This window comes from Lissotriton helveticus, chromosome 11 (genome assembly GCF_964261635.1).
Source record: "Lissotriton helveticus chromosome 11, aLisHel1.1, whole genome shotgun sequence".
Taxonomy (NCBI): domain Eukaryota; kingdom Metazoa; phylum Chordata; class Amphibia; order Caudata; family Salamandridae; genus Lissotriton; species Lissotriton helveticus.
Window position 1 is genome coordinate 508,737,612 of NC_136072.1, and position 144,179 is coordinate 508,881,790.

Sequence of the window (144,179 nt, forward strand, 5' to 3'; positions counted from 1 at the left end):
TAGGACTCTGGGCACTTTACCACTGCTGAACAGTGCTGAAGTGCAAGGGCTCCCTGTGTAAATTGGGTTGGTGATTGGTTTATCCCTGATTGGCATATTTGATTTACTAGTAAGTTCCTAATAAAGTGCACAAGGTGTGCCCATGGCCTGTAAATCAAATGCCACTAGTAGGTCTGCAGCACTAATTGTGCCACCCACATGAGTAGCCCTGCAAACATGTCTCAGGCCTGCCACTGCAGTGTTTGTATGTTCAGTTTTAAACTGCCATTTCAAACCTGGCAGGTGCACCCACTTGTCAGGCCCAAACCTTCCCTTAAATGATGTGTAAGTCAACCCTAAGGTAGGCCCAAGGCTGCCCCACCCTACACAGTATTTAAAGGGTAGGACATGCACTGGTGTCTTTTACATGTGAACTAATGCTAATTTCATTTTTCACTATTGTAAGGACTATCTCTCCCATAGATATTCATTGTAACATGGGGATTGCCTTGAAAAATATTTTAAGTGTCATTTCCAATTAGGAGCTGATAAAGATGCGGAGTTTGGAGACTCTGAACTCACAATTTAAAAGAACATATTTCAGTGAAGTTGGTTTTTAAATTGAGTGTTTGAAAAGGCCACTTTTACAAAGTATGAATTTTCTGAGCATCTCCCTGTGTGTAGAATCCACGTCTGAGTTAGGATAACACCAGGCTGTTGGGCCTTCCTGAACTAGAGTGGTGGGATGAGTTGTCATTGACACCTGAATAGAGCTGTGCCTGTCCTCATACAAAGCTATCTCCACCCCCCAGTAGTGTGTCTGGGACCAGGTCAGGAAAAGGCAGGGTATTGTGCACTTCTAAGACTTTCCTTTGAAGTTGACCTACTTCAAAGGCAAAAACTGGTATGACACCATAACTTCAGAACACTTCTGGACTAAAGGACACTCTGACAGGAAAAATAACGGGATGCTGTAGAAAGAACTGGCACTCTGCCTATTGCTTTGCTGTTCTACCCTGCTGCTTGCTGCCCCTGTCCTGGGTGTGAAAGGACTGGGCATTGCTTTCTGTATCCTGCTTCCAAGGTTCTCCAAGGACTTGTGTGAGTTTGCCTTATGTTAAGAAGTCTGAGGGACATCAAAAATGTCACCTACCAGTGCCTGGGACCTACTGTTGAGAGTCCTGACTTGCCACGTGGTGCCAAATCCAGTCCCTGGACCCTTGGAAGTAGAATCTGGTAAACTGAAGGAGAAAATCCATGCATCAACTCCCAGCATTTGTTTTTATCAGTGCATCTGTAGGAAAGCAGGATCTGCTTCTTAAGGCTACCCCCACTTTTTGCTTTTGCACCCACTGTTTTGACAAGTCAGGCTGGGATCCTTCTATTCAGGACCCCAGCCTATCTGCTTTCTCCCTTAAATTGATATGTATGTTCCTTGGTACAACTCCAGATTGGATACTGTGGTACCCTTATCAGTCCCTAGTATATGGTACACATGTACCCAGGGCATAGGTACCCCAGAGGCTTCCCATGGGCTGAAGCATGTATTATTTATGCCACCCACGAGAGACCATGCAAAATGTAACCTTAGGTCAGCTACTGCAAACTGTGTAAGATGGTGCTTGCACCACTTACGAGAGATAGATAGGTTCACTATATCTATATTTATCACTACACTTAAAACTTTATAAGTCATCCCTATAGCAGGCCTCAACAATCCTGAAGGAGAGGAGGAGCTACACGTTGAGCATGATGGCCGACTAGGACCTCGGCTCCGCGTAGCTAACCCCCCAGCTTGATAATCCTGTTACAGATCCTTATGGTGAAGTACACCACCCGTTTCCTGTGGTGCCGCTGAGGTCCCGATGGCTACTCCGGTCCTGCTGCGGTGACAGGGACCAGAGTTCTGTCGATTGGGAGGTTGCGACCTGCACTGTGAGTCAGCCAGGGGACCCGAGTGACACTGGTGGCCGGGGAGCAGTTGAACAACGGCATTGCAAAGTTACGCAACAGAAATTGCCGCTTATTGGCTGCAGTATTGTTGATGCCCAGACTTTGCCTCCGGTCCCACTGCGAGATCGGGGACCAGAGCGGAACAAGTTGAGGTCGACATCAGGAGTGCACGGGGGGCCGAGGAGCGGCGGGGCTTGTGACCGGAGGACAGCGACCCTGTCGTGGGACTCAGTGTTGGATGTCGCCGACCCGCGGGGGTGACAGACTCTTTGGTACAGTCGGGGGCACAAGAGCAGCTCGTCCCTCCCCTGCTGAGAGATAGGGGCGGTCCGCCGATTTTGGAACTCTGGGCTCCGGTCATGGCATCAGCCTCCGGGGCGGAACCGGCTGATCCCCGCGGTTTTTGGCAAGCTGAGAGCCTGATTGTCTTGGCCGCCCCATGCTGGCCTATTGTGATCTCCGGAAAGCTGGAAGGTGCCCTGGTATAATCTGCAGTTTGGTGAGGACCCTGTGTGGCTGTGGTGGTGGCCCACCCGGGCAATGTTGGTGCTCCGGTCCCAGTGTTCTCCGCCTGGATTGTTCCCGGCTGTCTCCCACAAAGGGACTCATCTGGCCCGGTTGGACCTAAACTGCGGCCTCATCGCGCTGTGGGAGAGGATACGATTTAGGGACCAGACCTGCCCTGGGACTTACGGACCTCAGCGAAACCAGATTGACGGATCCTAGCGGGAAGTCACTGTCATGGCGGCCAGGGGAGATCCTGATAAACCCGTGCCCAGATCCTCCAGAGGTGGTAAGCAAGTCCAATCCAACAAATTGGACCGATACACTATGCCTAAAGGCTCAACGGCGGAGGCTAAGAGGTCCCAGGTGGCGGGTAGGGACTCCCCGGACACGCCAATGGAACTGACACTATTAGACGTGATGGCAGCTATTGAAGGAGTCCAGGCGTCATTGGGGCAGAAGATGGAGTCGCAGGATAGTAAACTAGACACGGTGAAAATAGAAGTCAATCTTATCCGGGCGGACCTCACAAAAGTAAACGAGAAGGTTAAATCCTAGGATATCAAGACCGCCAGCCTGATGGATGATGTAACACAGCTTCAACAGGAGGTAAGTGATCTTAAGGCCTCCCGGGCCCTGACAGACAAGAAGTTGGACGATTTTGAGGGGAGATTCAGACGGAACAATGTACGCATGCTTGGGGTCCCTGAAAAAGCGGAGGCGCCGGCCCCGGATCTGTTTGTTGAAGACATTATCCTCAACTATCTGAAGCCCAAGTGCCTGGGAACATTTTTCACGGTCGAACAAGTGCATAGAGTGCCCGGGGGCAGGCCTAGGCCCGGTGTTCTCCGTCCGATGATCGCGAGGATCCTACATTTTAGAGACCGAGATGTAATACTACGGCCCCATCCAATATGAAAATGCCTCGCTCTCCTCCTTTCTGGACTTCACACAACTCATGCAGGAGCAGCGCCAAAGCTTCCTATCAGTGAAGAAGAAACTGAGAGATAAGGGCTTGCGATATGGAATGATGTTCCCGGCGATGTTGATGGTGGAGGCGAGAGGGAAAACCTGGTTCTTCGATAATCCTGAGGTAGCAGCAGATTGGATAGACTGCTTCCATTCCACTGAATCAGAGAGACATGATCAGGAGGAAGTGGAGGAATGGCCGGAGGCCGAGTGAAGGCAGACGGTGGGATTGAGACACTGAGACAATGATTGACTGGGGGACTGTCCCCGCTGTAGTGTTGGAATGAGGATGCGGGGCTGTGGGGAGCGGGGGGGTGACTCCGGAATGCTAGATTATGGTTTGAAACAGAGCTGGGGGGGGCCTATAACATTGATTCTCCTCTTCGTTACTATATTTAGTTACAGTGTTGGGTTTGAGTGCTGGGCGACAGGCACACTGCCAGTTGGGGATGGGCGTATGCCATAAGCAGGGGTGCAGGAAGGGAGGGGGGATCCAGGGTTTACAAATCTCTTTTGGTTAAAGGATGCATGGTTTGGGGGTTTGCTCTGTTTTAGTTTCTCGCATCAGGTGTCAGTATCGCAATTTGAGACAAGTGGAGTGGGGTAGATATCACGTACTAGACAGGGATCCGGGATAAGGGAGCTGAGCTGGAATGTTAATGGTTTGGGAGACAACATAAAGAGAGGGATGGTAAGCCAACTAATCAGAAGACACTCCCCAGAAGTCGTGTTGCTGCAGGAGACACATCTTATTGGGAATCGGTGTATGGCCCTCCATAAAGGTGGATACAAACTTGTGGCGCACGCTGGGTTCACATCGGGGTCTAGGGGGGTCGGTATACTAACCAAAAATTCATTTCCACTGGATATTCAGGCTACTTGGTTGGACCAAAGAGGTAGATATGTGGTTATCTCGGGTGGCTGGGAGGTAAGACAGTGGCCTTCTTGTCAATATATGTACCGCCAGGTTGTCAGACTGATACTTCTAAAGATTTGAGTGCTGTTTTTCTGCCCCTGCCCCTGGGCCTTCTAGTGTTGGGAGGAGATTTCAACGCAGTACTAGATGAGGGCATAGATAGATATCCGGCAAAAATGCATACCCCATCGCAGAGGTGGCTTCCTGACTTCATTGAAACGCTGGGGTTGGTTGATAGTTGGAGGGTACGTAATCCGGTACAGAGACACTTTACTCATGTGTCTGCTGCACACAATAGTATGTCCAGGTTAGACTATATACTGATACCGGCTGCCATGGCGAGCACAATCAGAGAAACATGCTACCTAGGCTGGGGCATTTCAGACCATTCCCCAATGTGGTTACAGGTGGAGTTCGGGCAACCAGCGGTTGGCAGGGTGGCCCCGATTAATGCATGGCATCTGAGAGACCCGGCCATTAAAAAGGAGATACGCCGGGTTTCGGACTGGTATTTTCATGAAAATGTGGGCACTGTTGACTCAACGCAGTCACTGTGGGAGGCCTATAAAGTGGTGCTGAGGGGTGAGGTGCTATCCTTGATTGCAGGCAAGAAGAAGACACATCAGGCAGAAGTGACTATGGTGGAGGCGGAAGTGATAAGCTTAGAGGAACAGGCTGCTGAGTCTCATTCATTCATTCATTCAAGAGTTTTATATAGCGCTGGCTAGACCCGGAGGTATCAGAGCGCTTTACATGAGGTTCCACAAAAAGTACATTACAAGATTAAATCAGTTCCAATTTACATTAGTTGCTAGACAAACAATAACAAGAGCATAGGAGATGAGATATTTGAGGTGTAGCGGGGAAGTGGTAAGGGTAAAGGGGTGGGAGGGAGAAGCGGCAGAGAGATGAAAGGAAAGTCTGTCCAAGGTCCGGCTGGGTAGGTGACGGTTGAGGGGAAATCCCAAAACCCATCTCCTCTATAGCTATCAGGTGGCTCCACCGGGCATTGGCCAAATAGCTCGGTCTCAGTGGGAAAAATATTTAAAGAAACGTGGAGGGCAAAATAGATGGAGGGTAGAGGGGAGGGGGCATGGAAGTAGAGAAAGGGGGGATAGGGGAAGAGACAACAAGGAGAGACGAAATGAAGTCTGTCTAACGGCCGGCTGAGTAGGTGACGACCAAGGAGGGATTCCACGGCCCATCTCCCCTATAGCTACACCAGGTAGCTCCATCGGGCATTAGACAACACATTTCAGTCTCAGTCCATTGAGAGAGGAGAGAATGAGAGACAAAAATAGGGGGAGGGTGTGGGAAGGGGCAACAGGAGAGACGAAAGGAAGTCTGGCTAAAGACCGACTGGGTAGGTGACGTCCAAGGAGCGGATCCCCGACCTGTCTCCCCTATAGCTAAGCCAGGTAGCTCCATCGGACTTCAGGCAGAATAGCTAGATCTCAGATGGCGAGGGAAAATTCTCAGGTAAACAGGGTGGGGGCTAAGGGCCAGGACAGGTGAAGGCAGAGGTCGTTAGCATTAAAGCGGAGAGGAGTAGAGCGAGGAGGTGTAGGGGGAGGGTAGTCTGGTGAAAAGTTCCCATGGATCTGGTGGGCTATAGTTGCCAGCTTAGCCAATGTGCGGGTACTCTGCTGATTCTCCGGTGCCGTCTCATGTACAGTCAGGTTCTGCATGATTTTTTGATTTCCCCATTGTGCAGGCTGGAGTGGTTCTTTACGTGCGGGGTGTTGCCGGTGTCCGGGACATGCATAAGTTATCCGTGATGAAGCGAAATGGGTGCCATTTTGTCTACTGCTCAGGGTGACCTTCACCGGCTGAAGCTAAAGCAGGATAAATATAGGAACCTCTCCAGGGAAAAAGCGATTCTTCATAATCATGCCGTACAAAGCCGTGTCTACGAACACGGGGACAAGGCCGGTAAACTAATTGCTTAGTTGGAGCATGGGGAGTGGGCCTCTAGACTAGTGTCAGAGCTGGAAGGGTCGAGATCCGACAGAATCACAGATCCGCAGACAGTGGCAGATACATTTGCTGAGTACTTCGGAGAGGTGTACGCTTCAGTTGGCGGTTTTTTCGGAGGTTGAAAACGGTGCCATGATCAAAGATATTTGCATGCCAAGTCTCTCTGAAGATAATGTGAGATATCTAGACTCCTCTTTCACAGATGATGAAGTCGCACAGGCAATTAGAGGTATAAACTCTGGGAAGGCGACGGGACCCAATAGGATTCCAATTGAAACATACAAATGAAATGCCCAAAAAATCGCTCTGCATATTCGGGCCATGTTTCTAGAAAGTAAGGAATTGGGTCAGCTCCCATATGACCAGTGGGTGGCAAATATCATTGTCATTCACAAGACAGGCAAGACTAAGACATCACCGTCCTCGCACAGGCCCTTCTCGCTTTTAAATGCCGAGCCTAAGATTTTGGTGAAAATGCTCGCCACCAGATTGGTCAAGGTCATTAAAACCCTGATACACCCTGACCAATCCGGCTTCATGTCGCGTCGTAACACGGCGCTGAATTTGCGGAGACTCCACGGGATACTGGGTGGCTCCCCCAAGATACTGGAGCCGGCAGTTCTGGTGTCCTTGGATGCCACTATGGCGTTTGATAGGGTTGAATGGGCCTATTTGTTTGCAATTTTGGCCAAGTTGGGCTTTGGCACGGAGTTCATCGGGTGGATTCGACTGCTTTATACCACTCCCTTGGCCAGAATAATTGTGAATAATTGTGAATAATTGTAAATCAGCTGATTTTTTCCTGGGGAGTTGTACTAGACAGGGATGCTCTCTGTCCCCCCTTCTTTTCGCACTGGCCTTGGAGCCACTGGCGGCGTGGGTCAGGTGGAACCAGTCGATACATGGCCTGCGATGGCCGCCAGACTGGGAGGATAACATTTCGCTTTATGCGGACGATATTCTATTATATCTTACCAACCCCAGGGCGTCCCTGAGTAATTTTTTGGATTTCCTGGCCATATTTGGCAGATACTCCGGGTTTGCTATAAACTGGTTGAAGTCAGTATTATTCTTCCTATGCGGGGCTCCGCCTGTGATTTTGCAGTAATTCCCTATAAAGATTGAGCTGGAGGGATTTAAGTATTTGGGTACATATATAGCTTCGGACATGAAAATGAGATATACTAATAATCTAATACCCTCCTTGAATCGGTTTAAGAAAGATATGGAGCGTTGGAGAGCTCTCCCCCTATCATTGCTTGGGAGAGCAGTGTTATTTAGGATGATGGCTTTGCCTCGGTTCCTATATATACTCCAAAACACAATGGACCCGGTGCCACTATCCTTTTTTAAGGAGATAGCAGCGGCGGCTGCTTTGGGACCGTAGACCCCGCATAGCTTTTGCTAAGTTAACCCTCCCGTGGTATGACGGGGGCATTGGCCTCCCAGATTTGAGGAAGTATTACTGGGCCTCACACCTTGCGGCTGTGAATCATATGGTTTACAGGCCCCCCGGGGACCCTGGCTATGCCATGGATCATGGACAGGCTCCGGGTGGAGATATTCTTAAAGCCCTGTATGCCAGTCCCGGGAAGTTCACGCTGGCGGGACAGACGGCACATGCTGTACAATTTGGCACGTGGCTACCAGAAGTCTGGGATGGGAGGGAAGATTGACCTTGGCTACCCCCCTGATTTGCTCAGAGAAACTAGGGAGCTTGTGGAGGTCTAAAGGGTTTGATAAATGGGTCCTCATTGGAATCAATCAGATTAAGGATGTGTGGGGGAAGAGCAGTGTGCAGACATTTGAAACCTTAAAACAACAATACAGTTTAAATTATTGCGAACACTTTCGATACCGAGAGATTAGGCACGCTCTTCTCGCTCACATACCCAGAGACATGGAGCTTCCAGAGGCTTCTCCTCTCGAGGACCGGGTGCTTGATGGTCACATCCCCGAAAAGACTATCTCCTTGATATACAGGAAGTTGCAAAATAATATTGTGGACCCGTTGGGAAGTCTTAGAAGAGCGTGGGAGGCGGATGGTCAGGAAAAATGACGAGGCCTGGGTGGAGGCAGTCTCCTCCCCTAAGGTAGTTGCAATTCAGATGAGACTCCGATTGGTGCAACTTAAGATCCTTCATAGGTCTTATATCACAGGGCCTAGATTGGGACATATGGGGCGAGTGGCGAATGGAGAATGCAGACGAGGTTGTGGAGAACATGGCACTTTCATGCATATCCTATTGCACTGTGAGGAGATACAAACCTTTTGGGTTAAGATACATGATGAAATTAAAGAAGTGCTGGGGGAGGGGATACACCCGGAGGCCCGGAGATGTATACTTAACATATGGGAACCCACGGATTTGAATGCATACCTGAAACAGTGGGTGACGTTGGCGAATATGGTGGCTAAACAAAATATCGCTCAGTTGTGGGCAGCTAGCCGACCGCCCCGGGTTACTAAGTGGATTGAGGATTTAGATTGGTGTATGTTCAGGGAAAAGGCAGTATATGTGGCCAGGGGTTGTCCAGAGAAGTTGGGGATGATTTGGGGGGCATGGATTACTTACCGAGGCGAATTGTGCACACCCCCGATGTGTCAAAGAGAAGCAGAAGCACAGATATCCCCATGATCCCAAATTGTATGCATACGATAATTTATGATTCTGTACATAAGACACACTAAAATCTCACAATGATGTCAATTGTTGTTCACCTGATGCGATTGTTTCATTTATTTTTTCTGTTTTTCTTCAATAAAAAGAATTAAAAAAAACAAAAATCCTGAAGGCTGGATGCCGGGTTTTACATGAGAGGGTGCTCCTGCATGAGCAGGGCCCCTCTGCAGTCTTCAGAGACCAATCTCCCGGGCTGTACGTGATACTGACAGACATGTAGGTAGAGGTGCATTATTAACCTCGCGGTAAATGCTATCTCAAAAACTACTGCAACAAAGTATGTCATGTTTGGTGTCAAATACCATGGAATCATACCAGCAACTGGTGTGGGAGGTTGTTAAAGATTGCAGAGATCGCTGTTAGCATGAGCTAAAAGCCATTTTGTACTTGGCAGCCATCTTAGTTAGCTATGTGCTTGCCATGTGCTTTCTCCCTCTTCCAGAGCCTTGCACATGGTCAGAAAGGCCTAGCTATTAGAATGCACCTGCTCCTAGTATAGAACTGTCAGGCTATTCTTGCTGATGTAAGGAGAAATGTCTCCCCTCCCACTTTGTTGAGCAAGCACTTTTTGTATAGCCATATTAGTCAGTAAGCATGCTGGTATGTGCCACGAGCTCCCCTTGATTTTATGCTGACTAATGTAACCTATGCATATATAAGGCCCCTGTTCTCTGCACTCCCTAGAATGCCTCCCGCTGTGGCCTGAGGGTACTGTGTGACGTAGTCTCCCTCATCTGAGGTTAATATGTTTTCTTTATATTACAGCTTCTGTGCCAATCTCTTCTTTGTTGGTTTAAAGAACCAGGTGTATCAGTGATCCCCTTAGGAGGTTTATATTTCTTCAAGGTATGCTTCCTCTCCTCAGAACTGAGGTTCTGGGGGTACCTAAGTCTACTGGTACCAACTTTCTCGAGCCTTACAGCACAAAATGAATGCTGCCAGCCACAGACACGAGTCTGCCCTCCTGCCGCTGAGCCAAGCTCGAGCAGGAGAAGGCAGCACAATAGGTATCTTGTCACAGGGAGGTGTGGCCACCTCCCAGACAGGATTTAGTATATTGGGGCTGGGTGGGTGAACTGTCTCAGTGCCAGAAAGTCTGCACGAGGGGCACATTTGGTCTCCCTGTGCATAGTCCAGCTCAAAACAGTTCTGGGAGCCATTTCCTCCTGCTCTGGTGCTAAACTGGACAAAGGACATGGGTGTAGCCACCCCTCTGTCCTGTCTCTCCCCTAGGAAGGTCCCTAGAATCTGTCCAACCCTTTCACGTGGGTATAAAATGGGTTACCTGGCTACAGGACATTAGATTTTATGTGGACAAGATTCTGCAAGAAGATTCCACTACACTTCCACCGTCTAGACACCCTGGAATCCGCTGGACCTCCCTTGGGCTTGACTTCATCTTCCCTTGCTGTCCCCAGTCTTGCCACTGTCTGTGTTCCATACAGGCTCCGTGCTAGACCCTGTGGACCTCCAAGACAACAGAAGAATCTCCCTTGGGGTGAAGGAGTCACACCACTGCAAATGCAGGCACTGTAACGCATCTGACAAGTTTGCTGATCCTGAGCTCCTGCAGACACTGAAGGCTCTAGCAACATAGGAGGTGGGTTTCTCAAGGTCTCAAATGTTGAGCTACCCCTCTCACTGAGTTTGAGGCAGATATCCCTCGTGGGGACCGAATATCTATACCCCTGTGCACTGCGTTAATTTGCAGATGCACATGCTTGTTGTTGTTGTGTAACCCAAACCCCAGAGCATATTCTCTGAGAAGGACTCCATCATCCTCACACTTTGTGCCCTGCTAGCAGGTATCCTGTGAAAGCACCTGAGGTCCCCTCGCGACTCCTGGGCCTTCAGCCTGTGGGTCCACTTGAGGGTCAACTTTGCTTTATTTGGGCTCCCCTGATTGCTCCAGGCCTGCCCTGACTCCCCTTGCTGTGGTGAGTCCCCTGGTCCTTGCTGGGCCAGATCGACACCGAATTTGACCATCTCCGTTGTTTGCCACTGCCAAGGCTTATTGGTGCTCCTGCCGGACACCGACCCCTCAGCACTCAACATCCTTTGTGGGACAGCTCATCTCCGGCTCCTGGTCATCCTAGACCTCTTCGGGTCCTCACAGCTGAGGAGTCAAGATCACCGTCAACCCACCTGAAGCACCCGACATCAGTGGGCATTCGTCTACCGAGCCCCTGGTCACTCCAAAGTGACTCAGGCTCTGTCCTCTCTGATCTTAGGTTCTTCTCATCTAGATTCCACATTTGGATTCCACAGGACTCTTTTCGTATCTCCAGCAGCAGCATTTCTTTGGCAACATTCATAGAGAACGAAGAGGGTTAACGACGTCACTTTGTGCCTATGTACCCGGCTCCTCTGGGATAGGTAACTCTGGTAAAAAGTTATCCACGGGTGGGGTGGGTCTTCAAACTCTTAAGTTCAAAGGGTTGTCTTTGTAATCTGCTGGGTAGGGTCCTTAATCTCTAATTTTCCAACCGCAACTTTCCCATTGAATTGTACAAGTCCCTACAGATCCGTTTTTTAGCATACGTTTTTTAGCTTTGTGCCGTACTAGCCAAACCCTTGGATTTATTCCCTATTATTTGCAAGCACACTGCGCTGCAATTTCTACTGCCGTGAGAGCCCGCATAGGCCCTTCTTCTGATTGACCGACAGAGGATACTCGTCGACCGTCAACATTGTGCTCTTTTCAGTCCTGAAGAAGACCCCGCCGCAATGGCCACACTCAGTCCTGCCCTCTAGCGGTCGGAACGTCGACAACACCCTCAGAACACAGACTCCAGTGACATTGCTTGAAATATTACTTGTCCATTCGAGTTATGTGTTTCGTTTGGAACTCTTGACCTATCAAAGGCGGAAAAGTCTATTTAATGAAATATTGATATACATATGTCACGACTACCTTTTCCCTGTCCCTGTTCCTACACGTTATCGCTCTACACTTACCTCGATCCTACCTTCCCCTTTTGCACCCAGAGCACTGTAATATTTTGCACAGAGAATCACATTGAGAAACAGTATTGCCTTTATTGTCACTAATGCTTTGAATTTAATCGCATTGGTGACATATATATTTTTTATCTTTCTGTTCAACTTGAATAAATTGCATTTATGCTCTGATGTATTAGTTGTATGTCATGCTACCACCATTCGTTCTTTTCTCTTAACGAAGTTCACTACCAAGACCACCCCCATTTTTTTGTACTGTTTAAAGCATTTAAAGCAATTGTTTCTATGCGGATTTCAGTGATTCGCACACTAAGCTGGCAATGTTTTTATGTGGATCTCAGTGATTCGCACACTGCTTAAGATCCAGTGCTTTGAGCAACTCATTTAATTAACTTAGTTTAAAAACTATTTTGTCTATGCGGATCTCAGTGATTCGCACACTATTCTGGGTTAGTCTCTATTCAATGTGTGATTCACACACTGTTATCGTTCCAGTCTTTGAAAAATGTTGTTTAGTTTTATTTTTTCTACAAACTATTGTGTCCACGTCTATTTCTGTGATCCATACACTAGATTTTCTATTGTAGTTGTCTATATTTCTATCTTGTACCATGTCAATAATGCAAGCCATTTCGCCTCCTCCATCTTTTCTAGACACCCCAGGAGAACAACTTGTAAAATGAGACGTCTGGTTTGACGCTTTGGAAACATATCTAGGAGCTATTGGGTCTTTAAGATATCGTACTGAAAGGAATAAATGCATATTACTTCATTCTCTTGGTTTTGAAGGGAGGGCAATATTTAAACATTTACCTAATTTGGCTGATAATGGTGAAGAATTGGATGAATATCAAGTTACCGTCTGCAAACTAAAGATAAGTTTCGACAAGCAACCTAGCTTAATAGTGCTCAGGCACAAATTTTTTAAGAGGAAGCAAGTTGAGGGCGAAGATGTTGATGCATATGTTTCCATTCTCAGAAGGTTAGCCTCAGTGTGCATCTTTGAGAACTTCACTGAACAACTTATTCGTGACCAATTTGTTTGTCACTGTAAAGATAAATAAATTAGACAGAAATTACTTTCTATGGATAATCGGTATTAAAGTTGCAAAGAACATTGAAACCTCACAAGTCTCCCTGAAAGAACTTGAAGACAGACCCATTGAATATGTCAATGTTGTTGGTGCTACGAACAAACCTAAAAATGATCTTTTAAGAAGATTGTTAACAATTCAATTAAATCCAAGTCTGATCTCACTATACCTAACAATGTTTGTTTTACGTTGTGGTAGTCCTCCTCATGCCAGGGGGCTTAGATGTCCTGCTATGAATTCTTTGTGCAATTTTTGTATTCAAAAGTATGTCTCAAAAACAAATTCAAAAGATAACTGTAGGATGCGTAATGAATCTGACGATGATTCAGAACCTGAAATTGTTCCTGTTGTTCTTGATGACACTTTTTCCAATGATTCATGTTTGATACCTCTTATTGGTGATCCCTCCTTATGTGTTGACCCTATTGTTGAGATTCTTGTTGGAGATAAGAAACTTCAATTACTAGTAGATTCTGGTGCCAGGATTACCATGATAACCCAAAAATTATTTTATGAAACTTGGAGTGAGGGTAAATTGTTTCCTCCTGATCGCTCACCTGTCTCGTACGAGGATTCGTAAAATTGAACCCTTGGGTTTCATTGACGATTTTCCTATGTTCAAAGGGAGAAGAATCAGAGGCAAAATCTATGTAGCTGTGAAAGGACTCAAAATTCTAGGGTGGTTACACCAGGGCCTTTTTGGCATGATATTAAAACCAGACACGATGGAGCAAGTCATGCAAGTTACATGGAAAGATGAGTGTACAAAATGGAAAGTGGAGTTCCCTTCAGTGTTTGGTGGTGTTCTTGGAAAGATTACAGGATTTAGGCACAACATCATTGTAAGGGATGGTGCCACCCCTGTTAAGCACAAACTCAGAGGGGTCCCATTCAGCATCAGGGAGGATCTCAATAAGGAGCTCTTAAGCTTATGCGACAAAGGTATAATCGAACCAACTGAATCATCTCTTTGGTTGTCACCTCTTGTCGTTGCTCGTAAGCGTGATGGTCAATTGCACGTGTGTGTGGAATTCAGGTCTCTTAACAAAGAGATCTGGGTAGATTCTCACCCTTTGCCTAAGTTCACTGATCTCTTCACCAGTATAAAAGGTGCACATGTGTTTTCCAAGCTAGACTTGGCTAGCACATATCATCAGATAGAATTACATCCCGACTCTTGCTCTCATAACAGCGTTTGTGTCCCCTCTAGGAACATTTTGTTATCGGAGGATGCCTTTTGGGTTAGCCTCCGCTGCGTCGATGTTCCAAAGGGTTATGCAGAACATGTTGAGAGGAGTAGAAGGGGTCCTTGTCTTTCAGGATGATGTCCTTATCTATGCCAAAGACAATGATTCACATAATGTTATTATCAGAAATGTACTCGAAGTTTTCAAGAAAATGGTGCAGTACTCAAATCTGAGAAGTGTAAGTTTTTGTGTAAAGAAATTTAGTACCTTGGTCATCTACTATCACATGAGGGAATCAAGCCCAGACAAGGTCTTGTTGATGCCATTTTAAATGCTCATGTGCCCAAGGACAAGATGGGTGCTAAATCTCTATTAGGTCTATTGGAATATTATTCGAGATTTATTCCCAATTACGCCTCAATGGTTAGGCCTATTAGTAATTTACTCAAGGGAGGTTCCAAATTTGTTTGGTCTGTAGAGTGTGATTATGCCTTTTATGAAATTAAGAGTTCTTTAAAAGAAAGTGATGCTCTTACCCCTTTTGACCCTGATTTTTCCTGCTCTATAGCTGTTGATGCAAGTCAAGTTGGCCTATGAGCCATTCCCACACAACAGAGTGGGAGTCGGGAGAACGCGGTTGCTTTTGTCTCCAGAGTACTGAGGAGTGCAGAAGTCCAATATTCAGTAATTGAGAAGGAATTACTTGCGTGTTTATGGGCCATTGAAAAATATAGTCCTTATGTATGGGGAAGACGTTTCAATGTAATCACTGACCATAAGCCACTTGTCTCAGTATTAACTTTTTGTCCCTGTAAATGCTGCACACCAAGAATTACCAGAATGGTTAGCAAACTGCTTCAATATCAGTTCGATGTATCATACATTGCTGGGGGAAAAATACCAGAGCATATTTTCTGTCACGTTTCCCTCAGAGCAATGGATTTAGCGAAGGCACCAGTTTCCAAGATTTAAATGAAGAAGATGATGAAGACTGTTTTGTTGCTGCTTTAGATATTTCTGTTCTTGCGGTTGGAAATGATGCAGTTTGGAGGGCAGCTCTTTTAGAAGACAGTCTTCTTCAATAAGTGTGTGTGTTAGTCAGGAAAGGATGGCCAAGAGAGAAAATGCTGTCGGCATGTTACAGCCATATTGGAAAGTTGAATCGGAAATATCATTGGAAGATGGTTTACTCATGAGATGTGATAAACTCATTCCACCTCACTCCCTTAGACCTACTATTATCAAAGAAGGTCATGAGGGACATTTGGGCATTACTCTCACCAAACGGAATGTCCGTCAAGATTTCTGGTGGCCCAATATGGATGATGAGATTACCACGTTAGTTGAAAATTGTCCTGTGTGCTGGTCGTCAGAGACAATATTCAAGCTTGTCACTCCTCCTTTATCTCCCATTGAATGTTCATCCAGTCCATGGGTCAAGATAGGAATTGACATCATGGGGCCCCATGAAGTTTTACCTTTAGGAATGAAATACGTTTTCGTTTTGATGGATTATACATCAAAATGGTTGGAGATTAAAGCCGTCAAGGAGGCCAGTTCTTCTAGAGTTGTCAAGTTTCTTAAAGATTTATTTTTTAGGGAAGGTTTTCCACAGTTTCTAGTTTTCCACAGTTTCTAGTTTCAGACAATGGAATTCAATTTATTAGTGAAGAAGTTGAGTCTTTTCTTATTTCCAGTGGAATCAAACATCTTGGGAGCTCTTTATATCATCCACAGACCCATGGTTTTGTGGAGAGAATGAACAGAGTTGTGGGGGAGTGTGTCAAGTGGGCTTTGAATGGTAAGCATGATGTATTGAATTCACTTGAAAGTATGCTTTGCTTTTTTAGGACCACACCTCATTCGTCCACTAAGGTTTCTCCTTTTGATCTTTTAAGGGGAAGGAAGGCGAATACGAGTTTTAGACCATGATGGATGGGGAAATGGATAGATTCTGTGACCAATGCTGAATCTCTTATGGAAAAAGTAAAAGTTAATTCAGATATTGTACAAAGGAAACAAAAAACATGGTATGACAAAAAGAAAGGTGTCAAGATTGTTCCTCTTAATGTGGGGGATCATGTTCGTATTAAGAGTCCTGTACACACCAAGAAAGGTAAATGTAAATTTGGTGAACCTGTCAAGGTTATCAACATTGGTAACAATGCACTTCAAGTGGAAGGTGGTCATTGGTGGAACCTGTCCCAGTTGGACAAGACAAGACCTTGTCCAATATTGAATGAACAAAACGCTTCTATGTCCTCTCCTCCTCTTGAACGTAGAATGAGCTCTAGAGTGTATATTACTCCTCATAGGTTTCATGAATAGTTCTTCTTTTGTCCTACTCAGAATACAAAGACGAGCACCGCCGAGACAGGATACCATAAGGTCTTGGCCACACAGAAATACCCTTCTGTGTTTGTACCTTCATCCAATTGTACCGTACCTAGGGCTCCTTTTATACCCGTCGACCAGGTTGGAACTATCACCGGTAAATAGATTTGCGCATCACGCCTATGCAGCCCTGAAGAGTCACAGGTAAGGGGAGGTATGTTGTATTTAATTAATCTTTGTTGTATTTAATGATCCTTTTCTCTATAGCTGTCATCGAGTTTGTAATGGCATTACATCTTGTGACACTTGGAATGTTTGGATTTAATTCTGAGCGCTGTAACTGACTTGTGACTTGGATGTACTTGGCATATGATCAGCTGTGTAGTTTTCTGATGAATAAACCACTCTTTAAAATGACTACTGTTGAGTGGCTTACTACAGACACTTAGGCCAAAGCAAGACTTGGGACAGGCTTGTCCCTCATATTTCAGAAGACACAAAGGAGTTTTGTCACTCCTGTATCACTTGCCAAGCCAGTGGTAAGGCAGGTGGTACTACGAAGGCCCCCCTGATACTACTACCTGTGATGGGGTTTCCCTTTGTGAGGGTTGGGATTGGCATATTTGGACCCAAGAACCCTCCAGCAGCCTCTGGACATTCTTACATCCTGGTGGTGGTGGACCATGCTACCAGGTATCCAGAATCCATTCCCCTTAGGACCACCACAGCACCTGTGGTGGCGAGGGCCTGCCTGGGGATTTTCTCCAGGCTGGGGTTTCCTTAAGAAGGTCTTAACAGACAGAGGTACAAACTTTATGTCTAGTTACATAACTGCAATGTGGAAAGAGTGTGGAGTGAACTACAAGTTTACCACACCCTATCATCCTCAATGCAATGGGTTGGTTTAAAAGTTCAACAAAACCATAAAGGGCATGATAATGGGACTCTCAGAAAAGCTCAGACGTAAATGGGATGTTCTGTTGCCCTGCCTTCTCTTTGCCTACAGAAAGGTGCCACAGAAGGGGGTTGGCTACAGCCCTTTAGAACTTCTGTTTGGTCACCCAGTTAGGGGTCCACTGTGTTTGGTGAAGGATGGATGGAAGTTACTTCTCAAACCTCCCAAACAAGATATTATGGACTATGTACTTGGTCTCCGCTCTGGGATGGCTGAGTTTATGAAGAAGGCATCCAAAAACCTTGAGGCTATCCAGGAATTGCAAAAGGCCTGGCATGACAAAAAGGTTGTCTTGACTGTTTACCAGCCAGGACAGAAAGTGAGGGTGTTGGAGCCGGTGGCCCCAGCAGCTCTACAAGACAGATGGAGTGGGCCACACACCATTCTTGAGCAAAAGGGAGAAGTCACCTACTTGGTGGATCTTGGAAATCCCAAGAGCCCCCACAGGGCGCTCCATGTCAACAGGCTCAAGCCTTATGTTGACAGGGCAGACATGGGCTTACTCATGGCTACTGATGAGGGACAGGAGGAAGAGAGTGACCGACTCCCTGACCTCCTCTCACAAAACGCTGATGATGGCTCAGTACATAGTGTAGCTTTGGCAATCAGCCTCACTGAGCAGCAACAGTCTGATTGCAGGAAGGTCCTCAATCAGTTTAGGCAAATATTCTCACTGACTCCAAGTCAGACCACCAGGTGTACCCATGAGGTGGACACAGGTGAAAACCTACCTGTGAAGAACAACATTTACAGGAAACCTGACAATGTCAGGGACTAAATCAGGACTGAGGTCCAGAATATGTTGGAATTGGGAGTCATTGAGCCCTCAACTAGTCCTTGGGCTAGTCCAGTGGTCTTGGTACCTAAACCTCACACCAAAGATGGTAGGAGAGAAATTAGGTTTTGTGTTGACTACAGCTGACTAAATGCAGTCACTAGGACTGATACCCATCCTATTCCAAGGGCAGATGAACTCATAGATACTTTGACCTCAGCCAAGTTTCTGAGTACTTTTAACCTTACTGCTGGCTATTGGCAAATCAGACTAGGTGAGGATGCCAAACCAAAAACAGCATTTCCAACCCCTAGTGGGCATTTCCAATTTGTGGTGATGCCTTTTGGCTTGAAAAATGCACCTGTCACATTTCAAAGGTTGGTGAACAAAGTTCTCACAGGCATGGAAGAATAAAGTGCAGCTTATCTAGATGATACTGCTGTCTTTAGTTCTACTTGGGAGGATCACTTGGTCCACCTGAGGAATGTTTTGGAGGCCTTGCAAAAGGCAGGACTCACAATCAAGGCTACTAAGTGTCAGATAGGGCAGAGTCAGGTTGTTTACCTGGGCCACCTTGTGGGTGGAGGCCAGGTTCAACCAATACAGAGCAAAATCTAGACCATCATGGAATGGGTTGCTCCAACTACACAGACTCGAGACAGAGCTTTCTTGGACCTGACTGGGTCCTACAGGAGATTTGTAAAGGAGTATGGGTCCCTAGTGACTCACTTGAATGATCAAAGCGGTACAAAAGGGGGGGTGATGGACGGAACATCTGAACCAATCAAACACTCACACCCAGTCAAAAGATCTTTCGTAGCGCTTTGTTCGCCATAAGTTGGCAGGGTATGCTCAGACGTGAGTCCCTTGCTCACTTTGCCACTGGATTCAATCAAGCGTGGCTGAAGACGGCTGCAATGCCAGAAACCATTCCTAGGAAGCTTGTTTCCGGTCCAGGGAAAGCATTGCTTGGCAGTTCGGGCTGGACTGTTCCCATGAGGCACAGGGTCAGACTGATTTGCCTATGGCCATGTCTGAACTGGGGTGACAGAGTGGGCTAAAGAACAGTGATGGATTAAACCCAGATCTTTTGACTGGGTGTGAGTGTTTGATTGGTTCAGATGCTCCGTCCATCACCACCCACTTTTGTACCGCTTTGTTCGCCATAAGTTGGCAGGGTATGCTCAGACGCGAGTCCCTTGCTCACTTTGCCACTGGATCCAAGCAAGCCTGGCTGAAGACAGCTGCAATGCCAGAAACTGGTCGTAGGAAACTTGGTTCCGGTCCAGGGAAGGCATGGCTTGGCAGTTCGGGCTGGACTGTTCCCATGAGGCACAGGGTCAGACTGATTTGCATATGGCCATGTCTGAACTGGGGTGGCAGAGTGGGCTAAAGAACGGTGATGGATTAAACCCAGATCTTTTGACTGAGTGTGAGTGTTTGATTGGTTCAGATGCTCCGTCCATCAACACCCCCTTTTGTACCGCTTTGTTCGCCATAAGTTGGCAGGGTATGTTCAGATGTGAGTCCCTTTCTCACTTTGCCATTGGATTCAAGCAAGCCTGGCTGAAGATGGCTGCAATGCCAGAAACCTGTTGTTGGACAGGCCCCGCGAAGGGCTCGCTCCCTCCCCGCATGACAGGGCCCAGACACCGGCTCTCCGGGGGCTACCCGCAGAAGCAACCCGCAACCCGTCCCCTCCGGGACGCCTGCTCCCGGATGTCTCTGTGTCACGGGCCCGGGCCCCCGTCAGCCCCATTGCCCGGCCCAGCCGCCATCTTGGACACTGCACCACGCGGCCGCGTGGCCTCAGCTCGACCCCAACCCTGGACCTGGCCAGGCCCCGCCATCCCGGCACCACCATCCACCCAGGAGGTGAACGGACCACTTGGCAGGCTAATGGGAGAAAGAAGTGTCGATGGCTCTCCCCCCGCCAGGTGCCGATCGCCCCCAGCCTCCCCGGGTGCTGGCTCCACCCCCCTGCTGGGTGTCTGGACTCCCTCATCCCGGACCTCCCGACCTCCCAGTGCGAGGGTCCGGACATCAAAGGGCGCCAGACCTATAACTGAGGCAGCCCCAGAGCAGGAGGGCAGTTGTATCCTGGAGTCGAGAGACACCGAGAAGAACTCATCCTTGACGGACTGCTGGCGCTGCCGCAGCCCTGCCTTGTGAACTATCGCCCTGCCTGCTGGCGCTGCCGCGGCCTTCTGCAACCTTCATCCTCGTGGGACCTGCTGGCGCTGCCGCGGCCCGTTGTAACCGTCATCCTCGTTGGGACCTGCTGGCGCTGCCGCGGCCCGTTGCCATCTACGACCTCTTCGGGACCTGCTGGCGCTGCCGCGGTCCGACCCGTCCGAACACCGAGCTCGAGGATTGTGAGCTACCGCCGTTTCACCTCAGTACCAGTCGGTACCAAGACTGTCCCGCTACCCCCTTTCCCTACTAGAGACTAGAATTGAGAGGATCATCGTGTCCTGACCTCCTTGTATCGTACTACCTTACTTCCAGAACTGCCTATAAAAGGTGTTAATCTGATCTTCGTGTGGTGTCCATCTGTGGGGGGGGAAGTTACTTGTCTGTACGATCGCTGGAGACGGCCCTCACCGGAGGCCTCTCCCCTTGTGCTCGGCCGACCCTCCAGGTCCCCGTCTAACATTGGTGGCCAGCGGCGCGATCCGAACCAACGCGTAACCGTACAGAGAGTAACTCACCCTACGACTAATCCACAATGACGACCAGAGAGAGCGGATCTGCAGAGAAATTCCAGATGGAAAAACAGGAAGAGTACAACCACCGAGAGCTAAAACAATTTTGCATAGAACTAGGCATTGCCACCACCGGTCTGAGCACGAAAGAGGACTTCAAACACGCCCTAGAATCCTGGGCAGAGACAAATATCGCCGGACCCCGGGACCCCGAAGCCCCGGAGACAAACACCACTCTGACGGAAGAAAGGAGAACGGATCTCTCCCGGGAAGAGATCCGAGAACGAGAGAAAAATAGACTACACGAGTTAGAGTTGGCACGGCTCAAATTAGACGGAGAATTGAAACTGGCAGAACAAAAGATGAACTTAGAACACTTACGGCTCCAAGAAGAGCGAGAGGAAAAGCAGAGACAGAGAGAACTCTAAGAAAAAAGACTGGCATACGAACACGAGTGCAAGCTGGCGGAAATAGAAATGCGCAAACAGAACAAAGACCTAGGGGTGCCCGAGCAACCGCGCCCCCCAGGGACTACCGAACAGAAGGTCCACATCCCCAATGATGTGGTCCGTGAATATTATCGGAACGACGACATACAGCAGTGGTTCAAGGCCTACGAGATCGCCATGACTGCCCACCGGATCGCTCGAAGTGACTGGGGAGCCGGTCTATGGGGGAGATTCGTCAATGAAGGCCGGGATGCCCTGCTGCAGCTTCCGGACCATCAAATGACGTCCTATGACCACATGAAGGCCGCCCTCCTCAGTTGATATGGGCTAACGCCCGAGATGTACCGCCAGAGGTTCCGCAACTGCACCCGGATCCCGGGTACAACCTGGATAGAATATGTGAACTATTTCAGCCGAGCCTTCGAGGGATGGATCAAAGGTAGCAATGTAACAACCTACGAGCAGCTCTTCAACCTCATTGTGTTGGAGCACCTCTCCAACAACTGCTTCGTCGAGCTCAGGCAGCACCTCCTCGACAGCAAATTGACTGACCCACGGCAGCTCGCCGCCGAGGCTGACCGATGGGAGAGCACCCGAGTGACCCGGAGTGGGCCAAACGAGCAGAACAGAACCAACCAAGGTCATCATCGTCCCCGAGGAGGAGGAGGAGGACAGGGCCGGGGCAGAGACGCCGTCCCGGCCGCTCCCGCAAACAACGCCCCGCCCCCGGCCGGCCGGGGCAACCCCCCGATGCGCCCGGGGTTCCGAGCCAACGTTACGTGTCACCGATGCCAACGAGTCGGCCACTATGCCAGTGACCCGACCTGCCCAAAGAACCAGACCCCCGGGCCCCGCCAGATGGCTGCCGCCGCCCTAGGGCAAGAGCAAGTCTCCGAAGAGCCTGACGAGTACGAGCAGGAGCAGCCCGAGTGGGAACCCGCCGCCATGACCCTGGCCTGCCTAGGGGGAAGAGACCTGATCCCGCGGGCTCCCCTACCAGCCAACACCAGGAAATACAGTCAGTGGGTGAACATAAATGGGCGTAAGGCCGAAGCCCTGCGTGACACCGGGGCCAGTGTGACGGCCGTCCGTTGTCACCTGGTGACCCCAGAACAAATCCTGCCGAACGTTCTTTGCCCCGTCCAATCGGCCGACAATTCGGAGAGCCTGTGTCGGATGGCCTGCGTCCCCTTCGAATGGGGAGGAGTGTCCGGTATGCTAAGAGTGACTGTCCGCGACGATGCCCCCGTGGACTGCCTCCTGGGGAACGATCTCGAGAGTTCCCCGTGGGCAGCCGTTGAAAGAAGAGAGCACCTGGGGATGTTGGGCCTCCCGGGCTGGGCGTGTGTAACAACCCGGTCCATGGCCGTCGACACCATCCCTGGATCTGAAGAACCCGAATGGCCAGCACCGCCTCCCCCGATCGCTCCAGAGGGAAGCTCCATCCCTACCAACCCCCCGGAACAAACCCAAGGAGAAGCCGCTCAGCCCCAAGACCTTCCCGACCTGGCTCAGTGGCGTCAGGAAGGGGGGCCCACTCAAGAACAATTCCGGCAAGAGCAAAAGACATGTTCCTCCCTCGAGGGACTGCGACAGCAAGCGCTCGCCCAGAGCGCAGGAGACACCGCAGGAGCCCACTGGATCTATTGGGACAATGACTTACTGTACAGCGAACAAAGAATAGCGGAGCTGGGGGCCAGTCGAGTGCTGGTGGTGCCCCTCTGCTTCAGAGACTTCCTTTTGAACTTGGCCCATGATGTCCCCCTGGCTGGACACTTGGGGCAAGACAAAACATACAACCGCCTGGTGACTCACTTTTACTGGCCGAAAATGAGAAATGACGTCTCCAACCACTGCCGGTCCTGCCCGACCTGCCAGGCCAGCGGGAAGAGCGGCCGCAAACTCAAGGCACCCCTGCAACCATTCCCCGTTGTGACCACCCCGTTCAAAAGGGTGGGAATAGACATTGTGGGGCCCCTGGACCCCCGAACAGCACAAGGGCATCGATTCATCCTGGTCCTGGTGGACCACGCCACCCGCTATCCGGAGGCGGTTCCCCTTCGAACTGTAACCGCACCAGTGGTGGGTCGAGCCTTAATGGGAATCTTCTCTCGGGTGGGCTTCCCCAGGGAAGTCGTCAGCGACAGGGGCACGAACTTTATTTCAAAATATATGAAATCCTTATGGCAACAGTGCGGAGTCACCTACCGATTCACAACCCCCTATCACCCGCAAGGAAACGGACTGGTCGAGCGATTCAACCGCACTCTCAAGGGGATGATCATGGGGCTGGAAGAACCCCTACGCCGCCAGTGGGACGTGCTACTACCGTGCCTCCTCTTCGCCTACCGAGAAGTCCCCCAGAAGTCCCTCGGCTTCAGCCCGTTCGAACTCATGTACGGACACCCTGTTCGCGGGCCTCTCAGCCTAGTTAAAGAGGAGTGGGAAATGGCCCCCCTGAAGACCCCTCCAGACGTCTACAAGTACCTCCTGACCCTCCGTAATCAGACCCGGAGATTCAGAGAGATCGCCAAAGCCAATCTTGAAGCCAGTCAGGAGGACATGAAGACGTGGTACGATCAACATGCCTCCTCCATCGAATTCGAGCCTGGCCAGCAGGTATGGGTGATGTCCCCCATCGAACCTTGTGCCTTACAGGACAAGTGGACGGGGCCCTTCAAGGTGATTGAGCGTAGAGCCCCGTCACCTACCTCATCGACATGGAATCCCCCCGGAACCCCCTCCGGGTCCTCCACGCCAACAGACTCAAACCCCACTTCGTGCGCTCGGAGCTCAGCCTGCTGATGGCTACAGACAGTGGGGCGGAAGAGGACTCCGAGCCCCTCCCTGACCTACTGGGGACCGGGGAAAAAGATGGTTCGGTGGACGGGGTCCAACTCTCCGAGGCTCTGACCCCGGAGCAGCGCCAAGACTGTCGGGCCCTCCTGCTGCCATTTGCAAACCTATTCTCCCTCACACCCGGGGTCACCCCCTGGTGCCTGCACGACGTGGACACTGGCGACAGTCCTCCTATCCGACACCAGCCGTACCGAGTACCAGATCGGGTACGCACCTGCATCCAAGAAGAAGTCTCCAAGATGCTCGCACTCGGAGTCATCGAACCCTCGGACAGCCCCTGGGCCAGCCCGGTTGTACTGGTCCCCAAAGCTGCGGCCCCGGGCACCACACCCGAGCTCCGGTTCTGCGTCGACTATCGGGGTCTGAACGCTGTCACCCGCACCGACGCTCACCCCATCCCCCGAGCCGACGAACTAGTTGACCGCATGGGGGCGGCCCGCTACCTAAGCATCTTCGACCTGACGGCGGGCTACTGGCAGATCGGCCTCACCCCCAGGGCACAAGAACGATCTGCTTTCTCCACCCCGGATGGACACTACCATTTCAGAGTGATGCCATTCGGCATGAAAAGCGCTCCAGCCACGTTTCAACGACTTGTGAACCAGGTATTGGCGGGCCTCGAAGAGTTCAGCGCCGCATACCTGGACGACATCGCGGTGTATAGCCGCCACTGGTCAGACCACCTCCGCCACCTCCGAGGGGTCCTGCAGGCCCTCCAACGGGCCGGCCTCACCATCAAGGCCAGCAAGTGCCAAATCGGCCAGGGGTCCGTGACCTACCTCGGACACCAAGTGGGGAGCGGTCTGGTGGCCCCCCTCCAGCTCAAGATCGCTGCCATCCAATCCTGGCGCCCCCCCGTAACCCAAACCGAGGTCCGTGCCTTCCTGGGGCTCACCGGGTACTATCGGCGGTTCGTAAAGGACTATGGCAGCATTGTGAGGCCCCTCACGGAACTCACATCCAAGACCAACCCAAGAACCGTCAACTGGACTCCCGACTGTCAAGCGGCCTTCGAGAGGCTGAAGGCCACCATGTGCACCGCTCCTGTGCTCCAGGCCCCCGACTACAGCCGTGAGTTCATCGTCCAGACTGATGCATCAGACCATGGCATCGGGGCCGTCCTCTCCCAACTGAACCCCGAGGGAGTCGACCAACCAGTGGCCTTCATCAGCAGACGCCTACTGCCCCGAGAACAGCGCTGGAGCACCATTGAGCGAGAGGCCTTCGCGGTAGTATGGGCCCTCAAGAAGCTCCGGCCTTACCTCTTCGGAACCCACTTCCGGGTACAAACAGATCATCGGCCCCTGCAATGGCTAATGCAAATGCGGGGGGAGAACCCCAAACTATTGCGATGGTCCATCTCCCTGCAGGGGATGGACTTCACTGTGGAGCATCGCCCTGGCCAAGACCACGCCAACGCGGATGGCCTGTCCCGCTTTTTCCGCCTTGACGAGGAGAGTCCCCAAGAGGATGGGTGACTCTCCCCGCCTTCAGCTGGGGGGGACGCATGTTGGACAGGCCCCACGAAGGGCTCGCTCCCTCCCCGCATGACAGGGCCCAGACACCGGCTCTCCGGGGGCTACCCGCAGAAGCAACCCGCAACCCGTCCCCTCCGGGACGCCTGCTCCCGGATGTCTCTGTGTCACGGGCCCGGGCCCCCGTCAGCCCCATTGCCTGGCCCAGCCGCCATCTTGGACACTGCACCACGCGGCCGCGTGGCCTCAGCTTGACCCCAACCCTGGACCTGGCCAGGCCCCGCCATCCCGGCACCACCATCCACCCAGGAGGTGAACGGACCACTTGGCAGGCTAATGGGAGAAAGAAGTGTCGATGGCTCTCCCCCCGCCAGGTGCCGATCGCCCCCAGCCTCCCCGGGTGCTGGCTCCACCCCCCTGCTGGGTGTCTGGACTCCCTCATCCCGGACCTCCCGACCTCCCAGTGCGAGGGTCCGGACATCAAAGGGCGCCAGACCTATAACTGAGGCAGCCCCAGAGCAGGAGGGCAGTTGTATCCTGGAGTCGAGAGACACCGAGAAGAACTCATCCTTGACGGACTGCTGGCGCTGCCGCAGCCCTGCCTTGTGAACTATCGCCCTGCCTGCTGGCGCTGCCGCGGCCTTCTGCAACCTTCATCCTCGTGGGACCTGCTGGCGCTGCCACGGCCCGTTGTAACCGTCATCCTCGTTGGGACCTGCTGGCGCTGCCGCGGCCCGTTGCCATCTACGACCTCTTCGGGACCTGCTGGCGCTGCCGCGGTCCGACCCGTCCGAACACCGAGCTCGAGGATTGTGAGCTACCGCCGTTTCACCTCAGTACCAGTCGGTACCAAGACTGTCCCGCTACCCCCTTTCCCTACTAGAGACTAGAATTGAGAGGATCATCGTGTCCTGACCTCCTTGTATCGTACTACCTTACTTCCAGAACTGCCTATAAAAGGTGTTAATCTGATCTTCGTGTGGTGTCCATCTGTGGGGGGGGAAGTTACTTGTCTGTACGATCGCTGGAGACGGCCCTCACCGGAGGCCTCTCCCCTTGTGCTCGGCCGACCCTCCAGGTCCCCGTCTAACACCTGTCATAGGAAGATTGTTTCCGATCCAGGAAAGGCATGGCTTGGCAGTTCAGGCTGGACTGTTCCCATGGGGCACAGGGTCAGACTGATTTGCATATGGCCATATCTGAACTGGGGTGGCAGAGTGGGCTAAAGAACGGTGATGGAATAAACCCAGATCTTTTGACTGGGTGTGAGTGTTTGATTGGTTCAGATGCTCCGTCCATCACCACCCCCTTTTGTATCCCTTGAATGATCATACATCAAAGAGAATGCCCAAGAAATGTCAGTGGACAGTTAGCTGTCAAAAGGCATTTGAAGACCTCAAGCAGGCCATGTGCACTACTCCCATTCTGCAAAGTCCTTACTTGCTATTCCAAACAACTCATTGTTCAAACAGATGCATCTGAGTTGGGAGTAGGAGCTGTGGTATCACAATTGAATGCAGAGGGTCAGAATCAGCCAGTAGCTTTTATTAGCAGAAGGCTGACCCCCAGAGGGAAACGTTGGTCAGCTATTGAGAGGGAAGCCTTTGCTGTGGTTTGGGCTCTATAGCAGTTGATGCCATACTTGTTTGGAACTCATTTCATTGTTCAGACTGACCACAAACCCCTCTTGTGGCTAAAGCAGATGAAGGGTGAAAACCCCAAACTTTTGAGGTGATCCATTTCCCTACAGGGGATGGACTATACAGTGGAACATAGACCTGGGAGTAACCATGCCAATGCAGATGGTCTCTCTAGATATTTCCACTCAGAACATGAAGACTCAACTTGGCAAGGTTAGTCTCATCTCCTTTCGTTTGGGGGGGGAGGGTGTGTAGGAAAGTATGGTCTGCTTCTTATGGTTATCCCCACTTTTTCCTTTTTGCACCCACTGTTTTAACTAGTCCTCCTGGGATCCTGCTATTCAGGACCCCAGCCTATCATCTTTCTCCCTTAAAGTGATATGTATGTACTTTGGTACAATTCCAGATTGGATATTGGGGTACCCTTATCAGTCCCTAGTAAATGGTACACATGTACCCAGGACATAGGTACCCCCGAGGCCTCCCATGGACTGAAGCATGTATTATGCAAACCATGAGAGACCATGCAAAATGGAACCTCAGGACTGCTACTGCAGACTGTGTAAGCATGTGCTTGCACCACTTACGAGAGATATAGGTTCACTATATTAATATATATATCACTACACTTAAAACTTTATAAATCACCCCATAGCAGGCCTTAAAATCCTGAAGACAGGGTGGGTTTTACGTGAGAGTGTGCTCCTGCATGAGCAGGGCCCCTCTGCAGTCTTCGGAGACCAATCTCTCGGGCTGTACGTGATACTGACAGACATATAGGTAGAGGTGCATTATAACCTTGCGGTAAATGCTATCTTCAAAGGACTGCAAGGAAGTATGTCGCGTTTGGTGTCAAACATCTTGAAATCATACCTCCACACCAGTAACTGCTGTGGAAGGTATGATTCCTCCTCTCAGAACCAAGGTTCTGGGGGTACCTAAGTCTACAGATACCAACTTTCTCGAGTCTTAGAGCACACAATGGATTCTGCCAGTCACAGACACAAGTCTGCCCTCCTGCTGCTGAGCCAAGCTAGAGCAGGGAAAGACAGTACAATAGGTATCCTGTCACAGGGAGGTGTGACCACCTCCCAGACAGGATTTAGTGTATTGGGGCTGGGTGGGTGCACTGTCTCAGTGCCAGAAACTCTGCACAAGGGGCACATTTGGCGTCCCTGTGCATAGTCCAGTTCAAACCAGTTCTGGGAGCCATTTGCTCCTGCTCTAGCGTGAAACTGGAAAAAGGACGTAGGTGTAGCCAACCCTCTGTCCTGTCCATCCCCTAGCAGGGTCCCTAAATCTGTCCAACCCTTTCCCGTGGGTATAAAATAGGTTACCTAGCTACAGGACATTAGATTTTATGTGGACAAGATTCAGCAAGAAGATACCACTACACTTCGACCGTCTGGACATGCTGAACTCCGCTGGACCTCCCTTGGGCTCGACTTCATCTTCCCTTGCGTCCCCAGTCTCGCTACTGTCTGTGATCCATAAAGGCTCTGTGCTGGACCCTGTGGACCTCCAAGACAACAGAAGAATCTCCCTTAGGGTGAAGGAGTCACTACCCTGCAAACACAAGCACCATCATGCATCTGACTGGTTTGCTGCTCCCGAGCTCCTGTGGACTCTGAAAGCTCCAGCAACACAGGAAATGGGTTTCTAAGCATCTCCAAGGTTGAGCTGCCCTCTCGCTGAGTTTGAGGCGCATATCCCTTGTGGGGACCAAATACCCGTAACCCTGTGCACTGCGTTCATTTGCATCTGCACGTGCTTGTTTTCATGCAACAATTTTATGCATTGAGCTATTTGTAGCCCTGACCCCAGCATTTCTTTTCTGAGAAGGACTCTGGCATCCTCACACTCTGTGCCCTGCTAGCTGATATCCTGTGAAACTGCCTGAGGTCCCCTTGTGGCTCCTGTGCCTTTGGCCAGTGAGTCCACTTGAGGGTCAACTTTGCTTTATATGGGCTCCCATGTTTGCACCTTGCCTGCCCTGACTTCCTTTGCTGTGGTGAGTCCCCTGTTCCTTTCTGGGCCAGACCGAAACGGAATTTGACCATCTCTGTTGTTTGCCACTGCCAAGGCTTGTTGGTGCTCTCGCCAGACACCGACCCCTCAGCACTCAACATCCTTTGTGGCACAGCTTGCTTCCAGCTTCTGGTTGTCCTAGACATCTCCGGGTCCTCGCAGCTGAAGAGTCAAGATCACCGTCAACACACCTGTAGCACCCGACATCTTTGGGCATTCGTCTACCGAGCCCCTGGTCACTCCAAAGTGACCCAGACTCTGTCCACTCTGCTTTCAGGTACTTCTCATCTAGAATCCACATTTGGATTCCACCGGACACTTTTGGTACTTCCAGCAGCAGCATTTCTTTGTCGACATCCAGAAAGAACAACATTGGTTTCCGACGTCACTTCATGCATATGTACCCGGCTCCTCTGGGATAGTTAACTCTGGTACCAAGGTATCCACGGGTGGGGTGGCTCTTCAAACTCTTAAGCTCCAAGGGTCGTCTTCGTAATCTGCTGGAAAGGGTCCTTAATCTCCAATTTTCCAACCGTGACTTTCCCATTGAATTGTACAGAGCACACAGTTGTGCTCTCACACTGCACCATTCCTCCGTGGGGTCCCTACTCACTCACATTGGGGTCCCAGCGATTCTACACCTTCTAGACCAGATCTAGACCCGAGTCGTGGTTCTTATACCACTTGTTTAGTATATGGTCTCCCACAGGAAGCCCACTGAGTATTGTGCTACTTACGTTTGATTCTTTGCAATTGTATGATTCTATCTTCTTGCAGAGGATATCAGAGAGTGTTATAGATAATAAATACATATTTGTATAACTACTGTGTGGTTTCTCTTTCATTTAACCAATACTATACGGTTGCATTCTGGTAAAACAAGGTGCTTAACATTCCTTCCAGACTTAGCCTGAAGGCTGCTCTCCATAGCTATCACTAGGATAACTTTCAATAAAGGTTATCTTTGACCTAATCACCATAAGGGTTGATTGGACTGGTACAAGGTGCCCACTTTAACTAGTGGACAGCATATACCAGACAACTTCTCACAGTATCGCTGCAAACTTCGATGCATTGCCGTCGCCAACACCGGAACGTGATTCCTTATTGGCACATTAACCATGGCTTTCGCAGCAGGTGGAGTTTACTGAGTTGTTGCAACTCCGTGCTCCGGCGGAGCTTGGCGTTTGGTAAGAAGCCCCACCTACGCTGCAGAGCGGAGTTACGTGAGCTCACCACTCACACCGCTCAACCTATGTGTTGTTGAGAAGCAAAGACATATGTAACTGCCACCCACTTGTGTTGTTGTGTTGGCTGGTGTAGTTTTGGCTTTCTTTTCCCTGAGACTTGTGCATATGAGCCTATTTTGAAGGGCCGTTATGCTTTTTTTTTAGTACATCGCATGCGGCCTGTGAGTGGGATTGAACAAGGAGTGCCGTCGGACACGCATCCTCTCATGTAAAGCACCCCTGAGAGTGAAATATTAACTTTGTGATAACCGCTATTTAAGTGCTACAAATACGCGCTTAGCACATGGCGAAGAAGGTGATAATGAACAAAATAATTGTTTGTGCACATCCAATACTTTAAGGATCTTTCAATTAGAATGTGAATAACTGCATGAGGGGCTCCACGTGCACACTGTAAGTCGGAGGGGTGTATGTGTGTGTAAAGAGGGCGGGGCACGCACAGATGTTTTGGTGCTGTCTGTTTAATGCATACTGCAGAAGGTGCTGCAATGAATGTGTAAATAATGACGTTTTTCCCAAAGAGAACATTCATCTCATTAACCAGCTTCTTCCCCCCTTTCACAGCGCCAGATCTCATAACTCACATGTCTGATCATTTTTGGGGCCCTGGATGGAGTGTTACCACCAAGGGCTGCAGCTTAGACCTCATACTTATCCTTCTATCTGCTGAATGTAATTAAGGCACCTAGTGACATGCTACAGTGGAAAGGACAGGTTCACACGAACAGCACACACGTTCTCATACACACATACTCTTTAATATTACTGATTACTGAAGGTGTTGCAGCTCCCTGTAGTGCTTTCGTGCACATGCTTTCCAAACAGGTGCGCAAACGAGAGGAGACTAGTCAGTCAGTCAGTCAAGTTCACTTTATTCGATTTGTTAAAAATCATAAAAGACTTTAAAACATTTATATACAAATTTACAGATTTACAGGTTACATCGATTTTCATAGATTTACAAGGGCCAAGCAAGAGCATTATATGCAACACTAGGGCACAAAGGCAATACAGAAAAATAATAATTGAGGTGCGGCTCAAGGAGCTAGGTAAGGTTCCTCAATGCCACCAAATTTGTTTTCGTTCTGTGAGCCGCCACCAAAAAACTGGCTACCCCAAAAATGATGGTAGTACTGCCCAAGGACTGTAAGTAAACTAGAGCCGGCCTGACTTGAACTAAACCGGCCTCTCTTAAAATTGGAACCAGATATTTTTTCCTAGCATTCGAATATAAACTGCAAAACATGGTAAAATGCATAGTGTCCTGGTGGGAAAAATCATCACATTTACACGGAGGGCCCTCTTCTGGTTTACTCCAGGACGGGTAACTGCCTAGGAAATAATGAATTTTGTTAAATCTAAATTTAATTAACAAATGTCTATGGAAGGGCTTGGTTACAATTTTGAGACAGGGCTCAAGGGAAGGGGAAATCAACAGCAAGTAATGTGATCTGACGGTAGGTTTAATCAATGCTTGATCCTCCCGAGCCAATCTGGCCCTATCCATAAAATACAATTAGGTCCATTTGATGTCCTGCCTCTTAATACAGGAAGGGGAATTAAAAAGTTTCGGACGTCCTAGCTGTAAGAAAGTGTGTCTCACATACTCCAGCCAGGCTATTCTCTTTACATAGTCCAGGGTCATAACATCGTGCAAAATAGCATGGTTGAGGGTTAATTCAACATTTAGCCAGGTCTTTAACCAAAAAAATAAAGGAGCCAGTCTAAGTTTATCAGTAACGTAATCTAGGCCCACCTCCCCATGAATAGAAAAGGTAGGGGTAGACTGGGGGACGGAGAGAAGGCGTCTCAGGAACTTGTTTTCCACTGTTTGTATTGCGTCCTGAGAAACGTACCCCCATAGTGGAGACTCATACATAACTACAGATATACACTTAGAATTATACATTTTTAAAAGTGCCTCCATGGGCCTGGCCCCTAACCTGTTTGCAAATCCTAAGAGGGCTGAGGAGGCTCTCGCCAAAGATAAGCTCTTGATCTTAATTTGAGGTCCCCATGAGCCCTTATCATCGAAACTAACCCCGAGATAGGGAAAAACTTTCACCCTGGACACTGCCTCACCCTTACAGAAGAAGGATATAGGCTTACCCCTATTTCTGTGGTGGCCCACCACCATCGTGTGGGATTTCTTCGCGTTAATTTTTAAGGCAAGATGGTCCATAAAGGCGCCAAATGATGCCAGTAAACGCCGAAGACCCAGCCCAGTGCGAGCTATCAGGACTGCATCGTCCGCGTATAGGAGAGCCGGGATGTTAACTTCTCCTACACGCGGAACGTCCCCCTCCAGTGCCTCGAGATGTTTGCCCAGACCGTTTATATAGATGGTAAAGAGGAGGGGTGCCAGGATGCAGCCCTAACGGACTCCTCTCTCTGATTTAAAAACGGTCGGTGCACCTGCCTTCCTTCGTAACCCGCACTGTGGCAAACAGGTCCTGGTGAAGTGATGCCATGAAATTCACAAGTGATTTGTCAATCCCAGACACCAATAAGATTTCCCATAATTTTGACCTGTTCACGAAGTCGAATGCCGAGGAGAGGTCCATAAAGGCCAGGAACAAGGACCCCTCCTTGGCAACCGTATACTTGGATATTAACAGGCGAAGGTTGGAGCACTGGTCCAGGTTACCTCTTTTTGCCCTAAAACCGTACTGGATATTTGATAAGCCCCCACACCCCTCGATGTTACCTCTAAGTTTGAATAACAAGACTCTGCCTAAGATCTTAATTTCAGAGTCTAGGAGGGAAATGAACCTATAACACCCTGGGTCGTTACGGTGGCCCTTTTTGAAAATGGGCACGATTATTGAGGTGGACTACTACTAGGGAAAACATTTTCGTTTGCAGCTGTGAAAACGTGGGTTAAGTCCCCTGCCCAGAATTTTGGGGAGTACCTGTAAAAGTCAGCCGGGACCCCATCCGGCCCCAGAGCTTTCTTCTTAGAGGTCTCCAGGATAGCTCTCTCCACCTCGGCTGAGTTAAAGGTTAGGGGAGCGCACTCCAAGGCCGTCCACGGCTTCTTGGGGGCGCCAAGCTCATTGTCACCATATACCTCTCTAACGTGGCTAATCCTCTTTTCGTCTGGAAAAACACAATCCAGCACCGTGTTGTCCACATCTGAGAAGAGGGGTTGGTTAACTATGGGCCAAAACTGAGAGCTATCGCGAAGTATATCATCATCATCATCATCATCATCATCAAAAATCTTTATTTCGGTAATTTTGTCACCATAAAAGATACACACAATGAATACATAATATTAAAAGAATAAAACGTTAAAACATCAAAATCGACCCGGTTATATAAAAGTTTCCAAAAAATACAGAATATCAAATTTTATAGTACAGACATCAATGATCAATGTCCAGCCTTAAGGCACTGTCTCCTCAGAGACCACATTGCTCCTAAGTATTTAGTCACAGCAAAGACAATGTGATCAGACAAATCTGTTTTCAATACTCTGAACGCGGCCAAGCACTCCACAAACCCCAGACTCCTATAAATGGGCACAATCCATTTCCTGCGGGAAGCATTATAGGCCGGACAGAAAAAGATTATGTGGAGCTCTGATTCATTGGCCGCTCCGCAAGCCGGGCATGAACTGGTTGCTGAATAACTCCACTTACTAGTTAGTGCTCGCAGTGGCAGAGTCCCATGTCTCCACTGTAGATAGAATTTCCTAAGTAGAGCAGGATATATTTTGTCCAGGACTGGTTCAAAACTGTATTTATCCTTAATACATAAAAATGACTCCGTGAGTGTTCCCAGAGTAGCCTGACGAGAGAGTGCCGCTAGTTTACTGTCACGGTAGACCTTTGCCAGTGTCTTTTTAGAAATTAGTGGGCATGTGATTAAGGGATCAGACCAGAGTGTCGATAGGCCTAGGCCCTCCAGCTCAGTTTTAATAAATTTAAACCATTTGACTTTCCCAGCGTTAGGCATGGCTAGGACCTCTTGTAGACCCTGCCTGTAGCTGATCAATTCCGGGACTGCCCACACCCTCCGCCAATAAACCAAGGGATGCAGTGCCAGTTCTTCGCTTAAAGGTCGCAGCCCTAGGTCTAGCCTTAGTGGAACAAGGGGCGTACTGGACGGAAGTCGGACCACCTGCCTAATGAACTTGTTCTCCTCTCTCACCAACTCTGGGGAGGCTACGTGACCCCATAGCTCACAACCATACATGGCAGCCCCCCTTGCCTGTGCCTTATAAATCTGGAGTGGTGGGCCGACGGGTTTGATGGATGACCTATTATTTCCCATGAGCCTCAAAACCCCTCCCGCATACTGGGCCAATTTAAGGTGTGCTTTCTGTTGGTGTGTGGACCAGGTCATATTATCATTTATCATGACACCAAGATACTCAAAGGTGTGCACCCTTTCAAGTCTGCTCTGGCCAATAGTAGGTGTGAATCGTAACTTTTGTGGGGGATTAAAGACCATAAATTTGGTTTTGTAAGGTGTTAATTTCTAGACCCTGTTCCCCACAAAAATCCACAAAACCGTTTAAAACGCGCTGTATCCCCATTGGGGACTTTGAGAGCAGCAGGGTGTCGTCGGCGAACATAATCGCCGGCACCCTGCTGCCTGCCAACTTGGGAAGGTCTGAGTTGACAACCCCGTTGAGGTGAGCGATTACCCCGTTGACATAGAGGCAGAACAGGGTCGGTGCAAGCACACAACCCTGCCTTACCCCCCTGTCAACGGGGAATCGGTTTGACAGCGCCCCCTCCTTACCACACCGCACCTGGGCAAAGTTGGCAGTATGGAGGCGAATAATCATCTCCAACAGGCCCGCCGGGACCCCCAGTTTGGCCAACACCTCCCAAAGTTTTCTGCGCGGGACCAGGTCGAAGGCTGCCCTCAGGTCCACGAATACAGTGTAGAGGCTGCCACCCTCCAACTGTACCGTTTTCCAATGGATGAGGGCAAGCCGAAAGACCTGGTCTGTGGTGGAGATCTTCTTCCTGAATCCCGCCTGGAAGGGGCTCAGAATATCGTACTCCGACATCCATTCCGACAGACGATCCAAGAGTAGCCTAGTGAAGAGCTTCTGAGAAACATCTATCAGGCTTATTGGCCTATAGTTGGCTGGGAGCAGAGGCGAGCCCCTCATAAAATATGGGGACTATCTCTGCCCCCAGCCAAGTTGGGGGGATCTTCATGCCGTTCAGGATTGCATTGAACAGCACCAAGAAATACGGGGCCCAGATCTTAACTTCATGCCTATAAAGGTCGCCTGGGATCTTGTCCAGGCCCGGCGCCTTTTCAGCCGCCAGGCCCAAAATTGCCATATTAAGTTCTCCCAGGGTGAACCCATCCATCTGGGATAGGCTTTCGAGGGGTTGAACCATTACAGGTTCAGATGGATTCCCCGATTGACCCTGGTCAGGCACACTGTACAGGGATTTAAAGTGGTCCTCCCACACAGTTGCAGCAATATTTGCATTTACTGCCGCTATTGGTTCGGCTGAACCGTGCTTGACGATCTGCCAAAATTTACAGGCGTCTTGCAATGCTAAGGCAGCCGTCATTTCCGACCAATTCTCCCGGTCCCATTCTATTTTGGCATTGGAGATGATAGACTTATAGGCCATCCGCTTTGCCCTGATCTTACTGGGAGTTTCCCGGATTTTGAGAGACTCCAAGAGATCAGCCTTTGCTCTTCTGCAAGAAGCATTGAACCAGGTCGCTCTTCTCCCCTTGGCCTTTTTCGTCCTGGCCACTGGGTTCAATACTTCTGCTAGGTTGGTACAGAGCTCGGAATGAATATCCCCGAGCAAACTGAACTTATCAGAAGTGGGTGTCTGTGGGAAAAAATCCCCAACTTTATCAAGGACAGGGACTACTGCCTCATATAGCTTCTGAATATTTTGTGGGTTTTGCACTAGTAATGGCCATCTGATTCTACGACTGTTGCTGGTGGTAACTAGACCCTCCAGAGATGCTAAATTTTTATCTGTGCTTGCTATTGGCACACCCTGGACAGCGAATCTCAATGACAATACATTATGGTCACTGTCAGTCCTTCTTATTATTGTAAAGTCCCTAACTTTGGGCCAATCCTTAGTCCGCACCAGGATATAGTATATCCGTGATTCATACCCTGGTCTGTTAAAGGTGGGCCGGGGTGGGATATCTCCCTCGGCCCGCCCGTTACAGGCCCTCAAGGAGTGGGATAAAGTGAAAGAAATTATTTGAGTGGCTAAAGGTGACCATGATTTTACAGGTGGACCCGACAAAATAGGTATCTCCCAAAGATCATCCTCTTCGTTGGTTACCCCTTCCAAATGATCCGGGAGGGGCTCATACTGAGTGTTAAAGTCCCCCCCGATCACAAGTAATGGACAGAGGGTGGTGCAATCAATGAACACAGACAAATCCTCGATAGTTCCCGAAGTACCCGTAATGCCAACCGGTCTAGAGTATAGGTTTATTAGTGCTACTTTCACCCCCGATACCCACTCTAAGACAACACACTGAAAATCCGGTGAGTTGGTCTCGAGGTTTCTCACCCTACATCCTAGGTGAGAAGCTACCCAAATTGACAGACCGCCCGACGGTCGGCCCTTCCCGCCCCATTTTGCCATCTAAGTTTCTTATTCACCATCTGAGATGGCTTGGACATCAAGGCTCCCGAGATATTGACACAAATACGCTCGAATGCCCCCATGATCTCTTGGGCAGAAGCACATAGGTCCTGGCAAGTTGTTATATACCCCTCAATGGTGGGAAATAAGTCATCCATAAAGTTCCCCGGTACTACGTTGGCCCATTTAAGTCTTCTCCCTTGATCTACGGGGCGTAGGGCAGGCCCCGGAATGTCAGGACGGGGTTTAAATCCCATATGGTCTTCCCAGAGTAACTTAAGCAAGACCGGGTTATGGTCACTGTAGGTTGAAGCTATAGTATTGTAAAACGCAGCCCTATGTAATATACCCGGGGTCATAAAGACATAATCCAGTATGGTACATGGGTCAGATCCTTAATACGTGACGGTTCTTATCCCTGCCTCTGAGATGCAGGCTTCGTACAAGTTATGATTGGCAAGCAACTCCTCAAGGGCCTCCCCGCCTTAGTGTGCTCAAAATGGGGGCTTCCTGTGCCCAACAGGCCCACCTGTTCGCCTAAAGAACACAGATCAATACATGGGTGAACGTTAAAATCACCTAATAAAATAAATTCGAAATTAGTGTAACTTTTGTTTTGACTGAGCATAGTAAGAGCGTGATCCAGAGCACCTATGTGGTCATTTCCCTTGACCCTATCCCAAGAATTATAAAAGTTTAATAATACAATTTTGCAGCTATGTGAGACTACCCACTCTACAATTAGTAAGTTTGGTGATCCACTTGGGATCATCTTAAAGGTGCCCTTGAGATTCAGTGAGAATAAGAGGAATAAGCCTCCCTTTGCTATTCCAGCTGAGCTCGGAACAGCTGGGATTGCAAATGTAGTAAAGCCATCCAGCCAGAAGTTTGGGGAGGTATCCCAGGTTTCTTGGCAAGCTATGATGTCATGGCTGCTAATATACCCAATCCAGGCAGCATCAACCCTCTTTGATCTGGAGCCAGCTATGTTCCAACTGATCAATTTGCAAAGCCTGTGGTCAACAGGGGAGATGGTACTATCACTGCCAGACAGTGGAGTGGTTGACTGTCAATCAATTTCCTCGATGTCAGATAGGGGAGAAAAACGATTTCTCAGGGGTAGCCCATCAGTTTCCTTACGTTGGTGCATAGATTGTATAATTGGGGCTGTCTGGATACTAGGGTCCCGCCTTAGTTTGGAATGTGTGTAATGTGTGTAACCCATTAGCCCTGTCCCACCAACTTCGCTGTTTGGGCTCCTTCTTGCTCGCACTGGGTAGTTAAGCCCAGTTTGAGTCATTGGTGGTGGATAGAAGAACCCCAGGGGGATTGGTCTCATCTGATCTCCTCCCCTGATGTCAGAGGCGTCCCAGAATAGTCTATCGGCCATGTCAGAGCTGTCGGAATTGATTACAACACAGTCCCCCTGTACTAACTTCGGTCATTTCCCAATCCAGCCCACCCTGTTAGCGAAAATGATCCTGTCAGCCACTCGAGTCCCACCACTACTGGCTTCTGCACACCATGACTTTGCCTTAATTATTAAGTCAGCCGCTGATTCTGTCGTTCCCTATTCTAATGGGGGTACGCCAACGAAGATGGCCACCAGTAGTGCAGCCCCCGAGGGTAAATCAAGATTCAATTTACTTCCCCTGGCCCTCTTTTTTTTGTCAAATCTATTTTATTAGCATTTTATATCAGTCGAAAGACAGTGCAATATTCAGATAGTGTAACAGGACAATCCAGGCGCACCAATGCATTATTAACAATTCTCAGATCGACTTGTTGCACTGTCCTGAGGCCATGTTTACACTAACACATTCGGGCAGTGTGTGCGCTGTGTCCCGGTACATACACGCAGGATTTTGCCCCGGAGTCCTCTGGAGTGTTGCACGGCTTCCTGCCAGTCCAATTGTGCACAATAACATAATCACAGAATCATGAGGTGAATCCCACTACTGTGTGCTTACACATAGAGATGACAGTAATCAAACCGTTAATGCAAACATTCAAACTTTCAAACTATTGCGGCACAACCACATCATGTTAATCATATCCTTCCACCCCCGCCCCCCCACCCTCCGACGTCCCACCCCATGGGTGTCATTATGTGCGAGCATGTACGCATCTCAGTCTTGTGCGCCCAGATGCGGACAGGCCCAGTGCAGCAACACTCCCTGACAGCAGAAGAGCTTGTGGCATGTGTGAGCATCCGGGGCAGCAGATTAGGCCGCTCCAGTATCCTGTGCGTCCGCCTCCTCCGGTGGCCGCAGGGCACTAAGCATGCGCTCTCCCCTTTCTGCCATGGGTTCTTTCCGAAGCCCGGTTGTCTCCTCCCGCCGTATGGCTATCCATTCCGCCCGTGCCCATGCCTTAAGGGAGGCTACCCACGCTTGCACTGCAGGCGGCTCGCGTGCCTTCCATCGCCGCGTTAGCAGTCGCTTAGCTACCACCAGACCCAGGTCTAGGAAACGGGACGAAGCCTTATCTTGCTGTCTCCTCCTGAATTGGTGCAGAAGGTACTCAGGCCAGTTGAAAGGAATGGCGCGGCCTGTGCACGCCCCGAGCACCTCGCCTATCACACGCCAGTAGATGACCAGTCTGGGGCAGCTCCACAGAAGGTGAACCAGCCCCACATCTAGCTCTTCGCATCTAGGGCAGGACGCGTCAGAGCGGTGAAAATACCTATTAATTAGCCCAGGCGTAAGGTAGGCTCTATGGACAATGAAAAGTTGTATCTAACGCATGCGCATGTTTCGGGGGATACGTACCGGGCTCCTAAGGAGCCACTCCCACTCCTTATCGGTAAGCACCCTGCCCATGTCCCGCTCCCACTTGCCTCTGAGCGGGGCCAGGCTAACCTCTGTGTGTGCTCGCAGCGATGCAGCGAACCAGTGGACCAAGTGCCTACCCCTCCCCATAACGTGTAGGTATTGCATTGTAAGATGTTGTGCAGGCTCCGCCGCCATATCACCCCATCGGGCCGCCATCCTTGCCACCAGCGAGCGGTGCATCAGAAACCCCCCTGGTGGCAATCCGTCTTCAGCTATCAACGTGTCGTATTTCACCAGCTTTCCATCCCTGTACAGGTCCCCCAGCGTCCGAACATCGGCCGCTCCCCACTGTTCCAGCAGAGGGTGTGTGTTCGCCCCCCCCGCTCCCAGGGGAACCGTCTTTGGGTATAGCGGGCGCATATGGGGACACCTTTCAGGTGAGGAATAGGGTTCTGCGGAAGCATTTGTATGGTACCGCCAACAACGGCGGCTTGGGCTTCGCGGGCAGCGCCAGTGGGTGAAAGAGAGCAACGACATGGCTTAAAGAGTATGGGGGTTCGGTCGAGGCAGTGTCTTCCCTACACCTGTCTGCCAGCCAGCGGGCAATCCATTGTAGCTGTGCAGCCAGGTAGTAGTGCTCAAAGCAGGGGACAGCTAACCCTCCTCTGTCTGTCAGTAAGAACAGCTTCGGCAGCCCCAACCGATGCCTAGACGTGCCCCAGATGAAGTCACGAAGGACCATGTTAAGTTTAGAAAAGAAGGAGGCCGGGACGAACGAAGGCAAATTAACAAAGTAGTAGAGGATCCGGGGAAGCATGACCATTTTGGTCAGAGCCACTCTACCCGAGATTGTCAGTGGGAGTGTGGACCAAAAGCTCATTTGGGACTTGAGCGCTGTCACCGCTCGCCCCAGGTTCCCATCAAACAGGTCAGTCGGTTGGCGGTAGATCTGGATCCCCAGGTATTTGAAGGTGTCAGCTCTCCATTGGACCCTTGTGTCTCCGAGGCGGAACTCTGGGTCTTCCACCTCACTGTTGAACGCATACAAACAGGACTTAGCTACATTTACCCGAAGTCCGGAGACTTCAGCAAACCTGTCCAGGAGTTGGGCCAGTTGCACCGGTATATTGTGCACGTCTTTAATGAACACCAGCAGGTCATCAGCATATAATGAGACCTGGTGCACGGCATCTCCTAGGCAAATGCCCGCATTAAGGGTCTGTCGCAGTGCCGCCGCCAGAGGCTCTATGGCCAGCGCGAACAGTAGGGGTGACAGGGGGCAGCCTTGTTTGGTGCCGCTGCCCACCACCACTTCCTCCGAGATGTATGGGCCCAATCTCACGTGCACCACCTGTCTTTTGTAGAGGAGGTCAACCAACTGCAGGAAGTCCACACCGAACCCGAAGCGCACCAGTACCTCAGCTAAGTATCCCCACTCCAGGCTGTCAAATGCCTTCTGTAGGTCAATCATTAGGCAACCTGCCCTCGGCCACCTCCCCGCCGCCTCAGCTGCTACTCTGAAGAACCGTCTGAGGTTCAGGGACGTGGTCCGCGCCGGTACAAATCCGTTCTGGTCAGCGTGCACCAGATGCGGGACCACTGGCGCCAGCCGTTCGGCCAGCAGCTTTGCCAAGATCTTGTAGTCCACATTAAGCATTACCAGCGGCCTGTACGAGCCCAGGTTCACTGGATCCCTATCAGGCTTGGGCAGGGAGACCAGGAACCTCTCTCGCATAGAAGCGGGGAGCGAGCTCTCATCTATTGCCGCTTTATATGTGCGCAAGAGTAAGGGAGCTAGGGTGTCTCTGTAAGCCTTATAGTATTCGGCTGGCAGGCCAGCAGGTCCCGGTGTCTTCCCTGGGGCTAGGGACTGGATCGCATCACCCACCTCCTCCAGTGCGAGGGGCGCGTCCAGGGTGTCTTGATGATCCTTGGGAACCAACGGCAAGGTGACCAGGTCTAGAAAACCTCCCAGCGCGCCTACTGGACCAGTGCCTCGAGCCCGGTACAGCTGCGTGTAGTGCCCAACCAGGGCACGGTGTAATTCGCGCTGCGTGTACACCATCCGCCCCTCCAGCGTGCACAAAGCTCCGATTGGGGTTCCCCGGCCCTCCTTTTGGATCAACCAGGCTAGCAGTCGTCCGGCTCTATCTGCCTTGGCATGCGTTCTAGCTGTGTGCGCCGCGTAGTTGTGACACCTCAGCTGTTCCATAAGGGTTGTGTGCGAAGCTCGCAGGTCTCCCAAGGTTTGTGATTGCAGCCCGCTCCCCTCGCCCTCCCTTTCATGCTGCAGTAGCTCGTTTTTTAAGTGTGTGAGGGAAGTGGACAGCTGCTTGCGAATATTCCAGGAGGTCCCCATACAGTGCCCCCTTATGACCGATTTGTGTGTGTCCCATTCCACCGTCCCACTGCTTGCAGTCCCCTCGTTAGTGTCAAAGTAGTTCAAAACCGCTGTGCCTTGTGAGGAGCGAAACTCAGGATCCTCCAGCGCAGCCGGCTGGAGCCTCCAAGTAGGCACAGGTGGGCGGTCCGCCTCCCATGTAAGCTGGAGATGTAGGGGGTTGTGGTCGGAGTGTGTCCTTCCTAAATATTCCGACTCAGCATGCAAGGGGAGCAGTGACTGTGAGCCAACTAGCCGGTCTAGCCTGACATGGAGGTCGTGTACAGGGGAGTAGTACGAGTATACTTTGTCTCCGGGGTGCTGCGTCCGCCACAGGTCCTGTATCCCCCAGTGTGCGAGCCAGCTTCTGAACGCCTGAGCAGTGGACATCACGGTCGTAGCGCGGAGTGGGGGAAAGAGAGGTCCAGTCCTATGTCTAACACCATGTTGAAATCCCCACCTATCAGCCAAGGGATGCTAGCATATGGGTGAAGGACCTGGTTTTGGGACTCTAAAAAGGAGGGCTGGTTTGTGTTAGGGGCGTACAGGGAGCCCAGCAAGAGCTCCTGACCATTCAGCCTTCCCCGCACCAGGCAGTATCTACCCTCAGGGTCTACGTGCACGTCTTGGCTCTTGAATGGGACACCTGCTCTCACCCACATCAACGTGCTCCGCGCATGTGCTGAAAAGGTAGTGCCGTGTATTTTCCCACGCCAGCGTCTACGTAATTTGCCTAGCTCAGTCTGTGTCATGTGTGTCTCCTGAAGGAGGGCAATCCCCACCCCGTGCCTTTGCAAATAGGAGAAAACTGAATAGCGCCGCGCCGGTGTGTGCATACCCCGGATGTTCCATGCCAAGATATTAGTACGTGTCATGTAGCTGCGTGAAACCTATCAGCACCGGGGGGGCAACGGGCAGCGTCTAGTGGGGAAGTCAGTGTGCCGCACGTTAAACGAACAATGAAAAAGAACCTTGTAACTAAAAGGGCAAATCCCCGGAGCGGCATGCGTCCAAACTTTAACAGGATCCACCCTCAGTAGAGGTGAGAGGTCAGCCTAATGGTTGCCCAGGTGGGTGTGCCGCCAGTGACCAGAAAGTTACAAGTGTCAAGTACTCTCATTATCCCCCTATCCGGGGCCCCTAGAACATCTTGAGACGTGTTCAGTACAATTGGCAAGCTGTGATGTGACGAGACGGTGCGTTCCGCCCCCTAATGTCGCTCTGCGCATCAGGTGCCCAACCGCCCCTCCTAGCCAGCGCAACACCCCGCAGTCTTGACGCCCCAGCACTTCCGCGCTCTAGCCTTGCGCAGACCACAAAGTATAGTAAGCAGCCCCCTTGGCATGCCCCAGCCAACACAGAAAGGATATATCAGACAGCCAGTGGATCACAGCATAACATTAGTACATCTCAAGGCTGTCCTTGGCTACGCAATGTAGTCCGCCGTCCGCGGGGTCATTGTAGGCAGGATAGTGTCTTCCGACATCACTGTGGATGGTGAGGACGACCCACTCGCAGCTAGGTCAATCTGCTGTCTGTAGTCTGTGTCTTCATTAGCGTCCCCTACTCCCAGTGTTGCCACCGCCTCAAGAACCTCCTGTCGCTCCTGGCTCATCTTCTCCGGGCTGGGCGCTGTCAGCCCCGATCCCCTGCTCCGTCTGGCTTCCCTCTTCTTCCTCCTTCTCATGGGACGCTGCTCCTGCCATCCCCCCTCTTCCAGGCCAGCCGGCCTCGCCCCTGACCATCGTCCCGTCTCTTCCAGCCAGTCCCAGACATCAGACGGAGCCTCAAAGAAGCGCGTGCCCTCCCTAGTGACAACCCGCAGGCGTGAGGGGAATAACAAGGAGTAGGGTATTTCCAATTCCCGGAGCTGCTTCTTCACTGCAAGGTAGGAGCCCCGCCTTTTCTGCACCGTCGCAGTGTAGTCCGGAAAAAGCATCACGCGGCTATTGCCCAATCTAAGGTCACTGAGCTTCCTGGTCTCGCGGAGCACCGCGTCCCAGTCGCGGTAGTTGAGTAGTTTGAAGATAAATGGGCGGGGCCGGGTTCCCGGTCGCTGGGCCTGCGCCGGCACCCAGTGCGCCCTCTCCACTACAAAGTTCGGGGATAGCGTTCCGTCGGGCATGAGCGACCGCAGCCAGTCCTCAATGTATCTCTCGGGGTCCTTCCCTTCTTCACCTTCCGGCAAGCCTACTACCCGGACGAGAGCGCCCTTCTGCATCGTCCGCGCGGTCTTCCAATGCGTGTACTCTGTTGACTAGGTCCTGCAGGGCCGAGGCATGGCTGTTCACCACAGGTTGCAGTTCTTGAACTGTTTGACGCTGCTCTGCAACGGAGTCCGACAGCTTGCGATGGTCCGCGTGAAGCAGCGTGAAGTCAGACGTGACTTTGTCCAAACGAGCTTCTAGGGAGGTCATGGTTTGTACCAATGTGGCGCCAATGTGCTCCACTGCCGCCAGCACAGTGTCCATCTTGGTCGCCAACGCGGCTACTGGCTCCGCGTCGGTTCGTCTCGGGTCCTGCACGTGATCTGCGCCTCTCACTTCTTGTTGCTTCGTTGTGGTCCTGTCCCTGAGCTTGCCCATCACTATCTGCTGCGCTGTAGGCATCAATACCCTCCGCCTCCGTGCCCAGCTTTGTCCTGAGAGGCAATCTGCCCCGTTCAAATGAGCAATGCTGCGTGTCAGTCAGAGGAGTGAGGAAAAGATGGCGGCCCTGCCCGCTCCTCACCGTCCAGCGCCGCGCCCTGAGCTGCTGGGTTCCAGTCGGCCGTCTGTGCTTGCCTTTTCTCCGTGGGTCAGACAGGACCACCCTCCGGAGCACCCCCGCTTCAGTCGCCCAGGGGGTTCCCCCTTGGTTTGTTTCCCGCTATTGGCTCAGCTCCGTTATCCAACCACAACAGTTCGTGTAGAGCGACCAACGTACGCCAGGGGCAGGGCCTCCGCACACCAGCGACAATCCAGATCACGTGGAGGGCAAGACAGGTCCTCTGTTTGCGGGATGCGCGGCCTGCCACTCCGCATCCGCCTACAGCGCTGGCCCTCCGCTTCTAGGCCTCAGCCCCTGGTCTTCGATCAAGCACCTGTTGCCCCCACGGGCAGCGAATTGGCCAGCAGTGTTCCCAATCTCTGTAGCTCACTCCTCAGTGGTAGTCCCGCCTGTCTCACCCCGCAGGAACACCAGTGCCATGTAGTCCGCGCTCACCAGGACAGGTCCCCAGGCCGCAGCTTACCACCAGTCCGCAAGAGCAACTGCGCGCACAGGCAGACGGGAAGGGAGTTGCCCCCTCAGTCTCCAGTCGGCAGGCGCCGCAAAGGAAGAAATTTAGGCCCAATGGCCACTCGGTCCAGGCGCCTGGCAAGCAGTCCCCACCTCGTCCCGGCGCAGCAGGCAATCATGGGTTATTGTCTCTCCAGGCGCTTTCACCGCATTACTGCACAGGGGCGGGGGGTGTGTGTCTCCCGCCCTGGTTGAGTCTCCAGGCCAGCGTCTGGCTGTGGCAGCGCTCGTGGATCAGACAGCCCAACTCAGCAGCAGGGGTTTCTTTGACTCAGTGCTGGGCGAAGATGGCGGCACCTTGGCTTTTAGGGCCAATCAATGTCTCAGTGCCGGAGCCCTTGTCCTCTGTTGCTCTGTGTGAGCTCCGCTGGTCATGTATGGCAGGTGACAACTTTCCCCCGGGTCTGCAGGGCACCACATGGGCAGGAGCAGCGCCCGCCGCAGACCCCACAGAGTGCCAGCACCGGACAGCTGACCCACACCAGGGCAGAGCTCAAGTCTGCAGCTTATGGCAGCGTACCGCAGGATTACTGCCGTCTCCTGTGCACCCCGGGTCCCGCACTCAACTGGGGAAGCCTTCCGCAGCCTGCCCTGCCGCCTTCGGCTACACCGCTTCGAGGGTCCGACCCGCCAGCCGCCGAACCACCGCGTCTCCCTCCGAAGCTCTTGCTTCACCTCTGCCTCCGCTCAGCGCCAGCCGATGTCGCTTCCTGGCTCGCGGCCGCAGATAGCTGTTGCAGGGGTCCTTTGTTCTCCCCCGAATGCACTCTCACCGGCCGTCTCACCTTGCAGGCATCGGTAGCGCTCGGCCAGGTTGGCGGCTCCACCAGCTCCTCTCCCTTCGCCGTCAGCAGCGGTTGGGTCCCGCTCACAGTTTCGCGCCTTTCCGTCGCGGAGATGTCTCCTCCCGTTCTTCGCTGCCCGCGGCTCGTTTCTCACCGCGGATCTCGCTCGAGGGTCCCGCAGGGGAGTCCGCAGCCTCACCGCTCCGCGTTCAGGAGTAAGGAACACAGTAATAGGTTAATGACAGGATAAGTTAGGGCCCGCCAGACGGAGCTCTAAAGAGTCGCGTCTGCCATGTTTGCCTGGCTGGCCACGCCCCCTACTTCCCCTGGCCCTCTTGCTCGGGCCTGGATTGGGTGGGTTGAGTGGGTGACAGACACTCCCTGGATGTCCTGCCCTAGGGCGCCCTGCGCCTGCGGCTGTATTAGCGCTATGAGGATTTCCTACCCCCCTCCATGATTACAGGCGACCCGGGGCTACAAAAAATCGGCTCTGGGATTGTGACCACCAAACCTCTACCAGTATCAAGCGGGGCGACCCCTGTAACAGAGTGAGAGACTGGGGTAAGATCTTTAACCAGTTTATCAATTAATGAGAATTTCTTCAATAAACCAGAAAGGCAAGTGTTCAATGTGTCCACTATATCCTTAGCGATCCCCACTAGCAAAGGCTCGATCCGAGCAAGGAACAATGTCTCTAACTGTTCTCCAAGATTGATATCTAGACCAGGGGAACAAATGGGATACCCTCAGTGTACTCCAGCCTCTCAGAGTCCCGTGTAACAACACTGCCAGTGGTTTGTTGACTCAATGTCAAATTCGGGACCACGGGATTCCCTTGTGGAGAGCAAACAGTTTGTGTCGACGGCAAGTTCACATTAGATATAACCACCTTCGGTTCGAGAGGGATAACAGGGACATGTTTGGCGACAGAAATTAGTGGGGACGTGGGAGGTTGGGTGGCCGATAAGCCCAGTACAAGTTCGGCATTTGCAATTTCCTTAGACAACACACCCACTGCAGATGACAGGTAAGAAATAATAGACTCAGAGTGTCTAGGTAACTTTGCCCTCTTTCCCCCCTCATCAGTCAATAAAGCTTTCTTGCGCTTACCCATTGGGTGATGTCAAGGGGGTGGCCCTGCCCTGCCTCCTCGTGCCCCGGACGGCCACAGACAGCCAGCCCTCTGCCCGGGCTCAGCCCGGCGCCGCCCACGTGCGTCCCACGATGCGGGAGGCGTTCCTTCCTCTTAAGGCGCCTCCGGGCGCGTCGTGGGCATCAGGAATGCACCAGTCCCCGGGGCAGCTGGGAGTTGTAGTGTCCCACTGCTGCCGGGACCGGCGTGTGCGTGCCTCTAGCCGTTGCCCTCACGGTGTGGTATGCTGAAAGGTGAGAGCACTGTTGCTGTTGCCCTCACGGCGTGCTCGCGCTGTTGCCTGAAACTAGGAGACTAGATGCTGGTGGATGTGATGTTTAGTTAGTTTACTAAAGTAAAAAAGAATGTGCGTCATGGCATACCAAGCAGCTCATCTCTGCCCCATCATTTTGTACTTCTGCTAGACAACTTTACTAACCTGAAGACGCTACAAATGTATTGCCCTTCTGGATGCCCAAGTTGTTAAAAAGAGGGAGAGAATACAGGCAAGAGTGAGAGTGTGCGCAAGCGAGTGTTAGTTTGTTAGTAATGTGGAAGGATGTTGGTAGCCACAGGAGAAATAAGGGCTGGTGTTATCCTAATTATGAATGAAATGCATGTGTGGAAGATGTCTCTGCTATCTTTTTTAATGTGTGTTTGTTTGTGATGGGTGAAGTGTGTCTCAGTAACAATTGGAAGAGATTTGGAGTCTCAGTTTATAAAGTATGTGGTGTAGGCAGAGGTGTAATGAACTCTGTAGTATTTCACTGAGTTTTTCGGTAACTCATGGAATTCCACGGAGTAAAACTCCGCAAGCTCTGCCATGCACTATTCAAAAGATGGGAGGACTGTTTTGCAAGATGAGATAGTATGGCTAGACCTTTTCATGGCAAATCATATATAGGGAGAGATGAATTGATGCACTTTTGGTTTAATTCCGTTTCCCTGTTATTGCTGAGAATTTGGGTCACAGATGTATCACTTGCCAACAGCTAAAAGTGGGTAAATATAGTGTAGTGACCATGTGTCATATAGGGAACTCAGGAAGTCCTTTCAATACACTACAACTTGATTTTGTTGAGATGCCCAAATGTAATGGACTCCCTTATAACCTAGTTGTAGTGTGTAGCTTTTTTTTTATACATTGGTTAGAGAGAAATGGCAATATCACTGTGGCCAAACTGTTGCTGAGAGAGTTGGTCCCTCGGTTCGGCCTTCTTGTTTCTTTGGAGTTAGATCGTGGGAGTCATTTCAATAATGAGATTATGTACATGCTGTGTGTGGCCCTGCAAATGGACCGGAGACTTCAGTGCAGTTACAGGCCCGAAGTGTCAGGAATTATAGAAAACAGATCAATTGGACCAGAAGTCCTGGCCTGCCAAAGTATGTGAATCCACATCTCTTAAATGGCTGGATGCTCTCCCTTGGTACTGATGAGTCTCCAAAGTGGAGGGAAAGACTGTAACCACATGAGATTCTTATGGAGAGATGCACACACAATAATGCTTGATCTCCAATGCATGTTACTGGACGTTATAACCAGTACCTATTACCAATGTACCTTAGGGGTGCAACAGATGTTTGTATGCATTTTTGCACACATTTTTGAACTCCTAGGCCTCCTGGATGTTACTGAAAGGGCAGCAAATACGTGTCGGTGCATGTATAAATTGGTTGCACCATCAAATATTTTGCACAAAGGCAGTCATGGTGGAATGTCCCAACATTTGCATATGATTGGGGCTGATGCAAATAAAAGAATGCCATATCCTTTCGGGCCCATACAGTATCACAGATGAAGGCGCAGGGGCAACCAACCATTGGGAGTCACAGTAACTGTGTCACATATGAGACGGCACAGTCAGTGGCCCCAAAGAGCACTCCTTGGGTTCTGAAGCAGAGAGGGTTAAAGACTCCAGGCATACCCCAGTCAGTGGGCGGATGGAGTTACACAATGCAGCTGCCACTGGGGGGCGGTTACTCCATATGTAAAACTTGGCCAGTTCTCCTGTATTGGAAACAAGACTTTCGATATCAGGGCTCCCGCAGCGCCCGTCCGAGGCCGGCGGAGGCTGGGCTGGCCCTCCTTCTTGGTTCTACACCCGGGATCCCTGTGCAAAACACTCCACGGCAATTACCCCGCTCAAATACCTGCCCTCCTTTGAGACATTTGCAGTGATGTAAGAGGCAGGATTGTCTCTTGATGTTAACTGGCCTTGGTTTTTGGCTGAAATTGACCTCCGTAACGCGCTGTTAATATTGAATGCGGTCAAGCCCGTGATTGCAGGGTTTGCAGTGTCTGTTCCTCTGTTGACCCGCAGGGCTGTACTTTTGACAATTTATCTCTGGGACTACAGTCTCAATTTTCTAGTGGGTGGTCGTGTCATGGTTAGGCGCAAGGCAGCATCGGCCTCAGTGAGGGCAAAGGCTGGTCCCACTGCCACAGTATCTACCATGGATTCTTTTCTGCAGCGGGCAGCAGCAGTGATAGACAAAGCGATCCAGCTGGTTAGCAGGTATCTCTCTAGGTCACCAACCAGTTTTCTCTCATCCATCACTTGTTGATACTCACGTGTCCCGGTTAGGAGGTGACGATGATCTCTTGAGCCTATCCAGTAGCTCAGGGATTCTAGATGGCTCACAGGCTTGTGATGGTGCAACTAGCTTGTAATACCCCCTTCTAAGCATATGCCAAAGCCTCTCTCACCTGTTATCACAATAAGCAATAAGGGTGGCAGTGATTCCAATCACTCACAAGGAAATGCTGTTATGACAACCAGTAATCCAATGGAACCATCTTTAACCACTAGAAGTGAAGTCATTCACCTGGTCCTTAAGGGGAATGTGCGGCAAGGTGTGGGCACTGAAAGGAAATTTCAATCTATTGGGGGTGAAGTGAAGAAATTGAAACCCACCTAGGTTCCTAAACCCCCGGCAACTACTTTTGCATCCCCCACCTCGAATTCTCAGGTAGATTTGGGAACCTTCCAGACAGTGATGTCTAGTCTGCTGGACCTAAACTGGGCCCGATCCTTGAGAGGTTGTCTCTGATTGAGAAAAACGTAACATCCCAGAATAATATTGATCCACCTCCCTTAATAGGAGGACAGAGGGCTAGTTTGGGCCGGAGTACTGCTAGGGACTCAAATTTGCTGACAAATTTGCCGAACATTAATACGGACCAGCTACAAAGTCAATTAAAGTTGCAGCCTCGAATAGGGGTGGGGCTTGTATCAACAAGTAATGGTCCAAAGAAGAGTTGGGTGCGGTGTTTCTGAAGCGGGCGTGAATCCCTGTCATCCTCGCTACCGGCGGCCATGGGAGATTAATTGCGACGGAGTCCGAGCCTGAGTCTGAGCCTGTCTTACGGGGGATGTGTGGTGCGGTGAGCTGCTCTTTACTTCCGAGACGAACTTTGGATGCATGGGATACTTTGTATCAGGCGGATCAAGGAAATATTTATTCATTCCTGGCAACAACGTTGAGAATAAAAGTATCTCCAGCTCCCGTTTCCACTGACTCTGTGCGACGGCGGCCGTTTTTGTGACGAGCAGCGAGTAATGAGCAGTGGGCAACGGACCAAGCACACACGTCTGAATCCTGGGGCGATATATTTCATTTCACATCGCATATTGCGTGCTTTTTTCGATCCAAGGGACTCAGGTTTCATTATTAAAATCACAGAGACGTCCCTGAGCAAAAAACTTTACTTTTTTTCAGAGATGCTGATTTCTCTAGCCGTTTGCCCAGGATTAAAAAAATCAGGCGATTGCGGGCGATTGCAGACTGGACTACATTACCCATCCTGCATTGCTGCATTGCTGTTTTGCCTCATTCTCCCTCTCTGTGGCTGAAGCGTGGGAAGAAAAGAAGCTTGCTGGTGAGTGGGCTTTAAAGCTTCATTGTACTGACTCGCACCAAACCATTCCAGCCGTGAGGGAAACGGTGTTGCACACCAGCTCCTCACCTTGTGGTTTCACCGTGAGGGGAACGGCACCAGCGCTTGCCGCCACTCGCCCGGTGCCTCACGCAGCTGGGGAACTACAACACCCAGCTGCCCCGGGGCTCGTGTGGAAGGAGTGACGCTGGTCACGCGCCAGGAGGCGCCTTATCTGCGGAAACGCCTCTCGCCCCGCCAGTCACGCATGGGAGCGTCCCTGGGCGGGGCAGTCTTTGGCAGTCCGAGGCAGAAGGAGGCGGGGCGGGGCCACCCCCTTAACAATACCTCAACCACGATCAATGGGTAAGCGCAAGAAAACAACAACTTCTGAGGATGAGGGGAAATATGCTAAAATGCCTAGACATTCGAAGTCTATCTTGTCATATCTTTCCTCAGCAGTGGGGGCCCTCACCAAAGAAATCGCTACTGCTGAACAAGAACTAGGTTTGACATTGCCTGAGGTAACGGAGTCCCCTACTCCCGAACTGTCCCTTGTCAGCCCAGCGGGTACAACGACAGTGGCCCCCCCTATACCTTTGGACCCCGTGGTAATAATTAACACCAATCCCGCCCCCATAGCCACTACAGCACCCAAGCCCGGTACCACTATGGACCTATTGCAGCTATGTCAACAGGCAGCCAATCCGCTAAAGGGGGCCAGAGGGAAAAAAAACAAAGCAGTGGCCCCAGCCCTCGAATTAACCGAGCCCCTTGGGGACCAACTGGAGGCGCTCTTTGTTGCTAGTGGGGATAGCTAAAGACATTGTTGATACATTAAATTCCTGCTTGTCCAATCTCCTCATGAAATGTGCCCAGCTGGATAAGATCCTTACCTCCTATCCGACGCCCTTGGAGCAGACCGCTTCAAGACTCTGGAGCGCTAGGAGGGCCAGATCCCCGCGCCATAGCCCCACCTCAGATGGGAGAGGGAACAGTTCCTGGAGGGCAGCTTTTCCATAATATTACACCCGCAAGCCAGGCGGCTCAAACATCTATAGCCCCCCTCGATTGTCACCACCCACGTCCCCGCATAGGAATTCAAAACCAAGCAAGTACAACCTGAATCTACCTCCGGCTGCTGCCCCTTTGGTGGCAGTGTTTATAGGAGTACCACCTCTTGAAGAGGGTGAATTTGAATCCACTAGGAAACTCTTATATAAAGCAAGAAATTGGTGTGTTGATTCCTCCAGTGGGGAGAACCCCGCAGACTTGATAATCTTTGCAAGAAGAGTGGGGTGGGTTGGGGAAAGACCTAAAATCACCAAGGGGGACGCCACAATCTCTTTTAGCGCTTGTACCTGGTGCTTGCTTGGGACGCTGTTTCCTGCTTTCTGCTGAATCTCGCCGCACCCGCTCCGCGGGTGCCGCTTCGTCGTCCTTGTTGGGGGCTGGACATTGGCTGCTGCACCTGGCGCTGCTGAGAAGAAGGGCTTGGGTGAGAGGCACAGCGGGGCTGCGAGCGTGTGCAGGGACTCCATTGTCCAGGAGTCCCTGCGTGACCCTGCCAGACCTTCCGGTCCGCTCTCCCCGTTGGCCCGCCCACCGCCCATTGGAGGGTATTTTATCTCTTTCTCCTGACTTCTCCCTGGGACGCCACAATCTCTTTTAGCGCTTGTACCTGGCGCTTGCTTGGGACGCTGTTTCCTGCTTTCTGCTGAAGCTCGCCGCACCCGCTCCGCGGGTGCCGCTTCGTCGTCCTTGTTGGGGGCTGGACATTGGCTGCTGCACCTGGCGCTGCTGAGGAGAAGGGCTTGGGTGAGAGGCACAGCGGGGCTGCGAGCGTGTGCAGGGACTCCATTGTCCAGGAGTCCCTGCGTGACCCTGCCAGACCTTCCGGTCCGCTCTCCCCGTTGGCCCGCCCACCGCCCATTACGGTTTCTATACCTAGGAACAGGTCTCCCGCAGCGCGGGACGCAGCTCGGGGCGAAGACCGGGCTAAGAGCGGGCCGTTTGAGGCCGTTCGAGGTCTGAGAGGTCTGGTCTGGGCCCCTTCTCTTACGCCCTAGCTTTGCCTTCTTCCAAATTGGTATCGTCCATTACCCCCGTCTAGGCTGGTAGTCTATTTTTGTAAATATGTGTACTCGTGCTACCCGCAGTAGGGCGGCTAAGGGGGGGTTGGTTCACAATGGTCCTATGGATGATTTTATTACACGCACAAATATTGCCATAGACCAGGAGATTACCAAACTTCAAACTAGAGTGTCCCTTGACTTGGCGGCTGCTAGGAAATTGTCGTTAGATTTTGCTAACTTCAAGAAATCTTCCCTAGGGCATATAGCATCAGCCATCACTCCGAAGCGTTTGCACAACCAACAGTGTGTAACAACGATGGCGGATGTTCATGACACTCCGGTTTTGCCTATCCCTTCGCCACCCTTGTGCCCACTACCTTTGTCCATAAGCCTGTCCACTCCTGTGGTTAGCCCTCACCACCGTCTTACCCCCATTTCTCATTCCCCAGATATTTCCGATGCGTCCACTTGCTACGGTAGATTTGATAGTATTAAGGACAATCTACACAAAAGAAAGCGCTCCCATAGATCGACTCCCTCATACAAGAAGGCTAAAATTATGGGGGCACACATATTTAACGTTGCTAACATCCCTGTTAATGGTAGTTTGGGAAGGCATGACACTCTCCCACAGGCTCCTCGGTGCACTGATAATGATGGCGTAGCACCGGCTGCCACCAAAGGCAATATACCCATAGAGAAAGTAGATCTCTACCTAAACGACCAGGAGGGGAGGGAAGGGGAATTCATAGGAGTAGTTTGGGAAACCCTAAAAAGTCTCTTATCTCCCCTGGATTTAAGACTCTCTCGAATCGAGAACCATCTCTTAGAGATGGAGAAAAGTATTATAGCCTTGGCTACACTTGGCTTAAGAGGTCTTGAACACCAAGGTTTGATAGAGAATAACATAGCTCCTCAGGTTTTAATCCCTTCCCCTACAGCCCCGCATAGTTTAACTTCCCACTCAACTGCGCCCTGTCCCACACAGCCAATCCCTAAACCCCGTACCAAGAGAGTCGCCACTACAAATCCTGCACCCCTGTCCGGGGCTAATATCCCAAATGCTTCCACCTCACAAACCCACACTCGCACCAATATGGCTGCTCCTAGGAGGCAGAATCCTAGTAGTTCCACCCACCGGCCTACTCAGGGCTCCCAGAACAAAACTTCCTTCCATCCTACCTTGGGCCCACACAACAAGAGTAATTTTCGAGGGGGGTACATTGATCTCCCTCCAGAAGCCAATGACTACGTGGTGGTGTTGACAGGTGTGCCGGAGGCAGCGAATGGCCACCACGAAAACCTCTGGTCTCTAAAGAACAAGGTCATGCACTGGCTCAATACGTACAGACCGATTCCTAATGGCAGGACGAGTAGAGTTAAAATGGTACGTAGAGTACCGTGGGTGGGTTCCACAAGGAAATCTATACCCGGCGATTGCATAGTCGTGACGTTTGAAGACTCACACACGGCTAATCATATTTGTTCCTGGGCTGCAGAGGATGGGGGTTCATCCATTGCCCCGAGGCCATTGTCCTTCTTTTATCCACCTCGAGATGTATACTCACATGGGGGCAATTGGTCCATGGTTCGTCATCAGCCAAGATGGGGGTATTACACTAAAGAGCACAATCCATCTAGAAGCTGGCTCGGGATAACAACCTCAAACAGGTACGACTGTCTTGTGGATGTTGATTGACTGTTTAAGCCCCCTGACCCGGCACCACCTGCTCAGCTTCCAGCACCCCTGGTGGAAGTTGGTTTTTTTCCCTTGTCGTCTACCCTTGTTGGGACTAGCCCTGTCCCCCCTATCCAATCCAGGGCACATGCCTTGTCTGTACAGGGTTCGCTGCATTCTCTTAATACCAATTGTACCAATAGTGCCATTGCAATTGTGTGCGAGACAGTTGCTGCTTCGACGTCCCTCACAATTCCTCTCCAGTTTTCCCGGCCTCTCGGTTCTAACACTGACCCCCCTGTCTTTGCTCCCTTGACTTGCAAGAGTTCCGTAGATAATCCCCAGCTGAAGATCTTAAGTTGGAATGTGGCAGGGCTTGCTCGTAACATCGATAAGCCAGATTGGAACTCCTTTTTGGACCCTTTTGGGATCTGCCTCCTTCAAGAAACCTGGTGTTTGGAGCCCTTCCACAGGGTAGGTTTCACGACCTACTCTGTGCCAGCATCCAAACCACAGGGCAGTAAAGGCCGCCCATCTGGTGGCCTTCTTATCTGGGTCAGTATCGCACTGGGCCTATCCATAAGACACATAAATATCCAATCTCCTGACCTCATGAGACTCACTATACAGTGCCCCGGGGGCAGGAAGTTAGAGGTGTTTAATCTGTATCTTAGGGGGGCCAGGGGGGGGAATTCATTGTTATCTTCAACTGGAGTTGAAGAGGAGCTCAGTGACTGCAACATCGACTCTCTTGTTGTCCTGGCTGGAGACCTTAACTGTTGTTTCGAACCGTTAGCCAGCGAGGACATCCTGGACATCTGGGAAGACGATGCTAAGAGAGGTATTCCTTTGCTCGCTCTTGATCCAATTAAAAAATGGACCCAGAATGTCATTGATCTTAACTCTCTTTGTTTAGAACATGACCTTAGGGCCACTAATGGTCGATCTAAATCAGATTCTAGGGGTGCGCACACCTATAATAGGGTGGGCCACACCTCTAGAATCGACTATATACTGCTAAACCATAACTTATGGCAGTACTTCCATGATATGGAAGTCCAACAAACAACTGATAGCGATCATAATCCCTTGGTCCTAACCCTTGCCCTTCCGTGGGAAGTAGGGAATCCATCATTGCCTCGATCCAATTGGAAATCTTCCCACGAAGTTGTACCATCTAATTGCGGTAGGCGATTAAAATGGGCGAAAGTTGTTGCGGACGAAGAAAGAATGGCCCAAGCTGGGAACATAATGTCAAAAGTTAAGCACCACCTAGGCGCGTCGGATTTTGATAACGATGTCCTTACGGCATTCACAGAGACTATCGCATCCCTCAGTAATTTGTTTATAGTTCCACAGGGTAGGGCTAGGGCCCTTCGGAGAACGGCAACTAAGGGTAGAGACCAATGGTACTCCTCTGCCTGTCGTGCAGCTAAAAGCGATCTTATCCGGGCGGTTGGAAATAAAGACTCTGTTCAGATCACACTCGCTAGGAAAAATTATAAAAAAGCTCAAGCAGTGGCAAGGGATACCCATGAAACAAATTTTTGGAGAGACCTAATGGACGCCAGCTCCAAAAAAGACACGAGGGGTTTCTGGGCTTTGCTCAGAGGCAGGGATAGGCCTGTCGACTCACTGCTGACATGTAACATCACAGGGGAGGCCTGGTTTGCACATTTTTCCATGCTCTACTCCATTCCATCAGGGGCTCCAGTACAGAATAGGGGTTCCAGGCACAGTATGCCGGTAGCTAATACAGACATTGACCACACCTTTGCAGCTAAGGAGGTTGAAGGAGCAATTAGGTGTCTTGTTTCTAACAAGGCGGCAGGTCCAGATGGTGTCCCTGGCGATTTGCTCCGGATCGACACGGAGGTGTGGAGCTCACTCATCGCCCTACTTCTGAATGAGGCCATGTCTGGTGGATGCCTCCCGGGTTCGTGGAGGGGTGCGGAAGTCGTCCCGATTTTTAAAAAAGGCTGTAGGGACGACCCTGCCAACTACCGTCCCATAAGCCTGCTTGATTCTACCCAGAAGGTAGCAGGGAAAGTAGTTTTAGGGAGGATTTTGCAGTGGGCCGAAGAAAAGCAGGTTTTGTCTGACTTCCAGGCCGGTTTTAGATCAGGAACTGGCACTATTGAGCAGACATTCCGATTTCTAATGCTTTATTGGAAAGTGGTCATACTGGGCAAAGGCAGTCTTTATCTCGCATTTATAGACCTGCGGATTGCCTTTGACCTAGTCCCACGTAACCAATTGTGGGTTGTGCTTGAGGGTTTGGGCATCCCCCCGTACTTGCTGGCTTTGCTCATCAAGTTCCACGAAAGCAACTTTGCACAAATCAGATGGGGCGCACAGGGCCAAAAAACATCTCGCATCTCTGTAGACAGGGGTGTCCGCCAGGGGTGTGTGCTAGCCCCCACTCTGTTCTCACTCTACCTAAACGGAGTGGTGGAGTACCTCCTTAAACTACCAGCAGACGCACCCTCCCTGGCGGGCAGGAAGATACCAACTCTCCTGTTTGCAGATGATACCCTGCTGATTTCGAAAACCCCGCTAGGCCTCCAAACGTTGCTTTCAAGGTTCCAGGATTTTTGTGACTCCAGGGGTTTGGTTATTAACATAAGCAAAACCAAGTTCCTGGTCCTGAATCCCCCTAGGAAGGCAGTACACCCTCCAACCCTTGATTCAGTCCCACTCGAAAGGGTAAGGGAATTCGATTATCTAGGCATCCGACTCTGCGACTCTATGAGTTGGAAGGCTCACCACCAAAAAATCATTCTGACTCATAGGAGGGTCACAGGCGCATTATTAAAAGAACATCGTGCCTCACCCCTTAAACCCATTGGGGTGATATTAGATATTTATAGGGCAAAGGCGGTGAGTGCGGCGTTGTATGGGGCAGAGCTTTGGGGTACGCAGAAATTTGATACCCTGACCCACCTTGAGAACAAATTTCATAAAGATCTAATGAGGTTACCTCACAGTACTCCCACTCTCCCTCTCCTATTTGATACAGGTACACGCCCCATATCCGAGCAAGCAAAGCTACGCCCTCTCTTACTGTGGGCTCGAATATGGAATGTACCAGAACTCTCAAACTACGCAGAGGTCCTGCGCGAACTCCTCTCAACCCCGGGCTGGCAGAAGGTCGGTTGGCTCACGGAAGTAAAACGCCTCCTTTGCGAACTGGGCTTGGGAGACGCCTGGGCCAACAGAACATCTCCACCTAAACAGCTGTTAAAGAGAATATTCTGGGCTTGGGTGGCAAATGAGAGAGCGAGTCACTACAAACTATGTAGATCTGCTGTTGAGTTTTTGCTTATTAAAGATCTCCCCCTTAGAGAACCTTACCTGGACCTGATCTCCAACCCGATGGATAGGGCATTGTATTTTAAATTCAGGGTTGGAGTTCTGCCTCTAGGAAAGTGGACAGCGAGCTGGAAACCACCTTGGCAAACTATTTCGTCCTGTCCTTTTTGTGTTAATAGGGTTGAGTCCACTGCCCATCTAATGTTTGAGTGTTCAGCGTATGTTGCACCTCGCCGTAGATGGCTGAAATCTCTTTGCATGAGGCTGGGCACCCGGTCACATTCGGAGGCCTTACAGATTCTAAGATCGGATGCTCGCCCTCTGTTTGCATGTTGCCTGGCAAAATTTCTGGGCTGGGCATGGAGGATAAGATCTGTGAGGAAATCGCTCCTCCAGTAAGGTCATCCACCCTGATTCAACTGGTTTTAGCCATTTGATGCTGTGTTTCCCATCCTTTTTATTCTTTTAATGACTGTATATTGCTGGTTATTGTATAATGTGTCTTAGAGGGTTGAACTGCACAATTGTTGTATATTTTAATTTGTTTTTGTACTGTAATGCTTTTAAGAAATGATAAATATTTCGAAATAAAGCTATACAACCAAGGGGGACTGTGTGGTCATAAATTTCAACAGGCCCAACTTGGCAGACAAACTTTTCTGGGATGGCTCTGGTATAACTCCCAAAGACCATAGGAGACCCGTACCACTGGGGTTCTTCTATCCTCCCTTGAGGAGAACCTACGCTGGATACCGTCACGGCACCACAAGCTCAACTATGATCTCACACCCGAGGGCAGGTTCCGCCGCGGCTGCCACCACGGGTTCCCCTCAACGCCTTGTCCAAAGATCAGAACTTACATCACTGCCACTACCAGTTCAAGGGGCGTGTGACGCACCATCAGCCAGTGTGATATCCACCAGCACCCGCTTTGCGCCATTATCAGGCATGGAGGGTCTGGAGGGCATGGAGGGTTTAGAGGAGGTTGATTGACCATTAGCCCACGGGCGACCCCCCCAAATAGGACTTGGTGAGCGGGGATAGGACACGGTTTGCAAAATTGCTAGCTGGAATGTGGCAGGTATCAAAAGCAAGGTAACTAATGAGGATTGGGTGGGAGCGGTCCGCGGATATGAAGTTATCGCCATGCAGGAGACTTGGGACACAGCAGATAGTTTTTTCCTGGACGGCTTCACTAGTTTCGTTAAGGCCGCATCCCCAAGCAGTTCAGGTAGAGCCAGGGGTGGGCTTATAACCCTTTTTTCCCTGAAACTTAAAGGCTCGTTGAAATTGGTCAACAATCCCTGCCCGAACTTACTAATAGTTGAAAGGGTAGTTCCCCCTTCCATGAGCACCTTTTATATTAATTGTTACAATTCAATGAATAAGGCCACTAGTAACAATAGCATTACCAGCCTGGACACATTTTAGTTTCTGTCAGTCAAAACACATGTCGTACTTATGAAATTATCCTTTTAGGAGATTTTAATATTCACCCATGCAACGGCCCTTGCAACTTAACGATCAGGGAAGACCCTGCATGGCCAGTAGGGCCACATTTTGAGCACTCTACCATGGGGGCAGAGTTAGAAGACTTAGTGGCTTATCATAACCTGTACGAACCTAACTCACCCGAAGGCACCATTAGATCTCATACCTACAAAGGTACTATCCCTGGGTCCACCATCGACTACATATTCATGACCCCAGGGATCCTGAACAGGGTAACATCATATAACACACTGGTGTCGGTACATAGTGACCATAACCCGGTAGTAGTGGAGGTAGCTTGGGGACAGCATATGGGCCCTATACCCCACCCACAAGAGGCAGATATCTTAGTACGCCCAACCGACCAGGGGAGAAGGCTGAAGTGGGCTAACGTAGTGCCAAACACTTTTCACACTGAGCTTCTACCAAAAATCAAAGGTTATCTAGAGGTCTGCCAAAATACCGCATCTCCAGCCATTGAAATCAAGGGGGCCTTTGAAGCAATTTGTAACCAAATTGTGACAGATCTTACGGTCAGCACGAGACGGGGAACCAGCAAACCCCATCGCTGGTTCGATGCAAACTGCTCCAAGGCCCATAGTCTGTTGATGCTTGCCTTAAAGCAACCTATAAGGGACAAGAGAAATATAGCACACCTTAGGAAACAGTACAAGTTGGCCATTAAATCAAGGAAAGAAAAGATAAAGTCAACTGTCTGGGATAACCTTTTGAACGTAGACATTCTCAGGGACAGCAAAGAATTCTGGAACGTAATAAACCAGCCCTTTTTCGCGGACACACCCAGTTCAGTTTTGGATTGCGTGATTCCGGATGAAAAATGGATTAGTCACTTTAGCGCGGTATATGGCGGTGAGAGCATGGACAGTACCCCCAATCCATCACCCGCCCCGGAGTCTTATGCCCCGATCTTCAATATAGGTGAAGTGGAAAAGGCTATCCACGAAACCTCAAAGGACAAAGCACCAGGCTCTGACGGAGTGCCGGGCGATCTGTATAAATCTTCCCCTGGTACCTGGGCAGGCGTTCTGACCAACGTATTTAACACGGCCACCAGTAGCTTTTACCCATCTTCCTGGGCAACATCTATAATCGTCCCAATATTTAAGAAAGGCAACAGGGACGACCCAGCCTGTTACAGGCCCATATCCCTCCTGGACTCTGCCGTTAAAAAATCTTAGGCAGAGTCCTGTTAACCAAGCTGAGGGAAAGTATAGAGAAACATGGTGGGCTAGCCGAAATACAATATGGCTTCAGGGAAAAGAGGGGCACAGTGGAACAGTGCTCCAATCTCCATCTCCTGATCGCCAAGTATACGGTGGCCAAGGAGGGGTCCTTATCTCTAGCATTTATGGACCTCTCCTCGGCTTTCGATTTGGTGAACAGAACAAAGCTCTGGGCTATGTTATTGAAGATCGGCATAGACGAGGCCCTGGTTAGATTCATGGCCTCATTACATCAGGAGCTGTCCGCTAAGGTCAGGGTCACCAGGGAGGGAAGATGCAGCGCCAAATTCAACTCTAGGCGTGGGGTAAGGCAGGGATGTATACTAGCCCCCCTCCTGTTTACCATATACATCAATGGACTGGGGAAGTGCCTAGAGAAGACTGGGGGTGATGTTCCGCGTGTAGGAGTATCTAAGATTCCAGCACTCCTATACGTGCACGACGCAGTCCTAATTGCCCGTACTGGCAATGCCCTGCAGTGCCTGCTTGATGCATTTGGTACCTTCATGGACGATTTGGACATGAAGGTTAATGTGGGCAAATCGCACACAATGGTAGTAGGAGTACTCAGGCGCAAAAGCACGATTAAAACCTTTAGATGCAAGGGCCTGGAGGTTTCCAGAACAGCAGTTTTTCCCTACTTAGGGGTGCTCTTTGACGAGAGGGGGACATGGGGCCCACAGGTTAGAGCAAAAAGTCTATCGGTGTCCAGGTCATCGGCCGCCCTCATGGCCTTTTCCAAAAGACTGGGTATTAGGCCAATGGAGGCCCTGCTGAAGGTTTACTCCTCGAAATGCTTGTCAATAGACATGTATGGAGCGCCAATCTGGGGCTATGTACAGCTTGATCCGATCCAAAGAGCAGAGAACAGGTTTTTACGTTCATTACTATCAGTCCCCCGATCTACCCCAACCTATTCAATTCATTCGGAGGTGGGCTTGGATTATATAACTGACAGGATAAACCTGGCCCCATTGATTTATTGGCTGAAAACGTGGCTTAACAAAGAGGTAATCTTGAATCATTCTATTATGGAGGACGTTATGTCACTGGAACATCATAACAAAATCCCCTGGATGGACTATTTGAGGAGGTCATTCGATCGGTTAGGAAGATTGGAACTTTTTGAATCACCTAAAAGCATAACACACAAGGACGTAGTCTCGATTAAAAGGCAATTTTTGTCCCTGGCAAGATCTAACAGAGAGGAAATAGAACTGCTGAAGCCCTCTGTCAGGATTTATTATTTAACAAAATGTTCCCCCGCTATGGAACCTTAGCTCACAATAGTCACAAGACCGTTCCATAGGTACCTCCTGACTAAATTTAGATTAATTCTGATCCCTTATCTATTGGGAAATTATCCATCTTGGGCTAAGCCAGAGTCAGCTCCTCTGTGCACTTGTGACAATCATTCAATACAGGATACCACGCACTTTGCCCTGTTTTGCACACTGTTTTCAGCGCCTCGAAAGAAATACTTGCTCCCAATTTTAAGGGAAGCAGGCTTCAAACAAGTCAAACCGGCACTCCTATACTTACAATCGATGAGCACTATTCGTATAATTTTTTGTATGGGAAGTTTCTTGGCCGCAGCAGCGCGCATTAAAGGCAAACTTGTATCTATCGACAGCATATAATGACTTTCTTTTGTCTAGACTAAATCGCTTATTTGCACTGCACTTGCCGTTGCGGATACTTTTAGACTTTTAAATATGTAAACTGCTTTTTATAAGGTTGTATTGTAAAGCCTTGGCCATGCATTTTAATCTTTTTTAATATGATTGCACTTGATGTATTTGTAAACGTATTCATGAATTTTTGTATGAAATGTCTTTTTATGATTTTCATCAAAATCGAATAAAAGTACTTTGACTGACTGACTGAGTAGTGACACGCAAGTACAGGCGCGGGTTATGGATTTAAGTCATGCCATAGGGAGCCGGATGATGGGGAGCAGAGAGGTTCAGACACAGAGTTTACCAGTTATTGATTTACTGCCTGAATCTACCCCTTATGTAGTAGTTCTGGGGAATGTTCCACCTCTCCCCGGGGGAATAAAAGGACTTTGGTCAGTTAAAGAATAAAGTTCTTCACTGGCTATCAGCTAACACCGCATTTGGTTCTCAGGTGGCCAAAAATATCATCATGGTGCGTAGGGTTAGGTGGATAGGTAGCTCTTGTAAAATTGGCACGGAAGATTGTGTTATTAATAATTTTGATAGTCCACATCTTGCCAGTAGGATCTTGTTTAGGGACATATATCAGGCCCCGCCCAGTTCTGGATCATTTGTTAGGGCTTTACCATTGGGCTTTTTTTATAAATCTGAGACACCGGGGTATACCCACAGGAACGTTGTCACGGAAGCCCCCCTAGATGGGTGGCTACAAAGAAGGCTGCCTGTATATGCACAATTGCCTATTCCATCAGTTCATGCTACACAGATGCCAGGTAACCAGTATATCGCCCCTCCTTCCTTGGAGTTAAACAATAGATTTTCACCATTAGTAGGGTTGGAGGAGTGTGATTGACTCAAGAGCCCCACATTGTCTGTCCCTGTGTCTGTACCTACAAAGCAACTTTCTTCAGTGCAAGACAAGGGGGGCTCCTGTATATCTGCTAATAACATCTTATCGTGGACCATTGCAGGCCTGGCTAATAAGTTCCATGATCATATATTGTTGCAATTTGTGAATCAATTTAGTGTGATCTGTTTACAAGAAAGGTGGTTATTGGATTGCAAACTTATTTTCGGAGGGTTAAAAGGCTTTTTTTGTGCCAGCCTCTCCGTCAGTGGGTGGCAGGTCTAAGGGTGGTCTCGTTACTTATGTATCTCTGGTGGTTGACTGCCAGATCCAGGTGTTGTCGTCAGCAAGCCCTGGTATACAGGCGCTGGTACTAAAAAGGGGGTCTAACAAAATAGGTCTTATACATTTTTATAATTCCGTGGTATGCCCCCCAGCCTCTTGTAATATTACAATTTTGGCTTAATTTATAAGGCAGTCCTGTAGTACTAATCTACAAAACCTCATGGCCTTGGGTGACTTTAATATCCACCCATGTGGAGACCCAAGGACAATATGTATTGCTGATTTAGGCTGTCCTCGGATGAGGGGGATGCATTTTGAACACCTTACTCAGGGGGTTCTTTTGAAAAATCTATTAAACAAATTTGATTTAATGTCCCTGATGTCTTTATCTGACCCACTTAGTATAGCTCCTGTTCCCTCTTTTAAATGGAGAGGCAGTGGTTCTTTTATAGATTATATTTTAATTTGATCATCCTTACAAGTTTTATTTTGTGGTTTCACTATTCTGGAGAGTGTCTTTAGTGACCATAACCCACTCTGTGTCCAACTGTGTAGTCCTCTTTTATTGCAAAATAGAAGTGAGGTAAACAAGGGTATGATAAGACCAACAGGTGGTAAAAGATGGCTCAAATGGTCCCAGATCTCTCCACGTGAATTGTATTGTGTAGTAAGAGAATCCTGTGCTACTGAATTAACGCTGTGTACCTCTCCAGGTATTTCCCCGGGTGAGGTTATCAGTGATTATAACAGTATCTCTACTTGGCGAACTTTTAAGTGTGCCGGCTCGCAGAGTAGTCTTTTCTTCCCCCAGATGGTTTGATTCATCATGCTCCCAGGTGGCAGGAAAGCTCACGGAAGCCTTGAAAATTAATCCAAGAAATCAATCTTTGGTTAGAGCTTGACACAATGAGTACAAAACAACATTGGCCAAATGGAAGGGTGTACTGAAGGAGGAGGCCTGGAGGGAGTTGATTGAGTCAAGTACCCTTAGGAATAGCTCCAGGTTTTGGAGCATTGTCAATAGACCACTCTTCGAGCAAGAAGGTGGGGGTGAATTACGTTCGCACATTACTGAGGAGGAATGGGGTGCTCCATTTTAAATCTATATTTTAAAGCACAATGAAGCAAACCTGCCAGACAGGTTGTGACTCATGATATGGATGCCCCTGCAGTAATTTTTGAACAGGGTGGAGTTGAGGATGGCATTGACGGGCTAACCTGGAACAAAGCTCCAGGACCAGATGGCATCCCTCCGATCTTTTTAAGTCTGATCCATCTTTCTGGGCACAGGTCCATGTGGCTGTTTTTAATGCAGCAGCCTTGAATGGTTGTCCTGAATCCTGGGCCACCACAATTATAGTTCCCGTCTTCAAGAAGGGTGATCGTAAAGAACTCATTGCTATAGACCGATCTCACTTCTTGATTCAGTTGTCATGTTCGTGGGCCGCATATTTTTAGAAAGACTGTCCACTTGCGCGGAGAAGCATAAGATAATCTGTGATGTACAGTATGGATTTCGCCCTGGTCAGTCAACTGTGGCCCAATGCCTTAACTTAACTATGGTATTAAGCAAATATACGGTTGTGCATCCTGGTACTGTTTAATTAGCCTTCATGGACCTGGCTTCCGCATTTGATTGCATGAATAGGGTCAAACTGTGGCAGGCCATGAAGGGTATGGGGTAGAGAGTACCCTTGTCAACTTCCTCGAAGACCTTCATAGGTCAACTAAGGCTAAGGTCAGATTCTCCCAGGACCTCCGGGTTTCACGGGATTTTGATATAAAGAGAAGTGTACTGCAAGGCTGCATTTTTGCCCCTTTTTTATTTAATCATTATATCAACGACCTTGATAGAGCTTTAAGAGCTACGGGAGGAGTAGATTATCAGTATGCGGGGCAACGCGGTCTCCCCGTCCTACTATGTGCAGACGACACAGTTCTTGTGTCTAGGACAGCTAAAGGTCTGCAATCTTTGTTAGACGCCTTTTAATACTTAATGTCGGAACGCAACGTATCAATCAATCAATCAATCAAAGCATTTATATAGCGCACTACTCACCCAGAGGGTCTCAAGGCCCTGGGGGAGGGGGGTCCGCTACTGCTCGAACAGCCAGGTCTTGAGTCGCTACCTGAAGGCGAGGTGGTCCTGGGTCAGGCGGAGGTGGGTCGGGAGGGAGTTCCATGTCTTGGCGGCGAGGTAGGAGAAGGACCGTCCCCCTGTGGTGGCTCTTCGGATGCGGGGGACGGCGGCGAGGGGGTGGCCGGTCGATCGAAGCTGGCGTTTGGGAGCGTAGAAGTTGAGGCGGCTGTTGAGGTATCCTGGGCCTTGGTTGTGTAGGGCTTTGTGTGCGTGGGTGAGGAGTCGGAAGGTGATTCTCTTGTTGACCGGGAGCCAGTGCAGGTCTCTCAGGTGTCCGGAGATGTGGCTGCGACGGGGGATGTCCAGGATGAGGCGAGCTGAGGCGTTCTGGATCCGCTGGAGTCTCTTCTGGAGTTTGGCGGTGGTTCCGGCGTAGAGGGAGTTGCCGTAGTCCAGACGGCTGGTGACGAGGGCCTGGGTGACCGTCTTCCTGGCCTCGGTGGGGATCCACCGGAAGATCTTACGTAGCATGCGCAGGATGTTGAAGCACGACGAGGAGACGGCGTTGACCTGTCTGGTCATGGAGAGGGAGGAGTCCAGGATGAAGCCCAGGTTGCGTGCGTGGTCTGTTGGTTTGGGTGCGCTGCCTAGGGCGGGGGGCCACCAGGAGTCGTCCCAGGCGGAGGGTGAGGATCCCAGGATGAGGACTTCCGTCTTGTCCGAGTTCAGTTTCAGGCGGCTGTTCTTCATCCATTCGGATACCTCCTTCATCCCTTCGTGAAGGTTGGCTCTGGCGGTGGCGGGGTCGTTGGTGAGGGAGAGAATCAGCTGGGTGTCGTCGGCGTAGGAGATGATGTTGAGGTTGTGCTGGCGTGCGATGTCTGCGAGGGGCCTCATGTAGACGTTGAAGAGGGTTGGACTGAGCGAGGAGCCTTGAGGAACGCCGCAGATGACTTCGGTGGCTTCAGATCTGAACGGGGGGAGGCGGACTCTCTGTGTCCTTCCGGCGAGGAAGGAGATGATCCACTCCAGTGCCTTCTCCTGGATTCCGACGCTGCTGAGTCGCTGCACTAGTGTACGGTGGCAGACAGTGTCGAAGGCCGCGGAGAGGTCAAGGAGGATGAGGGCTGCTGTTTCTCCGTTGTCAAGCAGTGCTCGGATGTCATCGGTGGCTGCGATCAGGGCGGTCTCGGTGCTGTGGTTGGCCCGGAAGCCGGACTGCGAGAGGTCGAGGGATCCGTTTGTTTCGAGGAAGGCGGCCAGCTGCTTGTTGACGGTCTTCTCGATGACTTTAGCAGGAAACGGGAGCAGCGAGATGGGGCGGTAGTTCTTGAGGTCGGTGGGGTCGGCTGATGGTTTCTTTAGTAGAGCGCTGAGTTCGGCGTGCTTCCAGCTCTCCGGGAAGGTAGCGGTGTCGAAGGAGGTGTTGATGATGTCCCGCAGGTGGGGTGCGATGACAGCGTCGGCCTTGTTGAAGACATGGTGAGGGCAGGGGTCGGTAGGAGATCCGGAGTGGATGGAGTTCATCGTGTGGACGGTGTCTTCGGTGCTGATCGGGCTCCAGGCGCGGAGGGTGGTGGTGGGGGGCGGTGGTTCGGTCGTGGCGTGTGTCGGTTGCGTTATCAATTAATAACTCGAAATCTCACATAACGCAGGTGGGGACTCGCCCTAAAAGAAGTTTTCAATTCCGAATTGGCCCTGCCAAAGTCCCCCGCACTAACGTTTTTTCGTATCTTGGGGTCCTATTGGATGATCAAGTAAAATGGGGGCCATTAATCCATAGGAAAAAGGGGGATCTGGTATGGGTGAATGCTGCTATTTTTAACTTTGCCTCTAAACTAGGCAAGAGATCAATCACAGCTATGCTGAAAGTTTACCAAGCAAAAAGTGTCACTATAACGAGTTATGGAAGCGAAATTTGGGGGCACACGGCCGCAAATTTACTACAGGTGGCTGAGAACACTTTTTTGAAGTGCCTGCTGTGTGTTCCGCGAGGCTTGTCTAACTTGGTGGTCCATGAGGAATTGGGGGTGCCCTATATAAGCGACATTTTGGAATTGCGCCCACTCATGTTCTGACTGAAGTGTTGGATGAATAAATAATTAACTCCTAGCCGTATGATTTGAAAAAAGTGTATGTCCCTTGATAACGCGCTCCGAATACTGTGGCGTAAATACATCAAAAATAGTCTTAAAGAGGTAGGGAGTGCTGAATTATACTCAAATCCCGAAACTATTGTAAAAAAGGATGTGGAGATAATTAGGGAATCCTTCATTAGTTTAAGGAAACTGGAAAGGGATGAGAGGGAATTGATGAAACCAAGGGGCATTTTATCAAGAACTGCGATCAAATTATCGCCGCTTTAGTGGCAGGAAACTTCCGCTAAAACTGCGACAATGGGCTTGATAATATGCCCTTGTGAATTCCCATATCAGCCCAGGTTTACACCTGAACCTGGGCTGCAATGGGAATTCACAAGGACATATTATCAAGCCAATTATCGCCATTTAAGCAGCAGTTTCCTGCCGCTAAAACAGCGAAAATTTTATCACCGTTCTTGATAATATGCCCCCAGGTGTCCGCACATTTTTAATGCTTAAAACAACTCCATCCACTGAGCCTTATCTTCTGGGGTTTTTATCCACTTATGAACAGTTTTTATTGACCAGGTTTCGCCTGGAACTTTTTCACCTTCTGCTTGCTAGTCCAAGAAGATGAATTTTAATGAGGCTTGTACAGCTCTCCTGTATCTCCAAATGTCAAAGGGAGATTGTATATTTTGTATTCTTGGCTAACTAAAATCCACTGTGAAAACTAGGGCTTGTTTGGATAACTAGCTATCAGATTGAGGTAACAGTGAGGAAATAGTTGTCCACGAGGATCAGAATACCCTGGTAGGGCTGTATTAATCTAAGGGGGATACTGTTTGACTCTGCACTGTGCACTTTATTGCTAGAGACTAATATGGGAAGTGGTGCAAAGTGTACTTATCATATTTTAATGGGTTTGTTATTTCATGGAATTATGTTTTTAGCAAAATTCGGATCTTTTGCAACTTTTTTGGTTTTATCTACGTGAAACTGTTTATTGTTATTAATGTAATTTGGATATCTTGCAACTTTTATGGTTTTATTTATGTGAAACTGAATAAAGTGTATTTGATTTGATTTTATTTGACTGGTTTACTTCAATCAATAAATCCAGAGTTTAGACAAGGATTTGAAAGGGTTAAAATATTTCCTTAATTTCTTCTTCTAGATTACGCAGGTCCCATTCACAAACGCTTTTGTGCACTGTAACTTCTGCACACAAAAATGTCAATTGAGACTCAAAATTCTGCATCCTGTTCTTATTTTGTGTATTCCCATGGTGGAATAAGAAGGGAACATATTTCATGGGCTCATAAGCACACGCATTCCTCCATATAAAAATAACTAAATAAAATGTCTCTAATTTAGGGAAAAAAATTATTAAGCACACTGCAATGTTCCCACATTGCATTATAAACCCTATAAGAGTAGTCTTGAATGTTTAACAGAAAGTCTCAAATTCTTTGTAAAACACCAGTTGAAAACATATTCCAAAAATCCCTTGACCTTAGACTCTAGCTCCAGGTGGGGTAACGAGATACCCCATTATTGCCTTGGTCAGACAGCCCATTCACTTCACTGGACTTTTCCCTGCGGTCTGGAGCCATGGAGGTGGGTTTCAGAAGGATCACTGAAACAATATCGATGACACAAATATAGAACTACCTAAATATTGAGTAAAAAATATAGAATACAATAATATCGACTTCCTATCTCCAAACAGGTAAGTACAAAAATATCGAATCAAAAATATCGTTGTAAAAAATATAGATAGTCAAAATATCGATTTTTTTAAAATGCTTTAAAGTAATTAAAAGTTAATGAAATAATAAATATAAATAACTTTAACATACTTAAAATACTTAAATAACACGAACATTAATAAATAATTAATGTAAGTTAAAAAAAACATACAAATTGATTTTGTAATACATATATATATATATATATATATATATATATATATATATATATATATATATATATATATATATATATATATATATATATATATTACCTACTGGCGGTCGCCAGTAGGTAGTTATAGTTAGGATTGATTTCCATAGGGAAATCGCAACATTCTATTGGGAATAACTTTGGCGCCGGTTGAGGAATCTGCCTGAATTTTTCCTCAACTTTGCCTCACGGCTCTCCGCTCCTTCCCTGAAAGTTTGGGGGGGATTCGTCAAGCGAGGGCCGAGATAAAAGGGGGGTCCCAATACGTGTTTTCCCCATGTTAATTTCAATAGGGCGGTCGGTCGCACTTTTAGCTCGAACGGCTAAATGGATTTTCACCAAACCTGGCAAAATTGTAGGGACTGGTAGCCCGATGTGCCTTTGCTATGTCTCAAGATATGTGATCCAGAGGATTTTGAGTAATTTAGGTTCAAAAAAATTTATATATCTCTAGCCGCGCCCCGGTACGCGCACCGGGGAGCGCTCCGGGCGCGCCACGCGACTTGCGCACGGAAAGCTGATTGGCTCTCGGGTGTCTGTAAACATTCCAAACAGTCCGGAGCGGCCGCCATCTTGTGTCTCGGTAGGATCGAGACACAAGAGGTGGCAAAAAACAAAAGGGGAAATGACCAAAAGGGGGCAGGGTAGACCCCCCCTGACCCCCTAGGTTTGATGTGGGGGCCATAAAAGGGTCCCTCGGGCAAAACACATTTTTTACATTTTTTTCGGTTTTCGCGGGGGGAGCGCCCGGTACGCGCACCGGGGAGCGTACTGGGGAGCGTAGCATGTGGAAAACCCCGTTCATTCACTGCGTCACCTCTACGACCCTTTCTTGCGTCAATATACCCATTTTGCATACATTACACCTGACGTAGGTATAATGTGGCGCAGGGGTTTACAAAGTGGCGCATCTACCTAGATGCGTCACTTTGTAAATATGACTCAATGAGGTGCATTTTTAACAGCACTGGTGCGTCACAAAAAGTGACGCACCGGTGGCGTAAAAGTGACGCATGGCCTCATAAATGAGGCCTTCAGTCTTCTACTCATGCGTCATATTAAATATATGACGTATTATGTCGCAAGTACTTTTAGATACGTCAGTATTTCAGACGTATCTGTAAGCGCAAAAGTGATGCATTGCTGGAGTCTGTCACAAAAATGATGCAACTCCAGGAATGCATCCTTTCACATGGGGCCAGGCCCCATGTGAAAGGGCCGGCACCAGTCTTACGCCTGCTGTGAATCAGGCGCAAGATTTGGACGCAACAGCGTCATAAAAGTGACGTAGTGATATCTCATAGATTTTACTGCGTCACCTCTACGACCCTTTCTTGCGTCAATACGTCCCTTTTGCATACATTACACCTGACGTAGGTATAATGTGGCGCAGGGGTTTACAAAGTGATGCATCTACCTAGATGCGTCACTTTGTAAATACGACTGAATATGGTGCATTTTTAACAGCACTGGTGCGTCACAAAAAGTGACGCACCGGTGGCATAAAAGTGATGCATGGCCTCATAAATGAGGCCTTCAGATCTTCTACTCATCCGTCATATTAAATATATGACGTATTATGTCGCAAATACTTTTAGATACGTCAGTATTTCAGACGTATCTGTAAGCGCAAAAGTGATGCATTGCTGGAGAGTGTCACAAAAATGATGCAACTCCAGCAATGCATCTTTTCTTACCCTTCCACACCACCGTTCCTTTTCTACATTTTGTTTGAATAACCACATTCCCCATGTTCACTCTCCTTCTCCTTACTTTCGTTCCCAACACTCACCTTCTTTCAGTTCCCTTACTTCACTTCCTTTCTCCTCTCATACTTTTCTGTTCTTTCTTACTCATTTTCCTTTCATTTATCAATGCACTCCACTTCACTTACTCTTTTTCATTTTTTTAAGAATATAGCTCTTTGATGAGAATTGGAGGTAGTTCTGAAAATAACTTTTTTTTTTCTTCTTTTTTCTTTTTTTAGAACTACAACAAAAACAGGGAATGGAAACTGCTCAACAGGAGCAAAAACAAAAAAAAAATTAGGGCTGGTAACGGCAGTGATGGTTCTCCAATGCTCGAACCATGAGCAGAACACTTTGCTCCCCACAGGAAAGTAGCTGATCACAGTATCTGCATTTAAGGGCGCCTTTGTTAAATGCAGGCTGAATGTTCGGAACCTGCTCTTGTGATCTCCCCCTCACCGATGGTGTTCGTCCTCCGGTTGATGTAGAGGCCCCATCACTGGGAACCTTTTGTGCCAGAGCCCTGACACTTTCCCGAGCAAAATTCTGGGGGTGCCTTCTCTCCACATGGCGAATCATTGTGGAGTTCCCAAAAGAATATTTTTTATTGGGGTTACCCCGTGACAGGACTGTGTGACAGATCCTGCACTCCACTTTTGGAGCATTTACCTTCTTTTGGTGATCAGGTATGGAAACATTTTTCCAGGTGAAATGTTCTTTGTATTTTGGCTGAGGAGGCTCTTCATCGATGAATTCATTGGAGTCATCTTCACTGCTGGATGGTCTGGCAGCCATGATAATCCAAGATATCCAACAAAGAACCGACAGCAAAACAGGCAGGTCTTTCAGTCACAAAAGTGAAAGAAGAAGTGAAGAAAATGGGTGGGGATTTCATTCTTTATAAAAAAATGTTAGCAACCAATGAAAAGTGTTATTTTCAGGTCACATGACCCGACACGCTTACGCTACGCGCCCCGGGGCGCGTCCGTAGTCGCGCTCCGGGGCACGCGGCGTAAGCGCGTCGAGACATTGCGCGATTGTATGCGCACGCGTGCTTCCGGGTGCGCTTACGCTGTGCGTCATATGACGCATCACGCGTCTACGTGATACGTCATGATGTTGTTTTCGTTCGCGAGAATAGCGCTAACGGGACGCTCCCCGGTACGTGCCCCAGGGCGCGCCGCGATCGTATGCGCACGCGTGCTTCCGGGTACGCTTACACTGTGCGTCATAAGACGCATCACGCGTCTACGCGATGCGATATGAGTGATGTCACTGACCATGTCATGAGTGATGTAATATGTGACGTCATCAGCAGTGCATTGCACGCGCAAGTTATAGTGAGTCCAACTAACTATAACGTGGGAATTTCAATTGTTTATTGCGAGTAAAACTTCCAGCTAACTATAACTGGTGTAAAACCTATGGTTTTTTCAGTGAATATATATATATAAATGAACGTAATATTTTAAAAAAATAACAACATATTTTTACCGTAGGATAGCGGAAAGAGTGAAATTTACTATTACTAATCAAGTGAGTGCAACAATAGAGAAAGCGTTGGATAGCGTAGGGGTAAAAATTAAAATTCCCACTCCAGAGAGGGCCACAGTAGGGATAGCACTGGATAGCGTAGGGATACAAATTACTATTCCCACTCCAGAGAGTGCAACAGTAGGGAAAGCGTTGGATAGCGGGAGGGTAAAAATTACTATTCCCACTCCAAATAGTGCAACAGTAGGGAAAGCTTTGGATAGCGTAGGGGTAAAAATTACTATTCCCCCTCCAGAGAGTGCAACAGTAGGTAAAGCGATGGATAGCGGGAGGGTAAAAAGTTACTATTCCCACTCCAGTGAGTGCAACAGTAGGGAAAGCTTTGGATAGCGTAGGGGTAAAAATTACTCTTTCTACTCCAGAGAGTGCAATAGTAGGGAAAGAGTTGGATAGCGTAGGGGTAAAAATTACTATTTCCACTCCAGAGAGTGCAACAGTAGGGAAAGCGTTGGATAGCGTAGGGGTAAAAATTACTATTCCCACTCCAGTGAGTGCAACAGTAGGGAAAGCGTTGGATAGCGTAGGGGTCAAAATTACTATTCCCACTCCAGAGAATGCAACAGTAGGGAAAGCGTTGGATAGCGTAAGGGTAAAAATTACTATTCCCACTCCAGAGAGTGCAACAGTAGGGAAAGCATTGGATAGCGGGAGGATAAAAATTACTATTCCCACTCCAGAGAGTGCAACAGTAGGGAAAACGTTGGATAGCGTTGGGTTCAAAATTACTATTCCCACTCCAGAGAGTGCAACAGTAGGGAAAACGTTGGATAGCGTTAGGGTAAAAATTACTATTCCCACTCCATAGAGTGCAACAGTAGGGAAAGCATTGGATAGCGGGAGGATAAAAATGACTATTCCCACTCCAGAGAGTGCAACAGTCAGGAAAACGTTGGATAGCGTAGGGTTCAAAATTACTATTCCCACTCCAGAGAGTGCAACAGTAGGGAAAGCGTTGGATAGCAGGAGGGTTAAAACTACTATTCCCACTCCAGTTAGTGCAACAGTAGGGAAAACGTTGGATAGCGTAGGGGTAACCATTACTATTCTCACTCCAGATAGTGCAACAGTAGGGAAAGCGTTGGATAGTGTACGGGTAAAAATTACTATTCCCACTCCAGAGAGGGCAACAGTAGGGAAAGCGTTGGATAGCGTAGGGGTAAAAATTACTATTCCCACTCCAGAGAGTGCAACAGTAGGGTAAGCGTTGGATAGCGTAGGGATCAAAATTACTATTCCCACTCCAGACAGTGCAACAGTAGGGAAAGCGTTGGATAGTGTAGGGGTCAAAATTACTATTCCCACTCCAGAGAGTGCAACAGTAGGGAAGGCGTTGGATAGTGGGAGGGTAAAAATTACTATTCCCACTCCAGTGAGTGCAACAGTAGGGAAAGCGTTGGATAGCGTAGGGGTAAACATTACTATTCCCACTCGAGAGAGTGCAACAGTAGGGAAGGTGTTGGATAGTGGGAGGGTAAAAATTACTATTCCCATTCCAGTGAGTGCAACAGTAGGGAAAGCGTTGGGGTAAAAATTACTATTCCAACTCCAGAGAGTGCAACAATAGGGAAAGCGTTGGATAGCGTAGGGGAAAAAAGTACTATTCCCACTCCAGTGAGCGCAACAGTAGAGAAAGCGTAGGATAGCGTAGGGTTAAAAAATACTATTCCCACTCCAGTGAGTGCAACAGTAGGGAAAGTTAATACTTCATATATTAATAAAAAAATATTAATTATTAATACCAATGAAAAATTTATAAAAAATAAGTGAACTTTAATATAATATAATAATGAATAAAAATAAAAATTAAAATTAAAATTATGTATTAATGATCATTACCTAATTATACAAATTAATTACCAATTTACAATTGATTATTTAGCAAATGAAAAATAATTAACAATTATTTAAAAATAAATACCAATAAATGAATTAGTAAATTTAATTAATAACAATTAAGTTACTTCCCACCCTATTCCCCTATAAAACCTCAACCCGCTACAGTAAATAAATTAATAAAATTAACATAATTATCAATTAATCAATTAATACAAATTAATTACCAATTATAATTTAATCAATTACAATTAAATTACTTCCCACCCTATTACCCTTTAAACCCTCTATCCCGCTACAAAAAAAACAAGAAAAACGTATCATCAATTCATCAATTAATAAAAATTAATTACCAATTCTAATTTAATTAATTACCAATTAAAAAATATTTAACAATTAATTCAAGATAAATACCAATAAATTAAAACATTTAATCAATTATAATTAAATTACTTCCCACCCCATTCCCCTATAAACCCACAACCCGCTTCAGAAAATAAATTAATAAAATTAACATAATTATCAATTAATACAAAATAATTACCAATTATAATTTAATTAATTACCAATTAAAAATTAATTAACAATTAATTCTAGATAAATACCAATAAATAAATTCAAGTATAATTACATTAATTCACACCCTATTCCCCTATAAACCCACAACCCGCTACAGAATTAAATTACGCAAAAATAAATACCATAAAATTCATTACTTAAAATAAATGATAAAATAAATATACACTTTTCACACATATACTAACATAACAAACACTTTAAAAATTCGATATTATTAAAAATCGATATATTTTACATCTATATCAAATACTTCGATATTTTGACTTTCTATATTTATGTAAATTGATATTAACTTACTTACCTCAAATTCAATATTTTTGTTGTCTATATTCTGTCCATTCGATATTTTTTCCATTTCATTCGATATTTTTGTTGTCTATATTCTGTCCATTAGATATTTTGTCCATTTCATTCGATATTTTTGTTGTCTATATTCTGTCCATTCGATATTCTGTCCATTCTATATTTTTAACTCGATATTAAGGTAATTCTATAATATATATATTATGACTGTATACCATTTCAGAAGGCCTACGGCTGCCATGTGCAGTCGAGAGGAAGAGGGAAAGGGAGAGGGAGAGGGAGAGGGAGAGAGGGAGAGAGAGAGAGAGAGACAGAGAGAGAGAGAGAGAGAGAGAGAGAGAGAGAGAGAGAGAGAGAGAGAGAGACAAAGAGAGAGAGAGGTTGAATGGAAAAGACGATGAAGGGAGCAGGCTAGTTGAAATAATTTTGTCAACAGAGATACTGAAGCTCACCAGGAAAGGCGGGGCCGACATCGGCCCGCTGCAGTTATGGTGGGGCGCACCGGCCCCCACTCGCCCCGGGTCCCCTGGTGACCCGGAAGTGATTGAGTCACTTCCGGGTCACGAAGGGAACAAAGGCCAGGCCGGATCTAACCGAAGAAGGGTTAAAAGGCCGTGGAGCACAAGAGTCTGCCTCTTTGACTCCTGCGCGCCACGGCCTGCCCTTCCAGCCTCTAGGAGAAAGTCCCCACCAGACTCCTCTGCCTCGTTCTGCACAGCAGGGTGAATTTCTCTGTCCGGCTATTATATTAATGCCTTTTGCACTGTAAGTCTCGTTGGGTGAGAGATTTTGGCAAGAGGCCTGCGCCGAGATCACGCTGTTGCTGAGCGGTTCTGAGGGAGGGAGGGGTCAGGGGAGAATGTTATTTAAGATTAGCATTGAAATGTGAAACGGCGTTTCTTAAAGCAGATGTGATCTAGGAAGAGCAATGAAGGACCGGTCAAGAGAGAGGTCGGTGGCCAACGCAGATGGGAGAGTGACGTAATACGCGTGGGGACATTCCTGTGTTTGATACATTCCCAAATAAAGCATCCCTTAACAGAACATATTTCAAGTGCAACCCAGCAGAAACAAGATCTTTCACATTTAATGTAGAATTGGGCTCTACTATTCAATTTTCTGTAACTATATTTTCAGCGTGTGTATGCCGAACTACCCTTATCTTTTTAGCAGCTAAAACTGAACATTGGAGAACACGACCATTTACGCAGGGCCATTGTTTGCTAAGATAGCGTCCCGGGCGAAATTAAATTTGGTGCCCTTCAGGAAAAGCGGGGCCGACATCGGCCCCGCCGCAGTTATGGCGGGGCGCACTGGCCCCCACTCGCCCCAGGTCCCCTGGTGACCCGGAAGTGATTGAGTCACTTCCGGCTCATGAAGGTAACAAAGGCCAGGACGATTAGATCCGGCCTGGCCGAAGAAGTGTTAAAAGGCCGTGGAGCGCGAGAGTCTGCCTCTTTGACTCCTGCACACCATGGCCTGCCCTTCCAGCCTCCAGGAGGCTGTAATTATTTTCTGTTTTTCTCTTACTCCCAGGTGTGCCTTTTTGTGGCAGGATCAGCTTCCGGGAGGAGAATCGACTTCTAGGGGCTGACGCCGTCAGCAGGAGCAGTCCGACGAGGAATTCCTGTTGAGGAATCTGTTTTCTCTCCTCTGCAGGGCATTTGGCAGCGGGAGCCGTTTCAGCAAGAGGAGTGCCATGAACAACAAGGATCGCCAACCACCTCGGAAGCCAGTAGCTGCCGGGGGTTGCTGAGTCGATCTGCACATTTTTTAGGGCTCGCCTGCTGATGCGCATGCGCATAGCTGGCGAAGCTCTAAAGTGGCTTAACCATAGTTTAACTGAGCACGATTTCACTGGCGATTCCATGAAGTGCATGTGCTTTTTAGGTCATTGCGCAAGCGCAAGCCCTAAAAAGCGCGTGCACAATGCCACCAGCCGCCTGCCTGCCTGCCTCGCATTACCACATCAAAGGCAGCCCAGCCTCCCTCCCACAAGATTCTCAGCGTGTGCTTCTCCTCCCCTAATTTATTCACTTCACTTCCCGGTGCGACAGCTTGTTTAACATCGCAGCAGCCTCAGCACTAAAAATAGCTGCCATGCTATTCTTTTGTAACTTGTTAATTAATCTTGTTTATATTTCTGTATTACGACGCTTCAAACGTAGAGTAAAAACTCTGCCACAACTCAGTCTGTCATACTACAAACTTTCACCTCTAATTCACCTGCCTATGTACAAGCGTAAAGAACTTGCATGCACGAGGTCACAATGCGATGGTTTACACAGCATAAAATAATTAATTATTGTGTTTTCATTAACACTGTGTTTTCAATGGATATTGTTTTCCTAGAGAGCTTGCTGCGTTCTGCGCACTGATTTTGTTCCGTTTCTTGGATTATGTTGTTAAAAACTACATGGTTTCACATTGTTTTCGCGGGAAATACCGATAGGAATCAGAGTAATCGTGCGTCTTTTTGGTGTTTCTTCCCACCAGCCTCCCCTCCCACAGGCATCCCCCAGCGTGTGCTCTCCTCTCTGCCTCAGGCATTCCTCCTCCTCTAATTTATTCACTTCACTTCCACTAGCAGAAACAGCAGGCTGGTCACCCATGCCACAGCCCTTCCTGGCTTCTGTCGTATGTGTGTGAAACCTTTGTGTGTGTGCGTGTGCATGTTTTCTGCATATGTTTGAGCTTCTGGTGTGTGTTTGCGTGCATGTTACCTTATGTGTTTACGCACCCGCCTGTGTGTGCGTGTCTGTGTATATGTTTGTATGCATTTGCTTGTAGCTGCTGGCAGTAAAAGCTTGCGGGCAGGCAGCAGCAGTGACAGACATGATGAAGAGCAGAGCTCGTTGACAAGCCTGCGGTCCGCCAAGCCCTTTCTGGCTGCTTCAAACACGGTTTTGTAAATGCTATCTTTCGCACCATCTGGCAGCCTGTTCCTGCATTCATCTGATAGCTCTTGCTAGTTTTTGTTTTTTTATTACGGAATTTCTTGCCAATCAGTCTGGCGATGCGATGCCCGACTCATTCTGCTGCCCTCTGGAGGTGTTCAGTTTTTTTAAAACACGTTGTGAGAGATACTATTCTTTGCTACTTTATAGTTAATGCAGCAGGTCATCACAATTCTTAAGTCTTGTTTACATCAGCTGCTTCTCACAATTCTGTCAATAAACACCTCTCACCGCCATAGAAGGCAAGGGACTCTGGCAGCTTCTGTCTCATCTTGGAGGTGCACATACACACTTTCGTTTTATGCTATTACGTGCATTAGGGCACAGTTATTATGTCTTGGATCAGGTTTCCTTTCATCTGTTGACATGGTGGCCAAGCTTTTGTTCCACGGCTGTGTTGCAACTCGTTGTGCTCGGTCCACTCTCCCTGCTCTGGGTCCAATTACCTTCTAAACCTTCCCGCCTTCTGTCGTGTGTGTGTGAAACGTTTGTGTGCATGTGCATGTTTTCTGCATATGTTGGAGCTTCTGGTGTGTGTTTGCGTGCATGTTACCATATGTGTTTACGCACCCGCCTGTGATTTCAGCATGCATGATTTTGTAAACATTATAGGTTCAATGAGTTAATTTTAGTAACTTTATTTTATGCAGTGGCCTTGTGCAAGCAAATACTTTTTTCTTAAGTGTCTGCGATGCGGAAAACCGTGTTTTTTTTATTTGGCAGGATGTTTTTTTTTTGGCTGAATGCAACCACAGCATCACTCAGCGCAACCACAGCATCACTCAGCGCAACTACAGCATCACTCAGCGGAACCACAGCATCACTCAGCGCAACCACAGCATCACTTGTTCAAATATGTTCTGTCAATGTTTCAAGCTTTATTACAAATGACACAAAAAATATTAAATAATGCTATAGGTGTCACATTTGCAAATTCTATAAATATTGCCATTTACAATAACAAAATTAATACTTAAAAAATTATTAGATTTACAAGACTAAAGCATGTTTAAGGGATTTTTTTACTCTCGAAGAAATAAATAACTCAAAAACTTTCCAGCAAAGAATCTATGAAGATAGTCAGATGGTTGGGAAATTACTAGCCAACTCTGCAAAAAAAAAACAGGAATCTTCCCATATACTTAAAATCCAGGATCCTCTGAGTGGGATCGAAGTGGTGGAAAATGAGAAGATCTCTGGGATTTTCCTAGATCACTTTGAGAGAATCTATTCCACAAACTACCAGGTAGAGGAAGAAAAGATTCACGAATATTTTGCGAATGTAGAGATTCCTAAAATCTCGGAATCCCGGAAGATACAAATAGATAGGGAATTAACTGTATTAGAAATTCGTACAAGTATCAAGGCGACCTCTGGGGGAAAGGCTTGTGGTCAGGATGGGTACCCTATAGAGTTCTACAAAGTATTTCTTGCTGAATTAGAACAACCTCTATTAAAATTATTTAACCATATAAAATTAGGAGGTTCGGTTCCTGGGGCTTTCAAAGAATCGACAATTATATGCTTTTTAAAAAAAGATTAAAAAAAAGGATGATGTAAATTCATACAGGCCAATTAGCCTCTTGAACTCTGATTACAAAATACTTATGAAAATATGGGCAGAAAGATTTGTTCTGGCAGCTCAGGAAGTAATCCATCATGACCAGACCGGGTTTATTGCAGGACGTTATATGGCCACAAATACGGACTACCTAATTCAGGCCTTGGACTATCTGAACACCAATTCGCTGCCAGCTTGTATTTTAATGGTTGATGCCGAAAAGGCATTCGACTTGGTAAATTGGGACGCCCTATTTTATTCCCTTGGACAATTTGGATTCCCGGTTCAGATAATTAAGATGTTACATAATATATATTCTGGACCCTCTGCTCGGGTAATAATTAATGCACAACAGGCCGGCAGGATTAATGTAACCAGGGGCACTAGGCAAGGCTGCCCTTTATCTCCCCTGCTTTTAACTTTTTTCATTGAGCCCTTGGTGGCAAGGATTAGGGATAATGTAGCTATTACACCCCCCATCCTCGGCATGTCTAAACTAAAACTTTTTGCTGACGACATTATTCTTTATCTTGCTCCTGAAAAGGGAGTGGTTGAGAACTTATTGAAAGAGTTTAAAGCTTATGAAAAGATAGGGGGATATAAGATAAATGCTAAAAAAACTGAAGTTCTTGCTTTAAATACAGATACAGGATTTCTCCCTAATTTCTTGCAAGCTCAAGCTGCAAAAAGAGACCCAATAAGATATCTGGGTATTTTTGTAACTGCAGAGTATGATAAGCTTCTAGAACTAAACTACATAAGAATGAAAAATAAAATCAAGCATATGTTAGATAAATGGCTCTTGTTACCCCTGACAGTGATTGGTAGGGTGTCAATGGTTAAAATGTCAGTTCTGCCTCTACTTATATTTTTGTTTACTAATGTACCGTTAAAAATTAATGTGTCTTTCTTTAAAGAATTAGAAACAATGTTAAGAGGATTTATTTGGGGTAATAAAACTCCTAGAGTTAAACTCCCGGTGGTGCAACTCACAATAGATCAAGGAGGGCTAGCGCTACCCCACTTAAAAACATACTATGAAGCTGCATTCTTTGATATAGTGGCAGGTCTTTTAAGGATGTATCAGACAAGAGACAATTTCTTTTTGGAGAAGATGGTCCAAGAAGCAGGGTCTCAAATCCCTATTTTTTTAAAGACCGCAAAACTCCCCAAAAAATCGAGGTATAAGACGCTGAAAGAATATACTACGCGCTTATTGCTGCTTTTTAAAAAACATGGTTCGGATGGTTCCCAATATCTAAGTTTGTTTGAATGTAGTAAAATAGGACTTCCGTTAAGTTTCTCGAAGATTAAAAAATGGGAATTGTGTGGGTTTCGGGAATTGAGAGACTTGCTAGTCCAAAATAGGGTTATTAGTTGGCAAGAGGCGATAACTAGATCCAACATTTTAAGGCGACTGTCCTTTTTTGAATATCTTCAGATCACTCATTTTATTAAAAAGGAAGGAAGTGGCTTGTTGAATACCCCTGATAATTTACTAAACAACCTTTATGGTAGGAAGAGCAGCGGGATAGGGCAGGGGTATAAATTGCTCCATGGCTCTGGCCAATCCCCACTCATTGTTAAACATCTGAACAAAGTAAGTCTCTCGACCCAGTGCTTTTTTTCCTTCAAAGATTGGGAGGCTCTCTGTTTACTGGGAAACAAATCCTTGCGTGCTGCCAACTATAAGAGGATGGCCTTTCTGTCTCGTTGGCTAGCCTATTATACGCCAGAGGCTTTGGAAAAAATGTTTCCTGGAACAGAAAATAAGTGTTTTAGATGTTTAGCACATGGCCAGGGGGGATGGTATCATATTTTTTTTGCCTGCCCGATGTTGGAGCCATTCTGGAAAGAGATATTCGCGCAAATTGAATTGGCCATTGGAAAACCATTTCCGCCAACGGTAGAAGTAGTCTTGTTTGGAATAAGCAAGGATAGAAGCAATATCAACAAATCGGAGGAGGTATTTATATTTATATCATGTGCGATTGCCCGCTCTTTAATATTACAAAACTGGAAATCAAGGGAAATTCCATCACTTATAAAATGGTTCAATAAGATGAGGAGAACCTGTCTTTTTGAAAAAGCATATGCGGGCAGAGTAGGTTCTATTAAGAGATTTGAAAGGAATTGGAAATATTTTGGGGATTTGGTTCAACTGAAGGAGGGATGAGCAGCAAGGGAAGAATAAAGATAAAGAAAGGGTTAGTACAATTAAAAGCACTCGCACTTTTTCTGGATATCGCTGTATCATAGTTTTTTGCACATGCAGTAGCACTTTATTGTAGGCTTTTGCACTTTTTTACAACGTCACTTTATAAATTGCGGATTTTGCACCGTCCCTTCTAGATTAAATCGTTATCTGTATTCCCTTTTTGCTGTGCTCGATGAATCTCTTCCCCTTTTCCTAATTCTCATGTCTGATATATATCTGTATATAGATGTCTTTCTTCTTTATTTATTTATTTAAAACTGTAAAGATGCATTGTACCACTGATTAACCATTGCTATGTTCAATAAAAAAAAAAAAAAAAAAAAAAAAAAAAGATTTACAAGACCAATAGCTCCAACTCTTCTAATGCGAGCCCTATTGCATTTCCAATGCTTGTCTAATGGAGTAAGCAGTGTGCGGAGTGAGCCAAGCAGGGATGGCGAGCCATCAAAGTGTTGCAGAAACGGTGGTTCATTTGGCTCGGACTTCGGCAGGGCGCTGGTTTTTAAGGTGAGCCATGGGCTGTGGGGACCGTGTTATCCCAGGGCGGGTGTCTGCGCATGCTGGGCAGCTCGTTGTGGGCTCATTTGATTAGAGTGTGGTAGAAAAAATGTGATGGTCGCGGGTGGTATCCTCGTACTGGGCTGTAATTTTCACGCTGAATATTGAGAGTCCATTGTCTGGGGCTACGCTTTCCTGTGCCACATTATTATGGCGCGCAGTTTACGGGTTCGCGGAGTGGGTGCGAGCGCGGCATCTGGAGTGCAAATATGTAGCAACCGGAAGGGGTCCTAGAGATCGTTCTGGAAGCATGGCCTGTATACTTTGTAGAGAGGTGTGTAGCAGATCTGTAATAATCTGTATGTGTCAGGTTGGTGGACTGTTATATACGCTGCCAGAGCTGTGGACTTTGGAACTGGAACCGGGTTTGAGCCTTGGCTCAACATCATGCGATTCTTGGCAAAATTACCTAATGTCCCTGTCTCCTTCCAGACGTGCTGGCGGCTGCTTGATCCACAGATCTGTTTTTGATCCTACATTATACTCCTGATATCTGCTTCAGGAATTAGAGAAATTCTGTTTTTTAATGCAGCCAGTCGGATTGCCAGGGTCTTACCTAACTTAAATGAGTTTCCGTAGTTGTCCACAGTTCGCTTTTCACAGTCAAACGGACAATGCAATCTTACTAACTGAACAAGTACTCAATGCAGATTGCGCAGCAGTAGCATGCTTACGTTTTGTTGTTGTAACTTGTCAGCTCTTCGGAAGGACTTGTGTATTTCACGGCATGAGAGCATGTTTTTCCTAAAATACAAACATTCCCCGCTGCAGGGACTTCACATTCTGCCTCATCTGCCTAGTGCTTCATACTAACCTCAACCCACTAAGCGCTCTAGTTGGAAAATAAATTAACTAAACGCTAATTTTGTATTTAAATGCATATTCTGAAGTATACACGTACATGGATGCAAAGAAAAATACAGCATGGGACAAGTAAATTATTTCAGCAGTGGTATGAAATCAAGTGGCATTGTTCAAGAAATGTGGCACCACCCAACACTGTGGAGGCAGTGTTCAGACATGAGCTTTTGAATATGATATCACATAATTATCAGTTAGCTACCTGCCACCTTCGTACAGCAGTCATTTTATTCTCTGGTAGCAGGCTGTATGCACACGGTGCTCCCCGGTCGCTTTAAACTTTTGATTTAAACTGCTTACAAAAATATGGCGGAAAAAAATTTCCGAGGTGCAGAGTAGAGTGTTTCTTTCTTTTTAGTTACTTTACACATAAACGTTGATGTACGTGTAATACTGCAGTGTACTCACTTGGTGATGATGTTACCCTTGCACAACTTTACAAATGTTGCTAACTTGTAGTCTTGCCCCCCAGTGCTTCATATCTCACTTCTGGTGTTTGAAAGCATGTAAATAACAGGTGTTATTGTTGCCCATAATAATGAACAACTTATATACCTAGCAGAAGATAGGAAGGCTGAATTGAACTTCCTGCTATTTGAATTTGTGACCTGCACATCACTGCATATTTCAGTGGCGAACATTAAGTAGCTGAGTCCGTCTGGCAGCAATAACGTGTAGCTTATTGGCAGGTTCACACAAGGGCATGTTGTAGTACGAGTGTGTGCACGCAAAGTGCGAGGTATCACCACATAGAACTAGATATATATATTTGGATCGGTTAAATCAAGACGTGAGGCACATAATACCTTGGACAGTCTGTAGGGTGAATTGAGGGTACAGAGCAGACATAAGCTATGGGCGCACGGGTATTGATACTAAATTACATATTCTGTATGTGTTTCACTGGGGATAAGAATGCCCCCAATCTGTTTCACACACAAGGAAACCGGTCATGTATGAATTCTGCCTTTGTGGGATCAAGCAGTAGGAAGTATTGGATGGGTTAGAAGCATTTATTTTACCCAGGATGGGGCAATGACATTAGCCTAACCAAGAAAACAATATGGTATTCCACCGGATACTTCCATTCTTTCATTAGTGGGGCACTCACAGTGAGGCTATGGATACCTGAGCGCAAATCCTGGTGTGGTGTGAATTGTAATCAACAGATAGGATGCGGCCAATTTTCACTGCTGGCTTGGTTTCCAAGTCAAAGGTGCTATGCACGTCGCTCATACCTTCCTGCCTCTGTGCTGTGAATTGTAATCAACAGATAGAATGCAGCCATTTTCATGGCTAGCTTGCTTTACAGGTCAATGGTCCTATGCACTGTGTGCAGTGTGACTGCTATATTGCATGGAGGTGGCTGCAGTGATCATATCACATTGCCTTTGGGGGGTATTACCAGGTAGGTGTAACGTCTGGGCGTTAACACGTGGCACAACATGTGTGCTACCAAGGGGGGGTCTAACACAATTGATCATATCTGTCAGGAATGACTACATCACATGAGACGCAGAGTAAGGCAGGAGACCTCTTAATCTCCCCGTGCTTAAACACATTCAAATGCGTCTTCATGTTATGGGCTTAGGATATGTTATGGGCTCTCAACATCATGTCTTATTTCAACTAGGCTGGATTTAGAATGCTCCGAGTTCCTTAGCTTCAGGTCAACCAGCCCTGAAAAGAGCTGACGCATTGCTACACTAATTGCAAGCGCTATCATTTGAAAGTAAGACGGCAATGTTACTCATGTAAGAAAATGGGTCTGGGCTTGGCGGGGGTATCTTTAATAAGGCACTGAAAGAGCTCCAATTTATACCCGACACCTTCCTGAAGTAACCGTGAAGGCGCTATTGATTCGTTGTAGATACGGCATTGGAAATTGTAACAGTAACTAGGTTTACTTTTTTTATGGAGCTGTAAGGGGGGTGCCATAGCCTGTAAGCCGAATCCTGCTAGTGGGATTGCAAAACCGGTGGTGCGACCCGCAGGGGTGTCCTAAAAAGGTGTTTGCTGACCTATCACTGTAGGGGCAGCTCACAAAGTTAGTGAATTGCCAATAAATTGGCCCAAATCTTCTTTTCTTTACATATAGGTTACCTCTCGGGCGGGCCCCAGGTTTCAACAGGGGGTCATTACTTACGTAGGGAGGTGTGCTTAGCATATTACAGCGATTCCTTCGCATGGTGGGGAGGTCAGGCCTACTTGGCAAAGGCCTTGAGGAGGGTCACTCAGGTACACTCTCAACACTGATGACGTCAAAACAGTACACCCTGGGCCCTGTTGCCATATCTTCAAGGGTATCCCCGCGCACAGTTGCGGCGGTACATGGGAAGTTGGGGCTTGTGTCTAAAACCCTAGGCACCATGTGCAGGGACACGTAAACTTTTGGGGGGGGTGCCGTGTCACACAGATACGCTCATACACATATGTGTAACGGACTTCGGAATACCAATAGCATTCGCCTGGCAAGAAATGTGCTTGGAGGCAGCATACCTTTTGGTAACCAAGAATGCGCTATTTCAAGGCACTTCACACTTTGTACTGTCCTTAAGTGCTATTGCATTTACTGTAGACTCCAGGTCTGTTCTTTAATGAAGGTCACACTACCAGGCACCCTCTCTGTAACACTAATTTAAATGCTCCGCACGTGACACAAATTGATGCTATGCTAAAACACTCGCAGTTGCAAGTTTGATGGGAGTGCATTTGGGGCTAATCTTAGCTAATGCTTAGCATGTGACAGCAATGTAATACGGGCATGTGTACTGGATCTTTCGTCAGGAAACCAGAAGCGCTAATCATTTGTGTTTGTTTTTTCATTTATGTATGACCGGATCCATGGCGGATACCTGGAAATCGCAACAACTGCAGGAGGTGGACAGCCAAGGGGACCAGTACACCCGGAACAGGAGTGTTAAGCAACGGCATCAAGTGTGATGAGCGATCAATTCAACGGCTCAAGCGGTGCCAGCATGAAAAGGTGCTAACCATGCATTATAGTTAAAGTGTGTAATTGTCACCCATTTGTGTTGCTAGTTGTGGGAAATGGGCAGTGCATTGCATTACAGGTGTATACCGTCACAGCTTGACCAGGAGCACAAGTATTATGGGGGAGGCGTCACAACAACACCCTTGTTGTGGAACGGTTACTGCTATGACGGCGTCTGTGCTCGCGGGCGCCTTTCATAATTGACACTGCGTGGTGTTAGGAGGCCCCGTAGTAGGAAGGTAGGCTTAGCCTTACAATGGTATAGTGGCACAACAATGATTAGCTTGGACAGGGGAGGTGTGAATACCCGGTGCACCATGATGCTGATGACGGGGGCTAAGTAGTGGCTCCAAGGGGGGGGTGTCAAGTGCCTATGAGTAGGCCAGCCCCAGCTTTATGACCCTGCAACTTGAGCAGGATTGGGTGGTCAGGAACACTGAAGGAGGTTGGTTTTTACACGTCTAGGGCCAAGATACGCCCTGTCACAGCGACTCCAGGGATTCTAAAGAGGGTGTCTATCCGTCCAGAGTAAGGAATGGAACCTTTGGAGAATTCTTTAGGCCCGGTTAGTGGTGTATAGTGGGGTGACCTGTTGGTGCACTAGGGTACACCCAGACATTCCAGAGCCTCCAAGGGGAGGACGCGAGTCTGTGAGGCCATTGGGCCATTGGAAACTTACCTAGTAACAAACTGCTGAGGTTAGCTAGGGCTTGACACTTACAGACTATAGCACAGGGGTGGATATGGGGGAAACCGTGCTTCCTAAGAAGACGGTGTCCATTTATTCACATCAGGGGATGAAGCAGTCGCAGGGGGTCTTCTTGCCTGGTTAGGCGCCGATAAGGGCATGGCATGACCTTGCAGTGAGTTGGTAGGGCTTGATAGTTGGGCTGAAAAAATATAATGGCTTGGCTAGGGGAATTTTTGAGGCAGGGCATGACCTTTCAGTTTAGGAGGGTGGGGGGACAGATATCGGTCAACTACGCTGGCCTGTGCCGCTAAGGTCATGATTGGTGAGCAGTTAATTTAAGGTCCTTAGGGGGCGGCGCCATTCTCGAATGGGGTTGCCCAAAGGGAGGGACAAGTGGTCTCTCATAGAACTCCAGGGGCAGTTACAACCGGTTGGCTACATGGGTGCGGGGGAGGGGAGAGTCACACTTTCTCTAGGCTGGATGGCCACCCCGCACGTGCACAATGACGCCAGTCAACAGCGCAGAGATGCAAGGACCCCCTTTAATGGAGTTAATGGAGCGTACGGGGGTAACCGGGGGGCCAAAGTACCATCATGGTAAGCGGGCCCTCTGCGCATGCGCACTTCGACGGAAATGCGTGGTTAATAGGGCGTATGGGTGTAACCGGGGAGAGGGTGTGCCCCCACGGTAAATGGCCCTCTGCGCATACGCACTCCTTCAGGAGGGCGTGGTTTAGTGATAAGGATCTAACACCAGTTATTGACCTTGCCGTAGGCCCAATTAGCTACGCAGAAAAATAAATATTATTTAATGTGATTGATATGTTAGTTTCGGATAGGAAATACCTTGTACTTGAATTATGTTAAGGTTTTTATATCAATTGTAACATTTTCTGTGTAATTGTGTAAATATTGTTTATTTCAATTTTTTGATTTATTTTGTATGTTTTAATAAATACGGCCGGGGGGTTGAAAGATCCCCCGCTTTCCAAGGAAAGCCCTCTCACGTCCTGTTAATAATGTTGGTTAACGGAAGGGTGGGGTGGGGGTCCTCCGGCAGTCCCTGGCCATAATGGCAGCACTATCACTACTGGTGGGTGAGCAGCATATTTATTGAAGTTTTGTGTTGCCCTTGTGCCACGTAATTTAACACAAGGGCGACACAAACTCTAGATGAGATTCACCAAGCCACACAAAGTCACCTTGCATAACCCTGGATGGCTTGGTAAATCTGGAGTCACTCAAGACAGCGAGGCACAAGTCACTGCCTTGCGTTACTCTACCCTAGGGAGGCATTTCATGGGTGGAGCTTGGGTGTTCACATGCATCTAGTCCTAGATTTTTGGTGTATTCCCAGATTTACCATGAGTGGCAGACCTGGGAATGCATCAAAATTTCATGCCTACCCAGGGAAGGCGTAACAGGGAGAAACATCTTTATTTTTCCTCGTTTTTTCCTCAGTCTTTATGTGCTGCAGACACATAGAAAGAGAAAGAAACATTAGAGAATTGTTTTTGTGCCGAAAGGTGCCCCTTCCTGCACACAATAAAGCTATCTGCAATTGAGACATCATGGCACCATGGTGCAAGGGTGTCTGCTTTGGCGCCAGGCAGAACATTGTGCGCCAGAACACTGAAAGGACAGGAATGTGACATATAAAGTCAAATATGGAGCATTCCTGCTCTCTCCCTGTCATACAACAGGTCCCATTTTGATAAATGTGCCTCTGAGTTCTTATGGGTATAATTAGTAGCGATAATTAGAAGAGATGGAACTCATTGCAAGTATTAGTAACGTCAATTTTAGGACTTGTAGATCCACAAGGGTTGTATTGAATTTCAGCAATACTATGTTAGTATTGGCTTTATTCATTCCTGCTTCGATTGTAGCCTTGTTTGCTGTTTAGGACAGGAGACAGATGATTGCTATTTGTATTTGCATTCCATTTTTACTCACAAACACAAACATCCTGTTGGGCTCCCTTGATTTTACCATTGGTAAAGGTTACTTGTACAGCTTAGATTGAGGTAATGCAAGTGGTGTAGCAAGGGGGAGGGTGGGTGTGGACCGCCCCAGGAGGCACAAGTTTTCCGCCCGCTCCTTCCTGCGGCCACAAGAATCGCCAGTCCCCCCACCCCTTGGATTAGCCCAGGAGGGCTGAGGCCTAGCTACGCCACTGGGTAATGCGCCACTATTAAGTAACTCTTTACAGATTAGACATGGGTTCAAAGCAGCATTCCACCACCTAATGTATAGTACTGAAATTAACCAACATCCCCAAAAATGTTCATAACAAAATAATTAAGACAACTTCTTTATATGGTAAGCGTGTCAGAATGTGCAAGTGGTCAAAGTAGCTATTTAACCAAAATATATTTAATTTCTTCAGTAGCAGGAATACATTACAGTTTCTCCAGAGAGATTACATTTCTTTCATGCATTTCTGTGTCTGTTCTGTGAGATTGAAATGCAAGTCTAAATGAAATTACATTTCACATTACATCATTTGCCATATTTCCTGTTCCAGTTTCAAAATATTTAAAAAGATTCATCATAATAAAATGTGTCTTTCTTCAGTGCCAGACTTACCTTTCCTTAACAATACCTAAAAATTTTAAATTATGTGGGAAGTCCAAAAGCAGGAGGGCCCTCAAAAACCGGAGTCCTGTGCCAAGAGATAAAAAGATAATTAAGAACAAAACCAACAGATGCATACTTGGATAGATAGATGATAGACGTGGATGACAGAGTATAGATGGAATGAAAAAGAGAGAAAGCGATGAGGCAATGGGGCACAAAGGGGGGGGGGGGGGGGGCAATGGAACTGTGCAATAGAAGATTTGGAGATTAAATTAAAAATAAAATTATAATGCAGCCCAGAATGCACCTGGCTCTTTCTCGGTATTTGCCAAAGAAATCCGCACACACACGTAGGATCATTTGATTTTGATTTGATTTGTAATTTATAGGGTGCAATGAATAATCCCCAAGGGGATCTCTCGGCGCCTGGGTAGCAGCCAACATATGAAAAAGCGGTTCTTAGAACATCCAGGTTTACGAGCAAGATGGATTTGGGACTGGAAACTGCCCCCATTCACCCCACCGGTTCCGCGAAATTGTTACTTGGGTAATTGGTAATTCCTGGATGGAGGGATTACTGAAAGTAAAGGGTTAATGGCGGATAACATTGGCAATCAGTGTTTCCTAAACAATTAACCAAGTTTTCCTACAGATTTGCATACAGATTTTCAGCAAGACATGTTGCCTGTATTTAGCAGAAGCTGTGTCTGAGTGAAAAAGTGAGAGCGTGCTTTGTATTCCTGCATAAATGCTAATGCCGATGGGATAGGTAAACCCTGAACTAGCGGTCCACTGAGCCTTTTGTGTAATCACATGATAATAGTACCAGCTCAGCTAAGGTGCTAGTCGTACGGATTTAACACATACCATGCTGTAAATATCATTGCAATGCACATCAGTACAAGGTAACGAAATGTAGCGGTTTTGTCAAGACTGGACTGTCTGAGAGACATCACTCCACACCGAATGTGATATTGGCCATGCTGTCATATTTTTTCCTTTTCCTGTTCAGTTCTTTCTGCTGGTTTATTTTGTCGTCATGATTCTCATATATGTAACATCTTCTTATTGTTAAGTAAGGGGACTATGGAATAAAGTGCTGCAGAAGCACTTTAATGTAAAAGTAAATCACATTAAATGAAATAAGTACAATTACACTAAAGAAAATAAGTACTAAAGACATATGAACAACATTTATCCGAATAATTGCTACTATGTGTTCCTTTAGCCATTCATATATACCATAACGTTACCGGAACAGCGACCAGGGCAGTCTAAAACACTCACATGTCAGGGTTGTTGAATACCAAACTTCCTTGTCTTAATTCCATCTGATGCATATTTCATACATCACTCCCTCCTCCTTTATCTCTCCCTTGAAGATTATTTTTCATCCACGTTTTCTCCCTTTGACCCCGTTTCCTGTCTGTCGTAATAATTGTGTGAATGAGTGCTTATTAGCAGAGTTGTTCTCAATAATATCTGGTAAAAGACCACATTTATTTTCACTGCCATGACACACACACATAAATGCACAAACCCACACACACAAAAGCACCCCCACACACGCATACACACTACATATTTTGGTGATTTTATTGAACAAAATGCAATGGTATCATAATCTATATAACACAGGGAACCGTTACAGATGTAAACTATTTCAGGTTTCCTGTGAAATACAGATGTAATCAAAACAATGACAGCCTCCACAGCACTTTGTAGAGATTTTTTAACCTAAAGGTGTGGATAATGCAACATGTTCTCAGGAAGTATTGTTACCACCCATTTCAGCCAAAAAGAAATCTTTAAATGAAATGTGAAAATTCTACATAATATGTGGGAAATTATGTGATAAATGCAGTAAATCCATGATTGTACTTTAAAAGCTGCTGCCTAAAAACTTGATACATCTGCTTATCTCACCATTGCCCATCTTTTTATCAACAATTGTTCAAGAGATGTAAGCAAAACATAAGCATTCTAATTTCCATTAATAGCCATTGTTAACGGTGCTTTGAAGATATGTAAACATGTAATTTGTTATATTTTGTTATGTTATGTTACTAACACTTATATAGCACGCAAATATCACTGGACTCTTGGCACTTACCTGAGGGCTGTATGACATGTTACTGCTATGCTTTTTTAACCTGTTTACCGCGGCCGAAAATCCGCTGCAGTGCGGCGGCTTTGAAAAGTGGGCAGGGCCCGTCAACCAACAGACGTTTGCAGCACTACGGAGGCAGTGCTCGCGATGGCCGTTGGCCGGCAGAAGCACGAACGGGTTAAACAGAAGAGTTTTCAGACTTTTCCGAAAAGGAAGGAGGGTAGTCTGTTTCCTATGACTCTCAGGCAATCCATTCCAAATCTGAGGTATCAAGACTGGAAATGCCCATTTGCCCAAGGTTGCTTTAATAAAGCCTGGATCCGTCACCCTATTTGTCTCAGAGGAATTTAGGCAGCACCCGGGCACAGAGTGCCTCAGATGTTCCTTAATGTATACTGGCACAGTACCATAAAGTGTTTTGTGTGCAACACACAAACCCTTAAACATGGCCCTCTGCTTCACTGGCAATGAGTGCCATTGTTGCAACAACAGCGTGGCATGCATCCATCTCGGTAGTTTAAGCAAGAGTCTTACTAAATCATTAATTGTCACCTGGAGCTTGCCCAACGGCTTATTGGGAAGGCCAATATACAAGGCATTCCCATAATCCAACCATGACAATATCATTGCTGCCACCACTGTCCACATAGTTAAAAATAAAAGAATTAGAATCAGTTTCCGGAACTGGCTCAAGAGACCAGTGCAACTCCCACAATCTGCCTACACTTGCTTAGACATTGACAGACTACTGTCTACTACGAGGCCAGCACCCTCCACGCACTCAACACCGGACGATCACACACCTGCTTCCTGGCTGCCCGAAGCGCACCCACGGACCTTTCACCTGCCGGAGTTGCAGCTTTACCAGCATCAGCCCCGCCAAGCGGCCAACCAGGAAAGAACCCAACTACCTCAGATGCATCCTTCTCAACACCCGCTACGGCCGCAAACACGCCGTTGAACTCTGGGACCTACTCGACTCAACCTCCCCAGACGTCGCCTTCCTGACGGAGACCTGGCTAAACCCCGCCTCAGCAAGTGACATAGCCATAGCCGTCCTGGAAAGCTACAAGATCACCCGCAGGGACTGCACCAACGGAGTAGGAGGAGGAATCACCATCGTCCACAGGAACACCCTCAGAGTCTCAACCAACACCGACAACACCCTCAGCACCGCAGAACACCTGCACTTACAGATCCACACCGGCCCACAACACCACCCTCAAAGGAACCCTCATCTACAGACCCCCCGGACCCCGACCACAGTTCTGCGACTCCATCGCCGACTTCGTCAGCACACACGCCCTCGCCGCCACAGACTGCATCCTCCTCGGGGGCCTGAACTTCCACCTCGAGAACAACAACGACACCTACTCCACCACCCTGATCAACAACCTAGCCAACCTCGGACTTAGACTACTCGTCACAACACCCACCCACTCTGCTGGTCACACGCATGACCCCACCTTCTCTGCAAGCCCCCATGCCTCCTTCTACCACACCACCGAACTCCACTGGACCGACCATTGCTGCATCCACTTCACCTTCAAGAAGCCCACCATGCACCACCACACCCAACAGACCCCTCGCCACTGCTGGAGCAAAGTCACCGAAGACCAGCTAAGCACCACCCTCGCCCACAGACCAAACGCCGACCACACCAACCCCGACACCGCCGCACGCACCCTCAGACAATGGATCAACGACTGCGCCAACACCCTTGCCCCACTCAAGAAACCCTCCAACAGTCACACCAGCAAGAAAGCCAGCTGGTTCACTGAAGACCTCTAGGCCTCCAAGCACACCTGCCGAAAACTAGAGAAGAACTAGCTCTGTGAACGAACACCGGACAGCTATGCAGCCCACAAGAATGCCACCCGCAGACACCATCATTTCATCAGATCTGCCAAAAGGGCCTCCTTCAAAACCGCCTAGACAACAACACACACAACAACAAAGAACTCTTCAACATTGTGAAGGAACTCTCCAACCCCAGCTCCAACACCAACGACATCCCACCTTCGCAAGACCTTCCACTCCGAAGCCACCAAGATTATCTGCGGCGTACCCCACGGCTCATCCCTCAGCCCTACGCTGATTAACATCTACATGGCTCCTCTCGCCCGTGTTGCCTGACTGCACAACCTCAACATCACCTGCTATGCCGATGACACCCAGCTGATCCTCTCCCTCACCAAAGACCCCCACACCACCAAAACCGACCTCCACGAAGGAATGAAGGCCGTCGCCGAATGGATGAGCAACAGCTGACTGAAGCTGAACTCAGACATGACGGATGTCCTCATCCTCGGTTCCACCCTTCAGCCTGGGACGACTCCTGGTGGATGACCGCACTGGGAACAGCTCCAATACAACCGACCACGCACTCAACCTAGGGGTCATCCTCGACCCACCCTCTCCATGACTAAGAAGGTCAACGCCGTCTCATCCTCCTGCTTCAACAACCTCCGCATGCTCCGCAGGATCTACAAGTGGATCCCCACCGAAAAGAGAAGAATGGTCACCCAGGCCCTCGTCAGCAGCAGGTTGGTCTATGGAAACGCCCTCTATGCAGGAGCCTGAGCCAAACTCCTGAGACAGCTGCAACGCATCTAGAATACCTTGGCTTGCCTGATCCTTGACATCCCTCGCCGAAGCCCCATCACACCCCACCTGAGAGAACTGCACTGGCTCCCCGTCAACAAGAGGATAACCTTCAAGCTCCTCACCCACCCACACAAGGCACTCCACAACACTGGACCAGCGTACCCCAACAGACGACTCAGCTTCAACACCCCCACCCGCCAGCTCCGCTAAGCCGGCCTTATCCTCACCACAGCCCCTTGCATCCGAAGAGTGACCTCCGGTAGCAGATCTTTCCCCCACCACGCCGTCAAGACCTGAAACATCCTCCCCACCCACCTACGGCAGACCCAAGACCTGCTGACCTTCAGAAGACTCCTCAAGACCTCTGCTCTTTGAGCAGTTGCAGCATTCCGCACCTCAAGTGCCTTGAGACCCTCATGGGTAAGTAGTGCGCTTTACAAATGATATGATTGATTGATTGATTTATTGACTGTCCAGCTGAATGCCAATGTTTTTTTTACTGCTGGTACGGTGCACAGGGGAGAACCTAAATCCAGTGGGCAAAAACTATCCATCCAGGGGCTCCCTTTCATGGTGATTGCCAGCACTTCAGTCTTGTCTGGATTGATTTTCAGAGAGTTGGCTATCATCCAGTTCACAGTAAAATGCAAGATATTCTGCACGTTCACATGTGACTGCGTAGTGCTCTTAATCTACAAAACCAGCTGAGATCATCTGTATAGTTGAACAATTGACAGTACAACTGTGCCAGTGCTGTAATAACTGTATATAGATGTTAAACAGCAGTGGGAATATCGTGGATCCCTGAGGGACACCGCAGGTTAACACCCTTCCCCTGGAGACATGACTTCCCATCTACATCCTCTGTACGCAGTCATTCAAGAACTACGAATTCCAGAGAAGGGCAGACCCTGTAATTCTGCAAGACAGTAACCGGTGCAATAGCAATTGATGATCAACCGTATCAAACGCTGCCGCAAGATCTAACAAAATCAGTGCAGAAGATTTATTCTTATCTGCCGCCAACCTAAGTCCACCCAGTACAGAACGCATCACCATGTCTTTTCTATGATCGGTCTCAAAGGCTGATTGGCGAGAGTGAAGCAGTTGCTGATCATTCACCAATTTTGTAATGATCTTAGTTACCTGCCACTTCAGAATCTTAGCTGGAAATGGCAGCAGGGATACAGGGTGATAGTTGTTTAATTTTTTGGGGTCTGCCCATGTAGTCTTCAACAAAGGACTTAACCTAGCCCTCTTAAACGTCAATGGAACTTTACCGGTCTCCAAAGAGGCATTTAGAAGAGAGAGGTTTACCCCTACTGGAAAGGCTGCTTTAAGCAAATGTATGATGTTACTACGCATGCTATTACCACGCAGTAGGTTCAACGCGGTTGTTACAACAACTGCGTTGCTTCCGCGCGTGGCTTTACATCACAAGTCATTTCTACGACGTGTGCTAGATGCGCGTTGGACCTAGGAGAAGTATAAATTACTATTTCTACTCCAGTTAGCGCAACAGCAGAGAATGTGTTGGATTTGAAATCCAGCACATTCCCTGGTGTTGCACGCCACCTAGCAGCGCAAGTCGTAGAAATGACTTGCGGTGTAAAGCCACCAGTGGTAAAACGCAGTCATTGTAACGACCACGTTGTTACCTACCTGCATAGTAACAGCAGCATTGTAAATGCTGTTTCTCACTTCAAACACCTCTGGCGGACGAGGGTCCTCTGGCAAACCATAATTGACAACCGCCAGAAAATAGGTCAATGTCTCCAAATCCAAGAGTGGAAGTGCAGATAACTGCAAGCCCTGATACGAAGACACATAAATTGGCGCCAAAGAACAGGGGGCACAGCAGGGTATTCCTTATCTCATACTGAATATCTCCAATCTCATTCAAGAAAAAGTCCTACATCCGATTACAATCCTCTGGATCTACCTTATCTTTAGTCTGGCTTAGTTCTTTAAGCACCTTAATGCTTTAATTTTGTAGGTCATTGGCTTCAGAAATCCCTAAACCATAAAAGGCTGCTTTAGTAGCCACAATAGCTCTTTCATAGGTGCCCAGCTCAGCTTCGTAGTTTCTCAAACCATCCGGCTCATAGTGCTCAAGCCATCTTCTTTTAATTAAAATCTTGATTACATTTAAAAATTGCAAAAATATATAATGGGTACTTTTGGACTCGGCCCTTCTTGTAGGGTTATCCCAGAACTTTTTTCCTTCCTCTTGTATTTTTTCTGACCAGTTTTTGTTGGTTTTATGACTGTGGACACTTTGCCTCTGCTGATCAGTGCTAAAGTGCATATGCTTACTGTGGAAATTGTGGTTATGGATTAGTGATTCCATGATTGGCATGTTTGAATTACTTGTCAGGCCCGAGTATAGTGCACTGTGTGTGCCAAGGGCCTGTAAATCAAATGCTGCTAGTGGGCTGCAGCACTGAATGTGCCATCCACAGAAGCAGCAGGTAAAATGTACCTCTGGACTGCCATTGCAGAGCCTGTGTGGAGTCTGGGACTGCCATGTTGACATGGCAAGTGCACACACTTGCCAGTCCCTAAACCTTCCCATTTCTACAAGTTAGTCACCCCTCAGGTAGGCCCAAGGTACCCCTGTTGCAGGGTGCATTGTATTCGAAAGGTAGGACTTGCCCTGGTGTGTGCGGCATGTCCTGATAGTGAATTACTGCCAATTTCATTTTTAACAATTGCAAGGCTACCTGTTCCCATAGGACAGAATGGGGAGTTTGTTGATAACATCTTATATACATAACTGGCCCATGGAGCAAGGTAGAAAAATAAAGTCCTGAACTCAGAATGTTACAGTGCATCTTTTAGTAAGGGTGACTTTTTCATTCTGTCTTTGAAAATACCACTTTTAGAAAGTAGATATTTTCTTGCCTAACCATTCAGTGTGCCTCTGCTAGGTTTGTGCATTGCATGACTGGCTTTTGGATGACAGGGGCTGGAGAGGGTCTGTGGCTCAAGAAGTCTGATGAGTCAGGGCTGGGCTGAATAGACCTGGGCTGCATTTTGAGTAGGGGGAGGAAATTTCCTTTTCACCAGAATGGGCCTGGTCTGCCTTCAACAATGCTGTCTCTACCTTCTGCCAGGAAGCTGCACCAGTGAGGACATAACTGGTTTTGGCTGGATACAGACAGTCTCTGCCTTCAGAAAACAAAGGATTTTTGTGTCTAAATAGAGGGGCGCAGACCCCTGACTTTTAGATCAACTCTGGGAATCAAGAACAATCTTTGCCAAGGAGAAGAGCCAGAGAAGCTGAGGAGGAAAACTGCCCCTGTGCTGTTTGCTGTCTGGGATTGGCCTGCAGTGGCTGCTTGCTGCCCAGGAAAGGAGAAAAGGACTTTACTGTTTGCTTTGTCATCTTGAGGAAGATCTCCAAGGGCTTGAAACTGAGCTTGCCTCCTATTCTAAAATCTCAGGGACACAAAGACTTCACCACCAGCTCCTCTGAATTTCCTTGCAGGGAATTCCAACCTGCATAGAGGTTCCTGCTGCTGTTTAGGACCTCTAGGACTGTTTGTCGCTGGGAGCTGGAAAATCGACGCAAAAACAAAGAAGCATGTCGCATCTGCACCTGCTTTCCGATGCATCGCCGAAGAAACCGTCGCAGTGCCTGCCGCGGCTCGAGAAATCGCCACACAACGCATTGGGTGCAATGATCTCCAAAGTACGAGATCACCGCACCAATCCAGATGTAAGCCTGCTGTGCGGCTGCACGAAACCACTCATCATACCGGATCGACACATCGCATTGAGGTGCCAAGATTGTCGCATGGTTGGGGGCCGCAGTAAGAAACAGACGCATCAACTCCTCATGCAGTAAGGAATTGACGCATCACCTCCCCTGTGGCCATTTTGTTTGTTTTGCGTGATGCATCTAAGGTACTTTTGGGAAAAGGGTCGCATTTACAACTTGCATTGAACTGATTAATTTCTACCATTTGAAAGACTTATTTTTAACACTGCATTGTGGATTTTTGTTGTGTAGTCTTGTTTTGGTTTAGATAAAGATTACTTATTTTTCTAAACTGGTGTGGTGTCCATTTGTAGTGTTTTCACTGTATTACTGGGATCTATGACATAATATCGACAGACAGAATATAGACATACAAAAATATCGACACAAAAATATCGACATCAGAAATATCAGAGTTCTATCTACATAAAGGTAAGTACAAAAATATTGGGAAAAAATATCGTAGTACAAAAATATCGAAGTTAAAAAATATCGTTTTTTTAAATGTATTAATAATAATGTAAAAATAATTTAAAAACACATATAATTTAACAAATTATAGATATAAACATTAAAATATATTAAAAAAATAATAACTAATACATATACATTTAAAATAAATTAAAAACTCTACATATAAATTAATATATATACTTACTCCACATATTGCATCAGTAGGGAAAGCGTTGGATAGCGTAGGGGTAAAAATTACTATTCCCACTCCAGAGGGTGCAACAGTAGGGAAAGCGTTGGATAGCGTAGGGGAAAAAAAAACTATTCCCACTCCAGAGGGTGCAACAGTAGGGAAAGCGTTGTATAGCGTAGGGGTAAAAATTACTATTCCCACTCCAGAGGGTGCAACAGTAGGGAAAGCGTTGGAAAGCGTAGGGGTAAAAATTACTATTCACACTCCAAAGGGTGCAACAGTAGGGAAAGCGTTGGATAGCGTAAGGGTAAAAATTACTATTCCCACTCCAAAGGGTGCAACATTAGGGAAAGCATTGGATAGTGTAGGGGTAAAAATTACCATTCCCACTCCAGACGGTGCAACAGTAGGGAAAGCGTTGGATAGCGTAGGGAAAAAAATTACTATTCGCACGCCAGGGGGTGCAACAGTAGGGAAAGCGTTGGATAGCGTAGGGGTAAAAATTACTATTCCCACTCCAGAGGGTGCAACAGTAGGGAAAGCGTTGGATAGCGTAGGGGTAAAAATTACTATTCCCACTCCAAAGGGTGCAACAGTAGGGAACTCGTTGGATAGTGTAGGGGTAAAAATGACTATTTCCACTCCAAAGGGTGCAACAGTAGGGAAAGCGTTGGATAGCTTAGGGGTAAAAATTACTATTCTCACTCCAGAGGGTGCAACAGTAGGGAAAGCGTTGGATAGCATGGGGGTAAAAATTACTTCCCACACTACTCCTCCTTTAACACACAACACACTACACATACAAAAACACACAATTAATATAAATATCAATTAATAACAATTAATATTGTTTTTAAAAATACTGAAGTCATTAATTAATTTATTTTTTAACTGTATTGATTTTTTCGGAAAGGTTCCATATGCAATACATTTATCATAATTATCATTGATCAGGAGTTTTAGCTAACAAGCCTCCATATATAGTTAGTTCAGCAGAAAAGTAATTTAGATGAACAAGGCCCCTCCCTGCTTCCCCCATAATTTAAGAACATTCAGTGAATGTGCGTCCGTTAATACCTTTAACCCCAAAAACAATATTCCCCTCCCTAACTACACCCCTCCCTGCCCTCTCACCAGGCGTGTCACTTATAGTCAAATTGCTAATTTGCAGTACACGGTTGTTCCAAGTCGCTTTTCCTAAGTGCCCTAGGTAGTGCATTGGGATCCATTGTTCAGCAAAGACGATAGTGCGATTTTCCTTCCGCCTAACTCCTAGGTTTTACATTTTGTTCGGGGGTATGCAGTCTAACCTTCTCCTGCAGGGGCTTCCGCTATCGATTCCTCATCTCCGCTGTCGTCTGGAACCCGAAGTAGCGTCACTAGCATTTCCCACGCCCTCTCATTCCTCGTTGTTTTGGCTATTTGCATTCTGACCATTCCTCCACATTCTGCCCATTTAACAAATTCCTTCTTCCATCTAGCTACACTTCGGCCCCTCCTTGCTTTCCAATGCATGGTGATGTCCCTTTTAGCTGATAGTAAGCACAGATCCAAGAATTTGCTTGTTACTGTATTCTTGGTTGTGTGAGGAAACCAGGCTAGATCCCTGAGAAGTCTCAACTTCTCTGTTAGTGATGTTTTTTTAAAGTTTGTTTTTATTTATTTATTTATTTTTATTTTTTATTTTGTGTCCTCATTTTCGCCCTTGGTATATCGCATCGAGCACTAGGAGAGAGGAATATACTGTCACAGATATACTGGTAGTGCCTTTAAGCCAACAGTCGATGTAGACACTCAGTATTATCACAACTCTCCATGAAGCACCACAATATAACCATAGCAGGGTGATGTTGCTGCAGTTCGATACCCATTACCGTTGGGGGAAACCATTGGGTATATCGAAAAAGAAGGGAGGGGGGTAGACCAAGCAGCTTAATCATTGGACAGTGTGGGAAAAAAAAATCCCACGGTCAAATATCAACTAATTCCAGTTCAAGAGAAGCCAGAAGTTACGTTTGTCGGGATTGCCAGTTCTTACAAGGTCGACTTTAGATGTTTACAGTACTGAGATACGCCAGTCCAATAATGTTGGTTCCTTCCATTTTCTACATATTTCTCTTCTGGTCAATAACATACAATAAAAAAGAAGATTTTTAGCAGGGCCTCGAACTCCTGGGGATATTCCAAAAATTGCAATCATTGCATTAATTGAGATAGCTAAGCCCAAAGATGTAGACAGGAGTTTGCTAATTGGATCCCAGTAAGAGAACAACAGAGGGCATTCAAAAAACATGTGTATGTCTGAGGCTGCTGACAAGCCACATTTGGGACAGGGAACCGGGGAGTCTAAGGAAAATTTGGATAGCCGCTGTGGTGAATAATATGCCCTATGAAGGGTAAAAAGATGGTTCTTCCGCAAGCACGCTGGTTTCACAATGCCCCACAAGATCTTAAAAGAGGAGTGCCAGATGTTATCAAGGTTCTGGTCTATAAAGGAAGAGCTCCACAATGTGTCGGGTAGATTGAAAGCTTCATCTGCCTCTTCCAAAAGTAAGGTATACCAGACTGAAATCTCCTTGCTTACGGGTGGTTTATCCAGCATCAGGGCCCCTGAGCTGCTATCACCTCCCAGCTGGTATCTCCCCCTAACTGTCCTCTGCGAGTGGGCCCAACTCGCCATCTGTGGGTATTTAAATCTGGAGAGACCCGGCCCAACTCTAGCTAGTAAAGTATCCCAAGGGAGGAGAGAGCCATTTGTAAACAGGTCCCCCCAGACCTCCAAACCGGCCTCCCTCAACGGTGTTGCCAAGCTATCAAGAAGCCATCCCGGACATCCCAGGGAATCCCACAGAGGGGATCTAGATGTAAAGTAGCCCACTTTTATGGCGCCTCTTAGCTTAACCCATGTTTTTATTAATCCCAGCAAAATCTTAAGCTTCACCTTTTTAAAAAACGTAGGATCCCCAAACTTAAACAAAAACCTGTGTTGGCCGACTCCCTCTCCTCTAAGTAGTGCGGAAAACATAGTGCCTATTCCCAGGTTTGTAGGTGTTTTAAGCAGCATCCTTGCATGGGAGAATTAAAAAGCCCACGCATATAGTTGTAGATCTGGAGCTGCGAGGCCCCCCTTTTCTCTCCTACGCCTGATTTTTTTCCATGCTATACGGGCTATGCGATCATTCCAAATAAAAGAACTAATATCGCTTTGTAGTTTTGCTATAAGGAAGGCTCAAAATAAAGCGGGACAGTGCTAAACAAAAAAGACATTTTGGGCAAAATAGACATTTTAACAAGGTTAACTCTACCTAGAATAGAAAGCGGGAGTGAAGACCAAGACCTCATAAGCTTTCTGCAATCTCTTGCTGCCATAGAAAAATTCAGCGTTGCTATTTTGTCAATATCATTGACGATGGTGAGACCTAGGTATCGCATAGAATGACTCAACTGAGCCCCTGCCACTGGCTCAGGGTCATTCCACTGCATCACCTCGGTTTTAGATGCGTTGATTTGGTATCCAGATATCTCTCCATAATCATAGGCCAGAGCAATTACAGAGGGGAGAGCGGTACTGAGGTCTGATGAAAAGATGAGAATGCATCCGCGTACAGGGCCACTTTCCTCTCCCATCCCCCATAAGAAAAAGATTTGATGTCACAATCGTCCCTTAGCCGCTGGGCAAAGGGTTCTATATATAAATTGAATAGGAGAGGGGAGAGGGGGCAGCCCTGCCGGGTACCCCGAGTGATGTTAAATGGAGCTGACAATTCACCGTTAGCCAACAAAGAAGCAGTGGGCCTCTGGTAAAGTAACCTCATCACTCTACGAAAACCCACTCCGATGTTGAATTTGTCCAAGACCCCCGACAGGAATGTCCAATTGACCCTGTCGAAGGTCTTGGCAGCATCCAACGTGATGACAGCAAGGGGAACAGAGTCCGCAGTCGCCATATCTATGTCCCCCACAAGATCATAAGTTAATTCAAAGAGTTGGCGACCCCTCACAGAGCCCCGCTGATCCTGGTGTAAAATAGAAGGAGCAACAGCCCCCAATCTATTTGCTAGAACAGACGTAAAAAGCTTGTAATCTGCGTTTAAGATGGAAATCGGTCTATAGGATCCACAATTTTCAGCAGATTTGCCTGGCTTCAAAATCAAAGTAATAGAGGCGTCATTCCATGAATTAGGGGGTGACAACCCAGCCTGAAGAATCTGATTAAACAGCAGGGTTAAAGACGAGACTATTATTGACAACAAGCTCAGATAGACCTCTGAAGGCAGGCCATCAGGGCCGGATGCCTTGCCCTTTCTTTGTCAGTGATGTTGGCCAGCAGTGTGGTTACCTCCCCCCAAAAATGACACAATTGCGGTCAGTCCGAGAACATATGTCTGAAATCTGCGCCTTCTCTATTACAGCGTGGACATGCTGCAGCTTGGGACTCAAAATATTTATTAATCTTCTCTGGGGTGAGATATGCTCTGTGTAAGATATAAAAGTGTACCAATTGAAATCTGGCATTGTTAGTGCTCTTCCATTCCCTTTCAACTAGACCTCTACAGGTTTTTTCTGGAATAACCTCTCCAAGGTCGGCTTCCCACTTTAGTCACAGCTCAGACAGGGGTGCTAGTGTTTCCTGTGTTATGCGACCACATAATGGTAATGGTTTTTGTCAATCTCTCTCCGGCCTGGTCCCCAACTTGGTGGCCAGTAGATCTCATACCTCCCCACACCGGTCACCAAGGTTAGAAATCTAGGGGTGATTTTTGACAGCAAATTGTCATTCATGTATCATGCTAATGCAGTGGTCTCCTCCTCGTTCTTTACTATAAGAATGATCAGGAAACTTCTTCCTTATCTCCCCACAAGCATGGTAAAAACCTTAGTCAGCCCTCTGGTGATGGCGCGCATTGACTATTGTAATGGACTCCTGGTTAATGCCCAAGAGAGAGTAATAAACAAACTACAGCTGGTGCAGAATGCAGCTGCCAGACTGATCACAGGGACACCCAAGTTTAAACCTATCTCTAAAATAATCAGGCAGCTTCATTGGCTACCGGTAAGACTTACAACTAAATTCAAAGTCTTATGTATAGCCTATAAGACTATCCATGCATCAGGACCTGCTTTCTTGAAACAATCTCTATGTCCCTACAGACCAGCACGAACACTATGACCTTCTACAGCAAGCCTCCTAGAGGTTCCAAAAACTAAGTAAGTATCTTGGGGTGATAGATCTTTCACAATCACGACTGCTAAACTGTGGAACGCCCTGCCACACCAAATCAAAATCAATACATCCTTAATAACTTTCCGTAAGCAGCTAAAGACCTGTTTTTTCAATCATCATCACCCACTATACAGTCATTCTATCCTTTAGCGCCGAGACACCTATGGGTATTGGTGCACTCAATAAATTCCATAAATAAAAATAAATAAAATAAATATAGACACGTGGCTGCTTTGAAGGTAGCTGCTGCCATCACCACATACTGACAATCCAATGATGTCTGTGGTTCAGTGAATCCCCCTCTGGTGGGAAGAAAAAATCCTAGATGCAAGTATTTCAATTATTATAGGATGTACATTTCAGGCAACAAATCAGAAAATAATACATGAAACAAAGGGCACTATAATGCATATGACCACATGACTATGTTGTTTGATTGTATACATTTCTCAAAAAATCTTTATTTAAGATGTTAAAAGTACTTTATTAATCAGTATCAAAAATATGTTTTTGTTTGTTAATTTTTTAATAGGTTGTTGATTTACATGTAAAACACCCTATAACACATTCTCATATCCAAGAAAACCATGTACATAAACACATAAAATACACAGAGACAATCAATTGACTTCACTGTATGTTTAACATATTAATAGAAAAAAGAGCAGATGAACTGTGGACAATTCAAAGGCTGGCAGTCTATGGAAGTGAATCCCCCTCTCCACTGTTTTCGTATGGCCGCAGTCAGGGTGGAATGCAGGAAGGAAGTCCTCTCCAGGTAAATTGTATTGTTCCTGCAGGTCGTTGAAGGGAATCATGGTGCTCTCCTGATAAAATTCCCTATTGTGGACAGTCCTCGCTCCTTCCAAGCCTCCAATCCCCACCAGCTGCCCCATAAAGCCTCGCATATAAGAAGCTGGATTTCCGGGGCATAGGGGTATTTAATCTTTGCCCGTCTCAGGCTCCTTGTCCAGCATTTCCGTGTCGTTCTTAGTTCTGAAGAAATAGCGTGGGTTCTAATGAGAAGTCGTACTATAATTTGAGATAATGCTGTTAAGGTCAGGGAATCACCTCTTAGCTTTTCTGTCCCCCTAATGCGACCCACCACCCACTTCGTGAGCCATTGCCACTGCGCCACTAGGTAGTAGGCCTCAAAATCAGGCACCGCCAGCCCCCCTTCCATCTTCAGTCTCATGAGAACCCTCCAGTGCTACTCTCCGTCTGCCAGTCCCCCACAGAAATCCCAAAATCATTGTCCTAAGCTGGGTAAAGTATCTTGCCGGTTTACAGACAGGAAATGACCCAAAGTAGTACCTTAATCTCAGAAGGGTCACCATTTTAAGTAAGGTTACCTAGCCAGCTACTGATAATGGTAAAGAACTCCAGAAATCAAAGTTACTTTTGGCTCCTCTAATGGCTCTCCCTATAATACCCTCTGATAAGTCCCCTTGATTGTGGTATATTTGTCTACTTAGGTGTGTCAAGCACCTGTCCCCCTATCTCACTCCCGCCTTATCTTGCGGGCCAATTCTATTCTTCTTCATTGGGAAAAGGCAAGACTTTGCCCAATTTACCTTGAGCCCCGCTACCCTGCCCAGGTCCTGTAGTAATTCTTTCACACCGCCAAGCGCTTCCCTCAAGTCTGCCAGGAACATCAGTAAATCCTTTGCATAGAGCGCAATGTGGTGGATCTGCCCATGAACATAAAAGCCCTGTTAGTAAAGCCCTGTTGTATTTCTAGCTGCAAGCGGTTCGACAGCCAGGGCAAACAAGAAAGGGGGGATCGGACCCCCCTGTCTTGTCCCCTGGCCTATACTGCTGGCGTCAAATAAGAGCAAACCTGCTTTAACTCTAGCAGTGGACTCTATATAGAAGGCTGTCCAGCCTACAAATGTATCCCCCAATCCAAATTTCCGCATCACATGGAACATATAAGGCCATTCGAGGTTATCAAATGCCTTTTCTATATCCACTGCAAAAACTGCCACTACATCTTTCCTATAGGAATCTTCCTCAAACACCCGCAAGAGGTGCCGAATGTTGAGGGCCGTGTTTCTGGGGTAATGAAACTGGACTGGTCTTCCTGTATTAGTGTTGTCTTGTAAGGAAGGAGGCAGGTGGCTATTATGTGGCTCAGGATCTTGTAATCTAGGTTAAGCATGGATAGTGGACGGTACGCCAACGTATCCCAGGGTGGTTTCCAGGTTTGAGCAATGGGATGATAATCTCCTCTTCGGTAGACACAGGCAGGTGACCTACTCACTTTGCATCATTGTATAGCTTTACAAGCCTGGGGCCCAATAATTCAACATATGGTGAATAAAATTCAATTGATAAAGCATTTGTTCCCAGTGTCTTTTCTTTGCAATGTTTTTAATAGCCCCTCTCACTTCTCTCATTTCTACATCCCGGCCTAGAGTATCCGCTAATCCCTCATCCAGTACCAGCAGTTTCACATCCCTTATGAACCTGTCTATTCCTTCTTCCGCTGTGGTCAGTCTATTCCTGTACAGTTCTGTATAATAATCAACAAACAAGTCATTAATACCTTGTTGATCATAACAAACATCCCCATTTTGTCCTCTAAGCTCTAAAACTACTGTTCCTCTCCTGTTTGGGTTAGCCATCCAAGCCAAAAGGGCCTCAGATGTATCCCTCTTGGAGTGGGCTCAGGTTGTGTATTTTTGTAATCAAGGCCATGAAGGCTTTACACCTGGACTGCCATTGCTACTGCCCACTAGGTAGTTGGCCTCAAAATCAGGCACCGCCAGCCACCCTTCCATCCTGTCTCATGAGAAACCCCAGTGCTACTCTCTGTCTGCCAGTCCCCCACAGAAATCCCGAAATCCTTGTCCTAACTGGGTAAAGTATCTTGCCGGTTTACAGACCGGCAATGACCCAAAGTAGTACCTTAATCTCGGAAGGGTTACCATTTTAAGTAAGGCTACCCGGGCAGCTACAGATAATGGTAAAGAACTCCAGAAATCAACGTTATTTTTTGCTCCTCTAATGGCTCTCCCTATATTACCCTCTAATAAGCCCCCTTGATTGTGGTATGTCTGTGTTCCTAGGTGTGTCAAGCACCTGTCCCCCTAGCTCACTCCTTCCTTATCTTGCGGGACGATTATATTCTTTTTCATTGGGAAAAGGCAAGACTTCGCCTAATTTACCTTGAGCCCCGCTACCCTCCCTAGGTCCTGTAGTAATTCTTTCACACTGCCAATCACTTCCCTCAAGTCTGCCAGGAACATCAGTAAATCGTCCGCACAGAGCGCAATGTGGTGGATCTGCCCATGAACATTAAAGCCCTGAAAGTAAAGCCCCATTCTATTTCTAGCTGCCAGCGGTTCGACACCCAGGGCGAACAAGAAAGGGGGAACGGACACCCCTGTCTTGTCCCCCGGACTATACTGCTGGCGTCAAATAGGAGCCCACCTGCTTTAACTCTAGCAGTGGACTCTTTATATAGAAGGGTTGTCCAGCCTACAAATGTATCCCCCAATCCAAATTTCCGCATCACATGGAACATATAAGGCCATTCGAGGCTATGGCATGCCTTTTCTATGTCCACTGCAAAAACTGCCACTGCATCTTTCCTATAGGAATTTGCCTCCAACTCCCGCAAGAGGTGCCGAATGTTGAGGGCCGTGTTTCTGGGGTAATGAAACCGGACTGGTCTTCCTGTATTAGTGTTGTCTTGTAAGGAAGGAGGCGGGTGGCTAATATGTGGCTCAGGATCTTTTAATCTAGGTTAAGCATGGATAGTGGACGGTACGCCGACCTATCCCAGGGTGGTTTACAGGTTTGAGCAACGGGATGATAATCTCATCTCGGGTCGACACAGGCAGGTGACCTACTCACCTTGCATCATTGTATAAATTTACAAGCCTGGGGCCCAATAATTCAACATATGGTGATTAAAATTCAATTGATAAACCATTTGTTCCCGGTGTCTTTTCCTTGCAATGTTCTTAATAGCCCCTCTCACTTCTCTCATTTCTACATCCCGGCCTAGAGTATGAACCTGTCTATTCCTTCTTCTGCTCTGGTCAGTCTATTCCTGTACAGTTCTGTATACTAATCAAGGAACAAGTCATTAATACCTTGTTGATCATAACGAACATCCCCATTCTGTCCTCTAAGCTCTACAATTACAGTTCCTCTCCTGGCTGGATTAGCCAACCAAGCAAAAAGGGCCTCAGATGTATCCCTCTCGGAGTGGGCTCAGGTTGTGTATTTTTGTAATCAAAACAATGAATGCTTTACTCCTGGACTGCCACTGCTGCTCTAGCATCTAAGAGTTCCCCCTGCTTGTCAGTACTCTCAGGTCATTCCTGTTCTAGCTCTCATAGACGTTGATTTGCAATCTGTATATCCCGCAGGAGCACTTGGCATGTACCTACCATCTATGAAATACAACGCCCCCTAATGACTGATTTAAAAGCATTCCACTCTACTAATGAATTTGTTGCTGTGTTATCATTATCTTGGAAGTAGTGTGCAATAGCAGTACCCACTATGTCATGGAAAACCTGGTCATCTAGGGTGTCAGGTTGTAAACGCCAAGTGGGTATTTTGGGCCTCGTGCGAGACCACCGAATTCTTACCAATACAGGATTAGGATCTGATATTGTTCTGGGGAGATATTCACTGCTGTGCACTCCCTCGTGGACATTAGGGGAGTACAGTATGGCATCTAGTCATACATGTAGGTCATGCATTGCAGATAAAAAAGAGCAATCCCATACTCCAGGATGTTGGGCTCTCCATGAGTCCACTAATTACCACTGCTGCTGCCAATTCCGCCTTGTTTCCATTATTTTATGTATGGGTGCTTCAGGGAGTGAAGGATGGGAGTGATCTAGACCAACATCTGTTATGCAATTGAAGTCGCCTCCTAATAGTATGGACGCTGTTAACAATGCAGCTAATCTCCCAGAAAGCTGTGTTAAAAAGGTGGGATGGTTCGAGTTAGGGGCATATAGACTCCCCAACATTATGTCCCTGCCTTTTAGCCTCCCAGTTACTACAATATAACGTCCTTCGGATTTGTAATTTGTTTCATGCACTGAAATGGCCTCTCCATCGACGCTGCAGTGCGGCCTCCTCTTTTGCCATTATGTGGGTCTCCTGGAGTAGTGCAGTCTGAACCCCCCCTTCGGACCAAATAAGCATGTATTTTATGATGCCGCAACATTGAGTGCATCCCTCTTATATTCCAAGAAATACATTTTAAACCTAGTGAGGATCCCATTGCAATGTGTGGAACACGCCCCTACTAAATAACCCTAATGGGACACACCTGTCCCCAAGTAACACCCTGTGAACCAAACTGAACCCCTATCTCCCCCACCCCAAGACAGGTACTGGAGAACTAGTTCCCATCCAAACTCTTTTGGAACTCACAAAAGTCTACTAGTGGTTACAGGGGTATGTGGCTTTCGCTTGTGGACCTGGAAGCCAACCACGCTGCTCCCCACAAAACCTGAAACATATAAACAGCCCCAGAACAATCTTCTGAGTTCATTCATTACATGGGTTCAATCTGCAGTTTCTATAGAGCACCCTTCCAGTTCAGGCTACATTGTCTCACAGTGGCTTGCAGGCCTATCATTCCAGAGTATAGCCTTCAGACATTTTTTTCCACTGTCTGGGGCGTTATCTCCGGTAACTCCGTCTCCGAGGCGTCATTCTCGCGGAGTGCTGGTGAACCCTCTGATCTTTCTGCGTCCATTCCACTTTTACTCGAGATAGGGCTTGATGCAGTCTCGCTATGTTTCGCAACTGCCTGTATCACTCTTCGGTGTTCCAGACTGAGCTCCCTAGGTGACTGAGCTCTGGACCCAGTTTTGTTGCTGCAGAGACTCTGTTGAGGTGGATCCGATAAGTGGCGATGTTCCTGCGGTCGTCAAGTTTCTTGCCATTCCAAGGCATCCTGAGGTGTGGTGAAGAATCAGGCCCCTGCTGGATCGGCCACTTGATGCCGCACTCGAAATAGCATTGCATACGCCAGTTGAAGTTGATGAAGCTTCTTTTTGACAGCTAAGAAAGATGCTGTTTCTTTGGACTTACCTATTTAACTCTGGAAAGATCAGTACTGCACTATTATAATCTGTAGCCTGTGTTTTTGGCGGGCTTGCTGTAGAATATAACCTCTGTCCCTGAAATACAGAAGGCGTGCCACTATCGGTCTAGGAGGGGCCCCAGGCCTAGGCTGTCTTGCAGGGACACTATGGGTCCTTTCCAGCATGTAGAAGGGTGACAGTCTCTCTGGGGCCACTTCTGTTCAGAGTCAATCTTCCAAGAAGCTCAACATATTCGTGCCCTCCACTTTCTCCGGCACTCCTATGACCCATATTTTTTTCCTGCGGGACCTTCCCTCGCTATCTTCAGCCTGCACGTCAAGAACTTTGACTTTAGACTCCAATTCCATGAGCGTTTTCTGTAGCCTGAACACTGCCTCTGGCAGTCCATCCAGCACTTTCTCATTGGTTACGACTCATTCCTTAAGTTTCTGAAGATCATCCTTTAGGAGGTTTAAGTCTGTGCCTATCACGTTAACTTTTGCCTCCAGTACCTCCTTGGAGGCAGTGATCGCCTGCATGATATCCGCCAGCATAGGTTTCAAGGGAGCCGAGTCCTTTATCACCTCCAACACCCCTTTGTCGTCGCCAGTGTCGTTACCAGGGGCCTCGGTGTTGGGAACAGCATATCCCTTTTTTTTCTGGACTCTTCCCATCTTCTTGGCCAGTTTCTGATCTTCCACTTCCGTCACCAGGTAGTCCCCTCAGTAAAGAAGGCAATTCCGTCGCACTGTGGTTGTTATCGTGCTTAGCATGCCTCAATAGCTGCACAAGCCAACCCTGTGCAAGGTATCAGAGTGCCCCCCCAATTGCAGCACAGACACCACCAATACCGCCTCAGCAACCATTCAGGGGACCGACCACTGTGCTTTTGTCCACATTGAGCTCCACAGGAAGCACATATGCCAAGTTCTGCTGCATGTGTCCAGATCAGCTGCTGCCAGGGCCTGTAGGAGCTCCGTGCCTAGTGCCCTCCAAGAGTCAGGTCTGATTGGCTTTTGACATTTGCGAGGATGCCTCCTACCTTGGACTCATCTATGTCTTGTGCGCCGCTATCTCGGTGCTCCTTCAAGCGCTAGTGACCTCCCCTATGCTGGAGCCACGCACCACCCAGATCGGCCCTACTTATCTCCTTCCCCCGCCGCCTGCGTTCTCATCTCAGGGCACACAGGGCTTTCAGATCACTGCTCTTTCTGACAACCCATCTTCGTTACTCAGGGCCAACAGACGCCTGCCACTTGCCTCGGTGGTCCCTGGGCTCTGATTCAGGCGGTCTCCCCCTCCTGGGTAATCAGCTGGTCCGCCCACCTCCTGCTCAGGGGCACACTCTTTCTGCAGCCCCCTCTGTGCTATTGTCTCGGAACCCCGCTGTGAGGTAAAGGTGTTACTACGCGCGCTAATGCTGCTGTGATATTAAGCGTGCAGCGCTTATTACTATTTTAAAATTTAAATTTACTGTTTTTTCTATCTTGGTTTACCTAATTTTTTATTCCCCTGATTTTAATACAATATTGCTGTGCCCACACACTTACAGCATAATTGTGCCCTCACCGCGTTTAGAGCGGAGTTTGATGTTTTCTTTGCTGCCTGCTCGTGGCGCCTGGCCGCCATCTTGGGGGTGTTTATTCTTCAACGCGCCACTTGCCTGAGCGCTCTAGCGCTTCTTAGGAGTCCAGGTGAGCCTCTACTTAAAGCTCACACCTCTCGCACAGCAGTGACGCGCAGCGGTAGCGCCTGACTCGCGCCTGAGTCAAGCCAGAGTCTGCCCGTCTGCGCCCGTCCGCGCTAGGATGCGCGGGGCGCTGCGGGTTTCTCTTGGTAAACCCCTTTTTGGGTGGCAGGATGATTGTATATACCAGTGTTTCGCTTCGGGCAATCGGGCAGTCTCTCCCGCGGTGCATTTTTGCACCGCACCATCCTTTGTGTGGCCCTTATCAGTGTGCCTGCAAGGGATGGTCGCTTGACCTGCCAGTGGGTATTCGGGACTATGACACCTCCCCAGTTCCGCGGAAACGCACCTGTGCACCCCTGCCGACTAGGAGTTCTGTCCATGGTCTACGGATACTAAATCTTAACACCAGATCTCTGGTAAAACACCACTTGTCCATTGCAGATCTTATTACGGACGAGGTGCCAGATCTGTTTGTCATCACTGAAACCTGGCTTCAGGACACTGATGCTGCCATAATCAATCTGGCCTGTCCTTCTGGTTATTCACTTTTTACGTGGAACCGCCTGTCTAGAGGTGGAGGATTCACCCTAGTTATAAAATCTACTTTTGCGTGCACCTGGACGGGTCTGCATATTGCTGGGTGCGAAAGCGCCCTGTTTAAGATTATTATCAGCCCCCAGTTCTCGTTGTCGGGGATGGTTGTTTATCGCCCCCCAGGCAGTGATGTAGCTTTCAGGGGAGCTTTCCCGGAGGCGGTGAGCACGCTGGCGAGTGGTTGCGCCAATTTTTCTATCTTAGGTGACCTCAACCTCCACTTTGACAAGCAAGAGACTGTGGCTATCAGTGGTTTCTTGGCTGATTTGGAGGCCCTTCAGCTGACCAAACTTGTTTCCCATCCCACACATGTGGCTGGTCACATTTTGGATCCGTTTTTTACTAACTTAACGGATGTCCAAGTTCTGGCTGTTTCTCCTGTGGCGTGGACCGACCATTTTTTGGTGTCCGTCTGGCTACCCCTTCCTGAAATCCCTACTATTCCACCTCCCAAGTGGATTCCTCGGCGCCACTGGAACAAGCTTAGGCTAGAGGACCTACATCACATCATGGCTGAAGAGCCATTAGGCCCTCTGCTTAATGCTACCTCGGGCTACGACCAGTTCTGTAGCTGGATTACTAAGGCGCTTGACGCTCTGGTGCCTATCATCTCTATTAAATCCAGTTCCCGGCAGGCGAGTCCTTGGTATGACAGTGCTCTTCGCGCTTTGAAGGGTTCCTGTAGACGGGCAGAAAGGGAGTGGCGGAAGACGTATGATGCCGTTAAAAAAACTGCGTATTTGGCTTCCGTCAAGCTCTACCACCGAGCCATATGTAGAACCCGTGCGGCGTTCTACGCGACGGAATTCCGTAACAGCCTCAATCCATCTAAGACCATCTTCAAAACTATTAAAGATCTGATGGTTAAGAGAGCTGCTCCGCAAGTGGATGGTTCCATTTCCCACTGTGAGACTCTAGCCATCTTTTTCTTGGACAAAGTCAAGAACATCTATCAATCGTTCCCTCGATTCCCATGAACGGCTCCCGTAGTTGTCCGGCATTGCACTCTCTCCCCACTCTCTCCTGGGATGAGTTTGGTAAGTGGGCACAGCGAGTCAAATCTGGTTCTCCTGCAGACCCTCTAAGATCTGCCCTTTTTAGAGACCCTTCCTTTCAGGGGCGCACGACAGTGTGCTCGCTGATTAATCTCTCCTTGACCTCAGGTATCGTTCCTGCCAAGTGGAAGCAGGCGGTGGTTTCCCCGATCCTGAAAAAACCATCTCTGGATCCTTTAAAACCAGAAAACTACCGCCCTATTTCCTTGCTTCCCTGGCCGGCCAAAGTCATGGAGGCTCACGTTAACCTGGCCCTCTCTGAGCATATGACCCGGGCCAATGTCCTCGATCCCACGCAGAATGGGTTCCGTGCTGGTCACAGCACGGAGACGGCCCTTCTGGCAATGGTAGAACATCTGCGGATTGTGTTGGATGCAGGTCAAACGGCAGCGCTTATTCTATTAGACCTTAGAGCTGCCTTTGACACCGCGTCCCATCGCATCCTTCTACACCGTTTGGAGGGCATTGGCATATGTGGCTCTGCTCTGCAGTGGTTCCGCTCCTTCCTTAGCGATCGTTCCTTCTGCGTTGCCACCCCTCCTTTTCATTCCAAATACCATCCTATGGACCTGGGGGTCCCTCAGGGCTCCTCGCTGAGTCCCACGCTTTTCAATCTATACGTGCAACCGCTGGCTGATGTCGCCAGGCAGTGGGGCCTAACCATGGTCTCATACGCCGACGACACGCAGCTAGCGGTTACGATCAGCGGGGATGCCGAGCAGGAGGCCCTCAGGTTCCGAAATGGGCTGAGAGAGGTGGCCAGCTGGATGAATAACAACTGTCTCCAGCTGAATGCGAAAAAAACTGAGGTGATGATCGTTGGAAGAGACGCGGATTGCTGGGGGGACAGTTGGTGGCCGCCTGAGCTGGGGCCGGCCCCCTCACCAGTGTTGGAACTCAGAAACCTGGGAGTGTGGCTAGATCATACCCTCTGCTTTACGACTCACACTAAGAGAGTGGCGGCAGGTTGTTTTGGTGTCCTACGTGGGCTAAGGCCGGTGCTCAAATTTTTTGATGCTCCGACAAGACAGCTGGTCATTCAAGCGACGATTATCTCCCGGTTGGACTATGCCAGCTCGCTCCTACTGGGAGCTAACCAATCGGAGATCCTGCGCTTACAACGTGTACAGAACGCGGCTGCGAGGGCAGTGGTCGGTTTGCCACGGACCTGTCCTACTTCTAATACTTTACGGTCCTTACATTGGCTACCGATCAAAAGCAGAATTCACTTTAAGGCTCTCAGCCTTGCCTTCAAAATTTTAAAAAGGTCGGCACCAGAGATACTTAACAATCTCGTATCTTCTTATGTTCCGACCCGCCCTCTCAGATCTCTCGGACAATCCCTTGTGATTGTCCCGCGTTTCAGACTTAGCCGGATGGGCGGTCGTTCCTTTCGCGTGAGAGCCGCGATCCTCTGGAATGCTCTCCCTTTAGAAATCCGCCTGTTAGAGGACTTATTAGTATTTCGTAGGGCCCTGAAAACCCTCTTGTTTTAATCCCTTCCTCCTTCACTTTTTCATTTCTTTTAGTGTTGTGTTGTGTCTACCATTCCCTGCGCCAGGACGCTCCTTAGCTGGAGCATCTGTGCGCAATAAAAATGACAATAACATAACATAACATAACATAACATGCCTCCGGTCACCACAGCGGTCCCAATCTGCAGACTCCCCTTGCGCCAGCTTTTTTCTGGGTTTTCTCAGTGATTGAGCCTCTTCTCCCCACAAGTTTTATTTCTCCCTTGGCAGCCTCTTGCGTCTGTGCGCACTTCTCTACAGCATGGGCACTATCTTGTTAACGACTCGGCCTCGTCGTGCAGTACCAAATCCGGGGCATGAGGTCCTTTTCAAAGAGAAGTAAAGCTCACTGCCTATCACCCCGTGTTACAGGGGCCTTCCGATTTATAAATCTTTGTCTATATCCGCGCCCTGGGCTCAGTATGTGTAGTTACGGGGATGCAGCGGACGGAGCCCCGTAGATCGAGTTCGCTCACATCGGCTCCATGCCACACCCCTTTATCAGTCATTAATATTGTTTGCAAAAATATAGTTGTTACAAATATCGTTTTTTTATTTAGTATTTAGTGCTCTTTTGTTTAATATATATATTTAATTTTTAGTAGTTATTAATTTTATTTTAATTAAATGTGTTTTAGTTCTGTAGCGGGTTGTGGGTTTATAGGGGAATAAGGTGGGAAGTAATTTAATTATAATAAATTAAATATTCGTTTTTATGTATTAGTATTTATTTATTTTAGATTTTATAGTGTTAATTAATGTATTATTAATTAATTAATAGTTGGCTGTTAATTTTAATTAATTAATTAATTGGTAAATATGTTAATTGTGTCATTTATTTAGGAGCGGGTTGTGTGTTTATAGCAGAATAGGGTGAGAAGTCAATTCATTATAATAAATAAAATATTAATTTTTATTTATTAGTATTTTTTCAATTTAGGCTTATAGTGTTAACTGTGGGAATACATTTATTATTATTCAACTAATTTTATTGCTGTTCATATTTATTAATTAATTAATTGGTAAATATGTTAATTGTGACATTTGTTTAGGAGCAGGTTTATTGGGCAATAGTGTGGGAAGTACTTTAATTATAATTACATTTTTATTATTTTGTATTAATATTTATTTATTTATTTCTTTAAGATTTTATACTGTTAATTGTGGGATTTCTTTTTTTTTTTAATTGGTTGTTAATTATTGTAAATACATTGATAATCATGTTATTTGTGCCATTTGTTTTGGAGCGGGATGTGGGTTGATAGGGGAATAGGGTGAGAAGTAATTTAATTTTAATACATGTATTACTATTTGTTATTTAATATGTGATTAATATTATTTTATAGTGTTACCTATGGGAATTAATTTATTAATAATTATTTATAATTTGCTTGTTAATTGTCATTTTGTTTAGAAATGGGTGTGGGGTTTATATGAGAATAGGGTAGGGGCAATTTGTTTTTAAATAATTAATTATGTGTTTAGTAATGCTAATTAGTTAATTAAAATTTATATTTGGCAATTGTGTAATTAATTTGATGTGTGAGTTGTGGGGTTTTTAGTGGTAAATGGTGAGAAGTAAATATTTTTAAATTAATTAATGATTTGTTTTAAATTGATATTAATTTATTAATGTAAAATTAGTTATGGAAATGATGTAAATATTTTAGGTATGTGTTGTGTTTATTGGGGTAGAGTATGGAAACTAATTTAATTTAAAATAAGTAATCATTACTTGATCATTAAGATTCATTTATTACTTGGTAAATATTTTGGTAAATGTTTATTTTTATTAATTCTGAGGATTTTGGTTCTATGGGGTAATGTTTGGTTAGTACGTCATTTCTAACAATTTTAATGTGTTTTTTAATTAATAATATTTGTTTAATTGATAATTAATTGTGTTAATTTAGATGTGTGTTGTTAATGTGTGGTGTTATAGGGTAGGAAATATTACATTTATGTAATAATTAATGTTTCTGAATATAAATACTTTGTATTACAAAACAGTTATTTGTATGTAAATTAATTTTACATTTGAAAAAAGTAACCTTTGTATTTAATTTTTAGATTTTTTAACAATATATTATGTTTATATCTTTTGTAATTGTTTATATTTTTATACATGCTTAGTTTTTTTGTAATGGAGTTCACATTTTGTTTGTTTTTAAAGTTAAATTGTTTTCAGTGGGAATAGTCCTTTTTACCCCTCTGCTATCGAACACTTTCCCTACTGCTGCATTCACAGGAGTAGGAATAGTAATTTGTACCCCTCCCCTAACCAACACGTTCCTTACTGTTGCACTGGGAATAGTTATTTTTCCCCTCCGCTATCCAACACTTTCCCTACTGTTGCACTTGCTGGAGTGGGGATAGTAATTTCTACTCCTTCGCTATCCAACACTTTCCCTACCAGTGCACTCGCTGGAGTGGGAATAGTATTTTTTCCCCTTCTCTATCCAATACTTTCCCTACTGTTGCACTCCCTGGAGTGGGAATAGTAATTTATTTCCCTTCGCTATCCAACACTTTCTCTACTATTGCATTCACTGGAGTAGGAATAGTAATTTTATCCTCCCCGCTATTCAACGCTTTCTCTACTCTTGCACTGGCTGGAGTGGGAATAGTAATTTTTACTCCTCCGCTATCCAACATATTCCCTATTGTTGCACTAGTTGGAGTGGTAATAGTAATTTTTACCCCTCCCCTATCTAACACTTTCCCTACTGTTGCTCTAGCTGGAGTGGGACTGGTAATTTTTTCAACTCCGCTATCCAACACTTTTCCTACTGTTGCACTCACTGGAGTGGAAATAGTAAATTATTCCCCTCCGCTTCCAACAATTTCCCTACTATTGCATTCACTGGAGTGGGAACAGTAAGTATTACCTCTCCACTATCCAACACTTTCCCTACTGTTGTACTCGCTGGATTTTGAATAGTAAATTTTGACCCTTAGCTATCCTACACTTTCCCTACTGTTGCACTCGCCGGAGTGGGAATAGTAATTTTTACCTATCTGCTATCCAACACTTTCCCTACTGTTGCATTTAGTGGAGTGGGAATAGTAATATTTATCCCTCAGCTCTCCAGCACTTTCTCTACTGTTGCTCTCAATGTAGTGCAAAATATAGGTTTAAAAGATATTTAATATTTAAATATTTTAATTTAGAATATATTATTTTTAATTAATTTGTATGTTACAGGTGTATGTATATATATGGTGTGGCTCACTGGTTAGAGGCGCAGACCCGGAAGCAGAGAACGACCCGGGACCAGGGTTCAATTCCCGACGCGGCAGGGTCGTGGACCAGGGTCAGCGGACTCGATAATTCTCGCCTCGGTGCCTACTCTAACCAGGGATCACACTCAGCAACTCTGGGCATTAGCTTGCCTCATCTCTACAACGGCCCACCACATTCGCCGTGGATGCCTGGTTTCACCTTGGAGATACCCAGTAGGGACCCTCTCACAGGGATAGCCAGGATGGGTTCCCCAGCGGTCTACAGCGCCACGACGCCTCAGGGCAGCAGTGCGCTTTACAAGACACATACATTTACATTTATATTTACATATATATACATATATATATATTTATTTTCTTTTTACATACGTTATTTTTGTAAGTCGATATTGTGGTGGTCGATATTCTGGCAGTGATCCATCTCGCAGCTCAATAAATGACGCGTTAACTTGGCCTCTCGTTTATTACTGACGCAATAAAACGGGCCCACTACTCTTATGGTTGCGCATCTGGAAAAGGCACACGGTTGGGTTGAAGCAAGCTGTAATAAAAGATATAACTAATCTAGACCGAGCCAATAGTATTCTCTGGCTAGTGTATGTCAGGAAGTCCCTCACAGATTTGGCCTTAGCTTCTCTGTACACAACACCCTGCAAATGCTTGTCTTTCTCTAAGACTAGGGCACCGATTCCAATGTCGGACGAACCTGAGTCCGTACGACATCGGCCAGGAGCTGTAACGGACCGACCTGCTGTCGTCAGTTACAGCCCTGCTAGTACGATGCGACCGAACAGGGTTCGGTCGCATTCGTATACTTTGCAATACAAGGATGCATTCCGAGCAGAATGCATGCCTGCATTGCTGAAAGGAGGGGTGCATTTCATCCCTGCACCCTGTGGCCGGCACCCCAAGGTGCAGGGATCAATGGAGGGGCACCATCCCTCACACCCATGGGGCCCCTGCTGGGGGCCCCGAGAGACAGCTTCCGACTGCCTTTTCGTGCCGGACACACTGGCAGAAAAAGGCAGTGAAAAGCTGCCATCGTACTCCCTCGGTCATCAAGAGGCGACCGGGGGAGTACTGAGGGATTTCCGGACTGTGGAGAGGCTCTACGAGCCTGTCGTCTGCAATTCAGAAATCTGAGTCAGATTCCTTTCCGACCGAGCCCATCGGAATGGCTCGGTCGGAAACGAATCCGGCCGGCACTGACCGGACAAAATCGGAATCGGCCCCTAAGCTGAGAGAGGCCTTTATTAAAAAATGCGAGTTAGAATGATGGCAACGCAGCCAAAGTAAAGTTATGGTTACTTACTACCAAACACTGCCTAGAGGGACTACTGGTCATGACTCTTATCTCTCCTTTGTTACTAACAATATGCATCGATATGTCTTAACGAGGATGAGGCTAAATTTCTTCCCCTTGAAGACAGGATATCCAGCTCATGAATATTCTTTAAATAAAATATCGCCATGTCCCTGTGATGGCCTGTCTATTCAATCAATGTCCCATATTTTTTTTTGTTGTCTTTATAAAATGGAAAGAAAAACATATATTCTTCCTCTGATAACAAAACTGAGTCTATATTTCCACCCCTCAGGTTTTGCAATTATTAATTCCTTGGAAACCCCTTATATATGTTTTATGATTTCAAATTTTTGATATTTAGTCCTTCAAACTAGGAGAAGTTCTGTAATTACTTACTGTAAGGCTTTGAATATGTTGGAATATGATGTGGGAGTGGTGCCATCTTAATTGCCAGCTGTAATAATATTTTTTATATAACGAATAGCTGTTAGTTTTAGCAATGAAGATACTTGTAAATATTGGTATTTTTAAAGGGGTAATACACAAAATTAATTATTAACTGATTTGAATTATGTTTCGATCAAATTGCACTGTGATAATTATCTGTACTTTTATGCATTTACTAAATGCAAATAAAGATATTTGATTGATTGACACGTCGGGGTAAAGATCTCCTACTATCTCCAGCTTCCTATGCTCCAGCTGCCAAAAGATCCACTCATCTGTTGTGGGTGGTTGAGCCTGGAATTCGGGCAAGTTGTACAGGTGGCGAGTAAAGTAAAGTCTGACAGCACCTGCAGCAAAGCCCATCCCAAGCCCATACAGTGCACCTCACTATGGCAACCCCTGCTAGAAAACTTCTAGAGACAAACAAACTAGTTTTGAAAATGAGCCTTAAAAGAGTTTGGTCCAATTTATTTTTTAGGAAACATTTCTAGTTAATCGATATTAAAATCATCACATAATTAAATGGTCAACATAATATCTATATTGTGCATTCAATATGCAGAAGGTACCACGAATCCTGCGCACACATATACAGTCCTTAATACAATGAATACATTTTATAGAAAAATAGGACAATCCAAGCGGTGGAATCTTTGTTCTGATCTTGTTTCTTTTTTAATTGTGTATCAGATATAGTAAGTACAAGTCGCCAGCCGACACGTGGTTCGTTGCAGAAAACAGTATTCCACAACTCTTCAGGGCTGGGAAACAGAGAAAGATAATCTCAGAAAAGAACAATGACAGTCGATGTTCTCCTAAGACTAATACAAATTAACCTTAGAAAACGTAAGCAAGCAAATCCCTGTATTTGAGTGTCAAGTTAAAAAACACACAAAGCACCCAACACGCGTGGAGACCAAAAGAAATACAATCTTAACGGCGAAAAATTCACAGTGCAAGATGATTATAAGTATAACGCAGTCATTCAATACACTGTACCAACATTAATAAGTGCTGTAATGCCTCCATAATTGCTCTTGCGTCACCTCATTTAAAATTAATGTGCATTATTGAGATAGTGGGTGGGAGACTAAAACCACTTAAACAGAAAAACTCATAGACCCCCATTATAATTCATTAGTTATTTAAATCGATACCTATAAGGCTGGATCCAAAGTTTTTAGGAGAGCTGCAAGGATAAAGAAAGAAAGGAAAGTAACAAAGAAAAGAGGAAGAAGAGAAAAAGGTTGTGTTAATAACTCATTTAACTCAGATGTCAATACTGGTTCTGATTAAGTGTAGTCAATATTGCTGAAGCGACACTTACCCCACATACGGTGATAATTCCAACCCGGCAGGGTAACAAAAATAATGCCTGAATCGAAGTATTCGAAGATAAGGGTACAAGCTAAAATATCCACCAGGTCACGGGGAAAAACAAAAATAAATATATACCAGTCAGTGCCATGGCCCAAACCATCACAGAGAATGTAGCATCTATACAGCTACTTAGATAGATATTTTAATCATGAACTTGCCAAAAACGTAGATAGCAAGGATCATTTGGTGGGCTAAATCATCTATCTGATCATATTAGACGTCACGTATAATTATCCCATTGCTAAAGTCTATCATAGAAAATTGGTCTCAGTCTATCGCTATTACGAAGGTGTAATCACAACGACCTCAAATTAACACGGGCCCATAGACCCATTCTTCATACGTGTAACAAGCCTAAGTAACTAAAATGCTCTTATAGGTATAAGTAGGCAAATCGAAGTGAAGAAGCCAGTATTCGAACGGACTGAAACGGTATTCAAATTGGAGGATTTAAACCTACATAATGACATGAAAGGGCATTAATTGTGTCATTACTCGTAACTCACTAGGAGTAAGAATAAGTAATAATAAGTAAAAGTTAGTCCATGGCCCTGTAGTGTTGCTGGCAGTGGGGCGTACCACTGCAGCACACGCCCCCTCCCATTGTTGTCCTGTTTGCCCCTCCAGCGTAGAGGGGTTTGGTTAAGTCCAACGTGAGCGTTGGAGACGTAAAGGGAGCTAATAAAAAGCCCGGGGCTCCGGGCGTGGTTATGTTGAGTGCTGACCACTAACAGCATAGTGTCCTCCTGCCTCTAATTACTAGGCCTGAAACTAGGACACTACAGGCCCCACATGCTCGAAAAACTACTCAGGTTGAATCACGACCAGATTATAAACAGAACCGGTGAAGTCCCGGTGCAGCACGGGTGTGTGCCCTCTTGAAAAGCTGCACGAAGGAGACAAAAGGGGGAGCGGGCTTGTCAAATAAAACTTAAGATCGGCACATCTTGCCTGCTTTCTATGTGATCCCCCAACACATCTCTAACCACGGTCAGAGCAATGTGCTCATAAAAATTCCACCATACCTCTTTAAATTAGCTTCCCCTCTGTCTGGCATCTGGTTCGAGTTATGTGCGTGGCAAGGGGAACCTAGAAGTGTTTAAATATCCAGATTCCTCCCAAAAGGCTAGAGCGCGAGTACCGGTGTCTACGTCGAGTAGACATAGAAAAAAGATCACAATGTATGTCTACAATGTCAAGAAAAACAAATCAATCTTCCCTCACATAACAAAAGTAGTCTCCTGCGCCATTAGTTACATGCAAATTCATCCATTATTATCGTGACTATGTATCTTCTGGCAAAAACGCCCAAAAGTCCATGTAATCACTCATATAGGCTATCGAAAAAATCCTACGATTCCCCTAACCTGAATAATTCACTTTGTTTTTTCTAACCTCCCCGTAGGGCGAATCTTATTGTGCGTGTCATTCACACGCCTCACAAATAAATTCTGCAATTCGGGATCACGTGTGAACGTGGATAAATATCCCCACTATTGTAGAAAGGGCCATCTCTCTATATGTAAGTAATATCCTAAACGAAACGGACTGAAACGGTATTCAAATTGGAGGATTTAAACCTACATAATGACATGAAAGGGCATTAATTGTGTCATTACTCGTAACTCACTAGGAGTAAGAATAAGTAATAATAAGTAAAAGTTAGTCCATGGCCCTGTAGTGTTGCTGGCAGTGGGGCGTACCACTGCAGCACACGCCCCCTCCCATTGTTGTCCTGTTTGCCCCTCCAGCGTAGAGGGGTTTGGTTAAGTCCAACGTGAGCGTTGGAGACGTAAAGGGAGCTAATAAAAAGCCCGGGGCTCCGGGCATGGTTATGTTGAGTGCTGACCACTAACAGCATACACGTGTCCCTCTGCCTCTAATTACTAGGCCTGAAACTAGGACACTACACTGGCGACGAGGTGGTCTACGATCCACCCCATCGCGTGCCCCGGCCGCACCACAGCAACCCGGGTGTGCTCCGCTGCCCAGCGCCGTGCAAGCCTGCACGCGGCGCACTGCCCGGCACTCCCGAGCGCCGTCAGCCTGCCTCGGTGACACCGTCAGCACGCCTGCACCCTGCAGCGCCTCGCGCCACTCTCCGGTGCCCCAGGACGTCTCCAGCCTGCCTCCTAGGCCGTCCTGCGTCCTCCGCAGCACCACGGACCTGTTTGCTGCCTTCAGGTACCCCAAGGAGCCCCCGCTGCTCCCCGCTGCCTCTAGCCCCTGGCTGCACCACTCTGATCGGCCCCCCAGCCCCGGACAGCTCCATGTCTACCCCGCGCATGCGCGGTGAGCGCCCGGCACCACGCTTCTGGCGCGCGACGCGGCCTGCCTACTATCCCTCACGCATCTCGCGTGTGAACGGACCCTGCCAAACCTCATGCATCTTGCGGAGCGAGGCCTACGAGCCCTCCACGCCTCCAGAATCCATTTCTGGTACCTGCAGGAGCCTGCAAAGCCGCCTACAGCCCCTCCTGCCACCCATTCTGCCTTACTTCAGCTGTCATGGCCACCGTGCCGCCTCTAGAACCTTTTGCCGTCACAGGGACACCCCCCTCACAAGCGGCCCGGTGGAAGAAATGGGTGGAGCGTCTCGAAACCTTCTTCATCGCGGGAGGGGAAGCGATCCACGACATCTCCAAGGACGTCACGGAAGGAGACCCGCCCCACACGTACGCCACCCTGAGGGATGCCATCACAAGGTATTTTGAGCCCTTTGCCAGCGCGGACTACGAGCGTTTTCTGCTCCGCCAAGCCCGCCAACTCCCAGAGGAGTCCGTAGATGTATTCTACGCTCGGCTCAAGAAGTTAGCCAGCACGTGCACCCTCCCGGATGCAGAAGACGAAATCCGCGCCCAGTTCATACAAGGGTGCGCATCCCTGAAGTTGCGGGAGAGAGTGCTAGAAACGGACGCCATGTCTATGCGCGACATCCTAGCCCTGGGGCGGTCCAAATAACTTTCCAAAGCCCGTGCCGCCCACATGGAGCCTAGCCCAGCTGTCACGATCAAAACGGAACCCGTCTGCGCCATCAGGTCGCAAACTCCAGATAGCCGGACGAGACCACCCCGCAAAGGGCGACCGAGGCCAGCCCAGGCCGCCCATGACCAAGCATGCATGTGGTGCGGAGGCGCCACTCCCCACAAAGGCGCGTGCCCCGCCCAAGGCAAGATCTGCAGCGCCTGCGGCAAAGCCAACCACTATGCGAGTGTCTGTTTGTCGTCGCAAAGGAAGAAGCAGAGTGGCCCACCCAGGAGAGGGCGTCAGATGGCTCCGCTACCGAACACATCCGCCAGCAGCGACATGAATGACGATGAAGAAGACGCCGCATCCATCCACGTGGTACGAATGCTCAACACCATAGCAGCCACGTCATCTACGGAACCTATGTGCACCGTCCAAGTGCATGGCCAATCCGTCAGAGCCCTCATCGACACAGGCGCAACAATAAACCTCATGGCCGCCAGCGTATACCAGGATCTAGAGAACGCTCCCACACTCCACCCCACCAGAGTGCAAGTCTTCGCCTATGGGACTCGTCGCCCGCTGCGTCTGTGCGGTGTATTCCGAACTACTGTGTCCCACGACTCGATGCAACTGCAGACAAAGATATACGTATCCCAGGAAGGATCAGGATTCCTCCTTGGCTGCAAGACAGCGCGAGAGCTCGGGCTGATTCACTTTGCCCTAACAGTGCAAGCCCAAGGTTTGGATCACCTGGTATCAGAACATTCCTCGCTGTTCGAAGGCATCGGTTGTCTAAGAGGGCCCCCTGTCCGACTCCACATCGACCAGTCAGTAGCCCCAGTGGCCCTCCGGCACAGACGCATCGCGTTTCACCTCAGACCGAAAGTCGAAGCCGAGCTGAGAATGCTCGAACAGGCTGGCATCATCGAACGAGTGACCGGGCCCACACCATGGGTATCCCCCATTGTGGTCGCCAAGAAACCAAAGCAACCCGACGCAGTAAGAATCTGCGTGGACATGCGCCTCCCCAATTTAGCCATCAAAAGAGAGCGTCACCTGACACCGACCATCGACGACATCATCGGGGAGCTCGCAGGATCCAAGTGGTTCTCCAAGATGGACCTAAGGTCGGGATACCATCAGGTCCCTCTTCACCCAGACTCCCGCTCTATCACGACCTTCTCCACCCCCGTAGGCCTCTGGAGATACACCAGGCTCAACTTTGGCATATCAAGTGCAGCCGAAGTTTTCCAGAACATCATCCACAATGTACTGCAAGGCCTAGATGGAGTGCTCAACGTGAGCGATGATATCCTGGTCCACGCCCCGACCTTGGAGGAACACATCCAACGCCTCCAGGCAGTATTCACCCGGTTACAGGAGAGAGAACTGACCCTTCACAAGGACAAATGTGAATTCCTACGCAAAGACATCAGCTTCTTTGGGTACACGTTCTCCGATCAAGGAGTAGGCCCAGATCCAGAAAAGGTCATGGACATCCACAACGCACCAGCCCCCACGTCTGTGACAGCCGTCCGCAGCTTCCTGGGCATGGTAACATACTGCGGGCGTTTCTTCAAGGATTTGTCGGATTTGACGGGCCCCCTTCGTGACCTCACGAAATCAACTGCTTCCTGGACATGGGGCCCGGAACAACAGGAGTCGTTTGCAAAGACCAAAGCAGCTCTATCGGCGGACACAACCCTGGCCTATTTCAACCCGCAACACGAATCACAACTAGTGGTCGATGCCAGCCCAACAGGCCTCGGAGCGGTTCTGTCTCAACAGCAAGCGTGCGCAGAGTGGGCCCCAGTTGCGTACGCCAGCCGCACCCTAACACCTACCGAGCAAAGATACTCGCAGATCGAGAGAGAGGCCATCGCCATTCTGTGGGGATGCCGCCATTTCCACATCTACCTCTACGGGCACCCTTTCTCAGTGGTCACCGATCATAAGCCCCTCATCCCACTTTTCCAAGGCTCATCCTCTCGCCCACCCCCAAGAATCGAAAAGTGGGTGCTGCAGTTGCAAGAGTTCCAGTTTACGGTGGAATATCGACCCGGCACCCGAAATCCCGCAGACTATCTATCAAGGCACGCCCGTCGAGTCACCGACGCAGAAGCAGCCGAGGCAGCTGCCACGGAAGAGTACGTCCGGCTAATCGTTGAACGGTCAAGACCACGGCCAATGTCCCTGGAGGAAGTAGCGAGGGCCACCAAGGACGACGACTGCCTCCAGATTGTGATCCAGGCCGTAAGATCTGGCGATTGGAAGGCGCTACAGAGCCCAGCGTCATTTCGCAACCCAGATGCCCAGGCTGTCCTGAGAGCCCTATACCTAGTCAGACACGAACTGTCCATTTCAACCGAAGGATGTCTCCTGAGGGGCCCTCGCCTTGTGCTGCCCAACAGCCTTGCCCAACAAGCCGCCTTGCTGGCGCACGGATCACACCAAGGGATTGTGAAATCTAAAAACAGACTTCGAAGCAAACTGTGGTTCCCAGGGCTCGACAAAACCGTCGAAGAAGTGGTCCAGAGATGCCCCGTGTGCCTAGCAACAAGTCTACCTAACCCCCCAGCACCCATAATCACTGAAGAAGGTCCTACTTCCCCATGGGTGCGAGCGAGCGCAGACTTCGGCAGCCTCCCCGGCGGCAGGTACATGCTCGTTGTGGTAGATGATTTCTCTCGCTATCCTGAAGTGGAAATCGTGGCATCCACGGCAGGGTCGGAAGTAATCCCAAAGTTTGAAAAAATCATTGCCACCCATGGACTCATGAAAGAAATCCGCACAGACAATGGACCCCCATTTATTGGCAGCGAGTTCGCAGAATACCTGCAGAGCCACGGCATCAGACACAAACGGATAACACCAAGATGGCCCCAAGCCAATGGGGAGGTCGAGAGACTAATGAGAAATCTAAACAAAACAATCCAAATTGCAATAGCCGACGGCCACAGTCTAGAACTAGCCCTATACCAATTTCTTCGAGAATATCGTTTGACTCCCCATTGCACCACTGGAGTCTCTCCAAGTCGACTCTCCTTCAACCGAGCAATTCTGGACACTATCCCGCACCATCCCACATGGGAGCTAACACCAGCCCCCAGAAACCAGTCCATGGAACAGCGCACCAAGAACAACCAGGACGCGTCCCAGAGACGGAGAGCGGCGGGAAGCCCCATTCAAGTCGGAGATACAGTCCTAGTTAAAGACCGCCACCCTAGCGGAAAGTTCCTTCTACCATTTGAACTTGACCCCTGGAGAGTGACGGAGATGAAGGGGACAATGATCACCGCCACCAGAAATGGAGAGGTCGTGACCAGAAATATTTATTTCTTTAAAAAGGTGCCCGAAAGGGGTGATGATCAAGGACTGGACGACTAGTGCCCAGCCCCTCAATGCAGACCGTCAGAACCAGCTGGAACGGAAACCCCAATAAGCCAACCCGGCAACGCCACCCAGAGCGATCGAGAACCCAATGGACCCGCAGGAGACCCCAGCACCAGCGAAACCAGAGACTCTGAAGAACCATCCCAGATCGTAGCGGAGGGGCGGAGCCAAGCAAAGTACAGTCTACGTCCGTGCCCCAGACCCTCCCAGAGGTATCGGGACTTAGTGGCACAGTGCTGGCGTTGAGCAGACTGCATTGGTGACCCCGCCGACTATAAAGTAAGACTGTTCTGTTGTTGTATTTTGCATGTGGTGGGTCTCATGGTGTCTCCAAGGACTCGGCCGGCGACATGTTCCACAGAGACTGTAAAGGACAGTACTTTATGTTTGTTACAGCACACCCAATGACTATGAAGCGATTTGTGTGCTGTCGTTGCTCCAGTTTTGTGTTTATTCCCAGGTAAAGGAGGAATGTAGTGTTGCTGGCAGTGGGGCGTACCACTGCAGCACACGCCCCCTCCCATTGTTGTCCTGTTTGCCCCTCCAGCGTAGAGGGGTTTGGTTAAGTCCAACGTGAGCGTTGGAGACGTAAAGGGAGCTAATAAAAAGCCCGGGGCTCCGGGCGTGGTTATGTTGAGTGCTGACCACTAACAGCATAGTGTCCTCCTGCCTCTAATTACTAGGCCTGAAACTAGGACACTACAGGCCCCACATGCTCGAAAAACTACTCAGGTTGAATCACGACCAGATTATAAACAGAACCGGTGAAGTCCCGGTGCAGCACGGGTGTGTGCCCTCTTGAAAAGCTGCACGAAGGAGACAAAAGGGGGAGCGGGCTTGTCAAATAAAACTTAAGATCGGCACATCTTGCCTGCTTTCTATGTGATCCCCCAACACATCTCTAACCACGGTCAGAGCAATGTGCTCATAAAAATTCCACCATACCTCTTTAAATTAGCTTCCCCTCTGTCTGGCATCTGGTTTGAGTTATGTGCGTGGCAAGGGGAACCTAGAAGTGTTTAAATATCCAGATTCCTCCCAAAAGGCTAGAGCGCGAGTACCGGTGTCTACGTCGAGTAGACATAGAAAAAAGATCACAATGTATGTCTACAATGTCAAGAAAAACAAATCAATCTTCCCTCACATAACAAAAGTAGTCTCCTGCGCCATTAGTTACATGCAAATTCATCCATTATTATCGTGACTATGTATCTTCTGGCAAAAACGCCCAAAAGTCCATGTAATCACTCATATAGGCTATCGAAAAAATCCTACGATTCCCCTAACCTGAATAATTCACTTTGTTTTTTCTAACCTCCCCGTAGGGCGAATCTTATTGTGCGTGTCATTCACACGCCTCACAAATAAATTCTGCAATTCGGGATCACGTGTGAACGTGGATAAATATCCCCACTATTGTAGAAAGGGCCATCTCTCTATATGTAAGTAATATCCTAAACGAAAGGAGTCCAAAATCCAATCTCCCGTATAGCAAATAGACTTAAACGAACCGATCACAAGGGTGATAGTGAGAGAGCGCAAATCGAAAACAAAATTAGAAGTGCACCATATTTACAAGCACGTTGCATTAGTTTAGTAAAGATTTCATAAGAGTGTCGAATTTATAGAGTGAAAATACATAAGAGTGTTTAACTAGAATAGAATGCATATATCAAGGTGAAAAGCTAATGTAGAAGTGTGTAAAGATGTTATAATGATGTTGAAATCCCATGTTATGTGGCTGCTATAGAGGAGAATGTAATTCTGGTAAACGTAGAAATGTGTAGGCCACATGGCAGTTCACAGAGAATGAAAGGGGTTGGTACACACACACGTGAGATGGATTTTAATGTTGTTGTAATTCAAGGTATTATTGATCATAGAACTGAAAAATATGTTTTATAGAAGTGTTTCATATAACCATTGTGTGTAATGAGTTAGAATACTGTTTAGACTAAGAAATTAAATGTTTTACAGAGTGCACAGGCCCGTTTCATGTAACTCTAATAGGCCTGAATAGAGAAGGTCATTTCTTTTTGATCTGCATGTGCTAGTTAGAAGAATGTCATGTTAAGCTTAAATTGCAGAAACTGCTCGATGGTTTACGACTTAAGAAGATATGGTGGAGGCCGGAATTTGGGGCCCACTGCACAAGTGTCTGTTTGCAGGTGCGAGGAGGTTCCAATCAAGAGAGTGATGAATAGGGTTTTGTTCAGAGCGCCAGGCACAGGCCTGGAGGAGGCTTAAGGAATTTCCTGGGGGGTACCGTCCTGCCGGAGAAGAGTCTGAGAAGCAAGGTCAACGCTAACGATGGGCCCAGAGGAGTATCAGCATGAAAAATGCCACAACCAACACCACGTGAGGGGTGTCTCTAAAGGGCGTTTCTATTGTAAATGTGATTTTGTATTAGGGACAGCACCCCTGGGTGGAGTTAGGGCAGATGGTCTGAGGAACCTAAGAGAGCGGATGGGTAGGCAGATAGGTTAACTGCGAGATACCGATTTACAACGAAGACTAAGGGAAGTGAGTGATCTTCTTTGGAAGTCACCACTGCTGACACCTTTTTAGGTTAAGATTTTGCTAAGCAGGGATGTCACTTAGTCTAGTGTAGGGACAGTCTAATCTGAATTTTCTTCCTTTCTGTAAATGACTCATAAGCTACAGCTTGTGTCGATTCTTGCTACTCTGATGATTTTCGAATTGGTTTTGGTGATATTCTTTTGCCGACTAAGAGCATTTAGAAAATTTATGTTTGTATTGATACCAGTATATCTTTTGAACCTTATTTTGAGATGTTTGTATCTCCAGGTAACTTTGGCTTTATAATAAACTTTTAAAACTTATTCGTAGTAGGTGGTTCTTTAGATTGGTGTAAGTCCTTATTAATTGACCTAGTAGTGGATTGCCTATTACTTTATGACAGGTACCAACGGTTCAGTCGACCTGAGTTGGGATCTAGACCTATAGCCATAGATCAAAAATCCCGCCGTATCAGTTGGTAGCAGAGACGGATGGTTACCTTCTAGAGGAAGGTGATCTAGACTTGGTTAGATTACCCCCAAGGTCCCTAGAGATCGAGAGATGAGCAGCGGAAGAATCGCCTGCCGAAGAAGGTGCTGACGTGCGAGAGAAAAGCAGCAGTGTCGGACGAGAGTGAGTATAACAAGGGTCATGCGTTGACAGATTGCGGTGTTTTGTGTTGTATTTGTATTGTAATGTCATGCGGAGTTGAATGTCTGTAGTGTGAGTGAGAGAGGGTTGTGAGCACGTGCAACCTGGCTAGGGGAAATATTAAGTTCGGGGAGGAGCTTAAGTGGTTCGGGTGTATCGAACATCCAGAGTAGTTGTCGACCAGAGAAGGGGGTCATGAGGTACCATTGATCGCCCGCAGGACCGAGATAGGGGGAACGTAAGAGTGAGTGTGTGGGTAACGGACGCAGGTCGAAAGTTACCGTGTGTAAGTAACCTATCAGTTAAGGCGATTGTCTGGACGTACACGGAAAGACATTTCGTCAGTTAAGGCGACAATTACAGTTAGACTGTGGGCGTACAGTCAAGGAAAGTGATCGCTTGGTCGGAAGTAATCATTTTTCAGAGTATGAATGGGACGCATGCATGACCGGGAGACGAGCGAAGAAAGGAGGGGAACTGCTGCGAAGGGGGACGAGTGACGTCAGCGAGAGCCGCGCTGAGATAGGCCGGTTGGTGTGAAACCGCGCTGTGATAGGCCGGTTGGTGTGACATCAGCGAAAAGCCGCACTGTGATAGGCCAGTTAGCGAGAACAGCGCTGGGATTGGTGGATTGTCATCAGGAAGTAAACTAACGCGGAGAAAATAGAAATTTTGTAGATTTGAACATGAAATGTTTTAAATGTTTGAGAGCGATCTTTAAGAGAAAAAGAAGAGAATCTTATTACGGCGAAGAGGCACCGCCAGAGGGTACACCAGCTCACTATATGGCAACGAATGTTGGGTCGCATACTATACTGTGGCTTGGTACTTGGAGTAAGATTACAGAAGGGAATGAGGAACTGACTTTTCCGAAATACGGAACATTTAGACTAGAAGTGTTGCATCAGCTGAAAGCAGTTATGTCCTCAATGAGACCTTTGCCTAGACCAACACAGTTTGAGGCGCTTAATGCGTGGATTAGGGCGGCGCACGACAGGAGTCAGAACAGACGCCAGGAAAGGGTACGGCGATCAGTAAGGGCAGTGCAAGATGCCAAGTGGGATGAGGAAGCTAAGAAATGGAGAGTACAGACGATTGAGGTGGATAAGTTGTACCCAGTGAGAGAGGTTACAGGAGAAAAGAGACCCATAGAAGAGGATGACGAGAGCGAGTCGGAGGATGGTCTAATAAATAGATTGTTGATAGATAGACCGCCTCCGGACAATAGGGAGATAGAAGGTACTGAGCTCCCAAGGGAAGACAGGGTTGACATAGAAGAGAACAGGACACTCCCTATAACGGATTGGGTACCTACCAAAGGTGAGGAGACACCTCAACCTAGTCCTGTACAGAGAGTAGTCGGAAGGGTTGTGGTGCAGAAGATGCCAGCAACAGAGAGGGTTGAGTCTTATGGATTGCCAGATGCTCTTCAAGTACCCGTTACCATAGGTCCTATAGTGTCGGTTTATCACCCAGAGAAAGGGAGAGAGGAAGAACAGGTACGGCTAGACAGAGAAAGAGTTGAGATGGAAAGAAGGAATAACACGACAAATGCCTGGAGGAAATTGCCAGGACCGATAACGTGGAACACCCCATTGGATTCAGCAGTGGATCACGTAGTAGAACAGGGGGGTCAAAGAGGACCGATGGACCTGAGGGGACCACGGCCGAAATCCTATAAAGAGTTGAGGGCTGACTTGAGGGAATGGGATAGGTCCACAGAAGCACCAAGCAACAGGTCAAGAGCAGAAGCTGGATGGGGAAGTCGAGGCAACGGGACATTATCTCACTGCGGGGCTAGCGAAAGCAGTCAGGAGTGGGACGGTAAAAGTCAGGAGAGTAGAGGAGTTACACGTCATATTGACAGTGGAAATGTGCAGAAGCAAAAAGGTAGAAGTGCGGAGTGTGAAGAGACGTCTCGTCTCATTCAAAGTGAGGGAGACCAAAGGACACAAGAGTACAGGGATAGGTTTAAGTGCACTCCCCATGCACCTGATGGTAACGTACCGTACTGGAATTGTGGGAACATGGGAAACCGCGAAGGATCTTGCCATGCGTCGAGTGATCAGAGATCACAGGCAAATTGCGAAGGCATGGGGAATAATGGGATGTCTTACCATGTCCCGAGAGAAACGATGCTGAATGGGAAATGTGGGACTATGGGAAATAGAGAAGTGTTTCACTATACACCCAGAGAGGATGGAACTGCATGGGACCTGGAGAGATGGGAGCATGGGAGGACTCCCCATAACACGCCTGAGCCCAGACGTAGGACTCAGAGCTGTGATGGGAGAGATGTAAATGGACTCTCTAGAGATAGCATACTGAAAGCTGTGACAAAAGCTAAAAGACTCGATGTGACCAGCTTAAAATCTGACCTGGACAAAATAATTGACGGTGTGTTGCCTTTAGAAAGGATTGACATGTACGAACAAGATGAGCTGCTGTTTATAGCAAAGGATGTTACTCGGAAGGCAAGAGCAACTCATGAGAAACTGTCTGAACTGGCAGACAAGTATATGGTAGATTTGTCTAAAACAAAGGCATTGCAGGGTAACCATAGGTTGCATTATTCAGATCAGGACTTAGATGGGAGGAGGACAACTGGATTAAAAACACACATAAGGGAACTGATCACAGGAATAAGAGCATGGAGAAATCTGGATAAATGGGAAGAGAGGTGGTCCAAAAAGGGAACAGTTAGGCGGAGCGCAAATGTGATGTCTCCGGAGGGAAGGCTACTGCAGATGGAGGCATTCCCTTTGCGAGAAATAGCGAATGGGAGTTATGTACATGAGCCCTGGAGTGGGGGAGATTTGGCTGCATTTACCAACTCATTTCCGAAGTTAAGGGAAAATCCCGTAGAGTGGTACAAGCAGGTAGAGAGGTTTGTCAAGATTTCAAAAGTATTATGGATTGATTTGAACACCTTATTTGACATTGTGGTCCCAGGAGACTTGTGGATAGCATGCAAGGTTAGTGTCGAATGGCCAACTGCTGAACCAGAAAGGGATACTCGTACTAATGGACCGTCAGAAACAGTAATGTTAAAATACGATAGGGTGATGACATGGCTGAAGGAGAAGGTGCCACCACAAGACATAGATTGGGTAAAAATAGACCGAACAAGACAGGAACCCAAGGAGACAGTCCATGAGTTTTATGAGCGATTGCTGAAAACGTTCAAACAATACAGTGGTTTAGATGTAATGGATCCCAAGGATATAGGACAGTTTGTATCGAAGTTTGTTTTGGGGTTGAGACCTGATATTTGTTTGATGATTCAGCAACATTTAATTTGTTGGCAAAACAAACCATTGGATGAGATTTTGAGATACGCAAGATATTGCAGTGATGAAATAGATTCCAAAGCAAAGAAATTAAAAGAGAAACTGATGATGGTGCAGATGCAGTCGGCTGGAAAGGGTGGACAGCAGCATCAGGGAACAGGGACAATGGGACGGAAACCAAATAGTCAGAATAAGGACAGCGAGGAAAACTCGAGACCTAGAATAGACATTGCTACTAAAAAAAAAAAAACGACAAAGTGTCACCAGTGTCACCAGGTGGGACATTGGAAACGCGAGTGTCCCTATAACACTGAAAACGGAGAACTAGAAGTAGAGGAGGAGGAAGTACTAGAGGTTCCAGTTCAAAGGGTGACCGTGCCAAAAAGTAAGGTGGTCAAAGGGGGGACGTCGGCTCCACGAGCCCAGTTCCCGCAGCCACCAAAGATTACGACAGGGGGAAAGGTCTATAGACAAATGCCTCTTTTTATAGACGAAGAAGAGTGTTACTACGTTGATCCATTGACGGGACGACGTGTAAGTAGAGAGGAGGACTGCACCCTCGGGGCAGTTCTAGAAGTGGATCAAAGAGGACCGTTTGTTGAGGCTGAAGTGGCAGGGTGTCCTACAACATTCTTAGTAGATACCAGAGCTACTCGATCAACTTTGAGATCGGCAGTGGTTCCAGATCTACCAATGTCGGTGGAAACTATTCAAGTGGTAGGAGTCGCAAATAGGAGAATGACCAACCCTTTGACGGAACCAGTGCTAGTGCGAATAGGAAACCACAACTATGAACATCAGTTTGTAGTATGTGATTCTAGTCCTGTGTGTTTGTTAGGAAGGGACTTATTGTGCAAACTGAACTGCACAATTTACTGCACACCTCAGGGAGTAGAGGTACAGACTACAGACGAGGATGCTACCTTTAAAGTTGCAAATTCGAGAGCGTGTGTAGAACTGTATCCTACCCTGACTGTGGGGGACCTTCCTCTGGACTTGCGAGATACAGTGTCATCAGAGGTATGGGATTTTACTGGAGAAGAGATAGGATTGATCAAAGGAGTAGAACCAGTGAAGATCATGGTAAAACCAAATGTTGAATATCCAAGAACGCCTCAATACAAATTGACCCCGGAGACGATTGCAGGAATAAAACCCGTAATCGACTCTATGATTCAACAGGGAATACTGAAGGAAATCGTGGGTAGTCCATGCAACTCCCCGATTATGGGTTTGCAGAAACCTAGTGGGAAATTTAGAATAGTGCAAGATCTTCGAAAGATTAATACCATAGTTGTTTCATGTTGTCCAGTGGTACCGAATCCATCAGTGATATTGTTTCAGATACCATTCCAAGCTGAGTGGTTCACAGTGATAGACCTTTGTCAGGCTTTCTTCTCAATCCCATCGGATGAGGAGAGACAGTATCTTTTTGCTTTTAAGCTGGAAGATTGTGTCCTAACATGGTGTCGTATCCCACAAGGGTATACAGAAAGCCCATCAATTTTCAATCAGCTATTGAAGAAAAATCTTGAAAGTCTAGTACTGCCGCAGAACTCTGTTCTGGTCCAGTACATAGACGACCTACTTGTTGCGTCAGGAACGGAAGAAGCTTGCAAGATAGATACCATCGCCTTGTTGAACCATTTAGCTGAAAATGGGCATAAAGTATCTCCGAGCAAATTGCAGTACTGTCTGACAGAAGTACAGTACTTGGGTCACCGGATAGAGAAGGGAAAGCGCAAGGTGTCACCAGATAGGATAGAGGCGATAATGAAGATGAACGCGCCTACAACACAGAGAGAAGTCAGGATGTTCCTAGGGATGGTGGGTTATTGCCGACAGTGGATAGCTAACTTTTCCCTGAAAGCAAAACCCTTACAAAAACTGACGCACAAGGAGGTGAGTGATCCGGTACCATGGGACAAGGATTGTTTGATGGCATTCCTACAGCTGAGAGAGGACTTGTGCCGTGCTCCAGCTTTGGGGATGCCTGATTACGAAAAACCATTTTCACTTTACTGCTGCGAAAGAGAAGGTTGTGCTCTGTCAGTTTTAGTACAATCTCATGGAAATGCCCGTAGACCAGTTGCATACTTTTCGGCTACTTTAGATCCGGTAGCCGCAGCGTTGCCCGGATGTCTCAAATCCGTTGCTGCAACAGGTGTCAGCATTGAACGGTGTGAAAATATAGTTATGGGACACCAATTAGTGGTGTATGTACCTCATTCTGTAGAACTGTTAATGACCAGGATAAAGACACAGCACTTAACCAATAATAGGCTCACGCGCTACGAGCAAGTTATTCTTGCTGCGGAGAACGTGACCATTAAGAGGTGCTCTGTTTTGAACCCTGCTACATTGATGCCACTTCCTAATGATATAGAAGGCAAAGAATGTGAAGATCACGATTGCCTTGATGTGACTGAACAATGCACCAAGCCAAGACCAGATATTGTGGATGAGCCGTTGACTGACCCTGATGAAATTTTCTTTGTGGATGGCTCATGTTTAAGAGACGATTCTGGTCGGTTGAGAGCAGCTTATGCTGTTTGCACCATTACTGGAGTTGTGGAAGCCGCTTGCCTGGAAGGAGTACACTCCGCTCAGGTAGCCGAAATCATTGCATGGACACGTGCCTGTATAGCAGGTAGCAAAATTAGAGTCACCATTTATACCGATAGCCAATATGGTTTCGGTGTAGTTCATGATTATGGGCAATTGTGGTCTCAGAGAGGTTACATGACCTCCTCTGGTTCGCCTATTCGAAATGGGGAATTTGTGCGACTGTTGTTAGAAGCATTACAAGGTCCAGCAGCAATTGCGGTTGTTAAATGTGTAGCCCACACCAAAAATACAGATTTTGTGTCGCAAGGTAATCGATATGCAGACGAAGTTGCCCGCTACTGTGCGGAGCAAGGATATTCTTTCACGGAAGTGGAAGTAGATGGGACTCAGGAAAAGACAGAGTTAAACATGATGCTTGAAACAGTTGATACTTGGGATGATCTAACAGACCTGCAAGAGAAAGCACCAGATACTGAGAAAAAGGCCTGGGAAACAGCAGGTTGTGTGAAAAATGAAATGGATTTGTGGGTTTCAGCAGATGGAAGGGCAGTGTTACCTGACGAACTAGTGAGTCCAATGGCACGACAGATACATGGTCCAGTACACTTAGGAAGAGATGCCATGCTGAGGTTATTTAGGCAGACTTGGTATAATCCTAGGTTTAAGATAGCAGCAGAAGCAGTGTGTCGGAGATGTGTCACCTGCCAGCAATTGAACGTAGGGAAAAGAACACCAGTTACAATGAGTCACATTGGGAGGTCTGGGGGGCCTTTCAACAGAATGCAATTAGACTTTATTGAGATGCCAAAAAGCAACCGCCTCAGGTATGTTCTGGTGGTTGTATGTATATTTTCCGGATGGGTCAAAGCATACCCTACACGCAGGTGCGACACACTCACAGTGGCAAAGTTGTTGCTTAGAGAGTTGATCCCGCGCTTTGGGGTGCCGACCTCTTTGGAATCAGACAGAGGAACTCATTTCAACAGCGAAGTTGTGAAGATGCTTTGCTCTGCATTGAACATTGATCAGAAGTTGCACTGTAGCTATCGACCAGAGGCGTCAGGTATCGTGGAGCAGATAAACGGAACCTTAAAATCCCGAATAGCCAAAGTATGTTCATCGACGTCCTTAAGCTGGCCTGATGCTTTGCCCTTGGTACTCATGAGTATGCGTAGCACACCAGACAGGAGGACAGGTCTCTCTCCACATGAGGTGTTAATAGGGAGGGCAATGAGACTTCCGTCTGTTCCAACTACAGCTTTGTTGAATATTACAGATGACCTGATCTTGGATTATTGCAAGGGACTTTCTGATGTCATTCATTCTGTGTCTCTTCAGGTGCAGGCTGCTGAAGTTCCATCTTCAAGAGACCTATGTCACGACTTGTGCCCTGGGGACTGGGTGCTTATTAAGAAGCACGTCCGGAAGAACTGCCTAGACGTGCGTTGGAAGGGGTCCTGCCAAATAATCCTGACAACGAATACTGCTGTAAAGTGTGGAGGGCTGCCAAACTGGATCCACGCTTCCCATACTCGAAGAGTTCCAGCACCCTTAGAAGAAACAGCTCCTCTCACAGATGAAAACCCAGCGGTGGACGGTGAACCACTAGAGGGGATCAGTCAAGCTGTAGGGGTGTCGGAAGAAGTTGGAAGTGCTACAGATCCAGAAGAAGAAAGACAGGACGACAGTGAAACTGAAGTTGCCACTGAAGGAGAAAGTTGCTGTGAATACGGCTCAGAGACAGATCAAGACAAGAGCGATCAAGAACCGAGTGTGAAGACAAGAAATAGGAGAACAAGGCGTGGAGAAGCTACTTGGCCTGAAAGAAAGAAGAGGCCGAGCTTGAAGCCAACTCCAGAGAGAACTCTTGCTCCTATATCTGAAGACTCGGATTTGGCCGAAGGTGCACAAGGACAGGAACAGGAAGGTCCGAGAAGATCGAGGAGGGTGCGAGTGCCCTGCAGAAGATACGCTACTCCTGAGTGGACCTACCTAGCTGCAGATGTCCAGTGCATGGAGATCTGGGAGGTTGAGGGAAGTGACATTGATCAGTACTGACCCAATCATAACAGTGGAAATAGTGTTGGTGATACCCGGAGTGAAGGTCGAAGGGTTGCTGACACTCACTGTCCCCAATCCTCCTTATCTGAGCGGGATAAGAGACATGGTTTTAAACAGAATAGAATTTCCGACTTTTTGTCCAACGAGGCCAACGCATGAGGAGATCACTCTTCGTTTGGAAATATTGGAATACATGATTAGAGCCGCTGGAACACGCCTGATTCCAGATTGTTAAAGACTTTGTAAATAAACAAGATTGAAAGCTGACCTAGCGCCAAGTGGAAGAAGAAGAAATTTAGGGGCTTCCTATTTAGTGGACGGAGAAGGGCTAGGGTTGTCTTTTGTTTTAGAACTCAAAAACTGATCTTGCTGAAGGGATTATCAGCTTCCAGATGTGGTTCGGAGAGACTGAATAAGCAAAGAAAAGAGACTTTGTGTTGTGAAAGAAAACCAGAACTACACTGTCTTGAGATCATGGAGGCTGGCAACCCAAACCGCAGGACAAAATGCATAGTAGGCACACTTTTAGTGGGAGTAATTTTTCTTATAGTTTTAGTGGTTACTATATCATATGTAGTGGGACATGAAAATGAAGAAAAGGCTGCAAAGGAAGCAAAAATTGTATCGACACAGAAACCTACTATTGCTGGTAAAGAAGGGGACAATACAGAGAAAGATAAAGCTTTACTAGCGGCAGAGACTCGTAGGTTGCATGTGAATGAATCACAGGGAAATTTCAAATCAAATGCATATGCTAAATTGCTTTATGAATATATTGATGCTATGGAGGCTAAAGATTGTTATGTCTGCATGCAATTGCCAGCCTCGGTAGACGAAGGTATTAGATATCATCATCTTCCATTGACCTATGGAATCACATGTAGTTTGTTGCTTAGTATATTTTATGAACGAGATGGTTTTGAATATTATTTTTCAAACTTTGATGCTGGTTTACCAGAAGTTACAAACTACAAGCATATGAATAAATGGGATTATTATAAGAGTGAAGATAGGCTAAAGAAATTTTTCATTCCTTGGAAAACGTTAGATACTTCACATGCCCGAAGAAATAATTTGACTTGTAAAGTGTCAGAAATTGAGAAAAGGTTTATAGGGCAGGTGGATGATCGGTACCGGAGACAGAAGATCCTAAAAGCTTCTGGCCAATTGAAAACAGATTGGACAGAGGAAGAAAGATCACACCAAAGAAAGGGTAGTAATGGTCCAATAGCTTTAGATCGAGAGAAGAAAGGGAAACTGTGTATATATAGGGGTAAAACCTATGATGAAAATGTGTTTGTGGGAGAAGTAAATTGTGAACATGCTTTCCAATTAGAGTATTATACTAAAGATTTCTTGAAGGGAATGCAGGTGATCCCGAATGTATATTTTCTTTGTGGAAGAAATGCATACGTGAAACTATCGGATAATTGGTATGGATCATGTTACTTAGCAATTGTCTTCCCCAAAATATACCATGCTAAGGATTTGGAAACTATAGAGGGAAGAACTCAAGCTAGAGGAAGAAGGCATGTAAGCGCTAAGGAGGTAGTTGGAGATGTATTTGGTGCTATGTTTCCTCTGTTAGGGATAGCACTGAATGATGTTAAGATCAGAAGATTGGCAACAGTTGTAGATAGGTTGTCCGCCAGTACTGCTAGATCATTAATGCTGGTGGAGGGAGAGATGCAATCGATAAGGGCAATGGTTCTTCAGAACCGACTTGCTCTAGACGTTCTGTTAGCCAAAGAGGGAGGAGTCTGTAAGGCTTTGAAGGTTCAGGAATGTTGTACTTACATTCCAGACAATTCAAAACCTCTAGAAAAGTATATACGGAACATCACTGAAATTCATCATGAGATTGAGGATTTGATACAGGTAAATGTGTGGGAAAAGGTAGGTCATGGAATGGGTAAGGTTGGAAGTTGGTTTGCCAACCTAGGAAAGGGTTTCATTTGGTACATACTGAAACCTATCATCATAATAGTGGTTTGTATAATCACCCTGTGGGGATTGGTGCGGCTGTACCAATGGTATAGATCAAATAGGTTGCAGAGATCCATGAGAGAGCAGGGGAGGAGATTAGCTGAGATGCAGGATAATCAGTACAGGAGTCTGAGGGCTCTAGAGATGATGAAACGAGGGAGTACTGCAACGAGTGCAGTTTGATTTAGTCATTCCTCAGGGATGGTGTTGTGATGGTGAGGACTACTGAAAAGTCATCAAAGGGGGGAACTGAGAGAGCCCAAATCAAAAACAAAATTAGAAGTGCACCATATTTACAAGCACGTTGCAATAGTTTAGTAAAGATTTCATAAGAGTGTCGAATTTATAGAGTGAAAATACATAAGAGTGTTTAACTAGAATAGAATGCATATATCAAGGTGAAAAGCTAATGTAGAAGTGTGTAAAGATGTTATAATGATGTTGAAATCCCATGTTATGTGGCTGCTATAGAGGAGAATGTAATTCTGGTAAACGTAGAAATGTGTAGGCCACATGGCAGTTCACAGAGAATGAAAGGGGTTGGTACACACACACGTGAGATGGATTTTAATGTTGTTGTAATTCAAGGTATTATTGATCATAGAACTGAAAAATATGTTTTATAGAAGTGTTTCATATAACCATTGTGTATATTGAGTTAGAATACTGTTTAGACTAATAAATTAAATGTTTTACAGAGTGCACAGGCCCGTTTCATGTAACTCTAATAGGCCTGAATAGAGAAGGTCATTTATTTTTGATCTGCATGTGCTAGTTAGAAGAATGACATGTTAAGCTTAAATTGCAGAAACTACTCGATGGTTTACGACTTAAGAAGATATGAATGAATGAATGAAATGATCTTTATTCGGATTATGATAAATCCATAAAAGTACATACAGAATAAAACATTTTAAAATACATAAAAAATATTAAAAACAACCCAATGGTATAAGCAGCATATTACATAAAGTGCATGACTCAAAAAATATAAAACGTTATACAATTTAAAAGATGCATCATGAGTTTCTGTTTGGCCAATGCCAGTAGTCATTAGTTCCATACATACAGTTAATCATTTATCCTGGTTGTATTTTCAATTTAAAGTGCATTATGCGTACATAGACCAATTATGCATGTTCCATACTTGCCCTTGATTTCACACAGGCTTTTATGAAGCAGCTTATAGTGTATATAATATCATCAGTTGGTAACATTTGCAAAAATTTAAGTGCCAATTTAAAATCTCTCAAATTATATTTTCTAAATATCGGCATTAAATAATGATGAATATACAGTTTATAGTGGCCACAGAAAATAAAGTAATGCAATAAACTTTGTTTCCCTCCGGCAGAACAAGGGCAGTCAAGTTCTTCTAAATTCTTATTATAGCCAAGTGGAAAACTCAATAAATTTACAATACTACCATCTCGGAACCTAAATAGAAGGCTCCGGTTCCATCTTCCTATAGGTTTCGACAGATAGCTACAGGGTTTGTAAAGTTTATTTAAAATATCATTTCCTGTCTCAGTTAGTGGAAGATATTTAATAATCGCGGGTTTCATTAGCACAGTTCTCATACGTTCCTCTTTATATAATTTAAACAGTGCCCGTTTAACAATATTTTTATGAGCAGGGACAATTGTATGTGGAGAGCTAAACAAAGAGCCAAGTCCCACGCTCAACAGGCTAGTATTAACTGCATTTAGCCAAGGTATGAGATGGGATCGTTCATGTAATAGACAATCTGTGATTATACTGTGAGTCAAGGAAGCCGCTGGATTTGTCCATAGTTTTATCCAAAAAAGCGTAGGCCTTGACCTAATGAAATCAGCTATATATGGCAACATAAGTTCTTGGTGACAAATGAAAGTTGGCGCACATGAAGTGCCACCCAGCACCCTCCTACAGAATCTATTTTCCTCCAACTGCAAAGGCAGACTGTTGCAGTAGCCCCACACTTCTGCACCATATGTCCCAGATGGCTGACATTGGGTGCGGTAGATGTTTAATAGGGGCGTAATCACATCAGCCGTTCTTGGTTGACGAAGGGACAGGATTGAGTTAATAGATTTACCAATCTTATTTCTTGCGTGGGCAGTGTGATGCTGCCATAAACCAGTATTGGAGAATAATAACCCTAAGTAGGGGAAAGTGCTGGTGCATTTTAATTCATTTTCACCACTTTTAATTGAAAGAATGTTGTATCTTTTTGGTCCACAGTTCATGATAAACGATTTTTTAAAATTGGTATTTAAACCTAAATCTGACATAAAAACAACAAACCCAGTAATTAATGAACGCAAAGCATTAGGAGTTCGCCCCATTAATACTGCGTCGTCCGCATAGAGTAAGGTAGTAATGGGGAAGCCATTAATAATTGGAACGTCCTTGG